At 32.6% G+C, this 110,541-nt stretch overlaps 11 protein-coding genes across 59 annotated transcripts; 7 read left to right on the top strand and 4 right to left on the bottom strand.

Moving 5' to 3' along the window:
* Positions 1-4,155: 4,155 nt before the first annotated feature.
* LOC145334862 (uncharacterized) lies at positions 4,156-9,391 on the bottom strand. Its single transcript, XM_080180469.1, has 3 exons — positions 8,735-9,391; positions 7,873-7,926; positions 4,156-6,935 (listed from the first exon to the last, which is right to left on the bottom strand). The coding sequence occupies exon 3, from the start codon at positions 6,883-6,885 to the stop codon at positions 4,765-4,767; it is 2,121 nt and encodes a 706-aa protein (XP_080036595.1). The 5' UTR covers positions 6,886-6,935; positions 7,873-7,926; positions 8,735-9,391; the 3' UTR covers positions 4,156-4,764.
* Positions 8,797-11,415, bottom strand: LOC145334863 (uncharacterized). Its single transcript, XM_080180470.1, has one exon. It carries the CDS (start codon positions 11,363-11,365, stop codon positions 9,761-9,763), a length of 1,605 nt encoding a protein of 534 aa, XP_080036596.1. The 5' UTR covers positions 11,366-11,415; the 3' UTR covers positions 8,797-9,760.
* Positions 11,416-15,369: 3,954 nt separating this feature from the next.
* LOC145304718 (PSME3-interacting protein) lies at positions 15,370-20,186 on the bottom strand. 3 transcript variants are annotated; one of them, XR_013874174.1, is made up of 8 exons: positions 20,048-20,186; positions 19,676-19,743; positions 19,309-19,392; positions 18,869-18,919; positions 17,763-17,856; positions 17,222-17,374; positions 15,723-16,888; positions 15,370-15,508 (listed from the first exon to the last, which is right to left on the bottom strand). XR_013874174.1 is itself a non-coding variant. In XM_080146668.1 (7 exons), the coding sequence occupies exons 1-7, from the start codon at positions 20,102-20,104 to the stop codon at positions 16,679-16,681; spliced, it is 717 nt and encodes a 238-aa protein (XP_080002794.1). In that variant the 5' UTR covers positions 20,105-20,186; the 3' UTR covers positions 15,370-16,678. The 3 variants fall into 3 exon arrangements, 1 of the variants encoding a protein (XP_080002794.1); XR_013874173.1 differs by having other exon boundaries at positions 15,370-15,853; positions 16,612-16,888; XM_080146668.1 differs by having other exon boundaries at positions 15,370-16,888.
* A 1,277-nt stretch (positions 20,187-21,463) lies between these two features.
* LOC145304717 (HMG box-containing protein 4) lies at positions 21,464-25,263 on the bottom strand. The gene is made up of 9 exons (XM_080146666.1): positions 25,207-25,263; positions 24,896-25,037; positions 24,253-24,330; positions 23,753-23,866; positions 23,323-23,420; positions 22,918-23,020; positions 22,513-22,648; positions 21,944-22,073; positions 21,464-21,619 (listed from the first exon to the last, which is right to left on the bottom strand). Exons 1-9 carry the CDS (start codon positions 25,239-25,241, stop codon positions 21,538-21,540), a joined length of 918 nt encoding a protein of 305 aa, XP_080002792.1. The 5' UTR covers positions 25,242-25,263; the 3' UTR covers positions 21,464-21,537.
* Positions 25,264-28,527: 3,264 nt separating this feature from the next.
* On the top strand, positions 28,528-42,301 carry LOC145303673 (uncharacterized). Its single transcript, XM_080145279.1, has 9 exons — positions 28,528-28,684; positions 29,128-29,225; positions 29,572-29,725; positions 29,932-30,131; positions 30,496-30,580; positions 30,947-31,028; positions 39,237-39,316; positions 39,676-39,746; positions 40,032-42,301. Exons 1-9 carry the CDS (start codon positions 28,600-28,602, stop codon positions 40,227-40,229), a joined length of 1,053 nt encoding a protein of 350 aa, XP_080001405.1. The 5' UTR covers positions 28,528-28,599; the 3' UTR covers positions 40,230-42,301.
* LOC145335529 (uncharacterized) lies at positions 42,295-47,494 on the top strand. The gene is made up of 7 exons (XM_080181324.1): positions 42,295-42,447; positions 42,898-42,972; positions 43,180-43,350; positions 44,309-44,366; positions 44,840-44,983; positions 45,484-45,569; positions 45,918-47,494. Exons 1-7 carry the CDS (start codon positions 42,344-42,346, stop codon positions 47,134-47,136), a joined length of 1,857 nt encoding a protein of 618 aa, XP_080037450.1. The 5' UTR covers positions 42,295-42,343; the 3' UTR covers positions 47,137-47,494.
* On the top strand, positions 47,494-59,446 carry homer (protein). 47 transcript variants are annotated; one of them, XR_013885265.1, is made up of 17 exons: positions 47,494-47,580; positions 47,982-48,078; positions 48,473-48,532; positions 48,723-48,839; positions 49,122-49,216; positions 49,620-49,688; positions 50,337-50,426; positions 50,735-50,874; positions 51,956-52,069; positions 52,414-52,521; positions 53,219-53,314; positions 53,812-53,883; positions 54,846-55,020; positions 55,234-55,294; positions 57,475-57,524; positions 57,684-58,438; positions 58,545-59,446. XR_013885265.1 is itself a non-coding variant. In XM_080145278.1 (14 exons), exons 2-13 carry the CDS (start codon positions 47,993-47,995, stop codon positions 54,948-54,950), a joined length of 1,152 nt encoding a protein of 383 aa, XP_080001404.1. In that variant the 5' UTR covers positions 47,494-47,580; positions 47,982-47,992; the 3' UTR covers positions 54,951-54,997; positions 58,750-59,446. The 47 variants fall into 47 exon arrangements, 4 of the variants coding, with proteins under 4 accessions (XP_080001404.1, XP_080001403.1, XP_080001402.1 ...); XR_013885264.1 differs by having other exon boundaries at positions 57,423-57,524; XR_013885270.1 differs by lacking the exon at positions 57,475-57,524 and having other exon boundaries at positions 54,846-54,997; positions 55,234-55,403.
* MED27 (mediator complex subunit 27) lies at positions 59,444-67,117 on the top strand. Its single transcript, XM_080145280.1, has 13 exons — positions 59,444-59,492; positions 59,981-60,109; positions 60,540-60,623; positions 61,026-61,091; positions 61,500-61,595; positions 63,061-63,140; positions 63,348-63,398; positions 63,697-63,747; positions 64,091-64,199; positions 64,504-64,569; positions 65,744-65,823; positions 66,172-66,213; positions 66,918-67,117. The coding sequence occupies exons 2-13, from the start codon at positions 60,005-60,007 to the stop codon at positions 67,018-67,020; spliced, it is 933 nt and encodes a 310-aa protein (XP_080001406.1). The 5' UTR covers positions 59,444-59,492; positions 59,981-60,004; the 3' UTR covers positions 67,021-67,117.
* Positions 67,118-67,193: 76 nt separating this feature from the next.
* Tgt (tRNA-guanine transglycosylase) lies at positions 67,194-82,192 on the top strand. The gene is made up of 13 exons (XM_080145281.1): positions 67,194-67,768; positions 68,725-68,769; positions 69,290-69,332; positions 72,724-72,803; positions 73,127-73,258; positions 73,551-73,612; positions 74,059-74,156; positions 74,638-74,699; positions 74,902-75,023; positions 75,483-75,676; positions 76,104-76,179; positions 76,927-76,998; positions 81,752-82,192. The coding sequence occupies exons 1-13, from the start codon at positions 67,618-67,620 to the stop codon at positions 81,830-81,832; spliced, it is 1,218 nt and encodes a 405-aa protein (XP_080001407.1). The 5' UTR covers positions 67,194-67,617; the 3' UTR covers positions 81,833-82,192.
* A 270-nt stretch (positions 82,193-82,462) lies between these two features.
* Positions 82,463-92,335, top strand: Dbp21E2 (putative ATP-dependent RNA helicase Dbp21E2). The gene is made up of 18 exons (XM_080180968.1): positions 82,463-82,808; positions 83,158-83,248; positions 83,559-83,659; positions 84,055-84,140; positions 84,692-84,814; positions 84,919-84,928; positions 85,055-85,168; positions 86,097-86,197; positions 86,501-86,681; positions 87,334-87,459; positions 87,658-87,715; positions 88,040-88,097; positions 88,383-88,469; positions 88,877-88,970; positions 90,002-90,124; positions 90,549-90,602; positions 90,989-91,152; positions 91,707-92,335. Exons 1-18 carry the CDS (start codon positions 82,737-82,739, stop codon positions 91,795-91,797), a joined length of 1,734 nt encoding a protein of 577 aa, XP_080037094.1. The 5' UTR covers positions 82,463-82,736; the 3' UTR covers positions 91,798-92,335.
* A 6,196-nt stretch (positions 92,336-98,531) lies between these two features.
* LOC145335448 (myosin regulatory light chain 2-like) lies at positions 98,532-101,898 on the top strand. Its single transcript, XM_080181195.1, has 4 exons — positions 98,532-98,823; positions 99,270-99,433; positions 99,915-99,962; positions 101,466-101,898. The coding sequence occupies exons 2-4, from the start codon at positions 99,314-99,316 to the stop codon at positions 101,745-101,747; spliced, it is 450 nt and encodes a 149-aa protein (XP_080037321.1). The 5' UTR covers positions 98,532-98,823; positions 99,270-99,313; the 3' UTR covers positions 101,748-101,898.
* The last annotated feature ends 8,643 nt before the right edge of the window (positions 101,899-110,541 follow it).

The following is a 110,541-nucleotide window of genomic DNA, read 5'->3' as shown; positions in this document are numbered from 1 at the left end:
CATGAATTGAAACTTGAATAGCATACACTTTTCCTGTGTGATGACCAGTTGCTGTGGGTCCAATTTCTATTTTAGAAAATTTTACCTCTTGGATAGTAATTTTAGTATCTTTTGCTGGATCTACCAACAAGAACATGAAACTTCCAGATGATCTTAAAGATATTTCCTTAGATGTTTTCTTTAACTTTAAACAAAATCCATGGGTAGGCATAAATATTTTCTCCGTTGGTATTTCAGAACTTCCTTGTTCAATACCTAGGTCAACTATTTCCAAGGTTGAGAAGTTTTGTCTGAAAATTTCATCTTGCAATTTCATAAAAGTTTTATTATTGTGATTTCCATTCCATGATGCCTTGTGGTGACTTTCTAAATGACCTGCAACATACCTTCTGAGATGATTGCCATACCCATTAGAATTTGCTACAGAATAGTTGTAAAAACCCTCATTACAAACATACATGAGAGGCAGTTTATATTTTTCTAGTTTGCCTATAAAATAAAAATTCCATAAATTGATGACATTTTGAAGAGAGTCAAGAGGTGGGTTCTTTAAAAGAAAAGTATTGCTAAATTAACTTAAATAGCCAGAACATTAACTTTTATTTTTTACCCTATAAATCTAAGTTTTATTAACATAAGATTTTATTCAAGTTATGGAGATTTTGAATATGGTTTTAAGAACAAACTTTTTAATTTGTGGCCATTAGATCTTATCCCCTAGTTTTAAATTAATTATTGAGTCTCAGAAAAACTCATTAAATTCTTTAATTACTCTACTCCGAGAAATAGAGAAAATATGCTGCCATTGTAAAACTTTGAGTAATCATGTGACACCCCAAATCACCTTTTTAAAACAATTTCCTTCCTAACTTTACTTCGCATTGCCATAAATTACCTGTAGATTTTAGCTGAACAATTGGTTTTTCAAAATATGTGCCAACTGAATTTTGCATTTGAAAAACAAAGAATCCAAATGCTATTAACTGGAATACAGATCTAGCAAATTCTGTGACTTTCATTTTGAAAATTAAACTAAATTCTTTCTGCAAATTCAATTTTAGTAGGTATTACTACATAATTTCTTTGTGTAAATTAAAAAATATTAATTCTATTGCCGAACAATCTAAAGAATAAAGATTTTTAATCTAAAAATCCATTTTTTTCAAATAAAAAATTTTAAATTACTTTTATCTTTCTGGCTGTTATTGGTTGTGCTTCCTATTGATCATATCAAGAGATACATTAGATCTAGATGGTCAATCTGACCCTATAACCCATCAAACTTAAAAGAATTCCAAGCAGACAAACCCATTTGTTTGTTTAGATCTTTTTGATTCATTGCAATACAAGGAGCAAATTTTATTTGTAAATAGAATTTTCCAAAAGCTAACTTTATCCTAAGAAATTCAATTATTCATAGCTGATTTATATACACGATGTCCCAAAAAACTGCGTTTTCCGGTTTTAGGAATCAACCAGAAGGAGCACGAAAAAAATACTTATAATTCCATATTCTCTGTAAAAATGTACATAATTTTTAATTAAGGTGTTTTTCTCCCTCCCTGTTTGAGATAATGCCTTTAAACTTTAAAATTTTCCAGTAAATGTCCCCAATTTTCAATTTTTGGCTCTATATCTCAACTTTTAAGCGTTTAGCAGCCATTATTGCAAAAGGTAGAAGATTAGATCATAAGAAAAATGGGCTATATCCATTTTTAAATGTTGACACCTAAGTTTTTAATTTTGGATTTTACTGAACTTTTTATATAAAAACTGAAATATTTTTTTGTTGTTGTTCTATTAATTGTCTTAAAAAACGAAAAAAAATAAGCCATTAATCATTAAATTCTGATAACTATAAGTGGGGCAAAATTGCTTTCTAAAAAGTTCTCATAAAAAAAAACACACACTGTATAATAGTGTCTTAAATTTTTTATTTTTAAGGATCAAGTGTTTTACTAGGTTTTTTTTAAAAATTAAAATATTTCCTTCTCAATGATTAGAAAGGGACAATATTATAACACCTCATTATTAATACTGCCACCAAAATATAAATGTATGAAAAATAACCAGGGGAAATATAATCTTTTAAACAAGAACTACAAAAATTCTAAAAGCTAAACAGCAATTGACTGAAGAGGGTCCTATGTTAACCAAAATAAATTTAAAATATGAAAAAAGAAATCAAACTTTCAACTATATTTTACCCTGTATTACTTAACCAAACTAATAATTTTATGATCAATATTGTCAATTAAATAGAATTAATTAGAATTGTATGCAAGATTAATTGATATAGCTTATGGGTTATTTAGAAAGTGTTTGTTCAATAAAAGTATTTTCTGTTAATAATAAAATTATAACCTTCATATAATAAATAGATAATACTTATTTATTGCATTGCATTGTATTATAGACAGCTTTCCGCGGATTGAAAATAAGAAAATATTAGATTGAATAGGTTTTTTAAATTTTATTATTTGTGAAAAATTGTTTAAAATATGGTACTATACATAATTTTCCAGTTTAGCACAAAACCGGCTTTAATACTGCGGATATTAATCGGTTTCGAAGCTATACTGGGAAAATCATTAAATATAAAGAAAACCTTTATGTTAAAAACTAAATAATTTCTATAACCAGGGCTCTGAAGCCTCAAACAAAGTACCATTCAGCTGCTTTAAAAAAAACCCAAACTGCAAGGATTAGAGAATTAAAAACTACACAAAGTCTCAATCAGCTTAAGCAACTCCGTACTGCTAGCACAATCCACCACACATCTTCAAGGAAGCTCAAAAGCTTAGAAGAAAAGCTATCATCATTCAAGTCCATTTTCAGCTACTCTTAGCTTAAGTAACAGGGATTTCTTAGCTGCATAATTTGAATTTAGCCACCCTCAGTCGCAGCCAATCAATAAGCAACTCTATAGCCATGCGGCTGTAGAGCCTTATTTACACCCTATCAAAAAAATAAATTGCTTTCTTTCATTGATAATTCCACAATAAGCTTAATTATTTTAATAAGGACATCTAAAGGGTTTAAGCATTTTAAATATATTTAATTGGAAAATAGTAACTGAGAACAAGGTTGATACAAGAATTGTAGCAAAGCACAAAGAAATTTTGGCTGGACAAACGGAAAAAGTGAGTTATAGAGCATTGCCGACAGACTGGTGAAACAAGTGAATCGTTTACTATATTAAGGGGGAACGTATCTTAACCAAAAAATCACCAGTTTATCTTTTTTTCTCCCAAAACTTACATATTGCACAATATCTTGTTGAAAATGGGCAGCATTTTTTCATTTGTTTGTTTATTATACCAACTATGTTAAAGGGGTAGTTTCACAAAATGCATTTGAACTTAATTTAGTGAACCGCATATTTTTTTTGCTGGTTAATTGGTTAAACTACATTTATATGGCATATATTTGAAAGAATTTCAATTTTCTACCACATAGTTTTTAAAACATCAAGACTTGAAAATCGTCTTTTTAAATTGCATATATCACAAAAAGACAATTTTCAAGTCTTGATATTTTCGAAACTACATGGTAGAAAATTGAAATTCTTTTAAATATATGCCATATAAATGTAATTTAATCCATTAACTAGCAAAAAAAAAATGCGGTTCACTAAATTAAGTTTATAATTTAGAAGAAAAGTTACACCCTGGCCTACTCCCTCCTCATTTTCAATTTATTTTAAAAATAATGAGGGAGGTGTTTAATTATTCTACAGGCATTTTGTAAAAATTGTGATAATAAACACATCTAAGAAGCAGAAGGTTTTCAATATCCAAGCTGATCATGACACTTGGATGTCAGGTTAAACAAGCAAGGTTAACTAAAGAGAGCCTTTCTCTCATCATCTGTTTAACTCCGAGTATCTAAGGTTGAGAGACCAACAACCAACTCTTTAAAGCACGACCTTAGTCTGAAAGTCCTAACTGTGCATGGTTGCGACTGTTTCATTCTAAGAAATTTCTCATACTTCAACTATTAATGAAACGCATCTGAAATAACAGCAGTAGGAACAATTTTTACTGTCTTTAGTTATGACGCAGTGTTGAAACGAGATTCAAACCTGCCACCTTTCCATCGACATGCAGATGTGCTAAGTGTTACGCAGGTTCAGTATTAAAACAAACAAAAATTAAATGAATGAATATTAAACTTTATTTATTTATGAACTTCAGTTACAAACAGTTTAACAATGGTTAGCACATTTTCGGGTCAAGTTTGTTTTTACAAAAAAAGGGTATTTTTTTTAAAGCTTTCAAGGTTGTAGCATACCAGCTAAACGGGTAGATTTGTTAACAACTTAACCTATTAAAAATCCTCATTATATAGAAGCTGTTATATGTTTCATTTAATGGGTCAAGAAACTAAGTTAAAATATTAATAATGGTACTAAAAGGCGTGCAGAAGGAGAAAATCAACAAACACTCCCCTAAAATTAGTGAGTTTTCTACCATTTTCCCTCACCCCTTAAGGCTTGACATTTAAATAAAAAAAGATTAAGAATGAGGACAAAATTATTTATTGAACTTCTATACAATGAACAAAATGTTTACTCGACGATTAAATAATGTAATATTTTTTACTCAGTGAATAAAGCTAAAACTAAAGATGCACAAAACTTTTAAAGTATTGCTGTTGCTTACATGTAGAAAATAATCAGTTAAATCTATTAATGTAATAATATGATGTAAATAGAATAATGATAATATTTACTTTAAAAATATATATGCCTATTAGTAGCTTTTAAGGTAAATCTGATGTAAATTCTTCCCAATATTTCTTCAACAAATCTTCTTGTTCACATTCCATTTCAACATTTTCTGTTTCTACTCGAGAAATATTAGTTGTGTCATCCTCCTTTGTATTTACTTGTCCAGGATTAATAGTATTATAACTAATATCAATATTGCTGTCCCTAATATTAATTTTTCCATCGCTAAATTCAATATTTTCTTTGCTCTTTACAAAATTGTTGTCAGATATTTCAGTAATTACTGAAGTGGAAAGTCTCTTTATCATTACACAAACTCTTTTCATTGTTGATTGTACATTTTTGTTGTTACAAGTGTTAAGTTTATGGTTCACTAATTTGTTGTCACTTATATCAATATTGTTATCACTAATATCAATATCATTGTCGCTAATATCAATATTGTTATCACTAATATCAATATTGATGTCGCTAATATCAATATTGTTGTCACTAATATCAACATTTTTGTCACTTATATAATTAATATTATTGTCAATATCTTTAATACTATGACCAATACTGTTGTCACTTAAATTAGTATCATTGTCATTATATCTAATACTAGGATTATCACATGTTTTACAAAGTTTTTGAATTTCTAATGGTGAAAGTTTCTTTAGCATCACACAAACAGGTTTCATTGTTAATTGTGAGTAAATATATTTGTCATTTACATTGTGAGCTTTCTCATGTTTATCTCTATGGTTTGATGTAGTGAATGACTTACCACATACATCACATGAATATGGTTTCTCTCCTGTATGTGTTCTCATATGTCTATCTCTATTATTAGATTGGGAAAATGATTTCAAACATATTTTACAGGAATACGGTTTCTCATCAGTATGTGTTCTCAAGTGAAGATATCTACTGCCTTTATCCGAAAATGATTTACTACATATTTCACATGAATATGGTTTCTCACCAGTATGGGTTCTTATATGCAGGTCTCTATTGCTTGAATGTGAGAATGATTTACTACATATCATACATGAATATGGTTTCTCCCCAGTATGAATTCTAATGTGTTTATTCTTATCACCAGACTGTGAGAATGCTTTGCCACATATACTACATGTATATGGTTTCTCACCAGTATGTATTCTCATATGAATGTTTCTATTGCTGGAGCTTATAAATGTTTTACTACATATATCACATGAAAATGGTTTTTCTCCAGTATGTGTTCTTGAATGAATGTCTCTACTTTGAAAAGTAGTAAATGTTTTACTACATATATCACATGAAAATGGTTTTTCTCCAGTGTGTGTTCTTGAATGAGTGTCTCTACTTTGAAAAGTAGTAAATGTTTTACTACATATATCACATGAAAATGGTTTTTCTCCAGTATGTGTTCTCATATGAATGTGTCTATGGCTTGAATGTGAGAATGATTTAGCACATATATGACATGAATATGATTTTTCTCCAGTATGTGTTCTCATATGAATGTGTCTATGGCTTGAATGTGAGAATGATTTACTACATATATTACATGAATATGGTTTCTCTCCAGTATGTGTTCTCATGTGAATGTTTCTATTGCTTGAATGTGAGAATGATTTAGCACATATATCACATGAGTAAGGTTTCTCTCCAATATGTATTCTCATATGAAGGTTTCTATTGCTTGACTGTGAGAATGATTTACCACATATTTTACATGAAAATGGTTTTTCTCCCGTATGTGTTTTCATATGACTATTCATACTGCTTGAATGTGTGAATGATTTACTACATATCCTACATGAATATGGTTTTTCTCCAGTATGAGTTCTCATATGAGAAACTTTATGGTGAGGTAAAGAGAATGATTTACTACATATATTACATGAATATGGTTTTTCTTCAGTATGTTTTCTCATATGTGTATTTCTATGACTTGACTGTGAGAATGCTTTACCACATACTTCACAAGAATATGGTTTCTCTCCTGTATGTGTTCTCATATGAATGTTTCTATTGCTTGACTGTGAGAATGATTCACCACAAATTTGACAAGAATAAGGGTTTTCTCCAGTATGGGTTCTCACATGAGTATCTCTATGTTGAGCTGTTGAAGATAATTTGCCACAAACATGACACTCATACTTCTTCTTTTGAGTTTCCATAATTATCTTATCTGTTATTATTCCAATGGTAAAGTAAGTCTCAACTAACCCTAAATAAAAAATTCTAAACAATAAATTATTATTTTCATGGACAGAATGTTTGGTATTAAAGAAATAGCGTAACAACAGTCCATTAATTTCATGGACAAAATGTAAACTTTCTGATCAATAGGGCTATACTAACATAACCTAACTTGGCGTCATAACTATCCATACAATAATTGTAGAGAAGCCTTACTTATTAAGTATTATAAGGGGGGGGGGGGGGGTTAATGCAACCATCTCGTAATCTGTGAGCAAATGGCACTTTGAATTCGAATTTCGATCTGAAATTTTGCATGAGTAATCCTTGGTAGATCTATTTTCCCTAAATCGAACAAAAAGTTGGAAAAGTAACGGCTGGCGGCTCAGCCCAAAAATGGCAAAACGGTTGAGCCGCCAGCCGTTTGCCGTTATTTTTCCAACTTTTGTTCGATTTAGGGAAAATAGACCTACCAAGGATAACTTATGCAAAATTTCAGATCAAAATTCGAATTCTAAGTGCCATTTGCTCACTGATTACGAGATGGTTGCATTAACCCCCCCCCCTTTCTTTATATTCTCTACTTTTAAGTACTCTAGTTATTAATATGCTACTGTTAAACTCAGTTAAAGTTATGTTATTATGAATAAGTAGCATAGTCTGTTCAATTTCTAATGTTAGAGTACTTAACAGACAATAGGACAAACCCCTTGTAAATCACATCTAATAAATAAATCTAGTAGTAGTGATAAATCTTATAATTATCAATTGAAAAAAAAATATTATGACCAAGGATCTCAAAGGATGAGGGTGGCCAGAGGATTAGTTAAAGGATTATTTCCCAACCTTGAAGTTGTGAGAGACTATTGTACAAACAACCTTCCTACTCCAATCCAAACGTATAAGCATAAACGAGAAAAATTTTGTTGTTTAATGTACCTAGACACTTTAAAATATATTCTTACCTATATAGAGACTCCAGTTCTGACTTACACAAACAAAAATATTCCCTCAGCAGGCTGAAATAATAAAATTAACATGCAACTTAAGTTAGATTGGAACTTAAAAATATTGAAGACATTTGAAATAAAAAAAAGATTACTGTCCTTTCATTTAAACACATATAAACCTTAAACATATATATAGAAATCCTATTCTGAAACTAGAAAATTTAACAAGTTTGAAGTCAATAACAGTTTATAAAATAACCTCAAAATCAATGAGAACTAACCAAGAAACTGCTCTATTTTTTAACTTAATCGGGCGTAAAGTATCGGCAGTAAAGTTTAAATCTTGGTCCATATGCATGCCATTAAGATTAGGAGGGAGTGCCTTGGCACAGAGTGCAAACTATTGCTATGCAAAGACAGTACTACCAGATAATAAATTCATTTCATCAAAGGGTTAGTTGCCAGTGAGCACAAAATTCTCAAGCCTTTTTTAAAAATAAATTTTTAATATTAGTTTTTCTTCTTCTTTAAGCCTTACCCCTCCTGAAGTTCTTTATGTTTATCTTAGAGAGAATAAGACAATTGTACTTAATTAATTTTCACCCTTTCCTTCCCCCAATATTAATTCGCTACCAGAGGTAAAAATTACATAATAAAAAGGAAGGGGCAATTATTGAATCATTACGTGGTATATCTTCAATTCCTGAATATTGAAAAAATAGACAATTAAGAAAAAAAAGAGGTAATGTTTTGCATGTGTAAGGCATTACAGTCAGACAGACACAGTGGGGAATCTTAATCTTTATAGAACACACTTAACATGTTAAAAACCATATCCATAATTTTTGAAATTTAACAATAAATATATTTTACTCACCTCTGTTTATTATCATCTACAGTTCTTAATTATTCTTCTTATTTACTTTATTTTACATTGTATCTGAAAAAATAATATTTTAACAAATAAAGTATGTTCTGTACATTATTAAAAATACAAAGTAACGAATGCTTTGCTAATACTGTAAGTTTTTAAAGAAAAACAAAACTAATATGTATTATGTCTTTAGATTTTCAAAAATATACTTTACATTATCTTAAAATGTGGGTGGGGGGGCGTGATGACAACTAAACTTAAACAGTGAGCAAAATGGTATAAATATTAAGCTAGATTCTTGATTTTGATGTAGAAACTTACCTTTAATTGTTTTTGCTTGGGTCTTTTCCCTTGAATACACTGTGTCTATACCCAAGGACATTATTTAAGATGATTCAGCAAGTCGGGGACCGACCCCCAGCAGGCTAGGTGGGTCGCTTACAGGAGTAAAGTGTATTTTTTCTAAAGTTTGTGTGTCTTATATCAAATATAGGTTTTTAGAGTTTTGGTTCCAAACTTGCTGAATCATCTTAAATAATGTCCTTATAAATAGACATAGTGTATTCAAGGAAAAAACTTTTAAAAAAACAATTAAAAGTAAGTTTTTACATCAAATTACACTAAATAAGGCCAAAAAAAGGCCTAAAAATCCCATATCCGCAGGGTTTTCTTACCTAACCTTGAAATATATTTTAAATTTTTTTTCTCAATAAGATGTAGTACCTATAGGACTTGGCTTATGTACCAAGTTTCAAGCATCTAGCCAATATGTACCTAATAGAAATAACAATAGGTACTTGTGAAACAAAATTCTGCAGCATTAAGATATGAACCTTAAATATCTTTTCCCATTCTTATTCAAGTAAGTTTTCGCATTATTTTTATTTAACTACAGATTGAGATATTACAGGTACTTTTCAAGCAATAAATCTAGAAAAATTGAAATATGGCAAAAATAGAGTAATATTAAAAACACATTCAAATTTACAGTATTAACATAGTTAATATGAAGTCTATAGTAGCTTGGTACTAAGGTAAATCTGAGGTAAATTCTTCCCAATATTTTTTAAACAAATCTTCTTGTTCACCTTCCATTTCAACATTTTCTGTTTTTACTTGAGGAATATTAGTTGTGTCCTCTTCCTTTGTAATTACTTGTCCAGGATTAATAAAATTATAATCAAGATCAATATTGCTGTCACTAATATTTACTTTTCCATCACTAAATTCAATATTTTCTTTGCTATTTACAAAATTATTGTCAAATGATTCATTAATTTTTGAAGTGGAAAGTCTCTTTATCATTACACAAATTCTTTTCATTTTTGATGGTAAATTTATGATGTCACCAGTGTTAACTTTAGGATTCACTAATTTGTTGTTACTTACATCAATATTGTTATCACTAATATCAATATTGTTGTCACATATATCAATATTGTTGTCACTTATATCAATATTGTTGTCACATATGTCAATAGTATTGTTGTCACCAATATCAATATTGTTGTCACTTATTTTGATATTATTGTCACATATATCAATATTGTTGTCACTTATATCAATAGTATTGTTGTCACTTATATCAATAGTATTGTTGTCACTTATATCAATATTGTTGTCACTAATATCAATAGTATTGTTGTCACTAATATCAATATTGTTGTCACATATATCAATATTGTTGTCACTTACATCAATATGAATAGTATTGTCACTTATATTAGTATTATTGTCATTATTTCTTATACTAGAATAATCTAATTTTTTACAAAGTTCTTGAATTTCTAATTGTGAAAGTTTCTTTAGCATCACACAAACACTTTTCATTGTTAATTGTGAATGAATATATTTGTCATTTACATTGTGAGCTTTCTGATGTTTATCTCTATAGTTTGATGAGGTAAATGATTTATAACATATATCACATGAATATGGTTTCTCTTCAATATGGGTTCTCATATGAATGTCTCTATGGCTCGAACGGGAGAATGATTTAGCACATATATTACATGAATATGGTTTCTCTCCAGTATGTGTCCTAATGTGTTTATTCTTATCACCAGACTGTGAGAATGCTTTGCCACATATACTACATGTATATGGTTTCTCACCAGTATGTATTCTCATATGTTTGTTTTTATCACCAGACTGTGAGAATGCTTTACCACATATTTTACACGAAAGTGGCTTCTCTCCAGTATGTATTCTCATATGAATGTTTCTATTGCTGGAGCTTATAAATGTTTTACTACATATATCACATGAAAATGGTTTCTCTCCAGTATGTGTTCTCATATGTTTATTTCTATCACCTTTATCCGAGAATGCTTTAGCACATATATCACATGAGTAAGGTTTCTCTTCAATATGTGTTCTCATATGTCTGTCTCTATTGCTTGACTGTGTGAATGATTTAGCACATATCTTACATGAATAAGGTTTCTCTAAAGTATGTGTTCTCTTATGTCTAAACATACTACCTTTTTCTGAGAATGATTTAGCACATATTTGGCAAGAATAAGGTTTCTCACCAGTGTGTGTTCTTATGTGTTTATCTCTACACCAACTATCCGAGAATGATTTAGAACATATTTCACATGAATATGGTTTCTCACCAGTGTGTGTTCTCATATGTCTATCTCTATTTCTAGAAGAAGTAAAAGTTTTACGACAAATCTGACAGGCATCAGAGTGACCACTCAAAAATTACAAATATATAGTACATATATAGTACATAAAAATTTTCATATAGTACCATATAGTACACAAAATTTTAACTAATATAGTACCATATAGTACCAAAATTTTAACTAATAAATGTAGTAATACCATATAGTACCAAATATCCTTAAACTAAAGTAACAAGATGTTTGTCTTTGTGTTTGTACTGAAGGATCTCGCTAACCGCTGAACTGATCGGGTTCTCCTTAACAGGGTAGCTTCCCATAGGTCCCGGGAAGGTTTTTAACTATTTTCTTGGGGGGTGGGAAACCCCCCACCCCCCCCCAAAAAAAAAATACCCCCACAAAAATTTTTTTTTTTAAATTTTTTAAACTAAAATTAAAAATGATAGGGGTGACACCCCCCCCAAAAAAAATTTTTTACACCCCCCAAAAATATTTTTTTTAAATTTTTCTTTTAAAATATAAAAAAAGAAATTGGGTTATCAAATTCGACTCCCCCATCCTCAAGTGCCCCTAGAGGCCTCTAGGGGGCGTAGCCACTAGTTAGAAAAATAGTACCTATATATCTTATTAAATAAAGTAGTAAGGGTTTTATGTCTGATGCTTAAGATCTCATTATCTACTGAACCAATTGGGTTACAAATTTTAGGTAAGCTTCACTGAGGTCTAATGATGGTTTTAGGCTATTTAATTTTCAGAATTATGTCCTGGGGGAGTGGATACAAAACCGCGACAAACAAAACCGCAACAGGGACAAAACCGCCCGATAACAAAACCCCGACAGTGGCAAAACCGCGACATTACAAAAAAATCTATAATACTAAAAATCTATAATAAAAAAATCTTAATGCTAGAAGGTCATGGCCGCAGAGCTCGGCCCCCTTGCCTGCCTAGCCGCGGGCGCTCGGCCCCCTTGCCTATAACCTAACCTAACCTATATGTTTGAATGTTTAATGTACATTAACTTATTTATAGTTTAGAATTTCGTGGATTTTACAAAAAGTGGTTGGTAGATTTTTTTCAAATTTTTCAATTTTTTTTTACAATAATTAGGTTAGGTTAGGTTATGGGCAAGGGGGCCGAGCGCCCGCGGCTAGGCAGGCCAGGGGGCCAAGCGCTGCGGCCATGTATTCCTACAAAAATTCCTACATAGATATATTTCTGTTATTGTCGCGGTTTTGTCATGGGGCGGTTTTGTAACTGTCGCGGTTTTGTCACTGTCGCGGTTTTGTTATGGGGCAGTTTTGTCCCTGTCGCGGTTTTGTTTGTCGCGGTTTTGTATCCACTCCGTCCTGGGATGTCCTAGATGCATATTAATGCAAATGTCTATGCAAAATTATAAGTAAATTTGTTGCAAAACTGATTACCTAATTTTTTTGTCAAAAAAGGAAAAAAACAGCATGTTTTAAATGGACGCAGACTTTCTGGTAACGATTATAGAGTTGCTGTTCTTTCAATTTAATTACCTAACTGTTAAAGAAATCATCATGCAAAGTTTGAAATCTATAGGACAATTATAACCTGTTTTAAATTAACGAAAAAAGCTAACTGTGACGGACGGACGGACTGACCCTAATTATAAAAAATCTTTGCTTTTAAAAAGGTGATAGAGATGATGAGGGAGCATTAAACATTTTTTTTAAATTGGTGGAAGAACCGAACACTTTTTTTCAAAAAAGTCCTAAAAATGGACATTTTTTGCGTAATTAAAGATGTCGCACATAATGGCATTAATTCAAATTTACAGTGAGGATCTAAACCTATACATTTCACCGACTCAGAATTACCAATTTTTTTTATAATTCAATGGACGTGCTGTTCCAACCAATTCCCTTTATGATAAAATGACCATTGATACCCCAAAAAAAGTGTTCTGGTAGCTTTTCTCAGCAATATGTCAGTTTTGATTTTCATAAAAAGGGGAAGAGTTCCCTCTGGAGAAGAAATTTTTTTCTTCTTTCAAATTATGACTTTATTTACCTTCCTGAAGAGATTAGGAATCAAAATACAGTTTATAAAAATATTGACCATTAAAAAGTTATCCTTAAATAACTGTCAAAATCACCTGAATTTGCTAAAACGTCCAAAATTGTCAGTCTTTTGAGGGTCCTTGCTATAAAATTCTTTAATCTACTCTTCAAAGCGAATTTAGGAAGTTATATAAAGCCATAGTTTTTTTTATGACAATCGAAATTGACATTTTGCTGAATAAAAACTACCAGAACACTTTTTTTGATGTCAATTATCATAAAAAAAATGGGTTAAAATAATGCACCAAAATTTTTTGCATTTTGAGTCGGTCTACTATACATACACCTCCAAGGTCCTACCCTAACCCAGCAGAACATTCTTTCTTAACCAAACTTGGTCATCTAGCAATATACAGAAAAAGCACTAATTAAAATTTTAAAGGTTAAAAATTTAGCCTATATATTTAACCGCTTCAGCACTCATAAAAATATGAAGAACAAGAAGAGTTTTATATCTTATAAGAAATAATAAAAATCATTGAAGCAAAAATATGTATGATCAAGGTGATTTTGAGTCATTGCATATCTCAGAGCTGCAGTGATTTTAGAAACAAAATTTTAAAGTGTTTTTGTAAGAAAATAAATACTCAATAATGATTTTTATATGAATGTGGATGAATTTTTATCCTGAGTAGATGAATTATATGTCAAAGAAAGAATAAATAATAATCATAACAAATATATAAAAAAAACAGGTATAATAAATACTATTTCTACAAATTTTATTTTGTATTTTAATATTGTAACAATATTATCATACTTATTAATTTTTAAAATAATATTTAAAAGATTTTCATATAGTACCAAAATTTCAACTCATATAGTACATATAGTACCTAATATGTCATATAGTACCATATAGTACAAAAATTTGACTATATAGTACATATAGTACATATAGTACACAGTGGTCACCCTGCATTAATCTTTTCTTCAGTATTCATTGTTCTTTATTCTTGTAAATATTTGATATATATTCCTTCTAATGCAAAATTCATAAAAATCTGAAATATCAAATTGAATCAATAATATTAGAATATTGTCAGTGAATTCTAACTTTTAAGATAGAACCATATTACAAGAAATGTAATTATATGATATATTAAATGAAATAAAACTGCACATTAAATAAACTTGTATATTCTTGATTCATACCAAAGATTTTGTTTTCTAGTTAAAAAAGAATGCTACAGTAAACAAATTATAATATATAACCTGAATTTTAACCAAAAAATTAGACCACAGTTGTTCTTTTCTAATCATTAATCATATTTTGTTTATCTGAAAAAAGTAACAATATATGTACAATATTATTGTAATGGATTTTTAATATCTACAAATACAAAACTTAATGGAATATAATTCAAAGGTTTTAAAACAATCATTTCGGAAAATCATAAAAATACTAACAAAAACTTTGCGTAAAAAAACAGAGTAATTTCTATAATCATTTATAATAAGAGTCATATAAATATAACCATAATCCGCAAGGTTTAGAGAGGTTAGGAACCGGTCTCGCTAAGCCTCAACCATCACAATCAGCCGCATTGCTTCGAGGAAGCTGCAGGGCTTAGTATAATCAGCCATTGTCAGTCTAAGCCATTTCCAGCCGCAGTTATTCTTAGCTAAAGCTGTTCCCAGACGCAAAATTTGCTCAGCAGAAATTAGATAATATTTAGTTGAAACTGTTGCTCTTTCAATACCAGGTAATAAAATAGTAACTTCTAAAAATAAGCCAATCAACGTTACAGACAGAAAAAGCGACATGGAAATCCATATCGCAATTTACAATAGTTCAGTTGATATGATTTGTTGTAGCATAAATTGTACAATTAGAACAAAAATATTTCAATGTGGGCCGTGTTTCTAATACAAACAGAACTCATTTATAGAGTAGCTGCACTACTAAAACTTTGAGAAATGAATAATAAACTTTATTTATGAAAATGATTGCATATTTTAGTTCAGAACTCCAGTTAGAAGCAGGTAACAAATGGTTAGCACATTTTGAATCAAGTTGGATATACGAAAAAATGTATTTTTTGGTGAAACTTTAAAGTCTGCCAGCAGCCAAACGACTGGATTAACAGCCTACATTCACATGTCCTTGCATCATTGACTGACAAATAATCTAAAATATCAAAAACAAAATTTGTAAGGAGCTCGCAGCACAAATAAAAGCAAGATAAAGGCCAATTTATTAGTTTCCTTTTGGATATTGCCCATTTGATATATTAACGGCAATAAAACGTGCAATTATAAGCTATAAATTACTCGTATGACTGCTAGCCCTCTTACTAAGTTAAGACTTGAAAAAAAATACATTTTTTCGTGTATGAGACTTGATATTTATATTTTTATCAGCAGATAAGGACATTTATATCTATTGTGTATTCACCAGGGATCTTAAGGGATTAGACAATGGACAATAAATAAATATATCTCCAATTATGATAAACAAAAATAAATTTTCTGTAGATTAAATTTATAGGTTGTGACCTTATCAGTATGGAACCAATAAGTAAAAGTTCAATTAAAGTACCACGTAAGATAATGTGGTTAAAAACTTTGGGTACCAGTCTAATTTACAGTCTAATGTCCACTCCCTCTCTGGCATTCACAGTATAAGGCTTAAAATGAGCATATTGTGTTTTAAATCTTTATATATCTGTCCTTAGATTCTTTTATTTAATGTTTTAGAACAGAAAAAAAGGAAAAGGCATTAAAAATAGGGCGTTTTCGCTCAAAGTTTCAAAAAAGCACAAAGCCCCCACCCAATAACTTGATTTAAGGGGGAGATGTAGTTTATCGTTTGTTTGTTTACTACTTTTAATCATTTTAAGTTATATTGGGTACTGGGTAGCCTCGCAGAAGTTATGCAGTTAAAAAAAACTACCCCCCCCCTCTTCTTCTTTTAAAAAATAAGATGATGGAGAGGAGTTTTAGTGCTCTATGAGGACTTTGAGGGGAAGCACCAAAAAGTGTTTAAAATAAAACCTTTAAAATATTCTAAATCATTATACATGGAAAAAGGTGCCGACTAATCACTAAATTGCAAAACCGCAAAAATATTCAGAAAAGATTTTAAAATAATAAAAGACTGATTTAAACTATTCAAATAATAAAAAAGTTTAAAAAGGTAAGTTTTAAAAATAAACCTTACTCTAATAACTCAGTAAAAAAATAACCAAACAAACAAAAAACAAATCTAAACTTTAGAGACAAACTATTTAATTTTCATTTTCACTATCGTCCGAGTCGCTATAAGCAGCTAGCAGTCCAGCCATAGCCGCTGCACCATTTACAGCAGGAGCAGCTGCGGCTGCTAATTTAGTTTCAGCAGCCGCTGTTTTTGATTCTGTAGCAGGTTTTTCTTCGTTATCTTGGGTGGTTGAACCGTTCTTGTCAGGGCTTGCTTTGGATTTCTTTGCTTCGTTAGGCTGAAAAAATATGATATGTAAGTGATTGTTAGTAGGACAGCTACTCTAGAATTTAGGAATGTCCGTACAAGTATTTGATTTGTAGTATGTACAGAGAGGAGATATATAGGGAACTAAACAAGTGCCATTATTTGATTGGAGGTTCTCTTTGTCTGGAAAAATACTAAACTAGCTTTAAAACAACATAATAAAGCATAAACAACAACTTCAGTGATGTTGTATCTTATATTACATCTCTCTGATTCAAAAGGCTTTATAAAAGGTTTTATTTATCTGCATAGCTATTCCAATATAACTGAAGTATTAGTTATGACAAATGTAAAAAAAACTTACTTGAGCATTACTATCACTTAGGGTGTTTGACTTTCTTTTCACGGCTCCCATAAGAAGTTTTTGTTGTTTAGATTTAGCTCCTCCAGCTTTAGCACCACTTGTTGAGTTGCTGCGCCGAATTTCTGGGCCCTTCAACTCATGGCGCAATCTCTCCTTAATGAAAATTAAAATAGAATCCATCAAAATCTCTAGTATTTTTTATGCATAAAAAACTAGGATAGAAACACATTTCTTTTGCGCAAATTAACCATAAACATTCTAAAAAATCGAGAATTGCAGCTTTTACAAAGAAAAAAATATAAAAACAGCAAAATGTAGTCAGCAGTGATGGAATAGAAATCTTATGGAGAAGCTACGCATCTAAAAAGAAATCGTAGTAAGTTCTATTTGTCTGAAGCTAAAGATTTCGATAACTACTGAACCGATTAATTTATACAATTTATTGAAGCTTCATATAGGTCCCATGATGGTGTTTAGCTATTTGATTTTTTAAAATTTAGTCTTGGGCAGGTTTAAGGCTTTTTTGCTAAAAAATGTCTACCTCTAATTCCTGTTCTCTCAACTGTTCTTGTTTCTTTTGATATTCTTCCAACTCTTTTCTTTCTTCAAGATATCTTTGTCTTTCAGCTTCTGTTCTGACAAATAAACATACATTGATGGATAGATAGATAATATAGATTTATAGATGGACTTAAAACAGACACAGATTTAATGATAATGGATTGACAATGATAGATTGATCATTTTGATTTATAAACTTATCTTTCTTCAAGATATCTTTGTCTTTCAGCTTCTGTTCTAACAAGCAAACATAGATTAACGGATAGTTCATATAGATTTATAGATGGACTTAAAAACAGACAATGATATAATGATTAATAGATAGACAATAACACAGAGTTCATTTTGATTTATAAACTTTTTATTCTTCAAGATATCTATGTCTTTCAGCTTCTGTTCTGACAAACAAAAATAGATTGATAGATATATTATATAGATGGACTTAATACCAGACAAAAAAAAGAAAGATGTATGGATAGACAATAGGCAACAATATGGATCAAAAAGCTTTTTTTTTTTTTAAAGATATCTTTGCCTTTCAGCTTTTGTTATAACAAACAAACAAACATAGATCGATGGATAGGTAGATTATATAGATTTTTAGATAGACTTAAAAACAGAGAATAAAATAGAGCTTAAAGGACGGACAATGATAAAAAATCATATGGATTTATAAACATTTTATTCTTCAAGATATCTTTGTTTTTGAGGAGTAAGAATCAGTAGCATTTGGATAGCATCTTAAACCAGTACATTTTCTGTAAAGTAACTGTTTGGAGTATACTATATTAATAAACTTATTTCATAACTATATTACAATTTTTTTCCTAGGAACATAATCATTCTAATTAGGTATATATTGTTTATCTTATAGTAGCCCCTTAATTATCATAACAAAGGTATCTCTTATTTAGATTTAAATATTTGGTGGAAAAGTTTGGACACTGATGATTCCTTGTTACCTCCCCAAGTTTTTCCGCTAGCAATTATCAGAACAAGTGTGTATACTTTAGGAGGCAGTATAATTTACATCAATGTCATTGTCCCTTCCCTACACCTGATGCTACAGTAAAGAAGTGAATTCACCTGATATCATCTATTTTATCCAAAAAGTCTACCTCATCGTCATCAAGGCCCCTAACATAAGAGTATGTTAGTATCATCCAATCATTTTTAAAACTTGTTACATATTAGGAATGATTAAGCTACGTCCTATCAATTACAAATTATGTTAAGATTCATCTAGTGAGTAATGATAACGGTATAATCGTATCTAAACTTTTTTACTTAAGTTCTCACATGTCTATACATATGTCTATTTGGTTGTCTGCCTACCTGTCTATCTATCTACTTACTCCTATCTGTTTGTCTTTATTCCTTTCTCTCCTTCTATCTATTTTACCTATCTGTCTGTCTGCCCATCTATCTATCTATTTGCCTATCTATTACTCTGTCATCCTTTCTGTCCATTTTAATGCCTATCTGTTTTTCTGTCTGTCTGTTTGTCTATCTATCTATTTATCTACCTAAATTGATTTTTAAACTTATGTTCTTCATCCCATTCTTCTTGTTTCTTTTGTCTCTGCTCCTCTAGTCTGTCAAACAATGACCTAAATTTAAATATGATCAGTTTATATCAATATTGGGGACCTTTTTTCAGAGACTTTAAAGTCTGCTTTATTTTAGGGATAGGGGTACAAAATCTCTATGGGGAATAACTGACTCGCGATGCCAGAAAACATTTTGTAACCCATCCCAGTACCATGAGGTATAAACGTTGTTTGGTGGGCAAACACACTTTTAACCCCTCTCCCCCTTGTACATCTTTGCGAGACACCACATTCCAAAAAATAATTCTTGGGTAAGAAAGGGTTGCAGTTCGATTAATTTTACCTATGATCCTGTGGTTCGTCAGGAGCTTCCTCGGGGTCCTCGGGTTTTCTTACTCTCTCCCATTCTTCCTAAATAACATACATCCTTATATAAAAGTAACAGGATGTCTGTGAGTTTATTTGTGATTGTACCGAATGTTCGTGCTAACATTGTAGCTTTGTGAAGGTTTATAACTATTTATGGTGATGGTACCATCACCCTTCCAAAAGAAATCTACAGAAAAGTTAGGCACATTGGGTTCTGGGTAGGCAGGCATAGGAAAAAATACCCCCGGTTATCTTTTAATTATTTCAAAAACAAGGATGGGGGGCTTCAGTGCTCGACAGGCACTTCGTGGAAAAGAACCGAATTTAGTTGAAATTTTGATCAAACCTGTCTTTTTATTTTCTTCTCTTCAAGTTCTGCCTCTGTTACGAAACCACTGGACATTTTTATTCACTTTTATCTGAAAAGCTTAACATTTAATCTCACAGACATGTTTTAGATATAATATAGAACAAGAATGACAACATTATAAAGTAGCAAAGCATCTAATATCCAATATAGTATTCCTATTGGTCCTACAGACAAATTGAGTTACGTAATTAAGATATTCAAAAGTTATATGGAATTTTCAAAATAAAACATTCTGTCGTCTATCTTTAATATCAGTCGAGAAAATAACGTACCCTAATAGCCTTACGAAAACTAAAAAACAAATAGACCAAGTTAATTATAGAGTAGCTTTGACACCGAAAACAAATTAATATTAATTTAATACACATTGTTACAAAAGATGCTGATTAGAATAAGGTAGAAATGCAAGGAGAGCTAAAGTTAATACATGGATAAGTCAAAGGAAGAGAATTTTCTTATGGACCTTGTTTGAAATTTTTATGGTGTGAGCTCCCTTAAAACGGAAAAACATAACCACTGAAGGGGTCAAAACCCAATACTAAACCCTTACTAACATAATCTATCCTAACTATCTAATGGCTATTTTGTGAAATAAGTGAAATCCTGTGTGGGTGCAATTCCACCAAAAAAAAAGAGTTTCTCCCCAAATAATTTAACAAATACCTATATTTTTTTATGATTACAAGAGTAGGTATCCTTCCTTAACTTGTCCCTGATATAGGTATACAGAAAATATTATTGACACAGGATTTTATTAAAAAATAAATAACAGGTATGTATAGTTATACACACATAGAAGATAGTTACAATCCTGAGCTGGATCTTTTAATCGTTTAGTGGTGCGCTAAATCAGGGCGATCCAGTTCAGCGCACCTAGATATTATTAGATTTCAATCTTTAAATTAAAATGGAATGGGCGAACCAGCGCGCCCAGTGGCGCGGTACTGGCGCAGCAATGGCACTCAACGAGTGTCACTGCCGTGCCAAACCGGGGTGAATTGTATTTAATAAATAAATATTTTTTTCAATTAGTTTAATATTTTATTGCAAAACTATTGTGAAAACATTATTATAGTTGTTTTTAAAATAAATTATATATTGTTTTATTATAAAACAATATATAACTTTAGCCGTGTCAGTACAATATTTTATATAAAACTTTTATATAAAATATTGTACTGACATGGCTAAAGTTATAAAGTTGTACCGGCGCAGATCGGACCGCCCCAAAATCTTTTAAAAATCAAAGTTTTTTAGCAGTGGCTTTAGCGCGCCGTCAGCCCAATTCCGGGCCACCTCTGGATCGCCCCGATCTAGCGCACCACTAAACCAATTTAAATATCCAGCGCATAATATATGCAACATTATTCACCAATCTTTACATTCCTGGCATTAAATATGCAAGCAACATTATCCAGCAATCTTCACAACCCTGTCATAATAAAAGCAACATTATCCAGCAATATTTACAATCCTGGCATAATATATGCAACATTGTCCAGCAATCTACTCAAGGTTTCTGGTTCAGCTCCGTTCATTTCAGGTACTCTAAAAACATTATAAAATGTAAGTAAAAAAAAATTATTCTTGAAGTGAATTTATTTTTTCATTAAATAGGTATCCCCAATGGTCACAAACAAATTACCCCTTCTTTCTGTGGATTAAAATTATTGGTCAAAGAGCCCAAATACTACTAATATGGAACTTACAAATCAAACTTAATGTAAAAGTTTTAGGCAACGATTAAGATAGCGTGATTAAAAAACTTTGGGTAACGATGTAAGTAATTTACATTAAATGCTCCCCCCCCCCCCCCCTCCCTGTAATCTAACTATCTAGTATCAACTATAAAAAAAACATGTAAACATTCACCTGGTGGTTAGACAAACAAGGGGGCCCATAGCGCAGAGGAGAGAATCCAAGAGGACACTCAAAGATCCAGAAACAGCAATTTGACCCTCGTGTTCTGTTAATCTCTCTCCAATGATTGACAGGCTCTCTCCTACAAACATTAAAAAAAATAATATGTTACTTTTTGACATGGGAAAAAGAGAAGTTTGGTGACTGGATGTTGGACAGTTAGGGCCCTATCTACAGTTCTTGAAGTACATCTGAAACATCATCATGAAAATTAGGTAGATTCTACTTTTAGAATTCATTTATTAGAGCGAATCATAGTTGATCAACTGCCAAACTTAGGCCAGATTTAGTTACTGTTTAATGAATGTGGTAATGAAGTTATTTTATAGCAGAACGTGGAGCTATACTGAAACATAATATCTATATTAATTTTTACCCTCCTAGGATAGAATGAATTCAATTGGTCAAAATGACGAGAAAAGTAAATGAATGCCTAAATATTTAAATATTCGAAACATTTAACTAAAAGTCTAAACACAAAGTAGCTAGTACATAATAGAGAATAGATATAAATAGAATACCTAGTAATTTAAGATGCGCAGCAATGTTAATAGGCTCGACATCAGCATTATTCTTGGCAGGACTGGCCATCAGGCTGGAGCTGGAGCAGCCAGCAGCTACATGTGAAAATAAGGGTGATCTTAGCCCGCCAGGAGACTAAAATATAAATAAGGATGACAACGTCTTTAAGCTCAAAAATCATAACAAACGGACAAAATGAACATGGAAAAAATGTTCAGTCGTCATGGGCAAAAAAATGAGAAAAAAGGACGTACATAAGCACAAAGGCAAAAATCTCAAAACCTTCATGAAAGTGAAAAAGTATTTTTTTATGATCGAAGGACCGAAAGATAAAATCAGTTGTATACATTTCAGATCATATTGAATATTTGAGCAGCTATAAAATAATAATAAATATTACATACCTTAGAAAGTCTGCTATTTTTCTGGAGAAGCGTTCTCGCTTTTCTGCTCCAAGTTAATTTTTCATTCTTTGGAACAGTATTCCATAACTGAGCCAATTTTACTCTAAAAAATATGAATGTGAGTTTTAATTTAAAACAAGGCAAATTACAGTCACAACAATATATTAAAGTTTACAAAGTTTAGTCAGTAATTTTTATATTATCTATTTAAATGACTTCGCCACTCATAATGGGACAATTGAAAAAAGTCTTATCTCCCAATATTTCAATTCTGCCCTTTCAAGTAATAATTTAATATCTCCGCCTCTTTTTTGTACATAAGTTCCCACTTGATTTTTTTGTTGGTAAATTGTCCCTTTGGCTACTAAAATATTGGCAGAAAAAAAGGACTGTAGAATTAATTACCTGAGGGTTGGTGGTCCGAGTCCTGGATTTTCTCTGAGAACTTGTGACTTGGTGTGCTTGGCCCACAGTAGGAATGGAGATATCTTGGGACTTGTACTCTTGATGAAATAGAAAATTAAGATGTATAGGATAAATGAAAATAAAGACGGACAGTAGATAATACTCTAGTAATTTAAATAAATTTCCGATTCTTATTTATAACTTGAGTCGTTAAAAGTTATTTCTCCTAATGCTATGTGAAATATGCAATATTAATAGAAAGAGTAGTGGAATGCCTTGGTCTAAAAGCGGTGCACCTCAATACCTAGCACAAGCACATCTATGAATATGAAAGGTCGTGCAATCAAATGGTTGACTGTCTGCAATAATTGGAATGTTACCTAAAGTATTTTTCGGATAAATTAACATTTTAAGTTGAAAAATATCTTACTTGTAACTGTGGCAGATTATCTGGCTTCTTGATTATTTCAGTTCTACTGGAAGATAAATTATCTGATGATTCGTTTCCTGACTCCATGTCAAGTTCACTCAAATCGTTTAGCTCCTACAAAAAGGGAGGGATGGTTAATGTTAATGAGATCTAGGCACCGGGGAAACTTCATAAAAATGATTCTAAAAAGACATTGATCATTTGCCTAATGTTTTTTTTCTAAGTGTCAATATTTTAAACTCTGCTTTAAAAGGTGTGTGCAAAAATAGAATGACGATTTTTAAAGTGAAGAATAAACTTTAATTGTAGGAAGTCATATCATGCTTTTTTTTTAGATTGCATTGTGAGATTTTTGTTACAAAAAAAACTTAACCTCTTAGAATAAAAGAGCTTGCTATGAGAAAAGATATTATTGAGAAAAATGAATAGAAAAGACATAAACAGAAAAAAAAGTTAATAATCTTTGCTAAGATAATATACAAATCATAGTTTAAGCTTACATCAAAATCAAAGTCTAATTGGTCCAAGTCAATATCCAAATCTGCCTCTAAATTCAAAGCTTCCATATCAGTGTCACTCTGAAAAAACAAAACATTTATATTGATAGGTGCAATATTTATTGACCACCAAGACCCTGCTCCCCCCCCCCATTCCTATTTTTTAACAAAATTTATTTTTAGCCCTGGCAAGAGAGTTCTAACCATACGATCAGGGAAACTATAGCTACACAGACAAACACATAACCATACGCAATTAAGACTTCCAGAACACAGATTGTGCAATCAAAGAGTTGATATTATATATGTTACCCTAATACCTCAGAGTGTAAGAGCAATCCATTCTAAAGTTAGACAGTGACCTATATTCTATGGGGGAAAAAACTCAAATTCAAAAAGGACATATATGTTTTTAATGTTTGTATTTTTAATCATGAACGACAGTCAACGGATCAAATGAATAACATAATAGATACACTGCAGATTCAAATCAAATTTTCAAACAAAAAATCCGCTGTCTCTATCTTAAATAGCAGGCAAAAAAGTCAAATTTCCCCTATATCGTAACAGACTTTTAACATATAAAGTAGCTTCGCTACTAGAAAATTGGTCCACTTGCGATATATGGAAATTGATAATTACAAACCTCATGTTCTGAAGGATCATCAAACATGCTGCCAGACAAATCCTTCCTGCTCCAGGTAGATTTCCTTGGGGTAGGTAGCTTGGCCTCATCTGGGCTTTGAAAATCCGCCAGTTTGGAAGATTTCTTTCTAATTCGTCCAGACCTTAACATAATCTAAATTATTGAAAGAAGTTTGTGTGTGTCCTATTACGATCTCGTAAACGGCTGTTTCATCATATTATGCTATATATAATCCCCCTTTGAATAAATAAGTAATACGAGCAATTTTATGAGAAATATAGAAACCATGTTAGCAGAAATAATAATTTTACCTAGATACATTACTTCCTTCGTCTGGCGAAAGCATTTTAATAATTCTAGAATATTTCAAAAAGGGTTAAATTAGTTTTGAATTGGTTTTAATAAAGGAGGGATACGAGATATTGTAAAGAAATCTCTAAATCATCATCATTAGAAACATCACAGAAACAAAAAACCTTATTAAATCATAGAAACACTGCAGATATTATGTACTAGCTAGGTAATTGAAAAAAGCATTAATTAATTATGTGTTTGATTGGCTTTACTTTATAAAATTAAGTAATTTGGCATCATACCCCCCCTTATACTTCAAGATGGATATTTTTTTAGTTATTTAAGCTCTTTTTTTAGAAAGCATTCAGTTTATCAATAAAACATTAAAATAGTTGAAATCAGAAATATTCATTTAAAATGTAAACAGAAAAAACCAAAACAGTCCGTCTGCGGTCGGCTTTTTGTAGGTGGACAAAATCTTCATGACAAAACTCCCCAATAATTAATACCTATCAATTTAGTTTTACCATGTGCATTATTTTGATGTTTATTTCTTAATAAAAATCAATTTCTTAAAAGGGCATATTTTTATTGAATTACGCCTAAGTTGAACAGAATATTAATTATATGATTTTTAAAAGTTGACAACCCTATTTTAAAAAGTTGACAACCCTGTTTATAACAATTCGCGGCATTCTCGAGATTTTCACGGATCTTTTAACATAAACAAACATTCATGTTTATTCGTGGATTTTAAAAAAATTTATTTGTAAAAAAAACATTCTTTCGATAAGTTTAGAAATCACATTAAAAAAATATTTTACAGTTTTACACCAAAATATGTCATTAATCGCTGGGTTGTTTTTTCCCTGCTAATATAACCTATTTTTTTTTCAAGAAAGCTTAATTTTAGTCCGTCAGAGGGGAGTGTTTTGTCTAATTGGATTACAGTGACTTAAATCTCCTACGATGAATAAACAAATGAAAGATTTTAGAGGCAATGCTATTAATGTATGAAAGTTGAAGTTTAAATTGCATGTATTTTTTATGAAAACCGCTCTTGAAGTAAATTTATCATAAAACATGCATGTTTGGTTGGGTTAAGAAGTACAGTGTTGTTTTAGGACCTAGCTGTTGTGAGGGGAAGGAATACATCCCATCCCATCTGTGTTTATTTTATCATCATTTCTTAATTTTCTTGACGAAAATCTAAGTGCTTTTTAGTGAAAAAAGTCATATTATATTAAAAATCGTGAATTATGACGAAAAGTGTATCTCTACAACTGCTTTCAACAATTTCTTACTGTGAATTTATTTAAAAATCATATGAGAAAAAAGTTATAAACGTCTGAAAAGTGATTTTTGTGATTTTAATTACCGGTATTTTTAGTGATTATGAACGGCTTTAGATTGAAAATTTGTTAAGCAATTTAGAATATAAAGTTTGAAAATATAATAAGCTATCCTAAACTTAAATTTAATATAATAATCTTGTATTGTTTATTTTGTTTTAAATTATAATTTATATAGTAACTTGAACTTCTATATCATATATTTTTTTACAGAAATTGTGTATTTAAAATTGAAACTTTCTGAAATTAAAGCTATAATAATAGTTAATCTTATCATTAGGGATGGGAATCCGTCGAATTTTTGGGCCGGATTCGGATTCCGGATTCTGAAGGAATCCGTCAAAAAAAGTGACGGATTCTTGCGGATTCCGGATTCTTATTTTTGGCGGATTCCGGATTCGGATTCCGGATTCTAGCAGTATTTTAAAAGGCCGTCCGTCACAGAGGGATAGCTTTTTTCGTTTATTTATCACTATGTTACTTGGTTGAAGCCTTGATTTGTTTAAAGTGTTGACTTCCAGCATAACTAAAACATTTACATCACATTAGTAAAATTATAAATTTAAGTGCTACGTATGTCCTAAAAATTTGCTTGGTATTTTCTAACCTATTTAAATTAAAGGGATAGTTTCACGAAGTGCATTTAAAAAAAAAATAGTGAACTGTAAGTTTTTTCTATTTTAAATAACGTAGTAGTGCATATAAAGTTATTGATTAAAATTAAGAGATTTTACCAGGGATTTTCCTTAAAAAATGAGTTTTTCATTTTTATTTTCAACTTCGTTGCGTGTTATATATGGCAAAAACTTTTTTGTCATAAATACAACTTTAGATAGCATTTACTAGTTAATAGAACTTTAAACTTTTTATACAACAAAATACACATAACAACAAAGAATGACTAATAAAATATTCAGTATGGTACTTAGAGTAGTGATCTTTTTATATGTCTTAGTAGAATATATTAGGCATTTGATAGATATGATTGTGATAAAGAATTTTAACATTGACCTGACCAAACTTTTTTTATTTGACAATATCTAAAAGAGTTAGTGATTTGCAACATAAATTACATGAGAATGGTCTTTTTATATATATATATATATTATATATATGTTGTATGGTTAGTTGGTATTTCCGCGTGAGATAATGTGTATATTGTAAGTAAACCGGACGGCTTTCTTTATTTTTTTTTAAAAGAATCTATAGAAAACCTGTCCTATAGTGATCCGGACGTTATTTTTTATGTTTTTTAAGTAACTTGTCCCAAGGGGAACCCCTGTTCAATTTTTTTATAACTCTTGTGAAATATGTGGAAAAAGATTATCTAAAATTGGTGTTTTGGCTATACATATTTGGAAAAAAATAGATCATTCTCATGTAATTTATGTGGCAAATCTCTTTAACTTTTTTCGATATTGTCAAATAAAAAAAGTTTGGTCTGGTCAATGTTAAAAATTCTTTAACATATAATCATATCTATCCAATGCCTAATATATTCTACTAAGACATATAAAAGTTCACTACTCTAAGTACCTTAACTCTTTAAATACACTTCATAGAACTATCCCTTTAGCCTACCAATTTAGAATCCGGAATCCGCTATAAAAAACGGATTCCGGATCCGGATTCGGATTCCAAAATTGGCCGAAAATTAGGCGGATTCCGGATTCCGGATTCGGATTCCGGATCCGGATTCCCATCACTACTTATCATATTAACGATCAAAAGTAACAGTACACATTCAACGATTTTAACCATTTCTATATTACACGCTAGGTATCAGTTAGGCTCAAACAGACGGGTAGTCCCTAATTATAGAAGAAAAGCTTTATTCTAAAAATAACTACAATCGATTTTCTAGATTAACAGGAACTTAAAAAGATAAAAAGAAACTTAAGGAATTTACAATTGAACCATCGTTTAAGGATATGTTCGTCCTAAAACAATCCAATTTCATTTCCATTGTATTATGCTTCCCTCCAATTTGTTTTTATATTTATATAATACTCTTTTTCAGAAAGCTGATTCACAATTTCTTATTGGCTGTATTTGAAGATGGGGACAGAATCTTTCTGTCTCAAATGGCATGACTTTGAGACCAATATAAGTCATGGCTTTAGAGACATTTACAATGCTAAAGGTTTCGCATTAGTTTATAAACCAAAAATCAACCCTAAATTTAATAATACCTTAATTTGTTTTATACATGGTTCTACAGAAGATTTAAACTTCATTTTTATTTTTCTAGAATGCTTTTGAGTGACCGTTTTGATGATATAATAACAAAAAATTTCCACTTTACCTCATTTTTAAAATTCACAACTTAGGCTTATTGTGGATTAGAAGGTTAGTTCTAGGGGGGTTTTGTGCATGTTAGGTCAAATTAGAGTATCTCTTTGAGTAAATAAATCTGAGTTAATTATGTAGCCATTAGATAAAAATACACAATTATCTGATTCTGATTCCCACCGAAATAAATATACGCAACGCAATAGGCCATGGTTTAAAACGTTTTTACAAGCTTAGTTGCCCATGGTTTGCTCAACATGTATGGTATATAAAACTAATGTCAAAATTTCAAAGATTTTCTGGACGTGTCGCTGGTATGTGAGGGGAGTGAACTACAAGCACACAAAGTAGTCTTAAGTGCTTGTAGTTCTGAGTTCTATAAGATACTCCAGGAATGAGCTTTGTTAAATAATTTAAGTTTTGTTGTTATTTTTATTCATATGTCTCATCTAGTTTACTCTATAATCTTAAATACAAAGAACAAGCATACATAGATCATAGTAACATCCTGTTACTTAAAATAACATTTCTGTTAAGATTATTGGTCTGAAATCCGAAATTTAATCACTCCTCAAATATCAGGAACCAATGCTTATACAAAAAAAAACATTCCTCCACGTACAAGATTTTATTTCAATCCTTTACATGGAAATAATATTAAATACAACAAAAACAAAGATTTTCCAATTTAAACTAACACTTAAACAATAAACAAAGCCTATAATAATCAATATATAGAACCACCCTCACCAGCACCCTCTACTGTACATGAAAGGAGTCAGATTCTCGGACCTGCAGTCAATTCTGACCTTTATGTACAATGGGGAAGTCAGTCTGCCACAGGATGATCTCAACTCTTTTCTGGACGTCGCTGAAGATCTGAAAATAAAAGGTAGATAAACCACCTTCTTGATTCATTTACTTTAAGTATTAGGCATAAGTACCATTTTAGGGTTTTTTGCCAAGATTCTCATGACATATTTAAAGGGTGTTGAGCTCATAGCATAACATTTGTTTTCTTCCTCGAGTCAACAAAACAATATTATTGAAATTTGTATTTTCTTAATAGTAAATATTACCAAATTGTTTTACTTACAGGTTTAACCTCAAGTGCCCCTGCCTGTTCACCCAACCGTACCAAAACCTCTACCCCAGCTCCTCAGGACACGACCACTGAAACAACGAACGTAGCTAAGCTCCGCCCCTCGCCAACTGATAAATCTCTGGACCCGCCCACTAAACGCCGTCGTGGCGGTTTTGGCAGAGGGAAAAAGGACAACCAAGAAAATATACATAAGGTATTATACAATTACAAGAAGTTTAACCATTTAAAAAGCAAAGCTCTAAAAAATATTAAAGAAACGATACATATAGATGATAAAAACTGAACAAAAAGATATGATTACTTGTAGTTTGATAAAAAATTTGTTTGCTTTATTTAGAAGTACTACTCTGCAATCGTTTAAAATTTATTAGTCTAATATTAGTAACAGGAATCATCATTTCATATATCTACGAAACAGAAAAATAATCGCACAAAATTTGTAGGACAAAATAGGTATTTAGCCAGCCATATCAAAAGTGGATATAAAAACTTTTTTTGAAGTAATAGGTTTGAAAATTATTCGACCATTCTTTCTAACAATCTTCTCATATTTTCAGGAATCTGAAGAGATATCTCAAATAAAATGTGAACCTGACAGCAAAAGTAATGCAAAAAGTGATGATGGATCAAATATAGTCGTTGGTAAGTATATGGTTTACAAGGATAACACAAATCATGATAAATATACCTCCCCCTTTTTATATTAATGAAAAAATCTCCGCCTATCGAGCACTGAACTCCCCCTCCCTTTTAATGTATTAAAATAAAATTATGGGGTTGGGGGTATTTTTTATCTCTTATACCGTAATCTAACCCCTGCTGGTTGCCCTAACTCTTCGGGATCAACCTGCCCTGCATGCAGGGTTACCCAGTACCCAATAAAACCTAACCTAGCCAGATCTAAAGTATTAAACAAACAAAATGCCCCTCCTGCATCATTTTCAATTGTTTTGTCTGTGCTCGACTATGCTTTTTGGGGAAACCGCCTAATTTTTATATATATTTTAGATTGTGACACAGTTCTCGGTGGGATGCTAGAAGCTGACATATCCATACGAGAAGAAAACGATGAAAATTTAGAAAATTTTAGGCAATTTTTTCCTTATTAATAATATCATTAAAGGTGTTAGCTTTGCATTTATGCTGTATGTGTTAATAGAGTAAAAACCGGCTATTTTGGGAACTAGCCTATTTGGTAAATCATATATCAACGACACCGAACTTTTCCGCCATTCTTATTATGCATTGCTATTATACTGAAACATAAATACACATTCTTAATACTAAACTAAAACCTCATCTGTAAAAGATAATATGCATTGAATAACTACAAATGACATGATCTTGTTTTATTGGCATTTAGGTATATATGATCATAATCAATAATAGCACAAACATAACATGATAAACATAATATCAAATCAGCAATAGATAAATATAATAAAACGATAGTGGTGAATGGGTAGAAGCTTGCCGGTCCTGGCCTCGAACCTGCAACAGGAATACTCTAACACTACTCCCTATTTCTTACCACTGTTTTTCTTGTGGGCACGCCTCTCACGCTTGGTCATCTTCATCATCTGGATCTCGTCTAGGAGCTTGGAGTTCTCGTGACGCAAATCTTCTTTGATGTCCGTGAGCTTATCAGCTAGCCGATCCAATCTTACTTGAGCCTCCCGCAGTTGACGATTCTCGTCCTGTAACTTTGTGATCTCTGCTTCCATCTTAAAGTCGCGAGCCTCCTTGCACAACTCGAGCTCAAGACGAAGACTCTCGGACTCTAATTGTACCTTCGTGAGTTCTGTACACTTTCCCCTGTACAGTTCTGCGATCCTGGAGGTTACCTTGGCTGTTTTTCTCTCAGTGCTGTGGGGGTCACTCTTCCTGGGCATCCTGGCGACTCTGTTGAGCAATCGCTCCAGTGCCGACACCGAGTCCGGTGTCCTGGCTCCGCGGGGTCTTGCGCCACTGACACAGCTGTCTGCCCGTTCCCTGCTGTGTGTACGGTGGCTGCCTCTCCTTGTTGTGGATCTCCTTGACGCGCTTCTTGACTGGCGCCCACGAAAGAGTCCTCTGCTCTTTAGCATGGATAGGATTCTCTCGTCGTCCACGTACTCGCTCGTCATGCCGAGGGGGCAGGGGATGGCCAGCACATCTGTCCGCGGCTCTCTGGGCATCCTCGGGCTCTGGAAGCCATTTGCGTGGTGCTTCTCCACCCAGGTGGCGTTGACAAAAGCAGCTGCCCCACTTGGACTGATCCCAAGGGATGATTTACGCCACCATTCCTCGTACATTTCGGCGTAGGTGTACAGCTGGTTACCTTTTGGACGGAGGTACACCTTATGTAACGCCATGTTTTGTTCTCCTGTCTGAGCCGTGTACCTGCGAATCCAGCTGTTAAGATCCCCAATGTCACTCCAGTATCTTTCCGCATCTGGAGCGAAACGTAACGTGCTCCATGTCACCCTGTGGCGGGACGACTCCATGGCGGCCTCAGTCACAGCCTTGATTACGGAGGCGATGTCCTCAAAGCTCTCATCGTATATAAACGCCGTTAACACATCCACCGTTATGAGCAGTTGTCTTTGCTCCCTCTCCATGCTGGATAACAACATCTCTCCAAACTCTTGGAGAGTTTTCTCCTTCAGCACTAGGTACTTAACCTTGGCTCCAGCGAGAGTCTCTATCTCGAAATCCGCGTAATGGATGTGGATGGGGCCAGTCTCCTGTTCCTTCGCTGGCGGCTGTTGATCCCAGTCCTCCTCTGAGGTCATGTTCCCACTATCGTGCCTGTCAGCCATGCTGAAAAATTGGAAATGGTTTTATTTTCTTTGAAAAAAAAAATAGACAAAAAAAGCGAAAATACAGAGTTTGGTAAATTTGAAAAAAAAATGAGTGTTGTTGTGAAAACATTAATTAATTTAATTAATTTCGCAGCGTCGTTTATACGAAACATTATAAATAAAATTACTTTAGCTTAAAAAACAAATTGTAAATGTATAATAAGTTGGAAACATGGGAAATGAAGGTTTCTTTTTTTAGTAAGTTAACATTTGAAAATGTTAGATGTTGTTTGGGAAAAAAAATATATGGATATAATGCAATATGTACGAGTCATGTTAAGATACTTTAGATAATATTCTGAAAACAAATTATGTAGTTGTAAATTATGAATTTTTAGAAAATTCTTTACCTTGAGGACAACAGATGCTTTTTGTAAAAATCCGGAGGTTTATAGCTGCAAAACAAAGCAGAAACTGATAATTTTCCTCTTCGAATACACATAATAAGTAACTTTTTTCAATAAAAAATTGTCCAATAAATATCTTACACGTCTTTATGGTTCCGCAATTGGTTGAAGAAAGAATTTCCGCTTAATAAAAATGCCGCGTATTGCGCTTTTTGTGAACGTTGCGTAGTAGTTGGAAAAAACTTATTTTAATTAGATTACTTCCGTTGAAATTGTAGTTACAACGTAACTTTTGCCTTGGTTAAAGTCGTCTTCGTAATAATTTGGTTGTATTATTAGAACTTAAAGTGTTTAGGAAGTAAAATGTGATTTTCTTTTCTCTTTTTTGAAAATTTATTTTAGATCGTGAAAAAAAAAAAATAATAAAGAACTAATGGATTTTTTATTTGATAAAAAAAATAGGAAATTTTAGGTAAATAGTAAGATTGATTTATTGGAAAAAAAATTTTTTTTTGATTGTATAAAGATGTTTGGAAATAAATCAATTTTGTATGGCTCTGATGTAATCAGATCCCATTTTTCCAGACTGTAAGATCATCATGAGTTTGGTGGGGTTTATACCTTTTTTTTGTGAGTATGTCTGCGGCTTGCAGCTCTCCTGGAACCCACACTAGCTTCTTGATTTCTCCTTCTTTCAACCACTGTTTGACCATTCCTATTTCTCGCCTCAATCTTCTTTCCCCCACATCTGTTGAGTTATGTGCTGCTTCATATGCATCTTTGTTGTCAACAATGGCAATGATTGGGAATTCGTATTTATTCCCTAGAATTTCACGTAGAAACCATCTTGTGGCTATTGATGCGTCTATGCCGGTGGTCATACTCATTGTTTCAGCTGCAAGTGTGGAATTTGTGACTCTTTGAATCTTGTTTGACCTCCATTCAACTGGAGCGCAGTCACCTCTTTGGGTATTGACCAGGAACATGATGTATCCCTGGGCACTGTCTACACCATTGTTCAGGTTACCAAAGCTTGCGTCTGTGAAAGACCAGATTTCTACATCCTTGAAGTCCTTGAGATTTGCAATTTTTATTTTTGCTGCTTCTTTGAGCTTCATCATGGTCTTTCTAGCTGTTTTGAGATCAGCTACTTTGCCTCCTTGCATTTTTGTGGAAGTTTCAATCATTTCAAAAGCAAGATCTGGTCTTGTAGCTCTGACTGTCCAGTTTATGGCACCTGTCATTTGCCTAAGAAGTGTAAGTTCTTCTTTAGTCATGTCCTCATTCACTTGGCTTAACCTTTTAGCTTCTATTTGTGGTATTCTCACGCCTTCTACATATTTCTCCTGATCAAGAGTTATTCCCTCCTTGGTTTGCTTGAGCATAAATCCCGTGTACATGAAGGATTCACTTTCAGACTTACCCATTTGGAAAACTTCTAACACTTTTGGCAGAATTTCTCTGTTAAAAAATTCCGTGCCACAATGTATGAAATCATCTACATGAAGACCAATTACTCCTTCTAGCTCTCCTTTCTCATTTAGAAAGTAGAAAAATCCTGAGTCGTATGCTGACTTCTTGAATCCCAGCTTTTCCAGTCTGTTTTTGACTTTTTCATACCATTTCTTGCTGGCGTCCTTTAGTCCATAGAGACACTTCTTCAGTCTCCAGAGCTTCTTTGTCAATTCTGCTTCCTTGGGAGGTTTTACCAGTACAATTCTGTCTAGTTCATTCCCTTGAAGAAATGCTGATTTCACATCGCTAGCACTAATTTGCCATCCTCTTGTGGCAGCGATAGCTAGTATGATTCTGAGAGTGTGTTTATGCATAGTTGGAGACTCTTTAGGTACATCATGGATTTCTTGAAAACCCTTTGCCGTTAGTCTTGCTCTTACCTCCTCTCCTTTCATTGTGATTACCCATAATGTGGTTATATATTCTTGTCCTTCATCCTCAATGATGTCATAAGTATCAAAGTGTTGTAATTTATCCAGTTCTTTTTGTTTGGCTTCTAATGCTTCAGGAGTGTTTGTTTCTTCTTTTGCTACTAGAGTTGCCAGTACTTCTTCTGGTAGGTTTTTATCCGAATTGTCCTCTCTTTCTCTCCTCTCCACTCTTGCTTCCTCTATTTTTCTAATCTCTAAGTTTTCAACATCATCACTTAGCACTTCACCATTCTCAAGACTGAAGTTGTACCAGTTTGGGTATTTTCCTGTTCTCTTGCAACTGCTTGTAACTGTAGCATTGTGCCAAGTTCCATCCAATTTTATTTGAACTTTCTCCGCCTTTTTAAAAAGAATAACCTTTGATTTTTGGGAAATGCTTTTCTTGGCCGGTCTGCCAGATTTCTTGTTCTGTTGTTCTGAAGGTACACTTTCTTGGGTGTTGTCTTCAGTTTCTTCTGTGTTTTGGATCTCCTCTGTGTTGGAGATTTCATCTTCAATTTGTTGAAGATCATATTGTGAAATTTCACTGCTGCTCTTTGTCGTAGCTTCATTTGTCTTGTCTGTCTTTTCCTTCCTTGGCTTCTCCTTTTCTGTTGTTTCAACAGTTTCCCCTACTTCTGCTTTTATTTTAGCAGCAAGTTCTGGTTTGACTGGATGTAGCCTGTTAGCATGTACTTGTCCAAAGTATTTACCATGTCTTACGCAAATCACTTTACCATCTTGGTATACAACCTTTCCTGGCCCTAGCCATCTGTCATCTATTTGTCTTCTGTAGTATACATAATCTCCAGGGTTGTATACATGTTGTGCCGTTCGCATTTTTGTTCTCAGGGCTCTCTTCAGCTTCTCACAATTTTGAGATTTCATGAAGGCAGTTCTGCATTCATGTAGAGCTTTCAGTTGATCCTCTAAAGCTTTGCTGTGACTTTTAGTCTCTAGCACGTTTGGTGGTTCATCAATAATGTTTGGAAGGTTGGGTTGTCTTCCAAATACTAGTTGAAATGGTGAAAAACCGTGTACTGTAGATAGAGAATTCTTTGCCGCACAGGCCCAGCTTACTGCAGTCTCTAAATCGATTTCAGGATTATCTGCTTGTACTCTTACCACAATGCCATCTGCTAAACCGTGTACTTTTTCACATATCCCATTGCTATGGGGACTGTATGCAGCCGTAGTAAGAACTTTGATGTCCAGCTTGCTCATAGCTTCCATCATTACTGAACCTGTGAATTCAGAACCGTTGTCTGTGAGGATTTTCTTTGGTTTTTGGAAGTATCTGACCCAGTGTGTCATAAAGGCCTTTACTACTTCATCAGGTGTCTTAGATTTCAAGACAGTACCGACTGTATATCTTGTGAAATAGTCCACCATGTAAAGGATTGGAGTTCCTTTCATGATTTTTAGGTCCATTGCTACGCATTGATTAAAGTCATTGGCAAGTGGGTATGCCACTGAGGGTCTGTCTGGAAGTTTCTTTTTCATAATACATCCCTCACATCCATCAATAATCTTGTCAATCATTTCATCAAAGTGATCATGCCATTTTTCTGCACCTTTGAGGAGATCAACAAATTTTTCTTTGCTTCCATGCCCAAATTGTTTGTGCAGTTTTGTGAGCATCTTGTACTGTTCTCTTATGGAAGCTTTCTCTAAGTCAATTAACATCACATGTTCCATAACCATTGAGTCTTCATCGTCGTCTTGACCTAGCAGATTTATTATATAATGTCCTGCACTTGTGGTGTGTAGTTTTATTGGTTTTCCATTGGCTATGGCTGTGTCATTTATAAGGTTGATTGCTATGCCAAGCTCCTTCATGTGGTGTTTTGATAAAAGTAGCGGAATATCGCTATCTATTACGTCAATAGAGAGTTCATGTATCTCATTGGCAATGATTACTGGAATTTTGTATATTCCTTGTGATTTTAGTGACTGTTGGTTGCCGAAAGTAAATGAAGTTTTACTTTTGTGTGGTCCTGAGAGTAGGTGTTTCAAATGCTTTGGAATAGCTTGCATGTATATCTTTAGCCATTTCATACCTGTCACACTGCTAGAACAGCATGTATCTAGCGCAGATGCATTTAATGCTTCCGCCGTGAATTTGGATAATTCATTTTCATCCGTTGTGAAAAAAATGTGTTTTTCTGTATCATTATCAGCCTCCCTTTCCGCTTCTATCTCTTTTAGTATGTGATCTGGAATGTCGTCTTCCGTGCCTGAATTTTCGCCTTCTATCACAAATGCTTGTCTGTTCGTCTTCTGGTACCTGTTAGCATTTAGATTTTTTGGGTTGTATGGGCATTCTCTTTGTAAATGTCTTATTGACATGCAATTCCTGCATTGTAAAATGCGTCCCATTGCGTCTTTAGAATTTATAGGCCCTCCTTGATTTTGAGAAAAATTATTGCCCCCTTGATTTTGAGAAAAGTTATTATTACCCTTGTAATTTTGGTTATATCCCCCTTGAGTATTTTTGAAATTACCCTGCGAGTTTTGGTAATTATTTCCTTGTTTGCCCTTTTGGAAACTTTTTCGTTTAGTCCAAGCCGCGAATGCCTCTTCATGTTGTGCCATGAAGGCATCTGATAAAGGTTCCGAGTTTTCCTCATTCTTTAGGCCAAAAACGTTGGTAAGCATATCGAACATTTTTGATTTTACGTTCTCATAAAGTTTATCATCATTGGAAAGGTCAACTACCGAGTTTAATAACTCTATTTGTTGCGCCGTAAGATTGGCGTTATTCATGAGAAATCCCACCTTTATATCTGTGGATAGTGTGGTTAAACCTGCATTTTCTGCCTTAGCTACCAAGTACTCGAAATGTTTTGCATATTTTGCAAATTCTTGTCCTTGTTTTTGGCGGTAGTCAACAATATCACGGAGACATTGGAATTTTAGCGATTTCGACGGTTTACCTATGTGTGTGTCTAAAAATTTAAGAATTAAGTTGACGCCGTTTTCCGCTGTCGCTATCGTTTCCGGACGATGTTTTTGAAAAAGTTGACGCTGTATATTATCACCGAAGCTTTCGTGGGTGTTTTTAATCCCAATCAGGAGTAAAGCTCCTCTTTTTGATTTTGGAATGTCGGTGATAATGTTCCATAATGTTACATTATCTTTGTAATCTGAATAGAGAGAATAATCAGAAAGTTTGGGTGCTTCCTGAGTAATTTTTACTTCAGTCATTTTTGGAGAATTAGATGAGGTTTCAGTGTTTTGGAAATTACTTAGCCTCTTGCTGCTTTTTACAACCTTTTTCCTTTTATTTTTGTCTAAGCAATCATGTGTGGAAATGCGGTTGTTTTCTTTGTCTTTAATGTGACGTGGCTTCGTCCTTCCCATTAAGACATTATAAGTATAACTAAGATTGGTTAACAGTTTTCTTTTGGAAAGAAAAGAATTGTAAAGACTATATTATCATTTGATAATTCACTGGCCTATCTACGGGCCTAATATATAAAGGATTTCCATTTTTATTTCACCGGCCTAACTACGGGCCTAATAATTGTTTCACTTGTATGATAGCAATGCAGTTTGAAAACAATATAATAATCACCGAACCTCTACGGGTCTAAAATTGAAAAGTAAGATAGCAGATAAAGTGGTGTGTTTTTTATATGGTTGCCGTAGATCTTTTTAAAAAAATAACTGCTGCTGCTACTATTTGTTAATTAAAAACCGGCTATTTTGGGAACTAGCCTATTTGGTAAATCATATATCAACGACACCGAACTTTTCCGCCATTCTTATTATGCATTGCTATTATACTGAAACATAAATACACATTCTTAATACTAAACTAAAACCTCATCTGTAAAAGATAATATGCATTGAATAACTACAAATGACATGATCTTGTTTTATTGGCATTTAGGTATATATGATCATAATCAATAATAGCACAAACATAACATGATAAACATAATATCAAATCAGCAATAGATAAATATAATAAAACGATAGTGGTGAATGGGTAGAAGCTTGCCGGTCCTGGCCTCGAACCTGCAACAGGAATACTCTAACAGTATGTACCGTCACTATGTATGTATGGAGTCTCTTAAACAGGCGTAACATTTTCCAGACAAAGTCAGTACAATTAAAATACAGTTTGAGTTGCACAATGTATAAATTATTCCAAGGAGAAAATCTGGGAAATTTGAAGTGGTGGACAGCGGATGAGTGGATCAGATGATCCTCAAAATTTTTCTGGCATTTTTAATTCAGTTCCTTTAGATAGTAAAGGTAAGATATCAAAGTTTGAAAATCCGAATTTTTCCCCCACAAAATTTTTAAAAATACATTAAATTAGGAACCTCCCCCCACAAAAATTAACAAACCTTAAAATCCCACCTGAAAAAAGATTGGACGTCCTTGGTTGTAAGTAGCGTAGCTACTAATAAACTAGGTGAAGGTCGTACATCCTAGAAAGCTACGAAACTAAATGTCACTTCTTCGTTTCAAGACATTCGAAAAATATACAAATGATTTTTATGGCTTGAAATAAACTAAACTAATGGATTTGTAATGAAAAATGTTATATTTAACGTTATATTGATAATACCTGCCATATTTATTATTTGACTTGGTATTTATATTTAAAGGAATGAGTATAGAAGAATTGGCGAATATATATTTAAAGAAAGCAGAAACTGGCAGCGGTTATATTTGTCAGGTATGTTGAGTTTCCAAGTTTTGCATGTTATTAATCTTGTCATATGTCCGATCATATTTATTGTGTGATTGTATTTATACCATTTTTTTAGTAATTAGTCCATTATTTACTAAAATTGTCATACAACCCCCCCCCCCCCCAAAAAAAAACAAGGGGGTTTTCAAGGTAAAAGTCAGCCTACCTAGATTATTTTCATTGGGCGGAAGTGATAGCATGCCATTTAAAAAACCTTAGTAAAAACTCAATCTTAAATATTACCTACCAAAAAAAATATTATTTTTCTAGGTTTGTTCGCGGCGGGTGCGGGACCGCTACGCGGCCCAGGACCACCTGGAGTGCCAACACTACCCCAGTCATGAGAGATACACCTGCGAGATATGCGGCAAGAAGTTGCACGCGAGAAAACTTTATCTCGGCCATAAGAACTATTGTCAAAAGTATAATAATACACATAATCAGTCGTCGCAGGGATATTCATTCTGACCACAAATTTTTGGACATTACTTGAAGATGGTATAAAAAATCATTAATATGAAAAATTTAATATCATGTCCTTCAGGATGCAGTAATTACATATTATCTTCCATTTAATTTTTAATTGTACAGAAAATAGAATAGTTTATTATTTCTATGAAGGAATAGAAAGTTTTCAAAATCTTTAGCAACTATAATATATACCTATGGACGGACAACTCCGTTTGAAGAGTAGCTGCGCATTATTCTTTGACCCCATGAGTAGAATGATTTTGTAAACTATTTAAAGAAAATTTCAAATGAAAATAATATAAAAAAAGGCATTATAGCTTAATTTGAAAAGAAATACAATGTTTAAGTTTATTATAGCTACGCTTTTATCAAAGTATAAAAATATTTCGTACAAACAAAATGTTTCCTTCAGAAACAATTATCGATTTTTCAGTCACAAATTCAATAAAATTTTTCAGATATTTTATTCATTTCTGGCTCACAATATAAACTTTTAGATGCAAATTTATTTTTTATTTTTAAGCTTCTATTACTCGTTGTTTATCTTGGATGTTTTTATATTTGTTGAAAATTGTTACATATAAATGGAGCATTTCATTTTTACCCTTCATTCTTGTATAAAAGTAACAGGGTGCCTGCGAGTTAGTCTGTATGTGTGTCTGTTTGTATAGAAGGATTTCGCTAACCTCTGAACCTAAATGGTTCTTCTTTACTATATAGGTTCTCATAGATCCTATCATCCTAGAAAGGTTTATAACTTCTTTTTCTTTTTGAAACTGAAATTGAAAATGGGGGAGTTGAATTCATTCTCCCCCAAAACTCAAGTGCCCCAAAAGGGCCTTTAGGGGCGTAGCCAATAGTTAAAAAATAAACCAGATCACACATACTATAGGTAGTCTTAATACTTACTAATACTAGTTTTCATGATTTATTAAATCATAATATAAATTCAAGTATTGCCATAGATCTGAATGACTTTTCTTAATAAACTAACCAAATGTATATACTAAAGCATTTTAAATCAAATCAGTTCATTATAAAAAAATGCTTATTTCAAGACGTCTAATTGACTTTAAAAATTATAATGGCATTATTGCTTGAACATAATATTAATGCAAGTCTTACAAATGATATTAATTTTGTAGTTATCATCTAAAGTAAAGTTTTTCTATAGCGAGGGTAAAAATGGCAGTACGGCACAACGTAAGTACAGCATAGACAGTTGGATCTTTTTTAATTTTGGCCAAAAATTAATTTTCAAATCTGTTTAAACTTGGGATAAAAAAAGTAGTATTCCGATGGTTAGCAAGGTTAAAGAATCTATTTTTAGTTAGTAAGCTTCGCTTTTATGGCTGTTATCATCATATTTCTATAAAAATGATAAAAGAATCTTATTTATAAATGTTACCAAATTTATTGTTATTATAGAAAATTTAGATCTTTAAAACTATTTTAAAATTGTTGACTAGGTATTAAAACCTATGTTTATTGATTATTTTAAAATGGTAGTTCATTGAACATTAAAATAAAGAAATTGAAGTTTTATATATCAAACAGAATTTACCATGTAGTTTTCAATATATTCATTACAAATCAAATCTTTAACTAAAACAAAAACAAACCTTTTATATTATTTTGAAATAATTATATTTGTTGATATTAATATAAAGAGAGTAATGATCTACTTAAATTGTCTAAGCCCGTTAAACGACCGTTCTCTAACTATCAATTTTAATAATATGTACTATCTATATAGATATAACACAGCTTTAAACTAACGTTATTTTTAGTACCTATAGTTTTTACAGACATTTTTTTATAGTTCAAATTATTATAGTTTATAATTATCATATATTAAAAATAACTTTCTGATCATGTTACAAGCACAAATTTTTGACAAAATATCTTTAAAATGATTTAAAAGATTAAAATCAATTTATTCTGAAAATTGATCAAATTTTAACATTATAGTAGTAACTTTATTAATTTGTTATATGTAAATCGATTATTAATCATTAGCTAAATCACGAATCTATCTATCATGCAACTCATTAATTTTGATTTCAGAAGATTTTCTGAAAATAAATTCGTGGATTTTTTTCTCTTAAAAGATGCCAGTTTGGTATTATGATAAAAAAGAGTTGAAAATCTCTCCGTCCACTCAGTCTGGCATTACTTATGAGGATGAGATCAGATACAGAAGAGAAGGGGCGAGGTAGGACTTTTCTATAAAAGCTTGATTAAGATAAGATTAAAAGCATCCTGTCCTGTTAGTGTTACATTTTTTTGTATGGAAATGTTTTTTTTAAAATTATTGATCATTATAATACAAACATTGTAATTGAATTGTATGATTATATTCTAGGTACTTCTCTTTTTAGTAGTAAATCTACTAAATATTTCACTTTGTTTGTCCGTCAGCCCGTGAGAAATGTTATTTTCTCGACTGCTTTTTAAGATATTTTGCTGATTTATGTTGTTTATCTTAAATCATTCTTTATTCTTATATGTCCATTTTTCTCTTTCTTACTCTCTTTTTGTTATGGCCACTGAACATTTGCTCTCTAAATTACTTTGTCCGTTTGTAAATCCATGATTTTTGGGCTTCGCAACTTATGGTCGTTTTCATTTTTGTTAAAGCTGTAGGTAAGTTCTTTTGTTTTAGGTTTATTCAAGAGCTTGGCAAATCTTTGGGACTTCGTCATGACACAATGGCTACTGCATCCATATATTTTCACAGGAAAACATCCATTAAAATTTTTTCCTTTATTTCCATGTTTTTATCAATATTGATAAAATATAAAGTTTTTCTGAAAGACAACTATTCAAAGCTCTTCCAACTGTGTCTTCCTCTTTTGTGCTAACGTTTTATATACTGTCGTGGTGGCGGCTTAACCTTATCTTAGAAAAGCTTGGCTTTTAATATTAATGGATAATATTTCAACAGATTCTACCTTTTTCACTCCTTTATAAGTTTCCCGCGGTATGTTACCGCCACGTGTGCCCTCTTTTTGGCGGGAAAGGCGGAAGAGACGCCGAAAAAGTGCCGGGACATAATGAAGAATGTGAAAGAGTTGCTCAACTCACATCAGTTTGCTACTTTTGGCGTTGATCCGAGGTAAGTGAGTTAACATAGATGAACAAATTCATAAAAGCTCAGCTTAACAAACCAGGCTAAAAATGAAAAAAGTGATTGCCTTTTAACTGTTGAAAAACCAAAACATTGATCGACTGAAAATTAAATTCAACAAAAATTTAATCCGTTGTTAAATTGCTTAAAATGCAAGATGCTGAATATGAACTTTCCTAAAGGGGGGGGTTTTTAATGCAACCATCTCGTAATCAGTGAGCAAATGGCACTTAGAATTCGAATTTCCATCTATAATTTTGCATGAGTAATCCTTGGTAGGTCTATTTTCCCTAAATCGAACAAAAAGTTGGAAAAGTAATGGCTAACGGCTGGCGGCTCAGCTATTTTGCCATTTTTTGATATTTATACTGCAAATTAGTCACGAAACCTCTCTCAACATAATACTATTTTCTACTCCAAAACGCTATCAAACGGTTCTAGACGGTAGCTGTTGGTAATAGAAGTTTTAAAATTGGTTATTGCTATCATTTAACATGAATTAAACCAAAAATATGTTAAAAGTCGATTCCTACGTAATTGATGATGGATTTACCCTGAAAATAGGCAAAAAACGGCTGAACGGCTGAGCTGCTAGCCGTTAATTTTCCAACTTTTTGTTCGATTTAGGGAAAATAGACCTACCAAGGATTACTCATGCAAAAGTTCAGATCGAAATTCGAATTCTAAGTGTCATTTGCTCACTGATTACGAGATGGTTGCATTAAACCCCCCCCCCCCCCCCCTTTAAAGACATTTTGCTCAATCACCCTAGGAATCATAATTTTAGATAATTTTCACATGTTATATCTTTGTACCTACTATGATACGCTTCTCAGATATTTTCCTGTTTTTGTTAAGACTAGGTAATCTTTCCAGAATTGAGAAAGTATTTGATCCTTCATCAATAATAATATTAATCATTTTAAAATCTAATGTTTTTATTTAGAGAAGAAGTTATGACACTAGAAAGAGTTCTTCTCCAAACTATCAAATTTGATCTACAGGTTAGAAAATAAACTTTTCTTCTAATATGGAAGTCAGAATTGCACCAAAGGAGAGTTCATTCAATACTTCCTTGATATTTGTATGGCCTTAAGGACCTCTAAAACAACTGTCTCAAAAGGTTTGTCTTATCTGGTTGTCAGTTCCACTATCTTATTTTTTAGCTTTTCTGCCTATTCTTAATGGGATTTTAATTATCTTCGGCTAAAAGCTTTAGAAAATAACTTTTCCGTCATTCTTTGCAGTAATTGGATAATTATCTGCCAAAGTAGTTGGATGTATGTGTGTCAACTTGACATTTTTACTGGATTTAGATTTGTCATCTGTTGAGGTGAATCCTAAAACTGTCTGGTAAAATGTAATTTTTCTTTTAAATATCTTTATTGCTAAGCCAAAATTATGATATTAAAAAGCTACTCTTAAGTATCTCAACAACTCATTAAATCAACTTCATGGAATTCTAATACTTTTAAAGGTGGACCACCCGTATTCTAAAATCCTGAAGTACGCTAAGTGCCTGAAGGGTGACCAGAGCAAGCTGCAGAAGATGGTGCAGATGTCCTGGACCTTTGTCAACGACTCTCTATGCACTACACTCTGCCTGCAATGGGAACCCGAGGTAAATAGCTTTTCTAAGTTTCTTAGATCTTAATGGTCATTTAATCAATAAAATAAAGATTTAGATATTCATAAAAGCGAAACTTACAAAAAAGCAGGCACATAGAGGATATTGAATTGTAAATTACAATTGTACAGAACTAAAATTAATGTCCAAACACTATTATTATTTTGTTTATCTTTTTTGGGATGTACATCAATTTATCGTCTACTGTCTTATCCCTCAAGATCCCTGCAATGAACTGTCCTATTATTTAAACTCTTTAATTGAATCAATACATATGGATTTGAATTGATCATTTCTGAGATAATAAGGCATGATTTTGTAATCATAACATCACTGCAATTAAATAACAACTTTAAAGGTAGCTACATACATTTGAATCATCCTGTTTTTGGGCATGTATCTTAAGCGCTGTCATTCTTCAACTTTAAATGTTCGTATGTCATCCTTCATAAAAATGTCAAAATCATTTTATTGTATTAAAACTCATTTCCCAGGTGATTGCCATAGCTCTGATGTACCTGGCAGCCAAGCTGAGCAAGTTTGAAGTCAAGGACTGGAAAAGCCGCACCGATGACCACAGGAATATATGCATTTAATTACTTGAGCTTTTAAAGAAACTTTATTAGTATGATTGGACCATTGGTCGAAAATGTTTTTTTTTGTATGTATTTTTTTTGACAGGGTTAACGCCAAAAAACGAGCAAACATATGATAATTTATTTTGTTTCTTTTGATAAGGGTTGAAATGCTTTTAGGGTGAAAAGAATGTTTTTTAGATGAAAAATTTGGCATCAAAGGTGGGTTCTCTATAAGCAATATTGACTTAAATCGTTAGAAAACTACCCAGGTGTACCTAATAAAATTATTTTCGAGAGAATAAAAATCTTGTAAATCTTGACCCATAATATTAAATGTATATATTACTTAGAAATTGGTGGGACCAATATGTAAGAAATCTCACCACAGACATTCTAGAAGACATTTGCCATCAAGTGCTTGATCTCTACTCTTCTCAGGCAAAATGCGCCAAAGAAGCACCCCCCTCACCCCCTCCTGGGTCACGACCACCTCCACCTTCCATCCCTACGCCCCGTTCCTCTTCAAGCACCCCCTCAGGTTCATATAAGCAACAATCAGGAACCCCTCAAACGCCTCTGGCCAGACCGCCGTCAAGCAGAACAAGCAGCAGTAGTAAAGCAACTCCGAAACCACCTCCACCACATCACGACGGCACACCTACTGGACCACCCAAACCGCCAACGGCCGCTCCCATTCCGCCACATCCAGGGAAAATGCCCCCAATGCCGCCCACTGCACCTCCGCCAAAATCTGTAGCTCCACCAGCTCTACCGCCGTCACTGCCGCCAGGTCCTGGTGTGATGCCGCCATCTCATCCGCCACCGCCGGCCGCCAACAGTAATCCACCCCCTCCTGCGGCTCCAATGATGTATAACAGCCCCTATTTGAATCGGAACCAACAGGCCGCTTTAATGACTACAGGTTACGGACTTCAAGCACCACCACCCAGCATGTTGCCTGTCAGTACCCCACCCCCAAATCTATCTGCTCCACCCCCATCTGGCTATCGCCCGCCAGGAGCACCTCCAACCCGCCTTCCAGGGACACCAAACACGCCATCCCCAATGGCGTCAGATCATAGACGTTATCCGCCACCACCGTCCGCGCCTGGAGGTCCTCCACCTCACATGACCCCACGAGGACCACCTCCAAATATCCGAGGACCTCCACCCGACACCTCCCGACCCCCAATTCATGGTGGACCCCCATTACAACCCCCTCCCCACCAGAGAGGTGATACCCCAACAAAAGATGGTCCATATGGACCACCACCGCAGATGGGTAACAACATCCGTCCGCCTATGCCTATGATGAACATGTCACCGGGCCTGCGACAGCATTCAACGCCCCCGCAGCCAATTCGAGGTGGAATGGGAGGTCCACCACCCCCTATGGGAGGAATGAACACACCACGAGGACCTTACCAGCAAAATATGGGCGGAGGAAAAATGGGACAGCAGGGTAATAATCAGGGACGGGGAACTCCTTATCAACGACCGCCCCAGGGGGGTGGTCAAGGTGGGTACCAGCCACGGCCACCACATGGTAATCAACAGCGGTGGAATTAGAGTTTAGTTTATTAAATTAAAACACATGCAGTCTTTATTTTAAACTTTGAACTGGTTGATAATTTTGTTAAAAATCTACATAACTACAGGTCCTTTAAAAGTACTTAAAGCATTATTTTGTAGCTTTTGTATTACTGTTATACATAAAAAGAATATCAATTTAAATATCTTGTTAAAAATAATGATCTCTAGAAGGTTTTTAACAAAAAGATAGAAGATATCTTCTTATTTTACATAATAAAAGATATATATTTTGTTAGGTGCATTTCATATGTAAAATAATCTTTGTAAAAATGGTGATATCTCAAGTAATATTTTATATGGTACCTTATTATTTCTATAATTTTGTTTAAATTTTCAGATTAAAAAGAATTTAGAAAAGTTGATTTATTTAGTTTTTATTTAAAATGTGATCAAACTAGATCTGCTAAGAATCTCTCTCAGGTAAAAATGCAAAGTTTTTTTCATTGATATGTTAATTTTTTCCTAATAGAATATTTAGATACAGAAAATAAAAATAGAGAAAAAATCTCTAGTACTAAAGCTGTACTCAGTGTACTAGTTATTTAGAACATATTTTATTCCAAATTAAGTTCCTATTCTTGGTGCCTTTATCAAATGCGTATCAACTTTCTAAAATGAATGAAAATTACGCTCATTCAATCCCGATTTTAAAAAAATTGTAAACCTTATAATAAGTAACGGGATGTTTGTCTGTTTATCTCGTATTATGTATAGCAAAAAAAGGAAATAAGATATCAATAATGTATAATTTCTGTCAAGGTAAAGTGGGTCCAGTAAACCAACCTGTATAATCTTTAATTACTCAATTGTTTTCTGTTAAGGTTGGACCCAAATGACAATCCAGTCTGAAAAGATGGGTGAGCAACCTATTTTCACATGCAAGGCTCATGTTTTCCACATAGACCCAAAAACAAAAAGGTATGATTCTACTTTACTTTGTAAAAGCGAAGCTTTTCTATAATTTGGGACCGCCAGTCCGATGAAAATTATAAATAATAAAGATGCATAATATCTTTAAGTTGGAGATTTAAGTTCACTTTTTTAATAGCGAAACTATTCTATAACTTACTTTGTCTGTCCGTTTTCTCGGCTACTTTTTCTGGCAGAGAGTTGAAATTTTTGAAGATTCCTTGGGCATTCAGTATTTAACTTAATTCGTCGGTCTGTCGGTCGTGCATCATAAAGTTTTCGTGATATCACCTGAACATCATAATTCATTTTGGCCGTTTGTCCTTTCTTGAATTTTTGGTGCATCGCTTCTTGTGGACATGGATGTTGCTATTCTTTTTTCTAAACTTTTTTATTTTTGCAGGTCATGGATCCCAGCTTCCTCTGCGGCTGTGGCCGTATCCTTCTTTTATGATAGTTCCAGGTATGTTACGTAGAAAAATAATTTTTCATAATTGTAACAGGATGTCTGTGTGTCTGTTTCTCCTTAATATGTACCTATTTATAAAAATATTTTATTTAATTTACGTGTAGGCACATCTAAATTTGAAATTTCCACATCTATATCCAATTTAATTATTTAGGCACCTAGATATAATATTTATATTTGTCAGGTCTTTGTACCGCATAATATCTGTGGAAGGCACCAAGGCTGTTATAAATTCAACGATTACCCCCAACATGACATTTACAAAGACGAGCCAAAAGTTTGGTCAGTGGTCGGACGTCAGGTAAGACAAGTTTATTCAATCAGTTAATTTTATGAATTTAAAAATATATTAGAGCTGAATTTTCTAAAATTGAAAATGCTTTTCATTACCACTTTTTAAAAACTGCATTAAAATATCAAGAAAAAAAAGAGGCATATTAGCCTAGCTTTAAAAATCCTGTCTCATTGGGACACTTTTTTTTCTCTTAAAATTAAAGACAAAAAAATACAATTTAATATCCATGTGGTTTCTAATTCAATTTAAAAACTAATTTTCACGAAATTAAATTCTTGTTTGTTATAGGGCGAATACGGTGTATGGTCTTGGGTTTAGTTCTGAGCCGGAGCTTAATAAATTTATAGAAAAGTTTGGCGAGGTGAAGGAGGCTACGCGGTCAGGTAAGCACATGCTTTTTATTGTTCTTGTGTGGGATTTGTATAAGACAATGGGCGGCTGTATTCTTTAAAGTTAGGTTATATTAATTACTGGGAAGCCCCGCAGCACTCCAAAAAGAAAAGGCATAGGGAAACCCCCTTTCCCAATTTTAAATCAATGTAAAATTAAGTTGGAGGGCTTGGGGGGGGGGGGATTCAGTGTTCAACAGGTACTTTGAGGGAAATCATAAATTTATATAAAGTTAGTCCTATGACGGGTATTTGGTATTTATGTTTGCATTGAAGATACTTATTTAGGTACCTACCTATTATTTATATTTTCTTTGTAAAAAAAACCTCGAGAAAACTAGATTTGTGGATATATTGAGTTTTAATGCCTTAAATGACAGATGTTCTGTATGTTTAGGAAAACCAAATGGAAGTGGAACAACTCCAACTACGAGTGCTAGTGCTAGTCCAGTCACTTCTAGAACAGGTACATAGTTAGATAGATATTCAGGCAGAGTGCTAGTGCTAGTCCAGTTACTTCTAGAATAGGTACATAGTTAGATAGATATTCAGGCAGAGTCCTAGTGCTAGTCCAGTCACTTCTAGAACAGGTACATAGTTAGATAGATATTCAGGCAGAGTGCTAGTGCTAGTCCAGTTACTTCTAGAATAGGTACATAGTTAGATAGATATTCAGGCAGAGTCCTAGTGCTAGTCCAGTTACTTCTAGAACAGGTACATAGTTAGATAGATATTCAGGCAGAGTCCTAGTGCTAGTCCAGTCACTTCTAGAACAGGTACATAGTTAGATAGATATTCAGGCAGAGTCCTAGTGCTAGTCCAGTCACTTCTAGAACAGGTACATAGTTAGATAGATATTCAGGCAGAGTGCTAGTTCTAGTCCAGTCACTTCTAGAACAGGTACATAGTTAGATAGATAGTCAGGTAGAGTCCTAGTGCTAGTCCAGTCACTTCTAGAACAAGTACATAGTTAGATAGATATTCAGGTAGAGTGCTAGGTCTAGTTCAGTCACTGATGATGAACACAATGATAACCATGACCTGACTATCCCCACAATCAAAACTATATATCTAATAGATATTATCTATCTATCTTAACTATCTATCTATCTAGGTAAAGAACACAATGATAACCATGACTATCCCCACAATCAAAACGATGCTGTCAATTCCAACCTTCTCAAAACCCAGCTCACCATTTCAGGTAAAGAAATCTCTCCTAAAACTACCCTCGGGAGGTGAAGTGTCGCTTCGGGTTTTAAACCACATTATAATATATATCTTACTATCTTCATAACTATCTTTCTTTCTGTTTTCTGGTAGTTTATGAAGTATGACATTCTTAAAGTAGTAAGTTGCCTTATGTCTGTTTGTCACACCAACAAAATATATAAAATGATTTTTATCAGATTTTATTGATGACAAAATTACTAGAATAAAAATTTTAGACATTTATTATTTCGAAGTCATCATTTTTCATAAAAGCTAATTTCGCTATTAAATATTTTTTAGGATCTGACAGCCCGAAGAAGATGTCTGGGGAGAAAGGTGCCGCCCCCACCCCACCCTCAGGCGGGGGAGCAGAGGCCCAACTCAAATATGAGAATGACCGCTTGAAGCTAGCCCTGGCACAAAGCAGTGCGAATGCTAAGGTATTTAATAATATTCAGGAAAGAAGGGGACCCAGAGTTTTTTAACAAGTAAAAAACTTTGCCGTACTTTAATAAACAAAGTAGTTTGGTTCAAATCAACAGTGACCTAACTTTTCAACTAGCGATTTTAATATCTAGATGAAATAATTTTGTTTGTCGTAATTTGGGTTGTACAACTATTACTCACACATAAATTGTCCTTCCCTGAAAATTTTACAAAAAAAATAAGTAGGTACCTATTATTTCTGTTAGTAGATATAATAATATGTATCTTCCTTTTTATATCTTTTTTTTAAGAAACTTATTGCAGGATGAAATATTTGGATATTTGATTTGATCACACATTATTTCCCATAAGATCTAGTAGATAATATTCTGATTTAAAAATGTTATTTGCTCCGCTGATATTGAAGGTACACGGTCTGAATTTTTATAAAAATTCCTGAGACTCACATTTGAGCTACTACTCTTAAAGTGATCAATTTAGGTGTCTTCTAGGCCTTTTTTGAGCTCAGTATTCTTTTTAAGAAACACAGTTTTCTCGGCTAGGAATGTCTAGAGTTCTGGTGAAGACAGAAGAGTCCCTTTACCAAAAATCACACTCTATATAACTTATCTTTTCCATCCATCATGCAGTTTGAATTTACATTACATCTTTGCTAGGTACTTACCTATGATAAAATTGGCCCAGGGCCAATAAAACAGGTAACTTTAGTAATAGTACCTAATGACACATGGCCGGTCTACACACACACGTACGGTAGCAGTACACTCTCATTTTAATAGCTATACTGAAAATAGATCGTACAAATCAAACCTCAAAGCCTTAACTATTATGAACAATGAATATCTGCAATGATAACAAAGATCAATTGTTAAGTCATATATTTTCATAGGCGAGGATAATTGACATGATCATATATTTAATAGCATGATATAATTAATTACAATAATAAAATGTGGGCTCTCGATAAGGCAGAACTCGTACCAGGACTCGCAATCTGTAATAAAGAGAAATCATATTTATGAGGAATTGATTTCTCATCAACCTATGGATGTTGTCATCCTTGTTTTTGTATAGAAATGGGAGGTAGAATTATCAACACTGAAGAACAACAACGCCAGGTTGACAAGTGCATTACAAGAATCCACAGCAAATGTCGAGGAATGGAAACGTCAGCTCCATTCTTACAAGGTAAATTATCATTTATTCTTCAGGTTACAATTAAATTGACTACGCCTCTGAAAACCTCTAGGAGCTCTGGAGGGAAGAGGTGGGTGTGTAGGGGAGGGGGGGGGGGAGTCGATCAAATATTGACTTTGTAATCTTCGAAACCTAGATAATCTTTATGGGAAAATCTTTAACTTTCTACTTCTAGTCTTAGTAAAAATGTTTGTTTCCACTGCTATAAAAAAATATTGATAATAACAGGGTGGGAGGGTAAATTTGGCTGTTTATTACACTATTCCCTAAAGTTCATAATTTATCGGCCATTGTCTTATCCCTTTATATCCCTAGATAATGTGAAATAATTATAGGAGGAGAACACAAGATTGAAGGTGAAGATGCTGGAGCTGGAGGCGGGCAGGGGTAACTGTGACGTTGATGCCCTGGCTCAGATCAGGGATATGAGGGCACATATTGAGGTAGGTTTTTTTCACTGCTTTTTTTGGAGGGGGACTATTTTTGATAGATTATCCCGCAGAATTTATAAATAACATGAAACTAGTTTTAATAAATTTTATAGGTTTTCTTTATTTATTTAGTTGAAACCTATTTGAAGGCTATATGTATTATGTATTTTAATTTTGAATCCTGATATAAATTTACCCTTCATTCTTAAGAAAAATCATTTGCATGGACCTTATTTATTATATCATTTAAAAAAAAGTTTAACATTTTTTGTTGAAAAACAGGAGGGTGTCGATATGAATTGATCGGTTAAAACAAACAGTTGAGTCCAAGGGAAAATTAGGTGCTTTTCAACAAAGTGCCTTACAAGCACTGAATATCCCCCCCTCCCCCCATTTCATTTAATTTTGATAAATTGAAAATAGGGTAGGGGTAGTTTTTTTCTATGCCTTAAAAAATCCTTAACACGCCAACTTCCTTTTCATCTAATGATTTATGTGTTAAACAATGGGAAGGGATGCACCAGAAAATTAATTGAAATAAATGGAAATAAGGAGGGGGAATTTTTTTCTCATTCCTAAAAATACTCGAAAAACTAACCCCTACCTTCCATATTTTTAGTTAATTTGAAATTAGGATGGGAGGAGTTTCTCTGCTTAACAAGGTCATGAATGGAAAACTTTAGTAAATTAATATTTGTATATTGTATAGGAATTAGAGGCCGAGTTAGGGGATAAAACTGACGAGGTGCGTAAGCTGAGAAATGACGGCGGACCAGGAGCCGCTGAAGAAATCAAAACTTTACAGGTATGATATTTCTTCACCGCAGCAATGGATATAGAATTAGTGGATATTGTGAGAACTTTTAGCATACCCTGAAGAAATATTTGTTCCAGCTGTCTAATAAAACGATACACCCCCCCCCCCCCCTAACCCTTATGATATTACCCAATTCTTTCCCCTGGTGCATGGTAGAGGAACGTATTGACCAATATCTCAGCATTATTTTAGCAACTTAAATTGACGAAAAAATTCCCCAGACGAAAAATCTACGTATTCTTTATCCATTAGCACAGCTTCTCTCGTCTGTCAGCTTTTTTTTCAGAAAGTTAATTGCATCTTATATTTTGGGAATAAATAAAAAATGAGTGTAAATTTTTTAAATTTTTGATTCTATTTTTTATCCATTTATATTTTTTAATAGCAGAGGTTTTTTATTTGTATTTTAAAATATCTTGTAGAATTCATAATTGCATATGTTAAGTTATACATTTCAGGGGAATAACATAATACTAATAATTTAGATTGAGAATGAAAGTCTAAAACTGACCTTAGAAAAGACCCAGTCTCAACTGGATACCTCTCTGGATGCCCAGGTATAGATAGATAGATAGACATTTAGGTAGCTAGATAGTTAGAATATAGACAAATAGAAAGTTAGATTATGACAGATTGACAGAGAATGGATGACAAACAAACAAATCCTTTAGTAGGATAGGTACTTTTTTGTAATTAAAAAAAATAAGAGATATTCATAATTGTTTCAGCTTTTAACCATTTTACTGATATAAAAGTAATATGATGTATTTCTGTGTGTTTGTAGCTTAAGATTTTGCTAACCACTGGAATTTTAAACTGAAATGGAAAATGGAGGATCCTCTTACTTCAATTGGAAGGGGAAATTAGTGCAGATGTAATAATTTGCGGTTCTATTTATATAAAAAATGTGACACATACGGTATCGATAGCACAACTAACTTTATTCTTTTTAAAAGCGATGCTTTTCTATAATAAGGGTCGGTCCGTCCGTACGTCCGTCCGTCACAAACGGATAGCTTTTTACGTTAATTTAGTCATGTTAGAATTGTCCTATCGATTTCAAACTTTGCATGGTGATTCCTTTAGTAGTTAGGTACGATTTAGATAGCGTAACAACACTATAATCATTACAAGAAAGTCCGTACGTCCATTTTAAACATGTTGATTTTTTTTTACTTTTTTAACAACAAATTTTTATGTGATCTTATCATCCGATTGATCTGATTTTTGGTAAGTTGATTCCTGGGACAACAAAGTATAATGTTATAAGCAAAGCAACTCTATAACCAAGTCCTAAAACTGTAAGTATGTCCATAAACATTATTCTGTATCAAGCAGTTTTTTAACAAATTTACGTACAATTTTGCTTCGACTCTTATACATTTATATTCAGATTATTCAGTTCTGACACTATATAAGTGTTAATGTTCCTTTGTCCTGCCGTTTCAGTGCTTCGCTTTTATGGATGTTGTCATCCTTGTTTATTAAAATCTTAGTCTTAATGTTCCTTTTGTCCTAGGAGGAGCAACGCAAGGTACTGGAGGCTATTAACCGTCAGTTTGGTGACTATCTCCACCATCTTGGAGAGCTACACGGCGAGCTATCCCAAGTTCTCAACACATAAACACAAAAATCTCAGAATTAAACAAAAATGCGGCAACGCCATCTGTGGTGAATATTATGAACTATATTTGGTTAGGTACATGAATAGATCATTGTATATTAGTATGGTAAACTTACTGCTGATTCTAGTTTCTAAAAGCTTGTTTAAATTGAAGATACTTTTTAAAGTAATAAAAAAGCTTATATTCTTGCTATTAAAATACAAATTGTCTAAAAATCTCTCTAATACACTGTAATCTATTGATGCATCTAACCGATTATGACACGTGTAACCACTGCGGCAGCGCCAGCTAGTGGTGTTATTGTTAACTATTTCTTCCTCTTATTATTATTATCAACTGTATTGTAAAACAAAATGATATATAAAATTGCCCAATTCTCCTCCCCCTTGAATATTAAACACCTGTACTTAAAAAGTACTTATCTATAATGTTTAGTTTTATAATAATTCTAGGTTTACAAATAGAGAATCTCATTTTCAAACAATAATTGGAATCTTATTAAGTTTCTATTTGACAAATAAGACAAAGACAATTATGTCCATAAGAAGCAAACCTATAACAAGCATACAGCTTTTGGTAAAAACTATCCATCTGTAATTTATTTTCGATTATTAAAAATGAAAATAATATAAAAGTAAGTCAGATAAACCCATGTTATTGAGTAGCTACGTTGCATAAAAATGACTAAATGGCCTAGTATGATATGCTGGTGACTTTAACATTTTCTCATTCTTATTTGTCTTTTTAAGAAAGATACTAAAAAACTAAAAACAAATTCAAAATCAGGGAAAAATTTTAGATAAAAAATAGATAATTCATAAGGCACACCATTTCATTGTATATAAACGGTCCAAAAAGAGTACAAAATGTCTCTAAAAACAACAATTTAATCTAATTTAAATCATTTTACCGTTAAAAATCCTTTTATCTTGGATTTATTGAAGGCTTGTACATTGCAAATTTGAAATTATTATATTTAAATACCTACCTAGTGAAAATAATCAAAATCTTGATGTACATATATTGTATCTACAAATGTACATAGTAGTAAAAATTTGTTTTTGTTAAGTACCTACCTACTCTACCTACTTGTTGGTTAATTTCTAATTTGTTATTGAAAATTGGTTTTATTATAATAAAATGTGCTCTTTAAATCAGGGTTTCGGATCCGCATTGATTTTTTGCGGATCCGGATCCGGATCCTCCAAATTTGGTCAGTCCGGATCCGGTTCCGGATCCTTGACAATAAAAATAAAATCACCAAACTTTTCAAAAATATTTATTCTTTAATTCGAAGTCAAAAATACTTTTAATTTTCAAGTCTGACCCTAAACCTTAAAGATTGGCTCTCATCAAGAGAATGTCTGAGATTTTATATAAATTTAGGTAGATTTTTCCATTTTTTCCACATTTTTTTGAGTCCAAGGATCCGGATCCTTGGACTCGAAAATATGCGGATCCAGATCCGAAACCCTGCTTTAAATCATTCCTGAACTTTTTAACTTTCCTATGTGTTAAAAGATACCATTTATATGTTATTGTAAAATAAAACTTTGAAATTCCCTCTAAAAAGACATAAAACAATAGACAAATAGCAATAAGAAAAATATATTTTGGCTTGATCTCAAATTTATTAAAGTTTGGTTAACTTTTCAAAAATAAACTTGGAAAGAACAATGGACGGTGAAATAAATCTTGCCATAAAATTTTGACAGTTTTGTTAGATTTAAACTATTAGAAAAAAAGTTGGGGAAATTGTACATTTCCATCAACATCAATTTTAATATTCAAAGGTACAAAATACTTTTAAAATTTGGAGGGAAGATTTATTTACTGTTTATTTTAATCTTCCTTTCTGCCTTCTATTTTATACATAAAGGTACTTCAAATTATTTCAAAACAAAGTTCCATAACTCGCTTTTTCCAAGTCTTCCATTGTGAGTTATACTACACTTAGCATAAATAGAATGCCTAAAATCACTATCTCTCGAGTCTTAAACCTTTTCCTTAAAACTGGAAAGCCTACATTCAACTGTCTATTCTTGATATTAAGTGTTAAATGTTTAGTACAATTTATTATTTAGATTTTTAAGTCAAAACACTGCCATTAACTGGCAGTTGATTTAAATATGAAAAAAATAGCATAAAGTTACCGAAACATTCCATTTTACCAAAAGCTTCCATTTTGATTTGCTGACAAATCAGTATTAAAAAGATTGATATGCTTAGAAAGAAAAAGCATTGCTCATCCACAATTCACTTTGCACTAGGGCTCAATCAACCTTACTTACAATGCATTAAAGTATTTACAGGGATGTATAAGATATACAACCCTGAATTATATTTGTTATTCATTTTCCTTCTCCTTTTTATCTTATTACCTTCCCCACTTCCCTTAAATTATGATATTTAAAGATAAAAAAATAAAATTATGGGGAAAAATGGGTAAGGCATGTCTCATTGGAAAATAGTTTCCTCTCGGAAGAAAATGTATAGAATTTTTTATATATTATCCCTGAAAAGTGACTCCTAACAACTCCACAGACTGTGCAATAAAACAAAATAAGTTGGAGGTAGATTAAATGCCAAAGAAGGCAACTACATGATGGATTTTTGAGTGTTCATGAATGATTTTTTAAAATAAAATCAACAGTGTCTCTTTTTTGAACTAAAAAGTTGAACATTGCTTTTATATAGGCGGTTTCTTACCTTTAACTTATTTTGTTCTGTAGCACAGTGTATGTATACTGTACCCAATAATAACCACCGTATTAAACTGCAATATATACCAAATATAACCAATACTTACAATAACAGCAGGGTTGATAAGGGGTTATTCCATGAATGAGAAGTTTTTAACAGGCTTGACAAATTATTATCATGAGTTTGGATTGTAAGTGTTGGAATAGTCATGAAGTTGTTATCAAAGAAAGACATCATTCATGTAATAACCTCTTTTCTGTCCACTTATATAAAAACCATTATCTATTATCATTACTGTAAATATCTTCTTGTTACTATATGAAAGAAAAGAACTATTGTTAAACATTATTAAACTAAACTTAAACTTATTGTAAATTGTAAATACTTGTAAAAAAAATTAATTCACCAACTTGAGTCATTTTATGTAAAAAAATAAATTGCTGTACTCTAAATGAAGTGTTTTATGGTTACATATATTACAAGAAAGGGAAGGGAGGCATTTCTAACCTTAAAAATATGGTAAGGAATGCTTCCTCCTCCTTCTTAAATAGTTGCCCCTCCCCCCCTAACAAAACATAATTGTATAAATGAAAAATATTCACACCATCCATAATTTACATCAAGACTTTTTAGGGTTACAAGAAATAAATATTTAACTGAAATAACCTTAGGTTTATTTTAGACCTATATTAATTAAAAAGTCTTGATTTAAATTAGGGAAGCAGTGAATCATAACCCCATACTCGTATTACCCACCTATATTACTATAATATAATTAACACATGTTAGTACAATTTTCAAAGCAAGAGGATTTTTTTCTTTTTTAGTTTTGTAGATTTTTTACTTAATTTTTTGCGGATTTTTAAAAATTAAAAATCTAAAATTTTTAGATTTTTATTACTGACGTATTTACTGATTTAAGAAATAAAAAAGACAATATTTAAAATAGATCTGATAATATATGTACAATAGTTTCTAGCTTGTTTTCTGTTAGCCATCTTGTTGCCACTTGCAGAATACAGTATTCTAACACAGGGTGTTTCAAAATTGTTCAATGTAAAATTTTGGACACCCTGTTTAATAAAATGATCAAAGAATCATGATATCAAACCACATTCCTTAAAAAAAACTTTGATAATGCAATATTTTTTAATTTTAATATTTTTGTTAAGTTATTGTAATGTTGTTGTTTGTTTGTTTTGTATTTATTTTTAATTTGATACCTCTTGCGATTTATATAATTATACAGGGTGCCGGAAGCATTGATGGATAATATTTGCTCGGCTGTAGACGCAAAAGAAACAACCTATCAAATTACTTAAGAAAATCAGGGTAGGAGTTTGATCAAAAGTTTAAACAAAAAAACATTAAAAATTTAACCAGATTTTATAATCTTGGTGTCCTTCACTGACAGATTTGAATTTTTAAACGTCAAATATCAACAATAATCATATTTAGGGGAAAAGGAATTTGCATGAAAAAGTTCTGATGATTTGGTTACTTTTACGGCTATGTCCTTGAAAAAGAGCCTGGAAATGCTTCTTGCACCCTGTTGTAATGCAGGGATAAAGAGAAAGATTTTTTTAAAATACAAAATTAATATAATATAATTTATCTAGGTATCTCTTTATTCCTGATTTTTTAATCAAAAAAATATTTTTGTTAGGGCCGTTACTACAGATACTATCCCCTATTAATGTAAATTATTGTCAACTCTTCACCCAATTATAACTATTACTACTATTATTATTACTACTATAGTTGTTGTCTTAAAGCTTATGATATCGTGTAGTTTCAGATCAAATACAAAATGATGTAAAAATATTCTGATAAAGAAGGAACACCGAAGATTTTACTTAGTTTAAGTAATTTAATTATAAGAAATAGCCAATTTCACCGAGTTACATATTGCAGTTAAATTGTCTTGTAAAATTAAGATAGATTAGGTATAGGGATAATTACAATTCTCCTTTAACAAAAAAGTAATAGGATGTTTGTCTGTGCGGTAAGAAGAATCCCGCTAACCACTAGACCAAATTGGTTCTGCTTTTCAGTCATGCTTCTTTTCGGTCCAGGGAAGGTTTGTGGAGGATACCTTCACCCTCCCAAGATAAATCACCTCTGAAAAGATTCCCCCTTCCTGAATTTTTTTTCTTTTTTTAAGCTAAAAAAGAAAGTCGATTTCTCCCTTTTGCCCTTTACCCAAGTACCCCATGGGGCCCCTAGTTCGTATTCGTTAGTTACATTTTTTTTAGTAAAGCCCTGTGTAGACCCTAACCTTCTGATTTATTTAGCAAGCTTTTTAAAATCAAGGCGTAATTATCAGAGTTAAACAATAAAAATCTGCACAATGTCTGCCCCCAACCCTGCCAGTAGTACAAGTACTGAAGAGGCCAAGAAGAATAGCACAGACTTGGCTGCCTCTCTACAAGAGCTTAGACAGCTTTCAAACCAGGTTTCTTATTCTTTGTAAATCAAAGCTTTAATTCTTAAATAGGTATAGGGCCTGTCTTATCACTATGTTTTTCTGTAATTTAAAGCTTTATATCTTGATCTATACATAATAATCATCTCGATTTAAAACTGTCATATAAACTATAAGGATAAGGTGTGATTTGTTAAACTTGAACAATGATCATTGCTAGAAAGTATGTGCCTCTATTTGCTGTTTTGACTCCAACTTTTTACATTTATTTGCTTGACTTTTTAAATTGCGATTCCTAGGTGAAATAGCGACGCTTCTAACGTTCTTGAAATAGTAAAATTATTATATACCTACCTTTGTAAAGCACCATGTACTATCAAAATTTGTTGATTGAAGTTTTCACACAACTTGTTATTCGACAATTTCTTGATGCATTACATACATATCATGTTATTTGTAGGTATTTCTAACAGGAGGACGTGGTCTAGCCGGGGACCAGGATACCAGCAAAGACCATTCATGGCTACAACATTTACAAGAACAGGGATTAAAAAGATTAATTTAATTTTCTAGTTTTAAAGAAAAGAAAAAACTTTGAAACATTTTTTTGTACCGCCTTGAGAAAAGTAGTTGAGTGTGTATAAAAAAATTACCTTATCTTTTCTGTGTTTTATGAATTAACAAACTATTACCCAACTAAAAGATATTTTTCTATTCGCTATAAAATTTACTTGTCTATAGATAAAGGCAATGACAGTTTACTTGGTTGAAAAGGCGTAAGTTTTCTAGCTAACCAATCTTGTCTAAATTTGGTTTGGCTTATTCTCCTATCAGCACCCTTCTTCATGCCATAAATTGCAAATTATTGAATAGTTAAGATTATGTTACAAGATGTATCTAAGGAAAATATATTACTATTGTAAGAAGAATTTCTTTAATCTGTTAGTTTGGGAGTGTAAATTCAACTATTAAAGACATAGAAGAAGCTACGGCTCAGTTCCAAGCTCAAACGGTAAAATAGATAGATAGTTAGATATAAAGATAGATAGACAGTTAGGAGGTATGTATATTAGACAGACAGGTGGACATGTAGGTATATGATACAAAAAGACAGGTAGATAAAACTAGAAGTTTAACAGTCATAATAACTTTGATAAAAAAAGACAAGAATATAAAAAAACACAGAAAAAAATCAATCATTTTAAAGGAAGATTTATTAGTTTAGAATTTAATTTTTAAAAGTAAATAGGTATGTTTTAAACAAGAATAATACCTAGTCTTTGTTTATAGGTTAGCAAGAAATAAAACTAACTTTTTTTGAAAAAAAATATACTGTCACTATGCCAAGGCAAATAGACGGTCATAATTAAAGACTCTTGTTGTAGAATATCTTCACTTCTTATGCTATTATATATTTTAGAATGTGTTAATGATTGGAAATGTGGACACTGATCCTCAAATTGAATCTTTCCAACTTTACTCAGATCTTGCAAAGAATCATAGATGGTTTGAAAAGGTAAAAAAAAAATATTTTTTTAAAAAACAAAACAGTACCTACCTACCTAGCTTATGATTTATATTTTGTCTGTGATGTAAATTTTTGCTAAAGTTAGTAGGACGGGCACATTGGGCTTTAAATTATACTAGTTATCAAAGTTTATAGACACGTTTTTTCCTTCGTTAGCCTAAAAACTTTGATAACTTAATTAACTCTTGTTTGGCTTCTAGCAATATCCATTATAACGATTTGTTTACTTAGTTTATTATAATTGGGGTTGTACATCAATTTAAAACTTTAAGGGGGGGGGGGGTTTAATGCAACCATCTCGTAATCAGTGAGCAAATGACACTTAGAATTCGAATTTTGATCTGAACTTTTGCATGAGTAATCATTGGTAGGTCTATTTTCCCTAAATTGAACAAAAAGTTGGAAAAGTAATGACTGGCGGCTCTGCCGTTTAGCCGTTTTTTGCCTATTTTCAGGGTAAATCCATCATTAATTACGTAGGAATCAACTTTTTAAACCATATTTTTGGTTTAATTCGTATTAAATGATAGCAATAACCATTTTTAAAACTTCTAGTACCAACAGCTACCGACTAGAACCGTTTGATAGTGTTTTGGAATGAAAAAGAGTATTATATGGGGATAGGTTTCGTGACTAATTTGCAATATAGATATCCAAAAAATGGCAAAACGGCTGAACCGCCAGCCGTTAGCCGTTACTTTTCCAACTTTTTGTTCGATTTAGGGAAAATAGACCTACCAAGGATTACTCATGCAAAATTTCAGTTGGAAATTCGAATTCTAAGTGCCATTTGCTCACTGATTACGAGATGGTTGCATTAAACCCCCCCCCCCCCTTAACTATTGATTAAGTTGTACAAACCAGCAGTATCAAACTTTTCTACCAATAATCTAAATTTACATAAGTGCATCAATTTATCTTCCATTGTCTTATTCATGGTAAAAAATATCTCTATATTATTATACTAGCGGCTTCGCCCCTAGCCTCTAGGGGCTTTGCCCCAAGAGGTATAATTACATCTTCTATTACTTACCCAGCAGAACGGATCGTAAATTTTCGCACCTACCCAGCAGGAAAACATTTTCTCGATTAAATAATGAATTCGCAAAATTCGTAAAAAAAAAAAAATATCGATTAAATAACGAATTTGCAAAATTTTTGTTTTTGGGGGGGTTGGGGGTGTCCCACCCCCCAAGAAAATAGCTTAAAACCACCGCAGGACCAATAGGTATATACCCTGAAGAGTAGAATCCGATCGGTTCAGTGGTTACCGAGATCTTAAGCTTCAGACGGACGGACGGACGGACAGACATCAAGCTACTTTGTATTATAGATTATGTCAGAATTTAGTGAAAATGTCATAGCTCACTTACAGGCGCGCGCAACTCATCATGCAACATAGGAACTATTGCTATGAAATGATTATTGGTTATTATCATCCTTGTTTGCCTAGGTAAACGAGTATGCAGTGGGTGCCAGCGCATTTTTGGGACAGAATCTATTAAAACGTTCATATTGTAATTTTAAGTCCAGGTAAAACATTTATTTTTGATAATATTCTGTTATTGACTAGTTGACTATGCCTCTAAAGACCTTGTGTGGTGGAGGGGGGGGGGGGGGGGGAGGAGGCCAACCCTTCACTTTCAATTTTAGCTTCAAAAAGAAACATTGAAAATATTTTTTTTGATGGGGGGAGGGGTATTTTTTCTTTCAATCCATTGCTTAAACATTTATTAATAGGAGGAAGCCACTTAGTACCTGCCATATTGCACAACCTGATCATTTAACAAAGTAAGTACCTATGTAATTTTTAAACTAAGTTAATTATAGAATATCTAAATAATTACACTGGTACCCAAAGTTTTAAACGCCGTTTTCTTAATCGTTGGCTAGTGGTTCTTTTATTAGATTTTGGTTTGTTGGTTTCAAACCAGTAATGTCAAAACTTTTTAACAAATAATTTTGATCTACAGTAAGGGTAGTTTTGTTTATCATCATTGAAGATGTACCTTGATTCAAGTTCCCTGGGTTTATGGGATATTAATGGACAGACATTGTTTTACTTTACATTATCTTTTGATATTTTTAGGATGATTTCTGGAATCAATAAAATGTTTAATGATATGAAAGTAACAGTAAGGTATGTTTTGAAAATTTGTATATTTTTATATAGCCTAAAACCTAACAGAACATATAAATTAAGAAAATTTTTGACAAAATTGTCGACTCTTTAACGAGATCTTACCAATTACATATACTACCAAAGATATTTCGTGTTATCTAACAAAATGTTTTTAGCAGAATACATTAGACGAGAAATATTATTGGTACTTAAAGTTTTATTATGTTATTCGTTGGCTCAAAAACGCAGGGCACTTTAATTTACACAATTAACTTTTTCTACAAAAAGGGATAATTTTGTTAAACAACTTTGGTAATGTATATAAATTTATTCTGGTTTTTTGAAAAATGTTCAATTTCAGTCGGCCAGGAGGTTCTATGCTGAACGCAGTGGTGGAAGTACATTTGGACAGAATTCTCAAAACGGTCATCATATTCAAGGGACTTATGATTGAATGGGTTGTGGTCAAGGTGAACATTAGATTTGCTACTGTTCTATTTTATAAACTTAACTAGCGGCTGCCCTCCTATCAACTAGGGGCTCTGGATTTTAGGGGGTAAGAATGTGATAGAAAAATAGCCTAAAACTTACCCAATACTAAAATCCTAATAAGGAAAAAAAATCATCCCAGGACCTATTTAAAGATTCCCTAATAGTGTCAATTTTGAAAATATACAACACCCCTGTAGTAATATGATACTGATTCTAACTACATATTCTGACAGGAAAGGAAGGAAACTTGACAAATTCTAACCTGGCATATATTATTTATAGGGATGGAAGGAAGATCTGTTGAAGCCAGACGGTCAAGTTGACATCTGGGGAGAGAGTAGATATCAGGTTAGAAACTATACAACTTAAACAAAATAAAAAATATTAGGAATTAGTGCAGTCCACGGTAAAAAATTCCTGGTAACGATAATCTTTAAAAACTTATGAACTTTAAAGGCTGCTAGCTGCCAAACGGCTGAACGTACATGTCATGCCCGCCCGTACATCGTGTTAAATCACTGAGAGATAACTGTGCATTATTGGGTAATGTCTTTACCTTAATATTTGTAAGCCATATTTTTTCGGTTAAAATTTTGGGATCTACTGCAGTTCACGGTAAAATATTGCTGGTAACGAATATTGATAAAAAATTATGAATTTTAAAGGCTGCTAGCTGCTAAACGGCTTAACGTACAGATCATGCCCGCACATAGTTTTAAGCGGTATAAAAAGGCCTACAAATAATCTGGAATAGCCATAAATCAATAATGCATAATTATCTTGCAGTGCAGAGAAATGCGCGAAAAAGACCTATTTTACGCGGTTTTTCTTCAGTGAAGCCTTCCCTGTGCATCATTGGATCTTAGCTATTCCAGATTATTTGTAGGCTTCCTTATGCCGCTTAAAATGGTGTGCGGGTATGATCTGTACGTTAAGCCGTTTAGCAGCTAGCAGCCTTTAAAATTCATAAATTTTTAGCAATATTCGTTACCAGCAATATTTTACCGTGAACTGCAGTAGATCCAAATTTTGTGCGCATATAATATATACGTTACACATTTTTGCTGTTATCATCCTTTAGATTCATAGATTTTCGAAGATTATCGTTACCAGGAACATTTTATTGTGAACTGTTGAAAGCAGTATTAAATGGCCCAATTTACTAACCAGTTCATTTATTCACTGTCTAGTTTTTGGTAATTTCTTTACTATAAATAAAAAAATAATGAAATGCTATACTGAGTCAAAGGCGTATTTTTAAAGACATTTTTGTATTGATTTAAATGGTACACTGTTAGTGGTTCTCATTTAAAAAAAAATCAAACTGGAGATAAATTATTATTTGCTATACTAGCATATTGGGAATCTGTCTCTGTAAGAGAAAGGAACAGTAAAATAGTGTAAAATCAAGACTATAATTAAGAAATAAAAATGAAAGCCTTTTAAGGAGAACTCAATCAGTTGACAACTGACAAGAAACCAAAAATACCATACAATTTATATATTATGCTTTTATATTTAGGTATTCCAAAGAATAACAGAAAATGCCAACGCAGCTATGATACACTTTCTGTCTCCAGCCTATCCAGAGCTAGCCGTCAGGTATTAGTCCACACAATTCATTTCTAAAATAGGCGTTTTCCTTAGAATTGCCTGTTAAGCACAATAATCCATCCCCTCTCTTATTTTTAAAATAAATATAAAATAATGGGTGGATAGTTTTTAGTATATAGTTTAGGTTAGCTTATATTGGGTACCTATTGGGTTGCAATTTTCAATATATGTCAAAAATAATAATAAGAAATAATAATACAACACTTTTTTAACCATCTGTTGAATTTAGTCATTCGGTCTTTTTAGCTTTTTAAAGATTTTACCATCCCCCCCTCCCCCCCTCCCCCCTGTTTTTTCTTATCTTTTATTAAACTGATGATTCTTTATATTTTTCAGATCGTTTATGACCTATCTTCACAGTTTCAACTCTTTATTTAGGTAAATATTTATAATTTTTACATTCAAAATAGCTGGATTAAAAATTTTCATAATTACAGGGATCTAAAGGGATAAGACAACGGTCGATAAATTGATGTACAATGTACATTTATAATGATGATTGAAAAAAATACCCCTTCTAGTGATTGAAATTAGTGGTTGAAACCAGCGTGTCGGAGCCGTTTAATTTTGATGCGGCTCCGGCTCCTACCTTAAAATTAATATATCAATTTTTGGTTCATTATTGAATTTGAGAAAATAAAATAAATATTATAAAATATTTTGCTTTTATTTGATTAAAGCTATATAAAAGTAGAAGGATGTGTGTCCATTTGTTAAGTAACAATAGTTTTTCAGTTTATTATATGGAAATAGACCGTTGCCCAATTATAATATTACTTTAAAAAATCATTTTTAGCTAATCTGGAGCCGGAGCCGTTTTTAACGAAAAATACGGCTCCGGCTCCAACAAAAATGTTGCTGCTCCCGGCTCCGGCTCCGAAACGCTGGTTGAAACGATTGAACACTCAACTTAATGAAACAACCCATCAAAATTCACTGAAGTCCCCAAAGTTGTTAAGTCAACAAATATGAAAACCTTATTATAAAACTTTGGGAACTAGTGTAATATACAGCCCATTGTCCCCTCTCTCTGATAAACTTAAGATTTTTGAAAGTTTTTATTACTATTTTTTTATTTTCAGTGATAAATGCAAGCAGTGTAATTGTCACCTGCAGAACAACTTGCCTCCAACTTGGAGGGAGTTCAGAACTTTGGAGCCTTACCATGAAGATTGTAGAGTTTGAAAACCACTAAAAAAAATCTTCTAAATTTGTGGCGGTAAAAATATAATGTCACTATCCACCTCAATTTTAAAGTGATAAATTAAATTATAACAGGGGTGTTGTATATTCTGCATGGGTCCCCGGCTAAAGGGGGAGAGTAAAGATATAAAAATTTGGTAGTTGTGGAGGGGGGGTTTGGGGGTAGATGAAAAATAAAGTGTACTGAAAACATAAGCTGATGTTATTATTAAAAAGTTTAAAAATCGGACCAAAAACACCGAAGATATGGGAAAAGATTTTGAAATCAGCAAAAAGCTACTTGTCCTCTCATCTTTAGACAAAAAATACCTTTGAGGGGATGTAATATTTTTTTGGCGGCAGGTGAAAAAATCTTGTGCAGAATATACACCCCTGAATTATAATTTGGCGTAAAAAACTACATAAAAAAATGTTACATAACATTAAGTTTCCAAAAATGTGATAAACTGTTACCTAATGCTGTATTTATATCTTTTGAAATTATGTTTCTTAATTTAATAATAAAACTGAAATTTTTAACTTTGTAATTCTAACTTACGTTGTGTCATTTAAACTATTTCAGATAAACAAGAACGAAAAATGTGTGTTGGTAGCGGTACCACGGGTGCTACCAACACTGCCCTCAGGTTTAATATAGTTGGCAAATGTTCGACTAGCCGCGCGAGAGCTGCTGATATGGTCCTCCCACACTCTACTGTTCTCACACCAATTTTTATGCCAGTTGGCACACAGGGATCGATACTTAAATAACAACATTATTAAAAAAGTTAGCATTTAAAAGAATAACTTTAAAGGGTTTTCATTTCTTGTCATGGGTAGAATACAAGCTCGATACTTAAATGTTAACAGATATCAACAAACTAGTCTTTCATAAGTAGCTTTGGACCGATACATCATTGTCAATTATGTTAAAACTTAAACCAATAACTTTTAAGTGTTTTTATTTAATCTTCGCTATGACTACAACAATCCATACCAAGTTTGATAATAAAAAGCTAACAAATGTAAACAAACAGCGCCTTGTTTATATAAACTTTGTGTTAGAGGGTAACTTTATTTATACTTGTCTCTCTCTAAAGAGTCCTTCTGTTTACCTTTTTCTAGTGTTAGGTAATCCTCATGTCGTCTTTACTTATTTTTTAAAACAAATGGCACTTAAACAGAATGTAAGTGTAATACGACCCCTAAAAATAATACTGAGATGGCATCGGGTTGTGTATAACAAATTGCTTTTGTATATTGAGAGGAATGCATTAGGAGATGTTTAAGTGAAAATTAAAGATATGTGAGAATAGGGGTTATCCACACACCCCTTCCGCACGCTCATTATTTTCAAGTTATGTCAAATAGGATTGTTTGCTATGTCTAAATCAGGACTATTTCAGGGACAATGGACTGTTTATTACACTAGTCCCCAAAGTTTCATAATTACGGTTTCTTCTTCGTTGGCTATACACATTTGGGGACTTTTACTGAATTTTGATAAGTTGCTTTTATATAGTTGAGTGTTCAAACGTTTCAACCACTAAATTTAATTTACAGAAGGGATAATTTTGTGTGTCATCATTGGTAATGTATAATTATTTCAATTATAATCGGCCATTGCCTTATCCCTTTAGATCCCCTGGACTAATAAATTCATAAATAAAAATTTGTGATATTAAAACTTATTTAAGTATTAAACTTAGGGAACCCTGAAAGGAATCCTTCCACAACAGCTAATAAATTTAGGTTTATTGTATACAAAATAAACAAGAGTAGAATGATGATTTCGGTATTTTGCATTACGAAAAAGTCTAGAAATGTAACAAATTGACTTTTTTGTAGCTTTACAAAGTGTGTCAAAAATCAGCCATGTGACGTCATTAAAAATGAGAAAGAAAGAGGAGAAGTGGGAAAGAAAATTCCTTAAAAAGAGATGGATAATCCGACTTTATTATGAAGTCAAATGGCTGATTTTTGAGAGTCGAGACACTTGTAGAGTTACCTAATTTTAAACGACCAATTAGAAAGAATTGTTGCACAATTTTGTATTCTATTACCATGAAATTATTTAAGAAATTTAATAAGAAAAATATTTTTATGAAATTCTATTGTGTATACTTTATTTTGCCGTAGAAAGTTTATTACTTTGGAACTTTTGCTTACTTTTTTTTATGTAGAACACCATTGATAAGTGAAATGTATTTTTTTTTAACTTACATATAGAATTATGCTAAGAAAATTTTGTATAAATAAATTTCTGAATTAGATTGTAGAATAATACTTGCAAACACATATCATCTGGGAAACAGGCAATTTATCCATCAAACAAAAAACTTTTCTCGTATTCATTCGAATCCGGTGGATAGGAACCGGTTCTCATCCATACGAAAAAACTATGTCTAGCATCGTATTATATACAGTTTTCTACGAATATAGAAATGTACAATCATAAGATTAAAACCAGTTTTTTTAGCCGGTGCCTTCGGCACCACAGGGCTAAAAAAACTAGTTTTAATCTTATAATTGTACATTCTATATCCGCGGAAAGCGGTTTATAATACGATACGAGAAATAACTATTCTCGTATTCATTCGAAACCGATTAATATCCAGTGGATTAGGACGTGACTTCGACATCTCAGTCCTAGATAAAAACTGGGTTTAATCTTATAATTTTACATTTTATATCCGCGAAAAGCTGTTTATAATACGATGCGAGAAATAACTATTAAAACCTTTAATGCAGAGGCGTGCAAAAAGGGGGTGTATGCCACCCCCTCCCCAATGCAAAATTAAGAGGGATTGGATACACGTACCCCCATAGGTGTCTATCCCTCTACACTCCACTTAACCCTCTTAATACACCCAAGGGGGGTGATAGCTCACAGTGCAGCAAAGCTGGACATTTCAAAATTTTTAACCATCGAATTTGAACCTCATCTTTTAATTAATATATAATATAAGCATAATGATGAAACTAGCAGTTGAAATTTTTAGAAAATATCTAAAATTGACTGAGTACCAGCTCGTTGAAGTTGGCTACCTAAACAAGAAATTATCTCAATTCAAGGAATTTAAAAATTTCGACCTTATGTCAATTGAGCAATGTTTTAACATATAAATTAATTTTCTAGTCGCTTTTAATTGTTAAAATAAGTAATGGCAATGTTAGTACTAAATAAAAAACCCGAAAAAGATATATTTTTTGTATCATTATTATGAATTAAAGGCATTTTTTCTAAAATAATTGTTTTTTTCATATGTTTCATTTTTACGTTTATTTTATGTTCTTTAGGTTATTTCTCAAAAAAAGCCGCTTGGGTAACCTTCCCACATACATTTATAATTTAGCAAGGTTATAATAATGATAAAAAAGTGGGTCCAATGTTTACCCAAGAGGCTTTTTTTCGTATATTCACATTTTTATACAGTCCCTACTTAGTGAGAAAGTGTGTAATATTTGACTTTATCAAAGCATTTGTTAATTTATCTTAGCAGTTATATTTAGCGTAGCAAAGGAAAACCAACATAAATAACCCTATTTCTTTATACAAGAGCAATAAAAATACAAAAGGAAATATTTTTGTCCCCTTTATTGAAAGAGAAGGGTAATTAATATTATGCTCACAACGATTTGAAAAAAAAGTTTGGTTTTTCATTATAATAAAATCATTTACAATCCTATTAACGAAGATACTCTTATAATTTTAAATGTCAAATATTTTTCTTAGGTGCTATTTAGGATAGAAAATTGGTCCTTGTTTTAACATTTCCTATAACAATTATATAAGCATCATTTATATATCTCACTTAGTCCGTCAAGAATGCTCAGAGAGTCATGGAAATTTTCTGTGAAAAATAATATTTCCTTGCTTCATTAGATTTGATGTTCTATCATGGACATAAGGGTGAAATTGATCTCTTTAGTATTGTGTGTCACGTATAGATTGTAGAATGTTTTTATGATAAAACCTGGACTCTAACCTTTATGGCGTATTTACACTGTAACTCATTTGTTCGTCTGTTTGTCCAATTCTTTAATATTTTTATTGCTTTCTACATATGGAAATTTTCAATTTTTTATCATTCTAGTCACCTAGAGAAGAGGGAATGCCAAGACTTCTCCTTAGTTTTTGTTTTAAATTTAAAACTTGGGTAAAGAGTTATTTTTTCAAGGACGGTTTATCTTGGTAGGACTAGAGTTAAGCAGTATACACATAATATTTTAAACTTTAGCCTGACATTAAGAAGCTGCATGAGCATTTAGTGATCTCTCTTAATACAGGCAGGCAAACAATTTTTTAACTTATTTATAAAGGGTTGTTAAAATTTAATTTTAGATTTTTAAAAAAACATTTTAATGTATTGCATATTAATTAGCAAGAATGATAAAGTCTATAAGTACCAGACCAATAAAAGAAAGTCATTCCTTGGGAAGTTTAATAATAAATCAACAAGTTTGACACTTTAATATAGAGATTTCTAAACTAATTCTAAGTTATTAAGCATTTACCTAAAGATTTAAAATCTGTCATCAAACAACGAAGTATAATTATTTTACTGCTTATCTTTTAGGGACAGATAGACCTACTGACAACTCCCAGTTGAATAGTTGTGGTACAAACCGTTAGACTAAATAATTATGTTTTAATTTATAGCTAGTATATAGCGACTATGTGGCACTTGAGATATGGGGGGGGGGGTGATGATTTTGACCTATCCCATTTTATATTTTAGTTTTTAAATTTAAAAAGAAATTTTTTTGGGGGGGGATGAGTATTTATTTTCTAGGGGCGATTTCTCTTGTGAGAGTGTTGCCCCCCCCCCCCTCCCCAATAGTTATAAACCTTCCCAGGATCTGTGTGAAGCTACATTGTAAAGGATAATAATATCAGTTCAGCGATTAGCGAGATCCTACAGTACACACTGACGCACACAGATCCTGTTACTTTATTAAAAGGGTAAACTTAAACAAAATTCTATAATTTATTTTAGGCTATGTTTTGATGTTGAAAAAATAATAAAATTCATAATTAAATTAGCTAATTAAAAAATGGATCTACTGTTTTCTCATTGCATTGGCGATTCTAAATTGGTATTCTGCATTGATTTATCCCAAGAATTTATCGATTTATAAAGCTTTTAGTAGACATAGTTAAAATGTCCATAAAAACGTACATTTGCTGCATTGTGGATAGGGTTTAAAGTCTCACCCTTTTAAATGTAAGGGGGATGTTAAAAAATTTGCATGCTGTGCGCGTCAATGATCAATTGGTGGGGGGCACCTAGGGGAAGGGGGGAAGGCAATGTATCCAGCAAAAGTATAGGTAAGTTATACTAGTTTCTGCCTATGATAACTTATTGTTGTGGCAAGTCTTTTTAGATTACAACACTAGTAAACAAAAAAGATATCTTAAAATTATATTTATTTTTTTATCTCCATTATAGAATTATTAACTTTTGGTAGGGAAGGGACAATGGACTATAAATTACACTGGCACCCAAAGTTATTTAGCTGTGTTTTTTTAATCGTTGGCTTAAAAACTTTGGGTACTTTTATCAATTCCAAAACCAGAAGCGAATAAACTAATCAACCAAAACTTTGATTTTGTTCATCATCATTGGGATGTTTATTAATTTATCGACCATTGTCTTATCCCTTAAAATCCCTGAATGAAATGGATAATTGTATTGTGTGCAGACCCGGAGAAGAGGTCCTGAAAGCCAATGGAGGCCTACACAAGTTCATGAATTGGCCACGTTCTTTATTAACTGACTCAGGCAGAGAAAGATATGTTTAGTCATGTAAATTGTTATTCCTTGGACAATAAGGTGATTAAGGGAAGCATCTCTAATAAAAATGTCTTAATTGTAAGTATGTCATTGTCCATATGATGATTCATACCTATATATTAGTCTATATTAAAAAAAGTTCCAGATAGCATACCTACTCTGAACCATCATAAAAAAAAACGGATCTCTAACTCGGATGTAGAAAAAAAATTCTTACAAAAAACAAATGGACAGACAGTTGGACATTTTGGATTTTTAGGGTTGCTATGCTACTAATATATATATATATATATGTATCTGAATCTAATCAGGCGGATTTCAAATGGTATCTCTATGCAAGCTAAGCGAGGTGTCTGAAGAGGGTGTCAATTTCGAGTCCCCGTATGATGGATCCAAATGTATGCTGACACCAGAAAGAAGTATTGAAATACAGCAAGCTATAGGTACAAATTAGGAAATATAGTAGCGCAGCTACTTTGTATAACCTGAGTATGTCCGTCCTATCGAGATTTATCTCAATGTGTTTGCGGACACACCAAAAAGAAGTTTTGAAGTACAGCATACCGGCTGTAATCAACAACTGAAAATGAATTCAAAAAAATATTTGTTAATTTCATCTGATTTTGTCTTGAATTTTTGGGATGGGGGAGGGGGTACTGCTTTGTAGTATTTTAGCTTCGTAGCCAAAAGTTGTTATGGTTTGCTACAATTGGAAAAAAACGTCCTTGTTTTTAGGTGCTGACATAATGATGCAATTGGATGACGTTGTTGACAGTGTTTGTACAGATATAGACAGGGAACAATTCAATATAAACATGCAGTGCATTTTCCAGAATGGCTTCAAAACCAATTAAATATTAATTAAAACCCTTTTTCATTTTAATATCCGCGGAAAGTTGTCTATAATATGATGCGATATATACCTATTTTAATGTTCACTAAGATTAATATTCCCTCTATCTATAACCAGTTTTTATTACGTTGTTCATGATCAATTTTGCAATTCTAAATGTGATGCCCAACCTTTGCTGGGAGCCAAAACATTGGGGTTGTCTGTACATACGGGGCTGCCTTGTACCCAATATAACCTAACCTATCAAAAATATGATCAAAAGTACAAATTCCTCCGTAATTTCAATTAATTTAAATTATATGCATCTATTTGGCACCTTGAGGGAAACCGCTCATTTTTCAGTCTGATATTTTAAACATCAATAAAAAACTTTAATTGTCTGTGCACAGGTTTGAAGAGGCCAGGCATCGAACTGTGCGCTGGTTGGACAGATGTATCGAGGCACACACACATCCAGATAAACAAAACTTGTTTCCAATCGTTCAGGGAATACACATTTTTAATGAAGGCCTTAAAGATTGATATTATGACGTTTTACAGCTCATTTTTTAAGGGTATTATAGAATATTTCTAATGTGGTTGCACTTACTTTTTAAGGCAGTAATTATAGTAATCATAAAATTAAAATATTTCTGAATTATAATTTAAGGATTAGGTATTAAAATAAAATTTTTAATCGGCCATACTAACCTACTCATTTTATTGTAAATATTAGGTATAACCAACAAGTGAAATAAATCTTAAATAATATTGTGGGGCAAATGGAGAGGTCGTAAATTTAATTAACTTTATGTTGCCCCCCAACGACAGCTGAAGATCACGTATAGATTTCGTGATTTTTTCCCGACTTTATTACGTTATTGATATAAGCTGTCTTTATTCATTATTGAGTTGCTATGCTTCTAGATGATACTACCTAATTGTCACATGAATCTTCAAATAGAAAATCTGTATTGATATTGATTAGGGTGGATTAGATGAAACCAAAAGAAAGGATTGTGCAAATCAATTAACTAAGCGCAATGTTCCAGGCAATGGCTTTATAAACAAAAATTTTAGTTTTTAGTAGCGCAGCTTTTTTATACCAAGAGTATATCCGTACGTTCTGTTGTCCGTCTGACGGTTTTTGGAGGAAAACAAATGTGTTTTTGAGCTCTTATTTTGCGGGCTTTTAAACACTAACCCAAAAAATCCTCATTAAATTAGTTTGTTGAATATAAAGCTTGGCACAAGGATACGCAATCGGAGGCTTATCTGGAGGCGAGGACAAGGAAACCTTCTGTAAAATTGTCCGCGTATCCGCAGAAAACCTACCCGAGGATAAACCTAGATATGTTATGGGCGTGGGACATCAGGCAGGCCGAAGGATGTTTGTTAAATGATATATTACTTTTTATTTATCAAAAAGTTAATTATAGAGTAGCTTTGCTGCTAAAATCATAGATAATTGCTTTGTTAAAGAGAATAAAATTATAATGTCACTATTTAACTGTTTATAGACAATTAATTTATTTATCGCATCGTATTAAAATCCGCGTATATTAAAATAAAAAATTATAAGATTAATACCAGTTTTGTTAGACCACAGGAGCTGAACACCGGGCTAACAAAACTGGTATTGATTTTATTATTTTTAATTTGATATTCGTTGAAAATTGTCTGTAATAAGATGCTGTACATGATTTTTCAGTATCGCTGAAAACCGGTTCTAATCCAGTGGATATTGATAGGTTTCGAAGCCATACTGGAAAATAAAATCAATCTTCCATATACACAGAATTTTTATTATTAAACATCACTTTGTTGACCTAAAGGTTGATATGATCGCATGTGTAGCAATGGGCAGCGACATGTTTGACTGTGTCTTTCCGACAAGAACGGCCAGGTTCGGTACAGCATTGGTGTTCGACCATCCTGGTGAATTAATATTGAAAAAGTCGCAATATAAAATGGATTTCCGCCCTATTGATGAGAATTGTCCTTGTTCAACGTGCAAAAATTACACAAGGCATGGTTAAAGGATTTACAGGATAACGGTGATTATGCAACAAAAAAAAAAGTGAGCATAGCGGGAGTACTCCTGTGCTTTTCCTGAAAAAGCCTGTCGAGCACTGACACCCCCACCCATGATTTTTTCACAAATTAAAATACGGACCTAATCTTGCAGTACCCTAATAATGCGAGGCGTACCAAATACACATAAAGTAATATATAAACGAAAATCCCCTTCCCCCCTCTTATTTTCAATTTATTTCATGATTTTGAGGGAGGTTTCTGTGCTCGACTTTTAAACGAGTTGAATGTTAATAAACCTTTTTAAAATGAAGAGTTAAAAGAAATTACCTAATTTTCTTAATTACAAAAACTTTTGATTAAATGTCTGTTTATGAGCCTAGAATTTTTATTTTCTGATCCTTAAATCCCCATCATTACAGAGCATATCTACATACAATTGTTACCAAAGAAGCGTCCGCCTGTCATCTTCTATCCGTTCATAATGTGGCACATCAGGAAAATAAATACTTTAATTTTAACAACTTTAGATTTATTTTTTAATGATTATTAGTCCTTTAATCTATCAATGTATAGTACCTATAATACTATTTTATGGGATAATCTTGAAAAATCTGCAAAACTTAAGAGAAAATCTAAAAGATGGTAAATCCTATTATATAAAGTAATAAGCTTTTTTTTTTGTTTGTAGCGAAGAATCTCGCTAACCGCTGAACCGATAAGGTCCTACTTTTCAGTTAATCGTCTTAAAGGCCCAGGGATGGTTTTAGGCTATTTTGTATATGGGTACAAACACCCTCCCATGAAAATTCGCACCTTTAAAAAATTCCCCCCTCCCCCCGATTTATTTTTACTTTTCTTTTAAAACTAAAATTGAAAGTGGAGGGTTCTACTCCCCACCACTAAAGTTCCCTAGAGGCCTCTAGGGGCGTAGCTGCTAGTTCTTAAATAAAGTAACGGGTTCTGTGTCTGTTTGTGCTTGTCCCTAAGGATCTCGCTAAACGTTATACTCATATGTTTCTCCTTTACACTGTAGCTTCATATAGGTCATTGAAAGGCCTTTTTAAAACTATTTTGGGGGAGGGTACCGAACCACACCCCACTATGAGAAATCGCCCACAGAAGAAAAACCTTTTTCTTTTATATTGAATTTGGAAAGGGCGACTTTGAATTAGTTATTCAATCGTTTCATAGTTATGTAATAAGAAGAACAAAAGCTAAAGTATAGTATTTTTTAAAAACTAGCTGAGACTTATGAAAGAAGCAAGGGATTCAATTATAGAAGACAGGTTTCCAGAATATGTGGCTCAGTTTATGCTCAGGGATAATGTGCAACTTTTCTTCAGGGATATACAAAGATAAGACAATGGCCGATAAATTGATATACATCCCAGGGAGTAAGGGAGGGGACAATGGATCGGATATTCAATTTTTAGGAGTCTCAGACTTTGGGGACTGGCTTAAAGGGAACATGCAAGAATTTAGCAGTTTCTAACCAATCTTGGGGACCAATTATGAATGACGTCACGCAAAATCATGCATAATCTCGCGGCAAACTAGCGCGTCAACAAAAAGATAAACAATAACAAGCAGACAGAATATTTTGATTTTGAAAATTATTTTGTAAATTGAATCATTACATTTTTTATATCTAATTCTTGTTTAATGTTAATTCATTCCGATTAGTGCGTTCTAGAAAGAAATTATATTAAGATTATTAGTTATTATGAGCAAAGCCTTCCTATAATTAGGTCCCGCACATTTGTACGTCCGTAACGGTTAGCTCTTTTCGTTACTTTAGACATGTTAGATGTTTCTTATTGATTTAATGTAAAGGCAAAAGTTTTTTGTCTTTAGCTTAATATTTATGTAATTAATGATCCGATTAATTTCAAAATTTTAGGGAAAATTCACGAAGTCCTGAGTTGTTCAAGGTTTGTTTATCATTAAAATCTCAAGATGGTGTTATTTTATTTTTCTGTCCTGGATGCTAGGAGCGCAGCTACCAGTTATCCTAAGATATGTTACTTAAACCTTAAGATCTTTAAAATTAAGATGTACTTATATTCTCAACTATTTTATTTATGTAGTATGAAATTTTGACGCAAGGTATCTCATTTTTATTTCGTTAAATGAAATAACTTGAGTTAAAAGTTCTGTAGGAAGGAAATTGTTTTAGCAAGTTTTGTAATATAAGGGGGGGGGGGGAAGTTTTGCCACTTTCGCGTAATCCGTGATTATTAGGCTAGGTATTGATGTGAGACTATAGGTTATTTGGGATAAAAGTTTACTTTTGGGTAGTACTTCACGTATATTTAATCATTTTTTGGATAGGTCTCCAGGTTCAGGTGCTGCAGGCTGGAAAGTGGTTTCTGGACAGGTAAAAAAAATTTAAAATTTTTGTTTGAAGAGTTAGAGATCAAATTATGAAACAAAATATGCATCTTTATGGATATTATTGACATGTAAGAAGAAAAAATTGAAATCGGCCTCCAGGTTCAGGTGCTGCAGGCCTCCAGGTCAACTCTGGACAGGTAAAAATCAAATTTTTTATTTGAAGAGTTAGAGGTCAACTTATAAAACAGAATATGCATCTTTTTTTATATTATTGACATTTTTGAAGAAAAAATTAAAATCGGCCTCCAGGTTCAAGTGCTGCAGGCCTCCAGGTCCACTCTGGACAGGTAAAAAAACAAGTTTTTTATTTGAAGAGTTAGAGGTCAACTTATAAAACAGAATATGCATATTTTTTAATATTATTGACATATTTGAAGAAAAAATTAAAATCGGCCTCCAGGTTTAGGTGCTGCAGGCATCCAGGTCCAATCTGGAAAGGTAAAAAATAAAAAAAAATTTTATTTAAAGAGTTAGAGGTCAACTTATAAAACAGAATATGCATATTTTTTGATATTATTGACATATTTGAAGAAAACATTAAAATCGGCCTCCAGGTTCAGGTGCTGCTAGCCTCCAGGTCCACTCTGAACAGGTAAAAAAATATTTTTTTTTATTTGAAGAGTTAGAGGTCAACTTATAAAACAGAATATGCATCTTTTTTTGTATTATTGACATTTTTGAATAAAAAAATTAAAATCAGCCCTCAGGTTCAGGTGCTGCAGGCCTCCAGGTCCACTCTGGACAGGTAAAAAATCAAATTTTTTATTTGAAGAGTTAGAGGACAACTTAAAAAACAGAATATGCATCTTTTTTGATGTTATTGACATGTTTGAAGAAAAAATTAAAATCGGCCTAAAGGTTCAGGTGCTGTAGGCCTCTAGGTCCACTCTGGAAAGGTAAAAAATAAAATAAAAATTATTTGAAGAGTTAGAGGTCAACTTATAAAACAGAATATGCTTCTTTTTTTATATTATGGACATATTTGAAGAAAAAATTAAAATCGGACTCAGATCCTGCAGGCCTCCAGGTCCACTCTGGACAGGTATAAATTAAGTCTTTTTATCTGGAAAGTTACAGGTCAACTTATAAAACAAAATATGCATTGTTTTGGATATATTAAATATACTTGAAGATAAAATTAAAATCGGCCTTCAAGTTTAGGTGCTGCAGGCTTTCATTTTCAGGTATTTTTGCTTTTTTCCTGTTTTAAAACATGGTAGGTAGGTATCATACATTTTTACTTTTTTATATGGACAGTGACACTTTTACCTGGATCCTGGTGAACGCTGGTTGTTGCCGGCCAGGTGAATATCTCAAATGGTTATTTTGGAATTTAGAAGAAAGATTTCGAAATAGAATAAGTTTAAAACTTAAAATATAATAATATAGTGAAATTAAAGGACCTGGAGCCTGTCTGGACACACATTTTGAGGCCTTAAATGATTAATTTTACTATATTATCTTATTTTAACCATTTTTTAAATACATACCTTTCCTCTAAATTCAAAAATTACCTGGATATTTACCTGGCCAATGGCCAACAGCGGTCACTGGGATCCATCAAAAAATTTCAATGAATATGATAACTACCATATACAATAGAAAAAAAAGTAGGGGGGAAATCAAATAAATAGGAAATATACCTGAAAATAGTCTCTAAAGTTCACCTGGAAGCCTGCAGCACCTAAACCTGGGCGCCAATTTTATCTAAAAAGAAGCTAATGTTGTTTTAAAAACTGAACTCTAACTCTTCAAATAAAAAATTTGATTGTTTTACCTGCCCAGAGTGCACCTGAAGGCCTGCAGCACGTGAACCTGGAGGCAAATTTTAATTTTTTCTTCAAATATGTCAATAATAACAAAAAAATGCATATTCTGTTTTATAAGTTGACCTCTAACTCTTCAAATAAATTTTTTTATTTTTTTACCCGTCCTGAGTTGACCTGGAGGCCTGCAGCACCTGAACCTGGAGGCCGATTTTAATTTTTTCTTCAAATATGTCCATAATATAAAAAAATATGCATATTCTGTTTTATAAGTTGACCTCTAACTCTTCAAATAAAAAATTTGATTTTTTACCTGTCCAGAGTGGACCTGGAGGCCTGCACCACCTGAACCTGGAGGTCGATTTTAATTTTTTCTTCTTATATGTCAATAATATCAAAAAAGATGCATATTCTGTTTTATAAGTTGACCTCTAACTCTTCAAATAAAAAACTTTTTTTTTACCTGTCCAGAGTGGACCTGGAGGCCTGCAGCACCTAAACCTGGAGGCCGATTTTAATTTTTTCTTTAAATATGTCAATGATATAAAAAAATATGCATATTCTGTTTAATAAGTTGACCTCTAACTCTTCAAATAAAAAAAAACTTGTTTTTTTACCTGTCCAGAGTGGACCTGGAGGCCTGCAGCACTTGAACCTGGAGGCCGATTTTAATTTTTTCTTCTGATATTTCAATAATATCCATAAAAATGCATATTCTGTTTAATAAGTAGACCTCTAACTCTTCAAATAAAAAAACTTGTTTTTTTTTACCTGTCCAGAGTGGACCTGGAGGCCTGCAGCACTTGAACCTTTAGGCCGATTTAAATTTTTTCTTCAAATATGTCAATAATATAAAAAAATATGCATATTTTGTTTTATAAGTTGACCTCTAACTCTTCAAATAAAAAACTTGTTTTTTTACCTGTCCAGAGTGGACCTGGAGGCCTGCAGCACTTGAACCTGGAGGCCGATTTCAATTTTTTCTTCTTATATGTCAATAATATCCATAAAGATGCATATTTTGTTTAATAATTTGATCTCTAACTCTTCAAACAAAAATTTTAAATTTTTTTTACCTGTCCAGAAACCACCTTCCAGCCTGCAGCACCTGAACCTGGAGACCTATCCAAAAAATGATTAAATATACGTGAAGTACTACCCAAAAGTAAACTTTTATCCCAAATAACCTATAGTCTCACATCAATACCTAGCCTAATAATCACGGATTACGCGAAAGTGGCAAAACTTCCCCCCCCCCCCCCCCTTATTTAAAGGCTTTTTCATGTCTAAGCTTTTTAATAAATACAATAAAAAAATTTGGGTAAAAGAAGTTGTAAAAGTAAAATGGTACGTTTCCTTAATTTTCCGAAGTTTAAATAATAACAATTATGGAAATGAATTGTAAACAAGGGTTTTGATCTCTAGAATCAAAGGCTTGTAGTAAAGCATCAGTTTAAGGATGGTGCATTTCGAATTAAAAACAATTCAAAAAGTCAAAAATTTCCACTAAAGGTTGCTATATTGCAAATACTTGTTTTATCTGGAAATATCTGGGTTTTCAACCTTAAAGGGTCACAACTATAAAATTGAATTAACTGCCCATTGTCCCCTCCCTTACTCCCTGTATACATCCCCAAAAATGATACACAAGATTACTCCTTCTGTAGATTACGATTGGTGGTTAAAACGTTTTTAATGAACCAACCAATCAAAATTCATCAATAGTCTCAATGAATAAGGAAACGTTATTATAAAACTCTGGGGACTTATGTAATAAACAGCCCAATGACCCCTCCCTCCCTACATTTCTTGCATTTAAGCGGAATAGAAAAATAAAAACTTTAGCCCTAGAGTGTTGTTATGCCTAATCGTCCTAATTGAGAAAATTTCCACATTATTGTAAATACTGCAGGTTATTTCCCGAAAAAGATTATCCTGACTGGGCAGAAAAAGCTTTTAATAGTGTGGGCATTTCTTTGACAAAATAGATGTAGTTTTTAACTATTTTTATTGTGATAATGTCTAGGGATCTAAATACAATGGAGGATAAAGGGAGAGGTCATTTTCTAGTAAATCCCGTAAAGGTGTGTGTTATAAGGCCTAAAAATAGTAGTAGAACGATAAGGTGCTCTATATATTTGTATTTCCTATTGAATAGAACAATAGGGAAGAAATTTTTTTTTTTTTTTTTGATAACCGTACCTGGAATATCTGAAATTTCTATCAAACGCTTTGTTTGGCTCAAACTGACACAAATAAAAAAAAATATAATTATAATAAATCAACCTGTAAAGAATGACTTCTTCCTTTGTTTAATGGTATAGATTGTTCTTAACCTTTACCTTGTACCTATAGAAAACATTATTATTATAATTATATTTTTTTTTAATTTTTTTTTAATTTTTGTCAGTTTGAGCCAAACAAAGCGTTTGATAGAAATTTCGTATTTTTTTTAGATAATGCAGGTACGGTTATCAAAAAAAAAAAAAAAATTTCTCTATTGTTCTATTCAATAGGGAATACATATATCTAGAGCACCTTATCGTTCTACTACTATTTTTAGGCCTTATAACACACACCTTTACGGGATTTACTAGAAAATGACCTCTCCCTTTATTTACACCCTAAATTAAAATAAACTAAACTACCCCTTCTGCAGATTTAGATTATTCATTGAAAAGTTTTGAAATCTAGTTTTAACAAACAAATCAATATCTTTAAAAAGTCCCCAAAGTATTTTGATCAACGAATGAGAGAACATGCTCATAAAACTTTGGATACCAGTATAATTTACAGTCCATTGTCTACGCCCTCCCTGGATAATGCCTTCCTTTTATTTGCTGTATTTTTTAAAAGGGCATTTTTTATTTTTTACATTTTTTTCAGATAAAAATGCGGCGAGTTTACTTAAATTTACTCTGTCCTGTTTGGAACTCGAGATTGAGCAATAACTTTATACCTAGGATTGTTTGTGTTTAAATATGTTGCTCGCTCCCCATTTTTTATTTTATTTTTTTTAATAATTTTTTTTTTTTTGGGGGGGGATTCATTTTTCTTGAGGCGATTTATCTTGGGTGGTTGGTGGTACCCTCCCCCAAAATAGTTTTAAACCTTCCCAGGACCTATGAAAAGATGCCTGTAAAGAAGAACCATATCGGTTAGTCGGATAGCGAGATCCTTTTGTGCAGACAGACACATACATACAGACAAAGATCATGTTACTCTACTATTATAAGGGTTGTATCTACCTATCTAAATAGTATTTTTTATAATTTGTCACAAAATCATATTTAACACAAGAATATAAAAAAGGCTGAGCTTACAATTTGCACGGTCTCTACAGCTGTCTAGTGTACACAATCAGCTGATGCCACAGAAACCGGTTATCACAATTCCTGTTCCAGGTAATTCTATCTAAAACTTGTTTTAAATCTAATCGATAATATGCGCTTTCTTAATTTTTTTCTTTTTTTCTGATGGGTAGGGGTGTCCCATTCACAAGAAAATAGCTTAAAACCACCGCAGGACCAATAGCTATATTCCCTGAAGTGTAGAGCCCAATCTGATTAACAGATACCTAGTTCTTAGGCTTCAGACGGACGGACGGGAAAGACATCGTTCTACTTTGTAATATAGATTATATAAATGTATATTGTATATATTCTTGATTTACAAAATTGTCTTCACATTGTCTTTAAAAATGTTTAATTGTAGTTGAGAAAAGAGCATTAAAGAGACATCAAAATATACGAAAACTTGCCAAAGAACAAGACAAAATAAGATTAAAGGACAAACCGTTAGTTATTGCTTGTAAGGTAAGTCAAATTTGTATTTTCATATCTTTTTGCTTTCAGGGTCGGTCCTTACGTTTAGTTAACATGACATTATTTACTTATTTTTGTTGGTTGCTTCTATTATACTTGCATTTTACTTACCTACATTTTTTTAATTTTAAATAAATTGCTTATCAAACTTAAACTTCTTAAGTAGCAAAATGAAGCTTGACCTAGAAAGAGAACATTCCTACCTTATAGTATAATATAGACTAGCGGCTACGCCTCTAGGGGCACTTGAAGATGGGGGGAGTCGACCCTTTACTTATCATATCGGACCATCGGTTAGCGAAATCCTTCGATACACATAAAAGAAAGACCTATAGACAATAATCCTGTTGCTTTTATATAAGGATATACATTTCTTTAAATTTTAGAGGTCAGAATTAAATCACAAACTGGGTCAGACCTATGGAAAGCTTGATGCTGTACATCTGGCTAGTCAAGGATGGAAAAACAGGAATATTATTCATTTATCCATTTCAAGAAGTGTAATCTAGCTTGTACGTGTACAATGCAAAGGGTTGATGTGCCAATATTGTTCATGAATCCATTAATAATCTTCTAATAAAGAAACAGTCTAGCTTTCAGGACTTTATAGTCAATTCCAATAAAAGCATATTGATAAGGGGCGTTGGGGCGGGGGAGGGGGGCGGATGTGCCACTTTTTGAAACAAAGACTTATTACAGTCTCGAGGTTTGAAATATCAATTTCTTTTAATATGTACAAGCCATGAAAGATATATATATTTGCTTACCCCGTAAATAGTCTGAAGTTATTGGTTGAAAAGTTTAGTCACTATTATTTTGGTACCAACAATTTGCAAACAATGCAAAAATTGGTTATAAAACTTTTGGTATTAGTGCAATTACAGACCAATGTCCCCTCCCTTCTTCGTACAATGTAGAACTATGAAGTAAAGATGGCGGAACCATGGTTCAATATTGTCTGTAAACATTAAAATCTGAAAATATAGTACCTAACATTTAAAAGAATAATACATTTACCAGGAAATCATATGATGATTATTTCACAATAAACGGTTTTCAGTCGATAAAAGCCAAATATTTTATGAAAGATAACGAGACACGACCAAAATTTAGCCAGCTTCAATATTTGGACCCTGCACTAGGAAAGTTTTTAAGATAATTTTAACTTTACAATACTAGATTATCACATTTCCCTCAAAGTGCCTAGCAAGCACAGAACTCACCCCTTATATTAAGAATAAATAAAAAAGAAGAGGAAAGGTTTTTTCTTTACTAGCCCCAACAGTAAAAAACAAACACACGAAAAACTAACGTACCCCTTATTTCAAAAATATTTCACTTTGAGGTAAAATCGTCCTAGCGATTTTAAACCTTGCACAAGAGTAGGTATATTTAATTTTTAAAAACTTGTATGTAACAGTGGCTGCGTTAAAGAGTTGTGGATTTGAAGAGCTAACAAATATTCAGGCAGAATCTTTACCAACAATACTGGAAGACAAGGTAAACTTTATTATAGAGCAGCTTTGCAACCAGTCTCACCACTGATGGTCCTAAGACAAAGATGAGCTTTTATGGTATTACAAAAACGCATAAAGACAAAGGGATCTTAAGGGATAAGACAATGAACGATAAATTAATAAACTTCGCAAATGATGATAAACAGAATTTCTCCTTGTATAGATTAAAATTGAGGTTTAGACACTAGTAGTTTAAGACCAAGTACCCAAAAGTACTTATTGTAATGTTTTTTTTGTCCATCCACTTTTTGGGTAATTTACAGAATGCCTCTATTAAACTTTGCTTTGAATCCTATTCCATAAAGAGGCAAGATTTCTGTTAAGATTTCGCTATCCACTAAACCGATTAAGATCCTTAATTAAGAAATTCTTCTCATAGGTCCCAGGATGGTTTTAGGCTTTTTGATAATAGACAATTTTTTTGTTCTCTTCCTCCCAGGGTTTCGGATCCGGATCTGGATCCGGATCCGGATCCGCAAGGATCCGCATATTTTTGAGTCCAAGGATCCGGATCCGGATCCGCAAAAAAATGCGGATCCGGATCCTTAGACTCCAAAAAATGCGGAAAAAATGGAAAAATCTACCTAAATTTATATAAAATCTCAGACATTCTCTTGGTGAGAGCCAATCTTCAAGGTTTAGGTTCAGACTTGAAAATTAAAAGTATTTTTGACTTCGAATTAAAGAATAATTTTTTTTTGAAAAATTTGGTGATTTTATTTTTATTGTCAAAGATCCGGATCCGGATCCAGTAGGATCCGGATCCGCATCCGGATCCGGATCCGCACTGACCAAATTTTGAGGATCCGGATCCGCATAAAATCAATGCGGATCCGAAACCCTGCTTCCTCCCTTTCAAAGACAGATCCCCTAAAAATGGTATGGGTTCAGCTGATATCATTATAATTCAGGAAAGTCATTCCTTGCTTGCTGCAGAAACTGGAAATGGAAAAACTTTGTGTTTTTTGCTTCCAATACTACAGAACATTATCAGACTTAAAGGTTCCGTAAGGTAATCATTATTAGCAGAGCAACTACACTTGATTATGGTATGTCCGTTTAGTTGTCCGACGTTCACTCAAAAATTGTCAAGAATTAGGTCAATGCTCTCATTTTCTCACCAATACTCAAGCATAAATTTTGTATGTACAAATAGTTACAAAATTCAATTATTAAATATAATTTGGGCTTTTATACATATTAATGTCATTTTAATCTAATTTGTTTTGGTGCGCTACTAAAATAAAAAAATTATCCTTGAAATTTTTATCAATTGATCTTTAAAACTTTGAATTTTAAAAATGAATATTTCAAGTGTCGAAGTCAACAATCGTCCAAATCGATCCCCATTGGCTGTTGTTGTGGCGCCCTCACGAGAACTGGCCAATCAGATTGAAGGTGTGGCGAGACATCTGGCGGAACAATTAGGAGTTAAAGTTGAATTGTTTCTTGGCGGGAGTGCGCTTAAACTGCCCAGTGATCAAAAGCATGGACAGGTAATCCTTTAAGAACAGGATGTCTATAAGTATGTATGTGTCTGTCTGTTGTCAGAAGGATATCGCTAACCATTATCGTTCACCTTCACAATATAGCTTCTTTTTTCTTTTTTGTCCTAAGAAGGTTCATAACTATTTTGGGGTAGGGTACCCTTCCGAAAGAAATAAATCATATAAAAAAAAATTAAAATTATAAGGGGATGGAAGGTACCCTCCCCAAAATAGCTAATAAAACTTCCCAGGATCTATGTAACGCTCTACTGTAAGGAGAACCACTGCGGTTTGTAAGATCTTTCGGTACAGACAGACAGACAAACATGCAGAGACAGATATTTTAGTTTAGGGCTATCAAGCGTCATTTGACAACTCTCACAAACACTAATCATTTTCAGGGAGGGAGGGGAGTCAGGACATTAAGCTGTTTATACACTAGTCCCCAAAGTTTTATAATAACGTTTTCTCTGTTGTTGATTAACAAGTTTGGAGACTTTATTGAATTTTGGTTGATTGGTTCATTAAAGTTCAAATGTTTTAACTACTAATTGTAATATATAGAATGGGTAATTTTGTATTTCATTATTGGAGATGTACATTAATTTATTGCCCATTGTCTTATCCCTTTAAATTCCTGAATCATTCTATGTTTTCAAAGGTTGACCTAGCCGTTGGAAGCTTTGGTGGGCTGGTAAAGCTTTTTGGCACTGGATATCTCAAGAGAAAATATGTCACTGAAATAGCTCTGGATGAAGTTGATACTCTTCTTGATGATACCTTTAAGGTATGTTAAGGATTTTGATTTTTTAAAGTAAAGATATATTGATAAAATTGGTTACACTTTTTACCTCATTAAAGAATCTACAATCTCAAATCCCAGTGCCGTAACTATTTTTGTCAGTGTTTAATTGTTTTTCCCAATTATATTTTGGCTCGGTCCTTTTTTTATCTGTCATAAGAAAAGCATAACTCCTATTTTCAGGACAGTCTTTTACAGTTTCTGAAACGATTTGGACGTTCTGGATTAAGTCTTATGACAGGTTAGTAAGATAACTGCTTGAACTGTATTCTTTAAAAACTTAAGAAATACAAATTATTTGATAATAAAATATGAATGACTTCATAATAAAATGATTGTACGATTGTAATTGTTAAGAGTTGCTTTTTACTTTCCACTTGTGGCTTCGCCCCTTAATGGCATCTAGGAGCTATGCTGTAAAGGAGAACCATATCGGTTCAGCGATTAGCGTGATCCTTCGGGACAGAGAAACCGACACTGATCCTGTAACTATAATAAAAGGATGATTTATAATTTTTAATAGGTAATATATGTGCCATAAAAAATTAAAATAAATTATATTTAGGAACAAGATTGTTAATGGCTGGCGCAACTTTTCCAACTAATTTTGATAATTATATGAGGTAATATACCTATAAATTGTCATTTTATCCATCTGGATGTCTTAACCTATTTTAAATGTGAAATTTTAGTTTGATTTTTAGTTCATGCGTAATCAAAATTTTGGCCTAAAAAATTGGGTTTTGTTGAATCTTAATTGTTTGGTTCAGACTTTTCAACCAACAATTTATTTTTAGTCTACAGAAAGGAATATTTTGTTTATCACAAATGAGGAAGTAAATCAATTTATCGGTCATTGTCTTATCCCTTTAGATTCCAGATTATATGAAGAAAAAAAATATTTTTAGTTCTATTGTTGAACTGGAGAATATAAACAAGTTTTCCACAAATCAAATTCATAAAGTTCTCTATCACCTACCTCAAAAATTTATCAGGTAAAATCATTTAAGACTGAAGACTATTAGGTTATAGTCCCTTTCGTGGCAACGCCGCAGGGGTAGAAATAGGAGAAAAACTACTGTTAAAATATTATGAAACGCCCATTTAGAGGCGTTGCCACGAAAGGGACTACACCCGACTATTGTTGTAAGTATGGTGGTTTAAGTAAGGATAACTATTTCTCGTATTTATTCGAATCCGATGGATAAGAACCGGTTCTCATCCATACGAAAAAACTATGTCTAGCATCGTATTCTACGAATATAAAAAATGTACCTCGGGGCTAAAAAAAACTGGTTTTAATCTTATAATTGTACATTTGCAATCCCTATTAATTTTTTATATGCTAACTCTAGTAACAACTGTTGAATAAATCTTAATATATATGAAAATTATTATATAGGGTTAGTTCTGGAAGAAAATTGAAAAACTTCACGGATATTCTTGAAAAAAGCACGGCAAACAAAAATAAGAAAATCCTTGTATTTTGCAACAAGGTAATGTTGAATTTTCATTTTAATAAACAAAAAATGATTACATCCATAATGGCGAAAATTAGAGATCAATAATTGTCAAAAGTAACTTGCATGACAAATGAAAATTATAATTATACAGTTGGTTGCACCCCTGTTATCTAGGGACTCTGGAAGGATGGTAGAACATTGCAAAAAAATAGCTTAAAACCATTCAGTCTTTTTTTTCATTCCTGGATCCAAATAATACTTCTGAAATGGATAGCTCAACCGGTTCAGTGGTTACCGAATATAAACTGAAAAGACAAAAAACTTAACACTTCATAAAATAGGTAGTAAAAAGGACATACTAAAAGATAGGGATTCTAAGTTTATTGGAATTTTCTGTAGAAATACCTAAAGGGTTTACAAAAAAATGCTGACATTTTTGAAATTTAAATTGCGCGGCTTGTGTTAATAGTAGAAAAATACTACGCATACCGTTAGAACCGCTACGAAGTCTATTTTTAGGAAATATAAGAACGATTCCTGTGCTACGCATAGTTTAGGAGCTACGTGTTAAAATGTCCCAACTGACTTAAAACTTGACTTGTGAGTAAATTTTGGGACATTTTACCATCTGGCTCCTAGATTTTTTGTAGCACAGTAACCGTTCTTATATTTCCAAAAAAAATACAGTTCATAGCGGTTCTAACGGTATGCGTAACAGTTTTCTACTATTAACACAAGCCGCGCAATTTGAAATTAAAAATGTAGGCATCTCTGTTTGCAAAATATCTTCTCTAATTTTTAGTTATATTTTAAAATTTACTCGCAAGTCAAGTTTTACATCAGTTGGGACATTTTATCATGTAGCTCCGTAACTATACGTAGCAGAGGAATCGTTCTTATATTTCCAAAAAATAGACTTCTTAGAAGTTCTAACGGTATGCGTAACATTTTTCTACTATTAACACAAGCAGCGCAATTTTATTTTTAAAAATGTCCGCTTTTTTTGCACACCCTTTAACTATTATAACAATCTATAATCCCTATTGATTAAAATATATTTACAGACTACGACAGCTGAATTTCTAAATCATCATTTACGAGAGAATAATTTCAAGAGTGTTAATTTTAATCATAATGTGCCTCCAACCAAAAGAGCTGTCAACTACAGAGAATTTGCTTGCGGAGAGGTCAGTATTTTGATAATGTTGCTTTCGCACTAAATACTTGTTGAGCAGTGATAACCCCCCCCCCCCCTCTCCCTTTATTATATAATAAAATAAATTAATAAATTGAAAATATGGGGAGGGTATTAAACTTTAAGTCTCAGTTAAAATTATTTATAAAGTATTTCCCTATCACAATGACCTTGTGCCGACTATCAATTGGGTCTTTGAAAATCAACCAATTGTGTCGAAAAAATTAACTTAGTCAAGGAGCAGAAAACAATTTACCAGCGGACGAAAAAGGTAATTTGAAAAGAGGGGGGGGAGGTAGTTATCCGTATATACATATATACTATAGATCTGTTATCCTTCCGACTAATTCATACACTCCTCATGTAGAGTAGTTTCACTTTCAATGTCAATATTAATGAAAATCTTATAATTTTAGACAAATATCATGATTGCAACTGATTTGGCCTCTAGAGGATTAGATACTACTATGGTAAGTTTTTTTTGGATGGAGGATGGGGGGGGGGGGGGAATTACAAATCGAAATGTATTGTACAACGAGTTGAGATTATAAATCATCATCAAATGGTTTAACACTGTACTTATACGATGAAAAATGTACATATATTAAGCAAAGGGGGTTTTTAATTGTAATAGTGAAAACAGCTTAATTAAAGTACTTTTGGATCTTTGAACTCAACAAAACATTTAACGATATTTCGTCAAAAAATTCTTAATGCTTTCCTATAAAACAACGGTTAAACTTATTTTTATTTATTTCTTAAATTAAGTATTTTCACAAAAAAAAAAATACCTATATGCACTGCGGGAAGGTGCTTAAAGTCACCTATTCCTACTAAATTGCTGTTTTCCTTACAGGTTCAACATGTGATCAACTACGATTTCCCGCTGAATGTCGCCGACTATATCCATCGCGTGGGGCGGGTAGGACGTGTTGGGTCATGTGGCGGGGGTCACGTGACGTCACTGGTCGACACGCCCTTGGGAGTGGATGTTCTTCAGCGCATTGAGATGGCTGTTAGGTAAATTATGCAAAAAATTGTTTATTCATTTATTGACGACTTTTCATAATAAAATGATTCAGTAGAGAAATGAAAAATGTGAATTTAAATTTTTTTGTTGGTCGTATTAGACGTAACTTCTAATGGGTTTTAAATCAATTTGAAAGTATTATAGTTAAGCAATAAGCATCTACCGAAGACAACTGATAATTTATGTTTGATTCCTTGCAGAATAGGTTCTGGTTTAATACACGATTGTTCTCTATTTGTGTCATGTCAAGTTGTTTTGATTGCTTTAGTGGAATATATAATACCTGTGGTTTATTCTCTGTCTAATCATTACGTTATGAATTATATCCAAGTCTTTTGTTAAAGCACTTAAGATTTGTATTGCCCATCCCAAGAACGAATCCAATAATCCTCAAGCTCCTCTTCCTATTGCTCCATGTAAAAATGTTTTATACCTGAACAGGTATTTCATTTAATTGGTACTATGTCAAACCCTAGACACGTCAAATAGTTCACAGACAAACCCTCGAAACAACATATTCCAGATAATTATCTTTTATTTTCAGGAAAGACAAGGAGATAGTAAATGTAAACAATAACATAATCAGAATTATTAAACACAGAGCCTCGAAGAAGGAGGAACAAGAATTTGATTAACATTGTTTTCCTACCTTTGTTTATTATCAACCTTGTTTTTAAAATTATTTATTAATAAATAAAAAAGTCCAGAGTACCTTAAGTTTTTTTGGGGTATAGTCCCTTTCGTGGCAACGCCTCCTAAGGGGCGTTTTGTCGAATTTTCACAGTAGCTTTTCCCTTATTTCTATTCCTTGCGTGGGCTCTAACCTTAACTATTGCCTAATCTTTCAAAAACTACTGTGAAAACACGACTAAACGCCCATTAAGAGGCGTTGCCACGAGAGGGACTATACCCGTTTTTAAGAACAAATTTTGACTTATTTTTGTCATAGCATTTCTTTGTTTTTATGATTATTAAATTGGGGGTGGAACTTCTCCATAGTATTACCATTTTAATTTCTTGTTTAAATGAAAATTACCAATTTGATACCAACTTTAAGCGAGAAGCTTAGGTAATATTTAAAAAAATCAAAGTTATTAAATTATTATAAAGATATAATTTGTAATATTAAATTTGTTGCAATTTCAGAATAAAATGGTGATAATGCTAAATAAAGTGTTTTTATGTTAGATAGGGATTTATATAAGTTCATAGTGACTATTAACAATTTTCATACTCATTTTATTTTATTTTAAAATTGTTCATTTGTAATACATATCATCTTCATATAAAGTAACTGGATGTCTAACCGTCCGTCTGTCTGTCTGTGTACAACGTTCAAGAACTTTGTGCACTTGAATTAAATCTTGCGTTTGTTGGATCAAAGTCTATTTAAATCTGCAGAAGGGGTAATATTGTTGATCAACATATACGTCTAGTTATAGTCTATTGTCCTATACATCCATTCTTTACTAAATATTAAACAGCCCTGCAAATATTACTTTTAATGTAAATCTTTATTTTCTTAACAAAACAAGGATGACAACATTCATAAAAGCGAAGCATAAATAATCAGAATGACAGGATGCTTGATATGGACAATCAACTCACATTTTAAGAGTTGATCATAGAGATGCTCCATCTTTAACATTATACCTATGTTCCCAGGAATCTATTTTCCAAAATCAAAATGAATAGATTGACAAGGTTTATTTTAAAAAAGTATATATTTTTATAGCAAAATATCATATTTAATGTAAAATGGACAAATGATCTTTCTGATATTAATTATAAAGTTGCTATGCTTCATAAAATGTACATAACTGCAATAGGAGTCCGTCGTCATGCCAAGTTTGAAATTGGCTAAATATAATAAACTTTTATTTGAAAAAAAAAATAGTTTTAAATATAATTTGAATGAAGCTGAAATACCTAGCCTTATCATCTTGAGTTCAAAACATGAAACTTAAAAAATGCAGGAAAGAATGTTTTTGTGTTTTAATTTGAATCTATTTCAACCTCCTAGCAACTATTTACAAACATTCTGTCTTAATGAGTCACACCTGAAATGAAAAAAAAATATTCTATCCCCAAAAGTCTCAGTTAAACAATACCAGCTCTTTAACAACAAATTAAAATAGTCATTTATCGCATCGTATTATAGACAGCGTTCCATGGATAGTAATCAATTAATTTGCAGGGACAATCAATACTGAAAGGTTTAAGGCCATTTTATTGGGGGATGGGACATTCCTATCAAAATATCTCTTCAGTAGAAAATTAACAAAGCCACTAGTAGTTGAACGCCCCCCCCCCCCCTCCGTTTTTTTCTATCTCTGTGTGTGAAAGATAAAGAGCCCAAACTGCGTGACCTTTTAACTATGGGTATGACACATAACTGAGGGTTGGGATTTTTTGAATATCTCCATCCTGGCGGGCACAGGATGTCAGCAAACCTGGCAGGCTCATCCAGGTAAAGAGCAAAAATATTTTTTTTTACTTAAACAAAGCATTTTATCTTACCAAAATACTAAAATATCCTCTAGTAGTAATCCTAAAATAAAATACAGGTGTTTAAGTCAATTTCAGGTTCCAGGTATGATCCTGCAGGTCCTGATCCTCCAGGTCTCCGGAAATATTTAAAAGGCTCCTGTGGCCGCAATTTTTAACGTAGAAACTTAAAAGGGGGGGGGCGAAAGTGACACTTTTTGAAACCAAAACTAAAAGTCAAAGGAACTCAACTAAAAAAAGAGTTACAGGTCTGACATTTTGCATGGCAGTTGCTTTATAGGGGAACAATATGGAACTGTGAAGAAACGGCGGCGCAACCGCCGAAAACCGCCGAGAAAAGGCAACAAAAATTACGGCGGGAAACGGCGGTTTTCGGCGGTTGCGCCGCCGTTTCTTCACAGTTCCATATTGTACCCCTATAAAGCAACTGCCATGCAAAATCTCAGACCTGTAACCCTTTTTTTAGTTGAGTTCCTTTGTTGACTCTTAGTTTTGGTTTCAAAAAGTGTCACTTTCGCCCCCCCCCTTTTAATCTTAAGCTTTTCTGCGGCTGCTGGCAGCTGCCTAGTACAACTGCGGCCGCTGAAATTTATATTTTGATATTTCTTATATAAAATTATAAAGATAAACATTTTCTGCAAAAAAATGTTCTTCTAGCTTCAAAAATAAGAAAATTACAGCCGTTTGAAATTTTTAAGTAAAAAAGGACCTAAAAACAAAGGTTGTTAAATAAAAGGGTGAAGGAAGCGAAAATTGACTTTGACTTACTTAAGGTCGGAAATTCATTATCAAACAAGGGACTTGCAAATTAAGGTGCGGCAAGGGGCCCGACTGTTAAGGGTTAATAATCTTTCAAAATTTTAACAGTTACAGAACTTATTGTAAGAAACCTCATTGTAGAAAAAAATGAACGAAAAAATAGGTATTTTTTAGAGTGCTTTTGTAGTTGTACTAAACCGCGTAATTATCTTACGGGCTGACCTATGTCTTACACAAAATTAGTAGTGTGCATTCGTTTCCGCATATTTTTATAATCTCCTAATGTTTCATTATCGCATTAAGGCACAATTTATGAATAAAAGTAACAGAATGTCTAACTCTGTGTATGTAGCGAAGGATCTCGCTAACCACTGATATGATTCTCATTTACAGGAAAGCTCCTTTAGGTCCACAGAAGGAGGAGGGTACCACCACTCTCCCAAGAAAAATCATCCCTAAAATTAAAAGTGAATTAGATCTTCCCTCTACACAAGTGCCCCTAACGGCATCTAGGGGGTGTGGCCGCTAGTGCTGAATGACTCCGCCTATATATAAGAACAGTGAAGCTTAGAGGATTTTTGTCAGTTTGTGCTGTTAAAAAATTTAATTTATTTGTGTAAGTGAATGAACACCAAGATTATTAGATGCCCAGAAAGTAAACAAGGACAATTGTATCCAAAGATCCTCGCAGCAGGACTAAGATAATATATCCTATACTATAAAGTAGGAAGCATTTTTTGTCTGTAGCAAAGGATCTCGCTAACCGCTAAACCTATATTGCACTCCTATACAGCGATGATTGTTATAGGTCCTAAAATGGTTTTAGGCTATTTTACTTTTTATAAATAAGTCTGGGTATGGTTTTATCCCTTCGAATATCTAGCCCCTAGATGATTAGGTCGCAGTCGCTAGTTTTAATTATAGCATTACTCTAAAATATCATGAAAGTTAACAATAATAATTAAGTCTATAATTAGCCGAGCAATGTTAAAATTGACACATAAAAAGACAGGCTACAAATAGTTCAGTATCAAAAAATGAATAAAATGCGTTTTAGTTAAAAATCAGCAAGATTACCCTAAAATTAAAAGAAATTATTGCTTTTAAGGACAGTAAGAACGGCCAATTATAGATTGAGTAGCTTCGCTACAAATAAATCAGAATTGAATTGTCTTATATTTTTGTTTAAGAATGATTGAAATATCTCGTTCTTTCGGACATAGTCGTCCTTGTGTTTGTTTAATTTCAAGCTGCGTGTTAGAGAAAATAAGGAAAGATGTAAAAGCGATTGGAATCTTGAAATACCTCAGATTAAATGCGTTGTTACTCCATATTTGTTAATGTTCGTTCGTCTGACCTTCTGGCTAAAAATTAATCTCTAACCCTAATAAGATATTGAAAATATATTTTTTGGTGTTCTATATACGTTTCCAATTGATGAAATTAAATTTTTACCTTTATGCACTTTTGACATTGACAAAGTCTTTGATGAATTATTTCTGTAATATATTTAGCTCCTCAGTAATTCATTTTGTTCACTATAAAGTAAAATTTAGATAAATTAATAAGTAGAATGTCTAAATAGATCTATTTATTAATAAGAATCTTTTGATAAAAGACGTAACGTTTGTATTATTTGCCTGTAAATTTAAGTATAACTTTTTGATTATTTTATCTATTCTAAATTTTTTTTAATTTTCTACTTTTAAATAAATCATTAAGGTTTAAGTGTAAATATTTTTTTTTATTTTCTACCGACCATTTGAATTGAGTATTGGGTTGACCTATCCCCAAATAAATATATAAGGGAATCAAAACAGTACAAATAGACAAATAAAAAAATACATATCCCTTTCATATAAAGATTGTCAAAAGATTGCATTTGTTATCATTAAGTAAATCATAATTCAAAATTTGAACAAGAGAACTTATTAATAATCAACCTTTTACCAATGCCGTTTGAAATTCTTAAAAAATTAACTATAAATGTGTTAGTTTTTTTTCAGGGTATTTTTATATATTTTAAGTCTTAAATTTCTTTTTCTCGTGTCTAACTTTTGCCTTTGAGAGTTTGTGTGTTTGTGTGTGTGTGTGTATGTGTGTGTGTGTGTGTGTTTGTGTGTGTGTGTGTATGTGTGTGTGTGTGTGTGTTTGTGTGTGTCAATCTAGAGAAAATTTTCCTATTCTAATTTTGTGTTGACTGTTTTAACTTTAGTGAATGTGTTAAGGTATTATTAGGAATATAGCTGCTTTTTCAATTGGTTTGTCTGTAAGTCAGTAACGTTTAGCATTATAAAAATAGAAGGTGAATGGCGGCTTTACAATAATCCAAATGAATAAAATCTGCTGTTTTAATGCAGCTGTAATCAACAACTGAATTCATTATAAAAAAAAGTATGATAAGGTTTATAATAAGGGCTTTTATCATGGTACTAATGACGAAATTTTATTTTGGTTTATTTTGTTTGTTGTTTATAATTTTTTTCATGGGTTGGATGAAATGTCAGCCGTGTTTGAATTTTTGTTTTTCAGCCGCAACCCTTAAAGCTGTAGATAAAAATTGTTCAAAAGTACTACGGCTGCATTTTTAAAATATAGTGGGAGATCAGTTACGGCTGCCGAGCCACTAACAAAATCGTTCATAAAAAAATGTTAACTTTTGAACGTATTAGTTCTTGTTAGAGAAATATTCTATTCTCTTGTGTCTTTATTGTATGTGTGTGTGTGTGTGTGTGTTTGTGTGTGTGAGCTTGTGTGTATGTGTGTGAGCGGCTGTCCCAAATATGTTGTCCCTAACTATTTCATTGTATGTATGCAGCACAGGAACCTGCCCCTAAGAGGTCAAATTGTTAAAGTTTCCTGGCGTTTCACATTGTCGCTGCCTTGGCTGGTCAGATTACTCATCTACAGGACTAACAAGGATGATTGGTTGATAAGTAAGGGCAGCCAGTAGTATCCCGTAAATTTCTACATAAGACCTCCTCTACATAAAAATACATGTTTGGAATAACAAAATTTATTTTTTCATCAATGAGACTTGGATAGGTTTAATTAATTCATGGAGGGAGGGGACATTTGGCTGTTTATTACACTTGGCTCCAAAGTTTTATAATAATAATTTCTTATAATTAGGCTTAACAACTTTGGGTACTTTTATTAAATTTTGATTGGCTGTTTCATTAAGTTGAGTATCCAAACGTTTCAATCACAAATTGTAATCCTTAGAAGGGTAATTTTGTTTATCGTCATTGGGTATATACATCAATTTATCGGCCATTGTCTTATCCCTTTAGATCCCTGGGTGTGATTCCATCGCTGGACGAATCAGAAAAATGAAAACTGTAAATCTTGTAGTCTACACATGTCTTTTTATCTAAATAAGAGACATTAAATTAATTTAGCATATGGGAGTAGTGTAATGTAGCTGCGCTTCCTAGGCAGGTTTTCCTATACTATGCCCTTGAATTGGCCTGACACCCCCCCCCCCTCTTCTTCTTAAACTACAATCTCACTTCCCCTCCTTAGGGAAGATTTTTGGCACAGTATACCTAAATAAAAAAATATTTAAAAATAAAAAACTCTACTGTTATTTAGAAAAATAAGTAATTTGATAGTTTGTCTTGTTATGAAATTTGTCAATTCTTTTATTGGTCGATGAGTCATAATTTGTATGAAAATGCTAGTTGATACCGAGCCAAATTGGATATTCTCTTTCTTTAAGAGTAATACAATTTTGGCTGGGCATTACTTGTTCTCTTTTCTCCCCAACATTTTTAATTCCCCCTTCCTATTTTCTCTAAATATTTTCTATTTGCTTTCAATTCTATTCTTAAAGCTCTGAACTTAAAGGTATTTCTTAAAAGCAGCATAATTTTTTATTTAAGTCAAGTTTTCTGTAAAATATTTTTTATAAATAATATTGGTGTAGTGATATTAAAAATGTTTCTGAAAAATAAATTTATATTTACATATAATAAAAAGATAACTTTTTGTCTTAATGTGGAAACACCTAACTAGAATTTGTCTTTCTTTTCCCCCCTCTCTTAATTTCCTTTCCCCCCAGCCTCTGTCCTTTCTATTGTAAAGAGAGGCCTCTGCCTGTGTAGTGTGTGTGTGTGTATGTGTGGGGTGTGAAGCTGACCGCTCTGTCATCCCTCTCCCTTTGCTCTTTTATCTCCGCCCCGACTCTTACCACTCTCCTTCAGAAGAGAGCTCCTAGTTCCTTTCTATTGTAAAGAGGGGCCTCGAAGCTGACATCCCCCTCCTCTCTCTTCCCTACCCACTTCCCTTTGTTAGTGGCCGATGAATGGGCCGGGCATTGAAGCAACCTGACTAAATAAAAGACTATCCCAGCATTATTCAGTTCAGTTCTGAGATTTCAGCTCTTAACTCCGGTGAGCTTTTATACAACAATTAAAAAATATATAGAAACAAATAATATTGTAGTATCTTAATCTCTTATATGACAATTAATTTTAAGGAAAATATGTTATAACATAAATATTATATCTTTAAGTTAATGAGAAGTGTTTAAAAGATATTAATGCATTTTCTAATAAGAAAAAATATCTGATTTTTTTATGAAAAAAAAACTGGGCAGAATTTTGTTTATGTTAAAAATAAAACTTAAGCCTTGCTGTATACTTTTGAGCTTTCTCTTTAACTTTGAAAGGGATATTAGAGAACTTTTTAGAGCCTTTTATGTCATTTTTAAATTCATAAATGAGTCATAGTTTGATGCATTTTATTTTTTATGCCAAATGGAATGTTAAATAAGATTTAAATAGTACTGTTAATATAAAAAGAAACAAAAAACTGACAAAAATTTCATCATTTTCAGTTGTTGATTTTTTGCCGCGCCACTTGAACACATAAAACTTCACCATGCCCAAGAAGGCCAATATTTTCGACTCCTTCTCCCACTCCGCCATCCAGCAGTTCAAGGAGGCTTTCGGCATCATGGACTGCAACAAGGACGGTCTCCTCTCCGCTGACGACCTTGTGGTAAGTTTTCCCGTCATTTCTAGTTTTGTAACAACCATTTTCCCGCGTTTTTTTTCTGGTTCTAAAACTCTAAAACTTGTACCTATTGGGAAAAGAGAAAATAAGATCAGGGAGGGGACATCCAAGAGAAGAAAGGGACATTAGACTGTAAATTACGCTGGTACCCAAAGTTTTATAACAACGTTCGCTCAAAAACTTTGATGACTTTTATTGTATTTTGATTGGTTAGTACCAAACAAGAAGTGACCAAATTGTTCAACCATGAATTTTAATCAACAGTGGGGTAGTCTTGTTTATCATCATTGGAGATTTATACCATTTTTTCATACATTGTTTTATCTTAAGATCCCTGTACGAATTTACAATCCGTTCTTCCCCTAAAATTACAAAGTTCAAAGCAGAATCGATTTTGCATCCATTTTTCAATCCCTGAAAAAAATATGAAATTATTCAAGATCAATGAATATTTATTATTTTTCAGCAAGCCTTCGCCAACCACGGCAAGTCCATCTCTTCCGGTGATGCCCAGGTGAGAACAGAACTAATTATACAGTGGCTGCGCTCATTAAGGTCATCCAAGCTTTTTTGGGGGGTGGGGGGGTAAATTAAGTTTTTTTCAAGGTTTGTTGTGGGTAATATTATGTATTTTCACAAAATTTGGGGTTGCCTATTAAGGCTCTTTGAAATTAAAATGTAACCCCCAATTTGTTGTTGTGAGAGGGGGAGGAAACACTCCCACCACCCCCTCCCTTGGACGTCCTTGTGCGATTGAGTTAAAGAACCTAGCACACATAAAAAACAAGGATTCTATATTCATGAAGTCGAAAATTGAAATAAAAGAATAATAATTCAATACAGAAAAAAAGTCATTTCTATATATAAGTTTAATTGAACATACATGTAACAAAATAAGTATATCAAGCAATTTTCAATATATAGAAACAGATAATTTGAAATTAGATACACTTTTGGCATATGCCTTTTAAAACAAAAAGCTTATTGAAAATGTCTCCATGAGTATGAAAAAGTCTAATTATCACTTAAATAGGACAGCAATCAAATCACTTATTTAAAAAATGCAACACCCGTAACAAACAATTTTAGGAGACAAATTTAAATGTCCCTTAAATTGCATTTTCAATGTAGAAAAATCATAAAATTAAAAGTTTTTGCTAACAAATTTAAAAATAAACAAGCTTCCTATTTTCACTTTTATTTTATCTTTTTGTTTTTTGCTGAAAATTAATTTTGCTAAAATGAAATAATTTGAGTATTGTATGAACATACAGAAGCACATTATTACAATAGTATTGTAACTTTAACCTGGCAAGCAGCCAAATTTGTCCAGAAACTGGCCCTGGTGGCCGCCAGGATTTAGACTCACACATATACACACACTCATTGTTGGAGTATTTTTAAACTTTCCTTGGGGATATCCTTCATATAAATATTTGTGCTTCAAATATTTTGGAATCTTTAAATTGTTTACACTTCTAAATAGCAATTATAGGTTTATAATTGTATAAAAACTAAAACTAAACTCAATAATTTTAATTTAAAGAAGGAAATCTTTTTTTAAACAGCCTATTTCATTTACTGCTTTCGGCTATTTTCCATTTGGAGTAGAGGATAATTTAGATCAATTCTAAAAAAATGACATAATTTTAAAATAGAAATATGGAAAAGGATTGTTTTATAGCCTTCTTATTTAATCTACATCCCCATCTTCCCTCTGATATTTACAGACAATAGGTTTTAATTCCTATACATCATTTGTAGGAAGACCTTTCCAAGTAGTCTTGAGAAATGTACAAGTTCTTTCTTGTTGTCAAAATAATAAATTCTAGCGGCTAAGCTGCGCCCTTAATATTTAGGAGCTCTGTATTCTAAAGAGTAGGGAATGAAATAGTCTTAAACCATCCCGGGACCAAAATGAAGCTTCCCTAAAATGGAGAACTGAATTGGCTCAGTAGCTTTCGAAATCTTAAAAAAATCTTACTACTTTATATAATAGAATATTTTTTAATTTTAGAACATGCTTGATGAGGCTGACGGACCCATGAACTTCACCCAGATGGTCACCCTGTTCGCCCAGAAGATGGCCGGCGGTACCGACGACGACGAAACCATCATCAAGTCCTTCGAGGCCTTCGAGATGAACGGCCAGATCGACGCCGAGGCCTTCAGACACTCCCTCATGACCTTCGGCAACAAGTTCTCCGCCTCCGAGGTCGACGATGCCTTCGCCGAGTTCCAGATCGACGGTGGCATGATCGACGCCGCTCACCTCAAGGGACTCATGTGCTCCAAGTAAACAGAGATCAACAACAACACACAACAGACCTGTTGAGAAGCGCCTGCCCGTCTTTTTGAAAAATTGTAATATATATTTTTTTGTAAAAAAAATTTTCTCCAACTTAAATATAATGTAAAAGAAATAAATTTAGGTCTTAAGCTTCAAATAATTGTCATCTTTATAAGCTGAAAGTCTAAATTAAAGAAAGTTAAAATATCTTTATATAAAATTAGATTAATTTTTTAATCTAATTTTCTAGTTTTCTATGCATACAGAGAGCCTTTATTAAAAATTTTTAAGAAATTAAAAATTTTATGTGTCATGTTAATGTTAATTTTCTCTAAAAAATTAAAATTATCCCTAACCTAAACAAGGATGAAATTAATCAAATGAGAAATAGAAAAACAAGATCTACCTTCTACTATGGATGCACAACATCCTTGGAAAGACTTGATTGATAATATATAATATATAGTTTGTTCTATATTTTACAGCACCGTTCTAAATTAAATGGGAGTGTTTGAATAATAAATGTTATATCGCACTTATTAATAAAATGTTTTTATATGTGTTTAAATATTAAATCTTTTATAAAATTTAAACAAATTTTGCCTAAAATCTGAATTAGAACAAGATGTGCCTTATGAATTAAAAAAAATATGAAAATAAAAATTTTAAAACAGCTAAATTACGCAAAAAAAAGTAAAATAGATAACTTTATACTAATACAATTATGGAATTTATTTTTAGCTGTACAAATTTTAAAGAACCTGATACTATATAGGCAAATTAAAGAAATCTAACTTAGACATAGTACTAGAAAGACTTCAAGAAATTGAAATGTTAGAAGCTTTAAATTTTTACTAGAAACAACAACATCCAGAGAGAGAGAGGGGACAATGGAATGTTTAATTAACTAGTCCCCAAAGTTTTATGATATCGTGTTCTTATTCGTTGGCTCACAAATTTGGGGACTTTTGTAAATTTTGATTAGTTGGTTAATTAAGTTGAGTGTTCAACCACTAATTCCAATCTACTGAAGGTGTTATTTTGTGCATCATCATTGGGGATGTACATCAATTTATCGCCCATTGTCTTATCCACTTAGATCCCTGCTAGCTGCAGTGTCAAATGTCAAAAATGTACTTGTAGAAAACTAGTGTTGGATACAGTAACGTGCACAGAGATTCATCAGGGGGGGGGGGGTAAAAACCTGGGTGGTTTATATACTTCTCAATATTTTATTTTAGGAGGGTGTTGTTACCCCCTCCCCCCCTACCGCACCCAACTGGTTTGCTACTTCCTATTAATTAATTATAGAAAAGTGTAGCTAAAGTCTGTTAATAACTTAATAAAGCCACTTGCTTACGTACGTACGTATGTACACGCTCTAGTCATAGAATAGCCCCTCTATAACAAATGTAAAGTTGTGCATCCATATTCGCTTAATGTTCCATTTTTTTCTAAAGAGACTCCAAGGTAGGGTTGGGCCGGATAATTTTTTGGCTGGATACCGGATATCGGGCTGATTTCTAATGCCGGATATCCAGTTCCGGCCGGATATCTGGCAAAACGTTCAATATCCGGCAATTTACCGGATATCCCGGCCGGATAACCGGATATCCGGCGTCAAAAATCAGCCGGATATCATGTAACTGGATAGTTTTAATATCCGGTATCCGGCCGGATATTAAAAAATGACCGGATAACCGGCCAGACCGGATATCCGGCCCAACCCTACTCCAAGGGAAATCAATTGAAGAAGTAAGTTCATAACAGGGATATTAAGAGATAAGACAATAGACGATAAATCTATATACACACCAAATGATGATAAACAAAATTACCTCTTCTGTAGATTTAAAATATTTGTTTAAAAAATTTGACACTGCTAGTGAGTAAAAAACAATCCTTATTTATTAATAGTACCCAAAGTTTTTGAGCCAACGAATAAGATAACGTGATTATAAAACTTTGGGTACAGTGTAATTTATAGTCTATCTCATTGGTTGATTATGATATATCAGTTTTTGATACTATTGCGTAAATGATGTCACGCCAAAAGGAAGCGAATCTTTAGCCTAGGGGGGCAGGAAAAAGTAATTTTATAATATGTTGTGTGGTATTTTCTGAAGTAAATAAATATAAATATAGCCAGGAGAGAGACGAACTTTTTCATAGTTACATATGGTTATTAAGTGGCCAGGTTTTGTGAAGTATTTATTGTTGATTTATGACTTAAAACATAGAAATATAGTACAATGTACTATAGTTGAACATTGTGTCAAAACATAATAAACTAGTTTATGCCTATGGTAACGTTAGATATTTTAAGAAGCCATCCCAAGACATACAGGAAGCTTTTATGAACAATCAATTTTTGGAAAATTATGACTTAGATGGGTACATAGAAAGATAGGACAATGGACTATAAATAAATCTTTCCTCAAAACGGTACAAACCAGTTTATCTCTTTGGAAGCTTAAGATCGTCTAAGAAAAGCTATATACCCTCAAAATAGTCAAAAACTATCATTCTGTAGTTTTTAGATTAACCCAATCAGCTAAGAAATCTTTAACTTTAAAACCAAAACATCTCTTTATTTTTTTATTAACAGACTTTAAAATATCTTTTAAAGTTGGCCCTGAGTTAGACAGTTTGGCCACAGACCCAAGTCATGCATGATCACTTTTCTATGTTTGTCTGGTTATGCCGGCCCTGTGTATGTGTCTGTGTGTGTGTGAGTGTGTGTATAGGTGTGTGTGTCTAGGTTTGTGTGTGAATTGTGTTTGTGTGAGTGTGTGGTGTGTGTGTGACAGTGGTGCATTATTTGCCAAATGTACCACTTTTCTGCACTACCTCTCCGATTTTGTTAATACTCTATATTTTGGTCCGTTGGGTCATTCAAGGATGCTGGATGGCCAAAAAAAAGTTTCAGAGTCCCTGGATGTCTAGATATCTAGCTATCTATGAAGGTAGGTAACAAAAATGTAAAAAACACCCATTTTTTCACAATTTTAAAAATTAATTTTTTCATCAATCTTACATCCAATCTATACATTTTATACACCAAAATGATCGTTTATTCATGTAAAAAGCACACATAATGCTATTTTGGCCAAAACTCTAATCTTACAGGGTGTCCAACAAAAAGTGTATTTTGGATATCTAGCGTAATACCCAAAATACCTGTCTGAAAAAAATCATTTTTTTTGGCTTAAATCCTGTGTTTTATCTGTGTGCATATGTGGTATATAACGGTTCAGACCACCCGGGACTATAAGGTTGTCAAATTTCACTTTGGGACACCCTGTAAATGTGATTTTTGCGTCTGTAGAGCTAAAACTTGGTCCAAATTGGCTATTTTTTTCAAATTACTCTAATATGTGTCTTAGTATGTTTGGCCATAGTGTTTTCTGACCAGATCAATATTTTCATATTTTTTGGACACCCTATTTTCAAAAAAAGAGAAAAAAATTTTTTTTTTTTTTTTTTATTTTTTTTCTATTTTTAAGTTACTTAAAACTGTCATATAGATACAGATTTTGACTAATAACAATAATATTTGCCTATTTTAAAATTTTTTACACTTTTGGGACACCCTGTGCATGTTTTTGAAAAATGATGGTTTTTGCCCATTTTTGGGGGGAAGGAGTCGTTTTAGGGCCATAGACTATTTCTTCATTTTTGTAGAACTTTTCAAGACACATCATTTGTTATTTATGCAAAAACCGCAAAAACCGAACCGTTTTGCCGTTAATCACCGCCAAAGGCAAAATTATTTTACGTTTTTGCCGTTCCGGAGGTTGTAATGGGTATTTGTGGTAAGAAAACGTTGATTTATCAAGATCCCTCTTAAATACTTTTATTTAGGTAATTTAATTTACTAAATTTCATTTTAAGTAAAATTTTTTGTGCAGCTAACCGTTTTTCGTCGAGATGGATTTCAATTGTTAAAACAAGAAAATTAAGTGAATATAACATAAATAATTGCTATAACATAAGTGATAAAAGAAACATAAATCATGTGCATTTGAAATTCCTTTTAACAAAAATCGGTTGGATATACAAAAAAATTTACTTCACATGAAATTTAGTAAATTAAAATGCCTAAATAAAGGTATTTCACAGTTATCTTGATAAATCAACGTCTTCTTACCACAAATGCCCATTAGAACCTCGGGAACGGCAAAAACGTAAAAAAATCTGCCTTTGGCGGTGATTAACGGCAAAACGGTTCGGTTTTTGCGGTTTTTGCATAAATAACAAATGATGTGTCTTGAAAAGTTCTACAAAAATGAAGAAATAGTCTATGGCCCTAAAACGACTCCTTCCCCCCAAAAATGGGCAAAAACCATCATTTTTCAAAAACATGCACAGGGTGTCCCAAAAGTGTAAAAAAATTTAAAATAGGCAAATATTATTGTTATTAGTCAAAATCTGTATCTATATGACAGTTTTAAGTAACTTAAAAATAGAAAAAAAATTAAAAAAAAACAAAAATTTTTTTTCTCTTTTTTTGAAAATACAGGGTGTCCAAAAAATATGAAAATATTGATCTGGTCAGAAAACACTATGGCCAAACATACTAAGACACATATTAGAGTAATTTGAAAAAAATAGCCAATTTGGACCAAGTTTTAGCTCTACAGACGCAAAAATCACATTTACAGGGTGTCCCAAAGTGAAATTTGACAACCTTATAGTCCCGGGTGGTCCGAACCGTTATATACCACATATGCACACAGATAAAACACAGGATTTAAGCCAAAAAAAATGATTTTTTTCAGACAGGTATTTTGGGTATTACGCTAGATATCCAAAATACACTTTTTGTTGGACACCCTGTAAGATTAGAGTTTTGGCCAAAATAGCATTATGTGCGCTTTTTACATGAATAAACGATCATTTTGGTGTATAAAATGTATAGATTGGATGTAAGATTGATGAAAAAATTAATTTTTAAAATTGTGAAAAAATGGGTGTTTTTTACATTTTTGTTACCTACCTTCATAGATAGCTAGATATCTAGACATCCAGGGACTCTGAAACTTTTTTTTGGCCATCCAGCATCCTTGAATGACCCAACGGACCAAAATATAGAGTATTAACAAAATCGGAGAGGTAGTGCAGAAAAGTGGTACATTTGGCAAATAATGCACCAGTGTGTTTGTTTATGTGTGTATGTGTTTTATAGTGTGTCAAATTGTGTTTGTGTGTTTGTAAGTGTGTGTGTGTGTGTGTTTGTAAGTGTGTGTGTGTCCGTAGTACACATTTTATCTACATGATGTAGTCAGTTGGATTTTGACTTTTCAACCATTCATTGTTAAAAAAAACACCATATTAAACAGTTAAAAACCTTATAAATTACTTAGTAAGTTTAGTTTACTTTAGTATTGTTAGCATTGTATGTACATTAAATATTTTTTATTTTAAAAAGAAACACATTAAGATTATATTTTTATAAATTTATGAGAAAAAGGCCACAATAAACTTTACATAGAAAGTGCAGAATAATATACAGACAAAAATTTTTATTGAATTTAGGTGAATATGGTATTTCACCAAAAGGACGTCCAAGCTTTTTTTTGGGGGGGGGAGGGAGTTATTGTACCTTTGGGCGTTCCTGATTTCACCCATTTAACTATATACTTGAACAGCTAGTGGATAAGTTAAGTTAGGCTCAAAAAGGTTAAAGCTCTAAGGCTCCTGTAGGGGTTAGCAATACTCCATAAAAGTATATTTATTTTATTCAAAATTACAACTTATGTCTGACATTCATGCTAAAAGATATTACATTTTATAGCTGTTATTATTTTGTGAAGATTCTCCTGCCCAATGATATTACGATATATAATAGACATCTTTTCATCTTTGTATGCTTCGCTTTTTAAAGATGTTGTCATCCATGTTTACATCTTAATACATGTATATGAAGACCAATATGGTTTAAATTAACATTTTATAAGCTAAAAAAGTAAACGCCCTTATCTTAAAAAGGAAATCAAAGATATATTTATCTTTGTAAAAAGGTGTTTTATAATTTCTGCTTAATCATTATACATATATTATAAAAGCAAATTATTAAATTTTCCAGTGTGGCTTCGAAACCGATTAATATTCGGTGAATAAGAACCTTCTCTCAGCCATACAGAAAAGTCATGTATAGCATCAAATTTCTTCCACGAACATTAAATTAATACATGTTGTGTTAAACCAACCAGGTCTTTGGCAAATCGGGGTTAACCAAACTAGTTTTGATTTTATAGTTTTACATTTTCATATCCACGGAAAACTGTCTATAATACGTTAGGATAAATAACTAATCCTAATATTTCAATATCATGAATAATTTTGCTATATGCAAGTTTTGATGATTTGTCTGATTTTTGATAATTTTAAGATAGTGCTATCGTTTTTATTATGATTATGATATAATTTTACATGATTATAATAACTTTATCATGATTTTATACCTACAAACTTTTTGGTATTGTGAAATTGATGTTACACCATATAGTAGTATACATTATAATATGTCGGCTTGTCAAAATCAAATAGCGAATCGAGAGATATAAAGAAATCGTTATCTTAAACTTCCTTTTTACTCCAATAATACTTACAACCAGGGATCTAAAGGGATAAGACAAAGGCCAACAAAATGATTTACATCCCCAATGATGGTACACAAAATTATCCTCTCTGTTGATTAAAATTAGTGGTGGAAGCGTTTGAATACTCAACTTAAATAATGAACCTATCAAAATTCACTTAAAGGAAGCCTGCAAGAAATACCACGCTTTAACTGCTGAAAGACTGCCACAAGTAGAACCAATACCCCAAATTTGAAGCCTTCAGCTTCTATAACAAAAAAGTTCTAGGCATTTTAAAATGACATTTTATGTACAATGAAAATTTTGAAAGAATTGCAGTGCTAATGTTAGAAATTTTGAAATAAAACTACGTGGCCTAGGAACTAAAGTTTAACTTGCGTTGTACCGAGTGTACTGTAGCCAATCAGAAGGCTGAATCAGCTAAGCAACCAATCACTTGTCTTAGTTTCCCCCTTTGTTTCCGTTTGATTTTTGTTTAAAAATGCAATTTAAATCGAATTTTTTTTATGGATTTTGACTATGAGATGTGGTGTTTTTATTGTAAAAATGTAATCAGTTACCGGCAATCCAAGTTTCTGACAAAGATAAAGTAATAATTTTGTGTCTAGGCGACGTAATTTAATATTGTTTTTTCTTTTATAAGCATTAGGAATCTTTCAAAAGTTTCATTGTACATAAAATGCTATTTTGAAATGCCTAGAACTTTTTTGTTATTGAAGCTGAAGGCTTTAAATTTGGGGTATTGGGTCTACTTGTGGCAGTCTTTCAGCAGTTAAAGCGTGGTATTTCTTGCAGGCGTCCTTTAAGTCCCCAAAGTTGTTAAGCTAACGAATAAGAAAACGTTATTATAAAACTTTGGGGACAAGGAAAATTAACACTAACTTTCAACAGTTATAAATAACGCAACTTCTCTATAACTAGTGCATTTCCTACCATGGAAAATATCTTAAACTTAAAATTACTTTCTCGTATTTATTCGAATCCGGTGGATAGGAACCGGTTCTCATCCATTTTTAGCCCGTGCCTTCGGCACCTCGGGTCTAAAAAACTGGTTTTAATCTTATAATTGTACATTCTATATCCGCGGAAAGCTGTTTATAATACGATGCGAGAAATAACTATTCTTACTTTCTTAGATACGCCCATACGCCCTTCGAGGGGGGCCGGGGGGGGGGGGGGGGTATGTCGACCCTCTATTTTACATATTATTTTTTTTTTTTTTGAGAAAAGGTGATAGATTGTTTTTAAAGGGAGGGGGGATTTTCATGGGCAATGTCAGGGATCTATAAAAAGCTTTTTTTGTAAAGGATAACTATATTGGTCCAGCAATTAGCTAGATCCTTCGGTACAGACAGACAGACATCCTGTTCCTTTTATATAAGGGCAATGATATGCGAAAATGAATGCACACCATTGAAGCATATCAAATGAGTCTTTTAGTCGGAATAGTCACATATTTTATCTAGTCGTGATCACATAGTTTGCACTATTTTAAATCTTGACATTCATAATAAAAAAAAGGATGACAACATCCATAAAAGCAAAGCACCGAAAGGGTAGGACAAATGAACGTTAACACTTGTACAGTGTCAGAACTAATTAAGCAGAATATGAATTGATACTGTTTCAGGAGATGCTTACACTTTTAGTACTTGCTTATAGACATACTTCGTTTATAACATTGTACTTTGTTGTCCTAGGAATCAGTAAGCAAGAATTAGCTTCCCAAAGCGATTAGGCACAAGTCTAGAGACGTACGTTTGTCTGTCTGATTTATTAAGCTTTGCTTTTATGGAGGTTATCATCCTTATTGAAACCTAGCTAAGTAATTGATATATTATTACTTGGATGTTGCACCAGATTTTCATGTAACTTAATAAAGTGATGTTCGCAGTTGGCTAATATAACATCCAACCCCTTTATCCCATCCCCTTTCCTCCTACTGTATGAACGAATTGACCAATGAATGTGGTCGATATTAGGAAGCAACAATTTTCTCCTGTCGATATATCCACATATATTTTATATCCAATAGTTAATTAACATAAAATATGGAATATAATTGTACTTGTTTTTAAAATTTCAACCCACACGTTTTCTCAAACATATTAAAATTATATTGTATGTTTATACGATGATTTCAAATATTATTACATTTCGAAGATTTAAGTAATAGTTAATGGTTTCCAATCTCGGAT

The sequence above is a fragment of the Acartia tonsa genome, chromosome 13 (assembly GCF_053477335.1).
Source record: "Acartia tonsa isolate MP-2025a chromosome 13, ASM5347733v1, whole genome shotgun sequence".
NCBI lineage: Eukaryota > Metazoa > Arthropoda > Copepoda > Calanoida > Acartiidae > Acartia > Acartia tonsa.
This window is presented reverse-complemented; position numbering and strand designations above follow the sequence as displayed.

Bases quoted from the DNA above. Each gene is read 5' to 3' on its own strand.
- LOC145334862 (XM_080180469.1), bottom strand. From the start codon at position 6,885: ATGGAAACTCAAAAGAAGAAGTATGAGTGTCATGTTTGTGGCAAATTA.
- LOC145334863 (XM_080180470.1), bottom strand. From the start codon at position 11,365: ATGAGAACACACACTGGTGAGAAACCATATTCATGTGAAATATGTTCT.
- LOC145304718 (XM_080146668.1), bottom strand. From the start codon at position 20,104: ATGTCCAGTGGTTTCGTAACAGAGGCAGAACTTGAAGAGAAGAAAATA. The intron at 19,744-20,047 runs GTTTGATCAAAA...TATGTTATTTAG, and splicing joins AGAAGAAAATAAAAAGACAG to GAAGAATGGGAGAGAGTAAG. The intron at 17,375-17,762 runs GTAGACATTTTT...ATTTTCATTAAG, and splicing joins TGAGAGAACAGGAATTAGAG to GAGAGATTGCGCCATGAGTT.
- LOC145304717 (XM_080146666.1), bottom strand. From the start codon at position 25,241: ATGCTTTCGCCAGACGAAGGAAGTAATGTATCTAG. The intron at 22,074-22,512 runs GTATTCTATTTA...TAATGTTTGTAG, and splicing joins TGCGCATCTTAAATTACTAG to GAGAGAGCCTGTCAATCATT. The intron at 21,620-21,943 runs GTGAATGTTTAC...TAATGTTTTTAG, and splicing joins CTTGTTTGTCTAACCACCAG to AGTACCTGAAATGAACGGAG.
- LOC145303673 (XM_080145279.1), top strand. From the start codon at position 28,600: ATGGGGACAGAATCTTTCTGTCTCAAATGGCATGACTTTGAGACCAAT. The intron at 39,317-39,675 runs GTAAGATATCAA...TTATATTTAAAG, and splicing joins AGTTCCTTTAGATAGTAAAG to GAATGAGTATAGAAGAATTG. The intron at 39,747-40,031 runs GTATGTTGAGTT...TTATTTTTCTAG, and splicing joins GCAGCGGTTATATTTGTCAG to GTTTGTTCGCGGCGGGTGCG.
- LOC145335529 (XM_080181324.1), top strand. From the start codon at position 42,344: ATGCCAGTTTGGTATTATGATAAAAAAGAGTTGAAAATCTCTCCGTCC. The intron at 42,973-43,179 runs GAAAACATCCAT...ATATTTCAACAG, and splicing joins GCATCCATATATTTTCACAG to ATTCTACCTTTTTCACTCCT. The intron at 44,367-44,839 runs GTTAGAAAATAA...ATACTTTTAAAG, and splicing joins CTATCAAATTTGATCTACAG to GTGGACCACCCGTATTCTAA.
- homer (XM_080145278.1), top strand. From the start codon at position 47,993: ATGACAATCCAGTCTGAAAAGATGGGTGAGCAACCTATTTTCACATGC. The intron at 49,217-49,619 runs GTAAGCACATGC...CTGTATGTTTAG, and splicing joins GAAGGAGGCTACGCGGTCAG to GAAAACCAAATGGAAGTGGA. The intron at 53,315-53,811 runs GTATGATATTTC...CTAATAATTTAG, and splicing joins AAGAAATCAAAACTTTACAG to ATTGAGAATGAAAGTCTAAA.
- MED27 (XM_080145280.1), top strand. From the start codon at position 60,005: ATGTCTGCCCCCAACCCTGCCAGTAGTACAAGTACTGAAGAGGCCAAG. The intron at 63,141-63,347 runs GTAAAACATTTA...ATTTATTAATAG, and splicing joins TATTGTAATTTTAAGTCCAG to GAGGAAGCCACTTAGTACCT. The intron at 63,399-63,696 runs GTAAGTACCTAT...TGATATTTTTAG, and splicing joins CAACCTGATCATTTAACAAA to GATGATTTCTGGAATCAATA.
- Tgt (XM_080145281.1), top strand. From the start codon at position 67,618: ATGTGTGTTGGTAGCGGTACCACGGGTGCTACCAACACTGCCCTCAGG. The intron at 76,180-76,926 runs GAAAATAAATAC...TTTAAAAACTAG, and splicing joins TTCATAATGTGGCACATCAG to CTGAGACTTATGAAAGAAGC. The intron at 76,999-81,751 runs CTCAGGGATAAT...TATTGTAAATAC, and splicing joins AATATGTGGCTCAGTTTATG to TGCAGGTTATTTCCCGAAAA.
- Dbp21E2 (XM_080180968.1), top strand. From the start codon at position 82,737: ATGCGGCGAGTTTACTTAAATTTACTCTGTCCTGTTTGGAACTCGAGA. The intron at 87,460-87,657 runs GTATGTTAAGGA...TCCTATTTTCAG, and splicing joins TTCTTGATGATACCTTTAAG to GACAGTCTTTTACAGTTTCT. The intron at 88,098-88,382 runs GTAATATACCTA...AAATATTTTTAG, and splicing joins AATTTTGATAATTATATGAG to TTCTATTGTTGAACTGGAGA.
- LOC145335448 (XM_080181195.1), top strand. From the start codon at position 99,314: ATGCCCAAGAAGGCCAATATTTTCGACTCCTTCTCCCACTCCGCCATC. The intron at 99,434-99,914 runs GTAAGTTTTCCC...ATTATTTTTCAG, and splicing joins TCTCCGCTGACGACCTTGTG to CAAGCCTTCGCCAACCACGG. The intron at 99,963-101,465 runs GTGAGAACAGAA...TTTTAATTTTAG, and splicing joins TCTCTTCCGGTGATGCCCAG to AACATGCTTGATGAGGCTGA.